Source organism: Saccoglossus kowalevskii, chromosome 14, assembly GCF_978046115.1.
Source record: "Saccoglossus kowalevskii chromosome 14, keSacKowa6.1, whole genome shotgun sequence".
NCBI lineage: Eukaryota > Metazoa > Hemichordata > Enteropneusta > Harrimaniidae > Saccoglossus > Saccoglossus kowalevskii.
The window spans coordinates 24,890,620-25,034,798 of NC_140654.1; the positions used below are offsets into that span (position 1 = coordinate 24,890,620).

General features: G+C 37.3%; 3 protein-coding genes and 1 long non-coding RNA gene across 4 annotated transcripts; all 4 read left to right on the top strand.

Annotated features, from left to right (window-relative positions):
* Positions 1-16,981: 16,981 nt before the first annotated feature.
* LOC146734615 (uncharacterized) lies at positions 16,982-17,920 on the top strand. The gene is made up of 2 exons (XR_014931547.1): positions 16,982-17,244; positions 17,743-17,920. It is a non-coding gene; the product is annotated as an uncharacterized LOC146734615 (long non-coding RNA).
* Positions 17,921-18,405: 485 nt separating this feature from the next.
* Positions 18,406-30,204, top strand: LOC102808461 (solute carrier organic anion transporter family member 4C1-like). The gene is made up of 9 exons (XM_085507562.1): positions 18,406-19,051; positions 19,670-19,766; positions 20,825-20,946; positions 21,454-21,714; positions 23,073-23,271; positions 24,874-25,015; positions 26,130-26,320; positions 27,826-27,890; positions 28,870-30,204. The coding sequence occupies exons 1-9, from the start codon at positions 18,406-18,408 to the stop codon at positions 29,289-29,291; spliced, it is 2,145 nt and encodes a 714-aa protein (XP_085363688.1). The 3' UTR covers positions 29,292-30,204.
* A 17,715-nt stretch (positions 30,205-47,919) lies between these two features.
* On the top strand, positions 47,920-94,905 carry LOC102808571 (G protein-coupled receptor GRL101-like). Its single transcript, XM_085507563.1, has 30 exons — positions 47,920-47,968; positions 68,535-68,693; positions 69,271-69,375; positions 71,083-71,205; positions 71,639-71,761; positions 72,217-72,321; positions 74,575-74,688; positions 75,380-75,502; positions 75,825-75,968; positions 77,237-77,353; positions 77,675-77,791; positions 78,187-78,324; positions 79,148-79,270; positions 79,785-79,893; positions 80,493-80,573; positions 80,761-80,832; positions 81,323-81,394; positions 81,892-81,963; positions 82,717-82,788; positions 83,260-83,331; positions 83,518-83,589; positions 84,126-84,324; positions 84,902-85,558; positions 87,038-87,209; positions 87,734-88,062; positions 88,815-89,053; positions 89,531-89,714; positions 89,826-89,994; positions 90,091-90,152; positions 91,577-94,905. The coding sequence occupies exons 1-30, from the start codon at positions 47,920-47,922 to the stop codon at positions 91,694-91,696; spliced, it is 4,293 nt and encodes a 1,430-aa protein (XP_085363689.1). The 3' UTR covers positions 91,697-94,905.
* A 27,165-nt stretch (positions 94,906-122,070) lies between these two features.
* Positions 122,071-125,399, top strand: LOC100377382 (PR domain zinc finger protein 14-like). Its single transcript, XM_002737350.3, has 4 exons — positions 122,071-122,231; positions 122,956-123,229; positions 123,875-124,104; positions 125,040-125,399. Exons 1-4 carry the CDS (start codon positions 122,223-122,225, stop codon positions 125,397-125,399), a joined length of 873 nt encoding a protein of 290 aa, XP_002737396.2. The 5' UTR covers positions 122,071-122,222.
* The last annotated feature ends 18,780 nt before the right edge of the window (positions 125,400-144,179 follow it).

The following is a 144,179-nucleotide window of genomic DNA, read 5'->3' on the forward strand; positions in this document are numbered from 1 at the left end:
TCAAAAGCATACCCTATTGGCGTAATTTCAACACATCAATAGAAACGATTGCCCTGTTAGCATTTTGCCCATCTTTATTCTAAACACCGAATATACATGTTCCCGAATGAGGTTTGCACATCCAACATTAGCCGGCCAAAAAATGAAAATATACTTCTATGAAATCCAGAAATATCATTTTGAAAAAAAATATAATTCATCATACCACCATCATGATATAATTCAGTGTTTGGCTGAACTATTCATTACAAATTAACTCACATCAAAATGTATCATACGCCTTAACGATTAGATCAACTAAGTTCTGTATTCAGGAAGGAAATTATACATATTTATGCAGTTAACACGCCAGTCTGTTCTTCGCGATTATTCAGGGGCGGGGGAATTCTGAACGTCACGTACTACTAAGTATACCTTACCGGAGATTCGCTGGTAGGTTCGCCGGAGAGATTCACAGAAGAAATTACAAAAATGTAAAACTTGAAGATTGATTAGTAACCTCTTTTCCGTTTATCTTATATGTCGGAAAAAATATACCCGTATTTTGTTTTCTCGATTTTAATAACCCTACCTACGTGTAGACATTACTTTCTATTGCATAACCACATTCACGGGCATGCACGCGGGGGGGGGGGCAGTTGATACATAGCTGGGTAGGGAAGTGCCCCTGAGTGCTCAAAAGTGTGGCCAATTTTATAACTGGATAGTGGCAAAATCTATACCCATATTTATACCAAAGTACCATTTCTGTCCTCACTGTTTATTTCGAATAAAACAGTTACCTAGGGATATGAGGCCGGAATCTGAGGTGGAGATATTCGATCATATACGGAACCATAAATACACCAAATTGGGAAAATACTACCGATATTCATACCCATCTTGATCAGAAATAAGACCGATACTTATTTCTAATATTCTAAAAACGAGAACCACTTCAGGGGCACGTAAAATATGCCGCCACTCGAAAATCAAGCTGAAACCTTTTGTGTCAGCACAATTTGCCCCTCAAAATGAAGGAAATAGCTTAGGTTGTAGAGGGTCTAGATTTCAAAATTCAAGGAAGTGTATGCCCCTGGGTTCTCCTAGTAAGCGAGGGGTGATGAGCAGATCTTGCCCCTCCATGGGATATTTCGTGCCGCCGCCTCTGTAAATCATAATAGCGACTGATTTGAATATCTCGGCAAAATGTATCCTTGTTTATATTACTGTGACCCCCCCAATACGAGACCACAAAATCTTTGTGCGCGTGTGTTCTCTAGAAAAGTTTGTTCTAGATGATTGGATATAAATTGTATTATCTGATGAAATGTTGAAACCTGTCTACACAACGGAGCAAATGTAACTTCCAGCCATATGTGCTAATTGTTGTAATCTTTCATTTTCCTTCGCAGTGCTGCAAAACAGCACGAACAAGTAATATTAAAATTTACTGTTTTGTCTATTATGTTTCTTTAAGGTTTATGCACACTACGAATTGTTTCCATAAAATGTTAAGAAAATATTGTCGTAACTAATAAGTTTTTGTTGTGTGATAAGTAACTGCCATTTTCGACGGATCAACATGAAACCTCAACCGCAGCCTTTCAAATAGAGTCTGCGATGAACCTCAGACCAATGGTCTGACATTTACAGATAAATATCACAACTAGGACGAAACGAAACGTTGGCATGGCGACATCGATACACATACTGTAAAATGACTAATTTTCACTTGGTTTAAATTTCGCTGATTTACCATTTCAGGTATATTAAGTGGGTTTTAAATTCACGGTTTTGTCATTTAGATAATGTATTCTATGCTAAATTTTACATATTCACTGGGTTTTAATTTAGCGCATTTTTCATTCAGCGAAATAGGCCAAATTAAAACCCGGTGAACAATTGATCCTTTTACAGTATATGGCGCATTACGTGTGAAATGCGAGAAAGTTGTAAATATGCACAATGCTTTCAAAACCTTATGCTTTCACAAAGCTTAGAAAACAGGATGCCCATGCACGATTATTTGTTCAAATACAAATCTGCAATATATGACCCTGATTTAGAGCTTGTGCTGCTGGGTGTAATCAGACCAGACGTCACAAACATGATTTATTGGTTGTCATCGTGGGTGGGAAAGTCCAATAACGTGTCGGCAGCTGAACATTTGTAGACGGAGTACAGTTCATATAGCTGACGGCCGTACGTGGCTACATGGGGTCGAAAGTTTTTACCAAACGCTTCAGTTTGTTTTCAGGGGTGGGTGATACCAAGGTGGGAAATGGATGCACATATGGGGTTAATTCCTTGAATTGCAATATAGAGGGTTCAGGCTGAAATACAATATATAGTGTTTTCATGTTTCGTCTGATATTTCTGTGGTATTCTACTGCTGTAAGTAATGCACGATTTGTTCCGAAATTCAGTATATTGTGTGTATTCCAGGGTTATTCGTTTTTTGCTGAAAACACCCCTATTTTTTAGTGGCAGAGTTTGAATAGTCTCACTCCCACTGGGAAATCTGCATTGTTGCTTGAATGTGAGTTAATTAAACACATTTTCCAGACCGGCGAAAGAGTATGCAACAGCCAATTTTAACAGCCTGTCACGTGATTTTAGTCTGAATGTCAACATGAAGAGGCTAGTCCATTTTACGCAGGAGTAATTGGGAGTAGAATATGTGAGGAATACTAGTAGTATCAACAGAGATGTGTATAGTGAAAAGTAATATCTATCCTTCATTTACATCTCTGAGCATTTCTGTTTTAGTATATTGGTTTGAAAATGTTGAACTTGCATGATTTGCAATGTGTTTTTTAATGGGACTCCCCTATTGATCGAATCCCGGGTTTGAACGAGAACGGCACATCACGTGATTCGTTTGAATACAATGCTGATGGCAAACATGCCGTGTTACTGCGGTACTCCACTGACGGGATGACTTACTGCATGCTACAACTTCGCTTGTGATGTTGCTTGTTAGCCATGGATTACATGAATCTTGATTACCAGTCAAATGTTGCTCATTTGACGTTGGTAATCTTTATTTGGAACTGAGTAACTTCCTGGTACTTCGTACTATGATAAAACTCAGTCAACATACATCAAGTTCTCTCAATCGTAGTATTCCATGTGATGTACACCTAATATGCCAAAAATGTTGCTGAACGATTTGAACTGAATAAAAATAGCAGACGAAAATTTGTTTACAAAATAAAAATACTTCGGTTGCCAATGAAAACCGGTAAAAAACAAGCAATATGTTTTCGGCTGTTATCATGGAAGGGACATGAACGTGAAGCTAACGTCTGTTTATAACTAAAACCGGGCACCTTATACGAGGTTTGCAAAATAACATGGCAGTCATTAGAAGTCACTTTATTTTATTGTTAAGACGTATTCAACCGTTAAATGTATAATTTCCAATCGTTTTGCGATAGTATTTTCTAGATTGGAAGCAGCATTTACATTTTATTCAAAGTTCAAAGCTGCGTTGGGATTCCGTTGACAGTGGTAACAATGTCGGCGCCGGTGATCTCTTACCAGTGCGCAACGTAGCCAAAATAAAAGGCATGATCATTTGGGCACTGCTATTACAAGACTTTGGCTGTTGCCATGGTAGCGGTGGGTCAGGATTGTTTTTTCAATTAGTGATGGTACGACCTGCCTGTCAAGTATGAACCGTGACAAAATCAGCCAAGCCAAAAAAAAATCACAGAAGAGTTAAAAAGCCATTCCTGCTGAACAGTTACTCTAACTTCGGGGTCAACTTTCTCATTAATGAAAAAAGATATCAAAAATTCAAATAGTAACTTTTTGCCCACACTCCAGCCGAGTACAATGAGCTATGTCTGAGGTGTTGTATCACAGGGAGTTGGACAAACTTGTGTATTTTAATAAATTATTGAATAATAAAATGTTATATAACTTTTCTTTTACCCCCCTCCCCTTCCTGGTATCTATTTCAAGTATTTTTGTCAGGTTCAAATCGTTCACCAGCATTTTTGGCATGTTAGATGTACATCACATAGAATACTAGGATTGGGAGAACTTAATGTTTGTTGACCACCTGGAATCTGAGTTTTATAAATCTTGAAGGGCTCTCGGAAGATCCACCCGCTGCCTGGACCCGCAGTAAAATCTCCGATTAATATGGAGCCGCAACCATCAACATCGATATACCATGCTGGCGACGTTGCGGCGTTACTCAGTTCCAAATAAAGATTACCAACGCCAAATTAGCAAAATTTAACCGGTAACCAAGACTCAGTCTATCCACGACAAGCAAGCAACATCACAAACGAGGTTGTAGTGTGCAGCTCACGAGTCAGCGACGACCGATTTCAACGAAAGTCATTCCGTCAGTGGAGTACCGCAGTTGCACGGCATGTTTGCCAATGTACAGATCTGTGGAGGAACTTTTAACTTCAACATCAACCGTGTATCGTAGTCGCCCAGTTTAAGTTCTGGTTCTGTCGTGGTCCCAACTAAAGGGCGACAGTCGTTGTGTCGCGTCCTGTTCGATATGGGACTCACAGCGACGTATACAACGCGTGTAAAATACATTGTTTATTTACATGAAATTCGAACACGCGCTGTGCTACGACCACCGCGCTTAAACATCCACGAGTTATTTATTCGGACAATGACTTAAATTAGACGTCTGATTATTTTATTTTCACACGTACCGGTCTGACGTACAGCGACACGCGTTCTACACTGACAAGCGTTGCTAGGTCGCAGCACTGTCTTGGAGCATATTAATGGGCAATTGGGTTCCCCGATCTAAATTTCTATCCCGGTTTGTTGCACGTTCTTTTTTTAATATGAAATAATCAAATATGGGACATGTGTATAATAACAGAACCCCACACCCTCCCCGTGGCTTCGCTCGTGAAAGTACGGCAGCAGGATACACCGCATCACTCGTGAAAATAACTTCCATACGCAATGAAAGCCACGGGGAAGGTATCTGTCATAATACTTCATTATCACTGAAAACATTTTTCCCCTGAAATAAATTCCAGTGAATATGCCATTTCCCTCATACTATATTGAGACACAGCGCAGTGAAAATTAGATTCACATGTAATGCTTGAAAACATGTCAGCAAAAATAAATTAAGTGAAATTCTACGTGACTTCATAATAGTTGGAAATGAACACATTACACCCGACCCTACCACTCCATATACAATGTAAACTACACCCCAAAACATCCTTTCACCCACAGTTACTACCGTATTTCACCAGTGTATTCTATTTGACGTCAGGAGAAATTGAAATAAACAAATTAATTATAATTTCAGCCTCTAGTTGACCACTGATTAAATAAACTACCTCGTCTTTATGTCAACTTGCAGTTATTCGTTGCCTACATCAGTGACTTCAAAATATATGTTTCAATCCCAGGAATTTCACTCGCTGTTAATTGCATGGGAGTGGCAGTCTTTAATGAATTTCTATTGTCATGTCAATTTCTTGCGATTACTCGAACATTAAGCTGTAACCACATACCGCCTAGGTGCTGTAATTAAATCCTGGTGTAAGCACCATATGAACTATGAACAATGCATGTGAAGCCAGCTGTGGGGTATATTCAATCCTATAGATTTCTCATTGTTTGGTAACTATTTGCTGCAAATGCAACAAAAATCAATATAAAAAATATTACCCACACAGTATTCTACAGGTTACTTGTTTTGATAGTGGTTTGTCATCAGCTAGGTCAGTTTACCAGCTACCCAAGTTACAGTTGGTTTTCCAGTTCTCATCATGAATAGCGGCTACTTTTGTTTGAAGTAGATATAAGACGCATAATAATAATAACTGTATTTAAATCTACAAATACAACACTATCAGATATTGACAATAATGAGCTAAAATCGTCACAAATGTCACGGATATACGATAAAATAAAAATGTATTTATAAAGCATTGGATTAACTCAATTAATGATGATAACAGACAAAACACTAATACAAAAAACAAACTGAAGACTTACAAAAAATTTAAAACAAACTTCATTTTGGAAAACTACTTAATTAAGCTAAAAAATAAAGAACTGAAAAGTACCCTAACTAAATTCAGACTGAGCAATCACAGTTTAGAAATTGAAAAAGAAAGACACAACAGAATCAAAAGTAGCGACAGAATCTGCAAATTGTGTAATAAAAATGATATTGAAGATGAACATCACTTCCTCATAATATGCCCAGTATATAGTAAAGAGAGGGTCGTTTTATACAATGAAGCTGAAAAGATTATTCCTCACTTTACTAATCTCACACCTGAAAATAAATTCATAAAAATAATGTCAAATAATAACTTAGCAATTCCTCTGGCACAATATCTGAAATACAGCTTTGCTATTAGACAGCAGCACCTACCACTGGTACTTAGTCATTGACTTTTTCTTTTATTTTTTTTTTTACACCTATTCATTGGGTTTTTGTTTTTATATTCAGTTTATAGTTTTTTTTTTGTGTTTTATTTTACTTTATTATATATTTCCGTTACTAACTTTTATTCTGTTTTTAGTCTGTTTTTGGTTGTCTTTAAACTATTAGCCATTGTAATTTGATTAATTTTTTTTCTGTAATTTTTGTTGTTGTTGTAACCTTTAACCTCCTTCAGTAGGTTGTTATGAGTTAATAAATTGTACTGTATTGCATCTTTAGAAATACGCAATTTTCTATCAGTACCGGTATATAGCAATAACTCCAAATGTATTAGAACAGTGTACAGAACAGTGTTGGGTGCTTCCGCAGTAAGCTATTTTGGGGGTTATGTATTGCATGGAGCTTAATGTGTAGCCAGCTGACAATGAATGTTTGTTAGTTCATGGTATTATCAGCACTTTTAATATGAAAAACATTTAAATATCATCTGAAACAATTTCTTTTCATTGTAATGTTTCAGTGTCACTTTATTTAACCCATCGAGGAAAGGGAATTATTTCCTGGACTCGAGACTCAAGTTAACAAATGAAAATAGCTTATAAGATGATTATCAAAAAAATATTTTCATTATAAACTGAAATAATCTGGCAAAATGTCTGTCCTGACGTTGCACCCACATCTATACAATGTTGATAATTCCAGGTTAGCCAGCATTAATTTATATTATATCCAGTATACAGTGCAGTAATGTTGGTTTTCATACAGCTTGTTCTAAAGAATATAAAGGAAAAAATATGGCATTCTTTATCAGCATCCTCAGTTATATTATATAGGTTCTCTAATAAAACACAATTTGTTTTATAATAATTGTAAATGGTTGCAGTGTTATTCCATACTAAATAAACTTGGTTCTGAATGTCCATATGATTTGTGTGACATTTTAGGCGCAAAACTGACAATTGAGATTTGTGTCCACAAAATATAAATAACTGTACATCCACAATTATGAGCAACTAATTTAAAGGGCCAGTGAAAATTTGCACCACAAATTTCATCAAGTATCTTAAGTAGGTAAAGATAATTTTCCAAAAAAATTGAAAACTGTAAATGTGCTGCCTTCTAGATGACTAATATGGCAAGTGTCAGTTCTGCAGTAGCAATAATTAGCTATTTAAATTTGAACTGACATCAGTGAAAATCAGTTGTCACTAATACCCTCATAATTGTATTAAAGTTGCCTACAGTGCATGTAAGTAATATACAGGAATGTGGTGGATACTTATGTCATCGTCATCTCAACATTTTATTACAAACTATGGAATTATAAACTTGTTAAATAGGTTAATCAGGTCTAGTGTGCAATGTCTTCATTATAACACTGTGTGACTATCTCTATATGCACTAGTGCTCCTGACAGGACTCTGTACGAACCTGTGAAAATAGGGCATCAAGGGACACTAAATACTTTCTGCATTTTCCTATACTAATGTAACATACAAACTAGAAAAGCATGCACTCAGAATGTCAAACACACATGATATATACAAGGATGATTTATCTGTGGTTCCACAGAATTTCTGTTTTCTTAGCCATGTTTTTTAAAATTTATATATAGTTAAAGCTCAACAAAACAAAATAATGTTTCAGATCACCATGCACATCACTCAAAGATTACATGTCAAATGTTTTTTTTTGTAGTTGGCCATGGTAGTAAAGAAATGCATCAATTTTGAAAAAATAATTTGGCCAGAAACATTGTTTTTGGGCAAAGAGTGTACAATGTCACCTTTGACTTATTGTGGTACAATTAAACTGCTATAAATAGATAAAACCCAAGTTTTACTGTATTGCCTGCCCAAAAATACTATTAACAAGTTATACAGTCCTCATTGGTTATGAAGTTTAAGTCATTGCATAAAAAACAAAATCCATCCAAGATGGGGCCTTCTGCAGTCATCTTAATAATATTTATTAGATGCATAAAATCCTCAGGGAAGAATAAAAAGGGTCTTACAAAAAGAAATTTAAAAACTATAATTTAAAACAAAACAAAAAAGAAAACACACTATTCTAAAAATAAAAAACAAATCAAAAACAAATATGAATAAAAAATATGCATCCCGAGTTGTGTGCATGTTTAAAGTTTCAGGTTAACTATCCAAGTACTTTCAAGATATGGAACCAGAATTATATTTGTTAAATCAAAAGGAAAGGACGCGCATCAAGGTTCAATATTAGTTCAGAAAGGCCAATTTAAATAAGTTTAATGCATTTTTAGTACTAAATCTTGAATCAAGTAGTAGCACATGTTGTATGGTGTTTGTATAAAGTTTGAACTTGACCATTCCAGTGTTTCCAATATAGAGACCTGGAACTGTATTTGGTAAAACAAAATGGCCACCAGTAAGCCATTTTTAATTAAATCTGCATGTCTCGTGCATCAAGGTCCCATTCGTTTTCATTGTACCAAGTTTGAATGTAATCAGTCTATGCATTACCAAGATCTGTTTCTGAAATGGCCAAAACAGGGAATTTTTATGTATTTTTAGCACTAAAATTGCCACTGTTTGTCCATGTTAAATAAGTCTGTATCACAAATGGATGTTCATATGTAAATCATATGTACAAGCCTATATAACAATTTTGTAAAAGTCTGGAAAACAACCAAATTTGAGGTGAAATCAGTGAATAAATTCATTTGCACAGAAAATAAGGGTGACCAATACATTTTCAAGACTGTATTCAGAAATGGCTAAATAAAATGTTTCATTACTATACACCCTTTTTCAGTTTACATGGTGGTCTATGGGGAAAACTGCAAACATTTAATGTGATGGTCAATTTTGTAAAAAAAAAAATACCAGTTTTCTTTATACTCCAAAAAAATTAGAGAAAAGAAATAGAGAACAACAATTTTAATGCACCAATAGAGAAAAACTGTATTGATTGTATATTTTAATATCAGTAACATTTTCCATCAACTGTAAATTCTGCAGTACTGGTAGTAGCATTGGAAATGATGGGAAATGTTCTTAAGAAATATGTTGCTAACATAAACACTGTATTTGCTGTTTAATCTGTTTATGAAAATGATTGGTCAAACTACTACTTGTCCTAATCAATATGGAACTCATGACATACACAATACGTGTAAAATACACATTTGTTTACAGGGAATGCGCAGCAACGCTTTAATGACCATGAATACATTAAATACAATTATTTAATTGTAAATATGGCACTCCCAAACTGTGGTTATATTTATTCCCACTTTTAAGAAACTTTGTGCATGCAAATTTATGGGATCTTCGTTGATTTTATTATCAGGAACAACATAATATAATTTTTAAGATCAAAAGGTAAAATAATAAAGAAACATAATTCAACGAGCATGCAACACAAGCTATTATATAGTATTCCCTATTTTGAGTGACGTATCACTAGGAGTCCACAAACTTCAGATCTTCTGTGCAAATCAAAGACTCAGATTCCTATATTTCACATGGATGTTACCCTAATATTCAGAACTTGTAATGGTTGTCGTTTATAGATTGCATATGTGATTTGATAGCATACCATGTACACAGTGATGATTTGTGCTGTGAAATAAATCATTAATCTACTGAAAACCAAGCGACCTGACGGTCGAAATAGGTCCGCTGTCTTCATTATCATGGAACAAGAATCAGTGAAGTGGCATTGTGGTTGTAATATTCATAGTCAGTCATTTAGAAAACATTGCAGTTGCAGTTTTTTGCAGTTGCAATTATGAACTTTTATAGTGTTCATAAGGATAGTGCATTTCATTGGACAAACATCATTGAGGCTAAACTTAAGAAATCATGGATGTGCAAAAACCTGAGAAATGGTCGAGAAAAAAAAAAATGTTTTTGTTTGAAAATTGTGGTCATGTTTTTGAAATGTTATCTTTCCTGATACGTTGTACATATATGTAATTGTTTTGTTACACCCAAGAACAAATGTTCAATAAATCTGTGCAGTAATAATCTTATGATCAGGTATAAAAGAGTCAATTACAAATGTACTCCAGTTTTACATAAGACATTGCTGAATGCAAGATCAATTGTTGTGCCATATATGTGGTGGCTTCTGAAATAAGCTGAGAAGATCTAAAAGTTGTTTCTAATGACTGTATCAATGTTCTATTTATAATGACCGTCCAAATTATTATGTGTGCAATTTAAGGGACCTGATATAAGCAGAATAATCATCGCATTTTTCATCAAAAATACCAGTTACTTAACTCACTTGTGCTATTACATATTCAAAGTATACTTTAAAGCTGTATTATGTTTTATATTTAGTTGAAAGCTCTCTGTAAATAGGGCTTACGGTTTTGAACCAGTTGTCAAAAATAACATTTTTTACCAAAAATGAGAAAAATGTTCACTAAAAATCCAAATTTGCTTATTTTGACACCAGTTTAACAAATCTGACCATCCAACATATCATTGCTGGAAATATGAAAGCATTTGGACTTATGGTTTCGAACTAGTTGTCGAAAATAACATTTTTTACCAAAAATGACAAAAATATTCACTTAAAATCTAAATTTCCATATTTTTACACGAATTTAACAAATCTGACAGATATATATATATAACAATTTTTTTTTAGATGGTGCCGAGCATTTTTTAGTGGAACTGTGTTAAATCCAATAGCAATGTAAATCAGAATATATTTTTACTTAACTATAAAATATACAAATTAGCAATTGTCTCTTATAAACTTTACGCTTTGACCTTTTGTTTTGAAATTTTCACAAATGATTGACAATGTGTTTATCTTCAAAACGCCGTAGGGGCATTGTTTTTGATTGAACAGTGTTACAACAATCGTACAGACAACTAGCCTGGGTGTTAATTTATGCATAAACTTGAATTAGTGAAATTTGAGCTGCTGCCCAGGTAGACAGTTTTCAAGACGAAACTTTCTTCATAGTAAACAGATGTACCCGTAAACCAATTTTGGCAGGAAACAGAGACATGGTTTAGAAGCGAATTTGTTTTAAATCACTTTTGACCAAAAAAAAAACATTTTTGTGCATATTTCAAACTACAATGTCCATAAAAAAAAATACTTACAAAATTTTAAAATTCATACAATAAGCTTTCTAAAAATATATAGTTATGTGGACAAGGGAAGTCATCTTGGTTGCCTAATTAACTAATTAAAATACCTGTCTGGTAAACTGCATCTCTACCTTAAATATCAATTGGCCCAAACCTAATAATCCCCTTATATAGCTACAATGGTATGTTAATGATTTGTAAACACAATCACTTTTCTATTTCAAAACAATATTCCTTCCATGAGAAATCTCAACCCAGGCATTTGGGATGTGGGATTCAATTAGTCTCAAAAATTGAATAATGCTGCCTAGCACAAAAGGATGGCTGGACAAATGTGAACAATAAGATACAGTATTGTATTTATATATGCAATATTCAAATGCTGCACCTTTCACAATATGAATGATTAAAATATTAAATAAATGAATTTTCAGGACAGCTGATTCCAAAACTATGGTGCACACAATATATTAAGGCATGCCTGAAAAATGATATTCTTCACTTCATGATTTTAAATGGTAGAATTTGAACAAGGTGGAACTACATTTACAATTATCAGACATTAATCTTTCTTGAACTTCTATAAAACTAACAATTGCTATGCAATCTTCAATTTCAATTACCGGGGGTAGTTCACATTATTTTGTATCTTTCTCCAAGCAACCCATAGAGGGCACTGTGTATTTAAAAAACATTCACTGGTTTGAATTCCAGTGGATACTAAATAGAAATATTCATTAGGTTAAAAATTCACTTGTTTGAGAAAGGAAACTATACATTCTACTGTTAAATCATGGACCATTTTATTAGGTTCATACTGTCTATCAGCCATCCAAATCAGCTACTGGTAATAATTTAATTTGATTTATGTACATGCAGCGGTAAATTTGATAAAAATCATTAGCCACATTTTATTTATTATAAGTAATAGAGATGACATCTATTAGTAAAATAATTTGATTTTCAATAAACACAAATTAGAAACATACATTGATCATTATTGAGAAAAAAATTGTAGCACCTGATGGTTACCAAAAGAAAGTTGTTGTAAAATACATTGCAGTAATTAGCCTGTAGTAAGCACACCAATCACTGTCTTTCTTTTATTTTAAGGAACTATTCAACATCATGAAAGATGTTTATTCCAATCACAGTTTTGAAATATAGGTTCTGTCTTGTGTATAGGAATAGGATTGAATGTTTTGATCACTGAAGCAATATAAGACCAAACATGCTAAAACAGAAACATGTTATGTTCTAAGATATCAAATGTATACTGCTCCTTATACCGGGGTATAAACCACTACTATACCAAGATAATAATGTTTAAAAATTACAAAGGTATGAAGTATTGTTTTAATGACAACAATAATACACAGTCACCTGAGTTAGCCAGTGAAATTTGTTTACGTCTAATGTGGAAAGAATATTACCCAGTTCTTTAATGCTGTGTTCCCCAATCTTAGAAAAAAAATTTACCCCAAAACACTCAGGTCTAGAACAAGTAATATCAGGATAACCTTACATTTATTGAAACATGTCAAATTCCTGGAGAGGAATTAAACTGGTTTTATACAATTGTACCAGTTAAATGCTACAAGCTAACATACTAGATGTTAAATAGTACATTGGAACAGTACATGCTTCAATGCCCCCAGACACTACCTCAAACAAGGATTAGCTGAATTAAAAAATAAATTAATTTGTCAAATAATTTATTTACTACAGTGAGTTGTTCTATGGTCATATAACAATAAAAATAGATAAGATAAAATAAAATAAACTACACTAAGATACAGTAATGTTAATCAACTACACAGAATGCTAAATAAAGCTAAATAATATTACAAACACGCAAAAGATCATAATAAACTTATACGGTACAATACAATACACTAGCTAATATTATTAAGAGGTAACAAAATCACATTAAAATCACATTAGAGTCATAATTATGGTGGAAAGAATATTTTTAATTTTGGTGGAGCTGCTCACATCTCATTTGCATACATTTTTGTATGTATTGTGCAGTTCTTATTCCTGAACAATATTTCATGATTGCATTGAATTTTTCTAGTTCATTTAACTTCCTAAAATTTTGTATAATTTCCTTACAGTACTTGAATAATTCAATTCTGTGTGTATTGTACAGACTGCAGTCCATAAGGAAATGTATCTCATCTTCAATCTGCTTTTTAGCACAGTGTTTACAGACCCTTTCATTTCTTGGAGTTCTGCAATGCCTGCCAGTTTCAATATGAAGATTGTGATCAGAGATTCTGAACTGGCATAGGGAGTGTCTCAGTTTAATATTACTCATTGTTATTATATATTTTTCCATTTTAAACTGTGTTTTGAATGTTCTATAATTTTCCAATTTGTTTGTTCCACCATTTGCTCTGTTGTCATCAAATAGAGCTTCTTTCCATTTTATTTTATAATTTTCTTTCAGTAAAGCAGAGATAGTCTTGGTTTGAAGTGGTTTCTTTTTTTTAATTTGTTGTTTTATTGCCTTATCAAGATTGTTGTCACTGATTATTTTGTCGACATTTCTTGTCCACCTAGTTTTTACTGTATTGACCTCATCAAAGGTGCTTTTTATTAACTTGGGCGTCTATGGAAGTTTTGATCTGAGCCAGAATTTAATTATTTGTGTGATAATTTTTATGGCAAGAGGGTATCTTCCCAATTCCCCTAAGATTGCAAGCTTAGTAGCATTCTTTTTAACCCTCAGGAGTAATCAGAAGAAAGAATAGTTAACAGTTTCAATAATATCGCTATTTTTAGTGACTTCCTCTCCCCATACTTCACACCCATAGCTAATGATGGGTGCTATCAATTTATCAAATAGGTTTAGAGCTATGCTTATTTTGAGGTTTGAGACAGAATTGAGTGTTTGTTTTAGTACGAACTTGTACTAGTGTACGTTTGTTTCAGTAATAAGCCTTCTTCCCTATACCCCCTCTAGATAACTATAGGCGTCCTTAGAAGGGACATACGCAATTAAATTGGGCTAGGAGTGGTATGGGGTGGTGGTTTTGGTAAAAGGAGCCCCCCCCCCATGTTGGAGCACAGGAACTATGATCAAATTTGAAATTTTAAACAGCAACCAATATTCTTCAAGCTGGTATTTTTTTTTAGATTTTATTTTTTCATTCCGTTTGACTGTTTTTTCGAGTTTAAAAAATATGAGCTGGCTGGAGCCTTCATCCCTTATTTCTTAAACTAGATACCAGCCGATAACCCCCCCCCCCCCACGCTCATAGGGATTGCGTACAGTTGATCAAGTTCCTGGGCTCCGACTGGTTGGAGGGTCACAAGTGTTCATAGCAAAAATGTCTGGAGAGCATTTGTAAAATAAAAACGATTAAATAATGTTGGGCTTAAGTTACAGCTCTGTTTTACTTCTGAAGAGTATGGAAATCTATTTGTTATTCTTCCGTTTAACTAGCCCTGAGTACAGTCCTGTAGGTTGGCCTCCTTCCGTTGATCATTCGGCCCCCACAGTCCTGAGAAGTCGCATAGACCGGGGATTCGACACCCGCCTACAAATTTATGGCGGAGAACCGTTCTGCAGTTTTCATGATTGTAACCAGCTAAAACATCTATCGACTAATCTAGCGATTACAAATACCTTTTTTGTGGCCGAAAAATGAACCTACAGCACTGGAACGTTGGCGAAAGCAAGTTTTACGCAACGAAACAACGTTTTGTTTATGAATGCGTCAAGAACAAGATGGCGGCGTATATTTTCGGTTGACGTTGGAAAATGTCGATTCTATCGACCCTAGTGGGAAATCTTATGTAATTTCGCTTCCAGTTAAGGTATTTAGAATAGTTAGACGTATCGACCTGCTTATTTTTTAACTGCAAAGCTGAATGCCTCTTAAATCGCCCGATACACTCTTTCACAATAGTGTCGAATCCCCGGTCTATGCGACTTCTCAGGACTGTGAGGGCCGAATGATCAACGGAAGGAGGCCAACCTACAGGACTGTACTCAGGGCTACCGTTTAACAAGCTGTCGAAGATTCGGGTCAACGCAACGAGTCCGATGCCAATAAATATTCCAATAAATGTCAATAAATCCTACGATCATAAACATGAATAAACATGCAAACTGAATCGCTATCTCACGAGGCGATATTGGTTCAAATACTGCGTCAGGAAAACGTACGATTACTGGTAAACGCAAAACATCGAGTACACACTGCGAAGAAACCGAAAAAAACTAACAACTAACCTACCAGCCATTTTGTATAATGCAATATGGGTAATATGTAAAGTAGGTCGTATTCGTGAGGTCCTATTTGAGAGCTCCCAGATACGACCCAATGTGGCGTGCGCATAACCCTTCTCCTCGCGTGAAAGAAACGGAAATGAGGGCGCCGCCAGTGTTTGGAGTGTGTAGGCCGACCCATTTCATTTTGTGTACCTAGCAATAATAATACCTGTTGATGGGTGTATACAACTAAGGTAAATAGCGTGAACCGATCAAAATAGACCACATGGTGACTGTGTAACTCACGGGTGACAGGTATCTGGTCGACTTGGCTGGTAGGCAAATTACAACGTCACTACATTATCATATCTTGTACTTGTTTTGAAATCGTTTCTTTTGGTTTGAATTGGTTTCTTTTATATTTAATAATTCATATATTTTTGATGCAATGTGATCTGTTAGTCGTAGTCATCGCAGTGCTGTCATCCTGTATTTTATCGTTTCAATGTCTATCTGACCCGGGTTTATAGTCGATCATTGGGAGAAACAAAAGCTTGGTCAAAATGTTCAGTCATGAAATCCGCTCGCCCTTTGGACCCGACATTACAACAACTCAGTCCGGATACTGTTATTTCACATACGTCCCGTTAGAAAATTCCCCAACATGAAATTTCCATGCACATTTATTGACGTCATATTACAATAGATTTATTGATAATATCTCCTTCATTTGTCAACTATTAGATTTTATATGATAAATATGCAGATTGTAATATAATGATAAGCTCAATGTAAACATTTGTACTGTAACATGTTATTAGGGGTGAGCTATTTAATAACTGGGGGTGGTATCCTAAAATTAAGAAAAAAAATAACATGCAATATTTTAAAAAAATGAGGGAAAATATGAAAATAATTATATATTATTTCCTATTATTTCCTATTGTTCATGAGTGACATAAGCTGTACTTCGCTACTAATAGAGCAAATATGATATGCAGTTAGAAACAAAAATTAATGTACATTGCCCATAAATCTAACAATTTTACCCAGTCTGTGTTCATTTGTACATATTAACTTCAGTATTACATGATTGAAAATATGACAAATAGACAAAAAACATACCTTATTTATTTTCTCCCCATCCTACATAAAGATTACTGTAAATTAGTGAATTTGACTGAATGCAAGAATTAACAGAATCTTAATTTAGCTCAATCTGATTAAAATCTGATGTAGTGTACGGGCTTTAATTATTTTGGCTATAAACTTATTTTAATTTTATTTTTTATTACTTTTGTTATTAATGCCCTTTTATTTTATTATTTTACTTTGATTTTGTGATTTTTTTTAATTCCGCCCTACCTACATCTGAACCGATGCCTATGTAACGAGATTTCAACGAGACCCACTATCGACGATTTTAGTCAACGAATCACAGACCTCCTTCTATAGCGCACATGATGGCGTCACCGGGCAGAGTCTGATGGCAAACACACTCAAATAAAATGGCGGATTATACCGACCGAGAAAAACACGGCTTTTCGGTAAGTTTATCATTGTCAAATGCAACGAAAGTCATTTTTATGTTAATATTGTGGCTCGAATGGTTCGACTTTAGATCGTTATTTTGCATAGTTATTCTGGGAGTGACGATTTTGTTTCCACCGGTTCGACCGAACACCAGTGTCTTTTTCCAGTCGCCTGCCCTGGAGACGGGTGATGTTTTGTTGACGATCGGGCCAAAATCGTCTACGATATTGAAGCCGTAGCTGTAAATATTCATCAAATTGTATCAACATTTTGTACATTATACAATAACACTTTATTAAAGTAAATGAGCTGATTTGGACTGGAATAAAATATTTTTTATTTGGAACACATCGCAATTGATCAGGAAATATTTTTTTGCTCCAATTTTCTGCCAGTGCGTCGATGCCGTGGGCCGGTGACCGCTATACAATTTAAAATCAGTTTGCATTGTTTACTATAGCTGTTTACAGTGTTCTAATCATTACGATTTACCTTTTTTGCTTCCATTCTAGATAATTATGCTCAGTGATGTAAAATTGAAGCGATGACTGAATGAACGAACCTTGGCTGGCAAAGATGTATCTGGAAGTGTACACATTTGTTGGAAGTGAAAAAAATATTCAATGAAATGACAAAAATTGTAAAATGCTGTGGAATTTTTTTTGCAAATAAAAATATATAGCAATTTTCTATTAATGGTTTATTCAAGTGGGCAAAATATAAATGTACAGAAAGATTGCCCGTATACACTGAAAAGTAAGCAACCGACAGCCTGTATAAAAGGTGGACTGTGATTGGCTGTTACTTACGCGAGATTTGAACGGGACTTACATAGGCGTCGGATCAGATGTAGGTAGGGCGGAATTAAAAAAATCAAAATCAAAGTAAAATAATAAAATAAAAGGGCATTAATAAGAAAAGTAATACAAAATAAAATTAAAACAAGTTTATAGCCAAAATAATTACAGCCCGTACACTACATTAGATTTTAATCAGATTGAATTTAGCTAAAGTGCCAACAATCTCATTGTAGAATATACTTCTCTTTTAAAATAGGGACGTCTTGAATTACAATGTAGCAAAATTACAGATTCACAAATATGTGTTTTACTGTGTTCTATGCGTTTACACACATGTTTTTATCTTTCTAGAGCAACTGAGATTAAATTGCCATCATGGACTTATCAGTTGAGGAGGAGACTGGTAACCATGATGATGAATCGTTAATTGAAAGAGATTCATCCAGTTCATTAATAGAAAGTGATATCCATCTGTGGGGATGGTTTAACATTCGTCACAGATGTTTACAAGTTTTCAACAGCGGTTTATGGCTGTGTGTGACGCTAAGTACTTTCATGTTCGTCCAGGGAATGATCGTTAGTGGATTTGTTGCTACAAGTATATCAACCATCGAGCGTCGTTTTGAACTTCCGAGCATCGCTACAGGACTTATAGTTTCGGTTTATGATCTTACCGCTGCCATTTGTGTTCTGTTTATGAGTTTTTACAGCGATTATGGAAATAAACCGAGAATTCTTGGTATTGGTGCTATTTTGATGGGCTTTGGGTGTTTTACTTGGACCTTGCCGCATTTCCTCACAACCGATTATAAATATGGTACAATGGAATCTAATTTATTAACCTGTGCAGCAAACTCTACCATAGATTGTGTCACTGAAGAAGAGACTTCCAAATCTCACATTTTAATTGTTTTCATCATTGGCCAAGTTTTGATTGGTTGTGGTGCATCCCCGCTGTATACACTGGGTACTACTTATCTGGACGAAAATGTCAGAACCGAGAAAGCAGGGATATATGTCGGTAAGTTACAAGTATGCCAGTAACACATGGGATATTCTTTAATGTACCAATCTGGTAACTCTAATCCCTTGCCTTGAGAAAAGATGCAAAATGTCTTAAATTAAGAATTAAATCAAGCTAAAATAAAATATTTAATTTGAAATGAAAACATTTAATATTGATGTTTGATATTGAATATTTGTGAATTATAATTATTCATGACCTGAAAACCTTATTCTTGTAGCATGCATCTGAGTTTTCAGTTGATGAATGACATTCTCTAATACGCATGTACCAGAACACTGGTTGTTTCAGTATGTACGATAACAATCAATGCACAATGTGGTTTACATTTTCATCCTACGAATACTATGTCTTGCAAAGGCAAGATTTTTAGTTTGATAATGAGTCATAGTTAGTGCAATATTAAAATAACATATGTTTTCGTCCACATGTCATTCTTATATATGAAATATTTTTTGGTCAATACAAACAAAAATATGGTTTTATTTGAAAATTAAATATAATTATAATATATGCAAAATGTAGATGGTAAAATGTCATCTTTAACGAGAATCGTATAGGTTTGCATATAAGTGTCAATGAACATGGGTCTCATCTTAAATTTTTCACACACAGGAATATGCTATGGTTTCTCTGCGCTTGGTCCAGCATGTGGTCTTGTGTTAGGTGGTGCTTTCCTAACATTATACACTAGTCTGTCAGAAGCTACAAAGTAAGAATATTATTTCCTGTTCTGTTATGTTTAGATACCATATTTGCTCTATTAGAAGTGCCTATACAAGCACTCACAGAAGCCAACAATGATAGTTTTGATGTCAGTTTTAATTTGACCAAAACTGTGATATTTATTGATAACGTTTAAGCAGGTTCACTTCTAATTAAGCAAATAGGGTAGATCGTTTTTGTTTTATGAATTAGTTACTAGTGTAAAAATAAGATAAAAAAAATTACCAGTAGATTTGAAGTTACCAAATGGGTTTTTAAGGCATCTCAAAGCAAATTCATGTTTTGGACTACTGGACATGTTACTGCATCTACATCTATCCTTGGGGGCGGACATCCGGGCATTTTCACCACCTGGCAACCATCGCGATGAAAACAAAGGCCAAAAACTCATAGAAAATGGTACTTTAATTGGGATGGTTGTTGGAACTCTCCTGAACAGTGTAACAAAATTAGCCCTACTTGTGTAACATATATAAAATTGGTTGTTCAGTTGAGTTTGTGTTGTTTTCTCGACTTTCCATATTAGCATATTTATGAATCCCAATAACCTTTTCACCACCAGACTTTCACATGCCAAATTTTTCTGCACTTTTTTCTGCACCCTAAGATACAGAAAACTCAATTATAACCATAGCTACAGAACTGATTGGTGATGTTTGACTATTAACCAGGTGGATGGATATCTTTGTGATCATTATATATGGCTAATAATACTAAATGACCCACAGCACCATAGTGGATGAGAATTCAATTATATCATTGCATATCATGCTAGTTCCATTCTCCCATCTTATAAATCCTTGATTTTAATTAATATTTTCTGATTGTTTTTGTTATTACGAGATACATTTTAAAGTGTACAGTCACCACACAGTGTGTTTTTGAATTTCATGTAAACAAACAATGTATTTTACACGCATTGTGTACGTCGATATGAGTCCCATATTGAACAGGATGCAGAGTGACGACTCTAAAACTTAACAAGAAACAAAAACAAGAACAAAATGCTAAATTTGCAGATTAATGATTTGTATGTGTTTTCAGTGTGACAATTACTCAAGAACATCCAGCCTGGGTCGGTGCTTGGTGGTTGGGATTTTTTATTGGATCCATAGCTGTATGGTGTATAGTGTTGCCAATTAGTGGTTTCCCAAGAGAAATGAAAAGTGAGTTCCCTCTTAACTTTTTTTATTCTTTTTTATTTTTTGTGGCAAAATTAAGACTGTAAATAAGATGCAAATTAGGATAATGGATCCATGTTTTTATTCAAATTTGTTGAATGCAGCCATATTGCCAGTGACATGCATATAAACATGTGCATAATAGCAGCCACCAAAATATGTAAATTAGGATAATGGCGTGTTAGTCAATTGCAAAGTAGTTACTTTCATGGTACACATCACACATCCTGGTCCTTTTGTTGGTATGGAAACCAAAAATGAATTTTGTTTTGTTGGTATTTCAGCACAATTTCCTAGACTTGACTATTTGTTTTAGCTACATAAGTAAAACATTGTTGCTAGAAACAAAAAGATGCATTAAAATTCCAAATCCTGTATGCTTGTGATGCTGTTGTACCAACTAAAATACCAGGATGTGTGACCTTTAGGGGGTCATGAAAGCCTATTAGAATAGCAAATTTATTCACTTTCAGTACTTCACTTTTATTGCAGAGACTAAACAAATCAAGGAAGAGGAACAATTAGAGATGCTTGCTTCATCATCCCCAGACGTTGCTAAGAAACCACGATATGGAATGTCAGTCAATGATTTCCCATCCTCTGTTTGGTCATTACTACGAAATGCTACTTATTTGTGTATAACTGGGACAGCCATCACAGAAGGTCTTCTGATTGGTGGATTTACGTACTTCATGCCAAAATTTATTGAAAATCAGTTTGCTGTAACTTCGTCTGCAGCATCTGCGCTTTGTGGTAAGTATAAAATTTGTATATATACAAGGCAGAATTTGATAGGTTCCAAAACCTGTGAACAAACAAGCTGCTCTCTGATTGGTCTGACTGTTAGGTGTTAGGGCTAGGTAGCCAATCAGGCCCAACCTTGTAATTAGCTACATGTACATGGTTATTTGCATATTGTAGAATTCTGGGGTTCTCTGTGGATGAATTCTTGAAAAGAACTGAATATTTGAATATTATTGTTGGTGTGTATTCCACCCAACTGTCACAAGTGTGACAAATCAAATTGCATTCAGAAACATATTAACCTTTTCACCACCGTACTTTCTCACCACAATTGTCACTTTTTTTATGTTCTTCAATATTCCTGGAAAAGAACCCTAATTTTGGACAAAATTTGAGTCAATTTTCATTTTTTCCTCAAAAAATTTGGCTATTTTTGTCTGAATCTTCTAAAGGAAAGTGCAGACTATAAACAGGACTATTTGTGATGAAAAGTGGGAAGTGGTGGTGAAAATACAGTATGCTGAAATCCTTCAAAAATGGCTTCAGCTTGTGATGTGTTATTTTTGAGATAGTTTGTCATAAATAGCATGACAGTGTTCAATGTTCTTTTAGGTAAAATCATAGAGATATAGTTTCATGACACCATGAAATAGCATTCTTTTGTATGTTACGGTGACATATTTTGTGAACAATTTCATAAAACACATTTTTGAAGAAAGATTTTTAAAATAATTGAGGACACCCCATCATTCACATTATATGTCACCAGCTTTCAACTTAGGAGGTCATATAATATGTCTTCTATAGGGACCTATGGGAAAAGCATTATAAATACTGACAAAATGACTACGATCCGCTAAAATACAACCATCCTTTTCTCCAAAATTAAGCTGGTGACCCCCAAATTGTTTAAAGTCAATATGAAAACGAATAGATTTTGGGTATTTGAAATCATGAGTGAGCCTCCACCTTAACTGCCACAAAGCAGTGTTCAGTGGCCATAATCCCAAAGCAATATTATCTTGTAATTTTAATACATCTTTAAACTAATTCAAATGATTTTTCAAAATATATTTTGCAAAATATTTAACTGTTTCTCCATGAGCAGGATCATAAAATTATGTTGTAGAATTTTGACAATCGCTCACTTCCAAAATAAATTAATATCATATTCTTATTAATAGTGTATGTATTTATCTGGTATGAAAATTAACAGCTGTTTGATACAGGTTGTCACTGCTGACTGCTTTCAGTGACAGGCTTATAATAGTATATACTACATGTCAATTTAAATAACAAATACTGTGTAATGGGAGATTATTACTATGACAATCTCCAGGGAGATATTTTTTTTTTGAAAATTGCAGGTGTTGCTGTGATTCCTGGTGCTGCAGGTGGTACGTTTCTTGGTGGGTGGTTTATCAAAAAATTCAAACTCAAAGTGCTTGGAATGATCAGGTTTTCTCTTGTTGTTGCAATTCTGACATTGGCCAGCACCCCCTACTTACTGTTGAGCTGTCCTAAGGCGTCATTAGCTGGTGTAAGTGGTGCATATGATACACTAGGGTGAGTTTAGTTTTATGATAATTAACACAATGACTGCCATCATAATGTATTCTAATGTAAAATAATTATTTTCACTTGGAATTAATTTCCGCTATTTTCTCTGAAAGAATGATTTAGTGAAAATAAAACCCAGCGAATATACCTTTTTTCCGATATTTTACATTCAAATCATAAAAAATCAGTGATAATAATTTCCATACAAAACAAACAAAAATTTTTTTTAGCAAAAATTAATTCTAGCTAAAATACAGTATTACTTCACCCCTCCTCAATAAACACCTTGATGCCCATTGCTATTCAGCGAATAGCAGTTTTTAGTGGACAATACCGTACTCGACCGCGTTAGCGCCCAGGCTCCTCAACTCATAAAATTGGGATTTTTTAGGGGTGGGCGCTTACCCGAGCAACCCCCTCAGAAAAGAGTGCAAATGACAATTTTAATTCACCATGTGACAGATTGAGGGGGGTATTAATTTCTCGAAACATGAAGGGGAATAAAAGATTATTTTACAAAGCAAGTTGCGTGTCATTTCCATGCACGCTACCACTCTGACGTAATTAAAAACAAATGAACATGATTACAAAACAATACGCACATTTATTACAATATTATTTACATACCATCAATACAGAGAAATCCAGTCATAAATTACGATGTCATACAGTTGAAAAAAAACATGTCATTTATTAGAGTTTGTTGAAAAAACTACGAAGGTCTTGTTGATCAACTGTCAAACGTGTGTGATACAATTTAATATAATTATACAATCATGAAATTTACGTTATAAGATTTATATTAACAAAAGAGACGTTAGTTTCATGTAGGTTTGGAAAAGTGAATAACATGTTCCTCTAATTTTTCACCTCCAATAAAAATTAATTTATTTCAATATATGCTACGTTTACGTTGAGGGACCTGGGCACGTGCCAACATTTTTAATCTTTTATGTTTGCAGAGGGATTACAGCAATTGTGCTCACACTAGTCTGTTCCCACTTGGGACCAACTCATCTCATGCCGAAATCATATTCTTCATCTGTTATTTGACCCAAACATGGAAAACGATATTCATATTATGATAATAATAATTATTATATTGAAATTATATCCATTTGCTGTTATTGGAGTTATTACGAGTCTTCATGCACCTGAATGGCAAAGAAGATTCAAAAAACAATTATTTATTGCGAATAAACGGTTGCAGAAGCACATAAATATGCGTCGCCGACAACATTCATTTCATTCATTACTCAGCATCTGACTATGTATAGATGCACTTCCCTCCATCATCATGTCATGCTAGTATAAATCAGTATATGTTCTCTCAAATTCACCACTGAGGATATGATTTCAGTTCATTCCAAGCATTCAGGCAGCAAATCTCGGCATATATCGAGTTTTGGTCTTGAGCATCTATGTGACGACTCTGTCCCGACCGTTCACACACATGTTTGGCATGTGCCAACTCGGGTCCTGAGTATCAGCATGTGCCAAGATTTCTAACGTAAACACCCCTAATATTACTGTCCTCTTCTACTGTTGTGTTTATATTTGTAAACAGCTCATCAAGGTAAGATGTTTATAGTTTTGCTATGTTTACAGATCTGAAGTGAATTTCACACATGGCTGTAATGCTGACTGTGAGTGTACCCGGAACATGTATTCCCCTGTATGTGGTAATGATGGTCTGGTGTACTTTAATCCATGTAGTGCTGGATGTATGGACTATTCACAGGATGGACAGGTTAGCATGTCATAGTTAATCCATTACTTAACACTTGCATGTAAAGTGACGCATATGTGCACTGACACTGTACATTTATTCTGTATTTGCAACTACATTTTGGAGATGCCACAGTGCAGTCTGTGCGTAACTTAACTCCCAAAATCTTTAAATCGACTACCATTGTTTGTTGGGGAAACTGATTATTATTATGCAAATTACAATTATGCAAATTATGTATATTTTTATGCAAATTAGCCACAATGATTGACATGGTGTCTGGGGAGAGCACTGATTGTTGTCAGAGTAGTTGGCATAGCATGTCTTAAATTTTATATTTGTCCTATACAAAGTATGAAGGGAAAAGTAAGTACCGGTAGGCTAGCATTGAGCCAGCTGAAATGAAGCTAAGTGTTTAGATATGCTCAGGCTATGTTGTATGTTACAACAGTATGTTGTTTATCTTCCATTCATATGGCTTTGCGTCGTCGTAATATACTTCATCAAGCACTGGCAGACAATGGATACTTGAAGGCACATCTCGTTGTGAGTAAATCTGAGCCAAATGTCTTTATGTTAAAATTGGTAAATATTGAACTCAGAAACTCTCTGTTGCAGTCAATAACACCAAGGAGTATCTAATGACTCCTAACATTTAGACATTCTGGAAAGAGTTCTTTTTGTACCCCCAACTATAACTGTCACCCAGCTCCCCATTCAACACCATATGCCCCCTCTAGATAACCATACGTGTCCTCTGTAGGGGCATATACAGTCAAATTAGGAGTGCTTATAGTGGGGTTACGGTTAGAATTAGTTGTGGGGTATAAGAAAAGGAACTCGTTATGACAATGAACTAATAATGAATGTCAACCATGTTTATTATAATCATCCACTATGTCTGACTTTATTTGAGTCAGTGGTGTTATGTCTAGACACTACTTTATTTTGGCTCATTCAATTAAAAATACAAATGGTGTAATTATCCAATTATGAAATACTCACCACAATATTATTGTCATCATATTGTATTTTGTCTGTAATGAAATTTACTTTGAATATGAGACAGTAGTACCATTTTCTTTCCTCTTGACAACTTATTTTATAAATTGTCTTTTCTGGTTTCAATCTACAGACATTCTATAACTGTCAGTGTATCCCAGAATTCAACTGTACAGTGAATGGTGAAAGTTACAGCAGTGGATGTGCTACTGTGGGAGAATGCGACAAAGCTTGCTGGACTTTACCAGTGTTCTTAATGTTATTTTTTCTGTCTATGTTGATGAACTTCCAATTGACCGTCCCTGCTGCTGCGATAACACTAAGGTAATTCTGTCATACACCACGATTTGTACTACAATGTTGTAACTTCAGTATTTAGTACAAGACTTATGGTGTGGTTTGTGATGAGTCCATTTTTATTTTTTTACGGAAATTTAATTCATGGTTTGAATATATGTACCAGTATTTGGGGAAAAATCACTGCTAACTGTAATTGTTAGTTTGTCACTGTAATTGTTAGTTTGGTCAATCAATGTTTGCCATCATTACTGTACTTTGGTGGTGAAGAATTTTAGTATTTTGTTTGATATTAACACTTCAGTCGGGGAAACACAACAACACTGACACAGTTTCTGTTATATTTCATGGTAAATGTCACCCTGTTAATAGACTGTCAGGGGGGGAATTTGTAGATTGTTAATCACCGTTTTGGACAAAGTCTGAAATCAGGGACAACTAATTTTGGGTTTGTATGTTCGTCTGGAGTCATTTTTCAGAGGTGTTTTGATGATCATTCAAACTTACTGTAAAATACTTTATTTGCGCTCGGAATTAATTTTCGCTATTTTCGCTGAAGGAATGTTTCAGTGAAAATAAAATCCAGCGAATATACTTTTTTTTCTATATTTTACATTTCACATACTGGGTTTACAGGTGCGCATTATATTTTGTTCATACTTGAACAAAAGTAGATGACTGTTGAACAATCATTTGTTGTTTTTGAGGTGTCTATGCTGGTTTCTCTTTCTGTGTGTCATTATATAATCACCACAGTTTGTCAAAGATGCATGGAACCTTTTGTTAAACTTTGGATCATGATTATGCATATTTTTGGTTTACAGGTGTATCCCATTTCGTTTTTATTCATATCCATGCCAATTCCTAGCTAATATATTGCTTCATTCAGTACTTTACTCATACTATTATACTGTTGTTTTTTTTGTGATTTGATGAAATATATGAATTTTGTCTAAAATTTTAAAATCCCAATCAGTAATCATGTCTGGAACCGTTTTTTAGAGATGAACAGGGCAATTTCATTTGAACTTTGTATCATTCATACTTGGTTTACAGGTGTTATATTTTGTTTTATACTTGAACAAAAGTAGCCGACTGTTGTTGAACAACCATTTGTTGTTTTTGAGGTGTCCATGCTGGTTTCTCTGTCTCTGTGTGGTTATATATTCACCGCATTTTGTCAGTCCATGCACTTTCAGTCATACTGCATTGAATATACATGTATATATTGGTATACAAGAGATGCATTGAGCCTTTTGGTAAACATGTATATCTACATGTGACTTGTACAAAACATTGAGATCGAATACCAGTTAAAAAAAACACGAACTGTACACTGTCAATACTTTTATTGACACATTGTCAATAATTTTTGCTGTTAACACTGTTAGTTTGAACTTTCAACATGGAGTGTGCTTAGTGATAAGACTTTCATAAAATTTTTGCAATTCAATAAAATTTAGGGACTTATCAAATGAGTTTATATTTACAGTTTCAGCTTGATAGAATTAATTGTATTTTATAATCCCCAGATGTGTCCCAGAAAATCAAAGGATGCTGGCAATGAGTATCCAGTCTGTATTCGCCAGGTTGTTTGGTAAGTATTGCGTGTGCAGAGTCAATCTCACTATTACTTTAGAATATTTATGCCAAACTTTTGTAGCAAATGTTAAGGTTACTTAAAACTGCAAAGCTCTCAGCTGGCTTTCACTTTTCATAAAAATTTCATAAAAATTTTTAAAGTATTATTCTCATCAATAATTTCAACTTATTCTTTGGTAGTATTTGCCTAGGTTACTAATGAGACATATTTTGACAATTACTTTGCACAATTTAGATAAAAGGCAGTTTTTGAAAGCAAATTAAGCTAGCTTCAAGCTGGCTGAATTTTAACTTACGCTCAGACTGTGGTTGGAAATTCCAGTAAATAAGTTACTGTAAAACCATTTACTTTCATTGACTTTTAATTTCTCTATTTGAGGTTTTGAGCAATTGGATTTTAAAATCACAAACTTACCAAGGAAATAATAAGACCTATTGTTATTCTACAAGTTCACTTTAAATTTAATTTAGTGAATTTTACTTACCAATGAAAATAGTGAAATTAAAAACACGCGAATAATTCCGCATTTAATTCAACCAGCCCTGTTGAACACAAGCACATATTAACATTAACCAATGTTCCCTCAAAGTCTGTTATTGAATGAATCTTTACCACAGCAGCTTTTGGTTAAAATTCCTCTATTGAGTCAGTGACACAATCACTCAGGGTATGGTATTCAACCCTGGAAATGATTTGAGTGCAATGCAACAACCGGTACTGTCAACTTTGGTTAGTTAAGTTAGTTTATTACATTTTAAAAGTTGCATTTAAGGCCCAGAGAAAAAGTATTCATTGGTTTGTTCACCATGCATGTCACAGCTTTGTTCTAAAGTTTTTTTTGTCATAATTTAGTTTACATGAAAAATCACAAACAACAATTTCAAAACAAATCAATAAACCACCCATAAACATTTTTTCTTGGCCTAACCAGTTAAATTGATTATCACTATAATAATTATTGTTGTTAATACAGGAGCTGTACCTGGATTGTTAATAGTTGGTGCTACTATCGACAGTACATGCCTAATATGGCAGGAGTCATGTGATCAGACTGGTGCATGCTGGGTATATGACACATTCCAGTACGGTTTACGGTTCTTCATTTTAGCTGCCATATATCTATCGTGCACAGTGTTGTTTCTATTTCTCGCATTGTTTGTTTACCGACCGCTTCCGTGTAAGGATCATGTTGAAGATGTGAAGTTTAGCAATACTTTTGAAGATGATTTACAAGATAAAGACACTGGTGGTATATTGATTGACTTTAAAACGAAATACCGAAATGGTGCAGCAGATTTAGCGAAGGAAGAGCCGTTAATTATCAGGGAAGATAGTCGGGCTAACCTCAGTGATGAGCAAACCCCAATGAAATTAAAAGCAGCAAAAGATGAATAAATATAATATAATGCATAATAAATAAATATATTTACATTGATAATTTTAATATATAAATCTAAAATTTCTATCCATTTTTGATGATCAGATTTAAGCCAATGAAAAACAATTGTGTTTTTAGTAAGAATAGTGGGGTAGGTTTATTAGTCCCCGCTCAGGCGCAGTCCGAAAATGTGGACTTATGTTTTGACCTCTGTGTGTCCGTGCGTGTGTGCGTGCAACTGTGTGTGCGTCCGGACCTGTATCTTAGAAATGCCTGGACCAATCACAATCAAACTTCACACATACATCATACATGATATTATACATATGCACGTCAATTTGTTTCACGATCTGATTCAAAATGGCCGAATTGCGGCCATTTTTGTGCTAAAAATCATCAAAATCAAGCATTTGTCGGCTGTTTACAGATGGATTTTGTTCAAACTTGGTATATACATTAAACATTATAGGACCTTGATGCACATCATTTTGTTTTACGATCTGATTTAAGATGGCCGAATGGCAGCCATTTTTGTGCTAAAAAATCCTAAAAATCAACCATTTCTCGGCTGTTTAGAGATGGATTTTGTTCAAACTTGGTATATACATTAGACATTATGGGACCTTGATGCAAATAATTTTGTTTTTCAGATAAGATTCAAAATGGCCGACTGGCATCCATTTTGTATTAATGAATGTGGTTCTCTGACTTGCTTTCACTGATTATGTTCAAATTTTAAATATTCATTATACATCATGTCATAGATAGACAGATATTGGTTTGACGATCCTATTCAAAATGGCCAAATGGTGGCCTAATTGTGCTAAATCATCAAATATCAAGCATTTCTGGCATTTATGGATGGATTTCGTTCAAACTTGGTACATATATTAGACATTACGGGTTCCTGATGCACATCATTTATTTTTCAGGTCGGATTCAAAATGGCTGTCTGGCGGCCATTTTGTTTTAATGAATGGGCTTCTAGACCCATATCTCCGACTTATTTTCACTGATAATATTTTCAAATTTTTAATATTCATTATACATCATGTTAAGATAAACAAATATATTGGTTTTACTATTCTATTCAAAATGGCCAAATGGTGGTCATTTTTGTGCTAAAAAATGTTGTTCAAACTTGGTACATACATTAGACATTACGGGTTCCTGATGCTCGTCATTTTATTTTCATTTTGTTTCAATGATTGGGCTTCTAGAGCCATATCTCTTAAATGCTTTGACCGATTATATTCAAATTTTATATATTCGTCATACAACATGTTATATATATATACATGTATTCAAAATGGCTGATTTTGAATGCTGTTCCAGAGCAATATCTCTCAATATGGACTAGTACTTGTTTGACGATCAGATACAAATGTCAATCAATTTAATGTTAAAAAATCATATTCCTGACATGGTTATATTCCAGCTATATTACTATAAACATAACTATATATCTTAAATTTGATTACGGGGACTGTGCCATGCATGGCTTGTTTTTTCTATTACATATATATATGTATTTAATACAGACTATAATAAGAAAAAATTTCCACCACTTGCAGTGAGATATTGTAGTGGATCTCTATTTCATTTTGTTCTGGGCATTCACTATAGATACATGAAAAGATGTAAATGAACAAAGTGTTTTTTTGTGGGTAGAACATGGATAATTTGCATAATAATGGAAATAGATACTTTTGCATAAAATAAAAGTTTTAGTTGTAAGGTTATCAGAAACACAATTATGTTTTTTTCTCAGCCCTATTGGTGCTTGAATGGATATTTTTCATTTTCAACATCTTTAATTATTTATTTTTCTTAAATGATCTTCTTCAGTATTATTGTATTACCAAGATTAAATTCAAAATTTCCATTTACATGAAAACCAATTTGTTAGATTCTAACGCTATATTGTACTTATTGTTTTTTTTTTTTTTTTTTTTTTCATAATTCATTGTGCCTTATCCACTTACGAACTACTTTTTAGATATATTTCTATTGTTAACCTTATCACCATCAGTTCCCTCTATTCATCATAAATTCACAAAATAGTCCCGTTTATAGTCTCCATTTTTTCATCAGAAGATGGGGACAAAAATAGTAACATTTTTTGAGTAAAAACTGAAAATTGACTCAAATTTTGTCTGTTGGCTCCAAAATTAGGCTTCATTCCTAGAAATATTGAACGACAAAAAGGCACTGAAAAATTTGTGCAAGAAAGTCTGGTGGTGAAAAGGTTAAAGTAAATTTATAGTAATATTAACAGTTATATAGTAAACAATGGTTGATTTGTTAATTTGAAAGTGCTAGCAGTATTTTCTAGCAGTATTATTTTTTTTTAAACTTATCTTTATCTAAAATGCAGAAAAATTTGGATGAGAAAGTCTGTTGGTGAAAATGTTAATTACCATTAATTTAATTATTTTGACTATTATTGTTTTTTCACTACTGTATATAGTAATACAGGAAATAAAACCTATCTCTCCAAACAATGAGAAGTCCAGCAGCAGATGTTAAAAATCTAAATAACACTCCTATACAGGAAATGCCCTTCAGGTTTATTTCTTTTTTTTAAGTCTGTAAACAAATCAAGAAAAGTTAAGTTTGATTTATAATGACAGATAATATTTGTAGATATTCGTGATATAATTTGTCGGTTTCATTCACACTGCTATATGATGCTAATTTATCATAGTGTTGCTGATATTTACTGAATTAAGACTTTGTGTACCGGTACATTGATTTTAAACATTTTTTTCTCTTAATGTTTTAAATTTCAACAACTTCAGATTGTGCCTGACATTGTTTTCCCTCAGTTCTTCTTATAATTATGTTCCTGTTCAGGTTTTTTGAGAGAATTATATTTCTCATTGATTGCATTCTCCATCACAATTTTCTGTTTAGTTTTTACATTTATTTATTTTTAATGATGTATTAAAAAGAATGAAATTTATCATACAACGCTTGCTTTATTGCTTTGTGTTTCAAACTGTTTTTTTTGTATTATTACATATTCAGCTGTGCTTTATCAACACTTACTCGTTTCTTTACCTATCAATTTCATGCAAATTTAGGGTTATTGGAATGCAATAGAATTAAACTTTACTAGAGCAATGAGGTTAATCCAAATATGGGCAATGGGGTGTTGTAATAAGTTATTCATGTCACTATGTGTCAATTTCATTCACATTTAATTTCCCACTGCCCAGTTATGACATTTTAACACTGTACTTATTTTAAATGATTCATTAATTCATATTGATAACATACCATGTGCAATTGTTGATTATGTATATTATGTAATTTAATATTCAAAACTGGTTAGAACACTTTGTACGCTAAACATAAAAAAAAACATCATTAATTTGAATAAAAATAAAACTTAATGTGTGATGCATTGTTTTTGTGTTTTGTGTTTACAGATTCACATTGTCGTTTTTGTAAACCAGGCCACAGTCCCTCGTGTTGAGGGACTGTGACCAGGCAAACATTTCATAGTACCAGGCAGAAGGGCGCCCTCTTATATTATAAGTTTTTTTCTCTTGTCTATGTAAGCTGTGGCACGTGTAATGCCATGAAGTAGGTTGCCATAGAAACATCAGATTTCTTTGTATTTTTGCAATTGCTTCAACATTGATTCCTATAAAAATAATTCTAGCATTTTTTTGTTAGTTGCATGAAGTCGGGAGTTGTAATCCGGTAAGATAAACACCATAATAAAAGTCTAAATTATAATATAGGGGGTGAAAAGTAAGACAAATGTATTGCCTGTGGCCTTAGGGTGGGTGGACAGGAAATCATTTCTTTATGCAAATGGTAGAGTAGAAACTGTGTGAGGCGAAGTACTGTACTTAAAACACTTAGAAATGTCATTTTAGCGAATTTTACTAAATGCAAGAATTGCCAACATTCTCATTGTTGACACTCATCTGGCCTGATGAAAAAAATAGTTCGGAGAAAAATTAAATAAGGCTTTAAAATTTAGGCTGTAAGTGCGTTCGAATTTACGGTGGCAACAAACGACACGCGTTGGAAACATCTCACGGCGAACGCTTTTCACATGTGCGGTCACGGTGGTAGATTTGTATCTTGTGCAGAAATGCGATAAATAGGTCTGCGAGGAAATAAGTGTGAAACTAAAGACGACACATAGTTGGGCAGTCGGTAATAATTGTGTAATAAATACTACGGAGATAAAATAGAGCGGTCCGGAGAGGCATCGAACTACTTCATGGGGGGCGGGGGGGGGGGCTGGTTGGACTCGGAAGCAGTAGTAAGACTTGTGAAGGCTACTGGTATGATGATGTGGACAAGTAGTCAGGAAACCACTGTCTGAAGCGACGCACGCGAGATATTTGACAAAGCGGATGAATAGCAAATTAACATACAGTAAAGAGACCTGAGATTCACAAATTTTCATCTCCCGCGCAGATGTTTAGCTGTCTTGCTTACACTAGTATTCTTGCACTAACATTATTTTATAAAGTTAATTATTTACTTGCTAATTGCTAATTTAGGGGCATTAAGCCTGACTATATACTTACCCTCTAAAACAAAGGCACCCATAATGTGTCCAATTTACATGTAACGTTTCTGATTAGAACACTGGAAAGTAATCGAAGAAGAACCAATATATACTGAAAAAAAGAGGGAAAGTAAAAATGTGTTTGTCGAGACAGAATATAAGTTTGGTGTGACACTAAAATATTCAGTAACAGAATAGGTAGTAGAATAGTATAAAATGTTAAGTAACGCAGTTTTTTAAAGCAAAAAAATAGAGATGACAAAGCAAATTGTCTTATATGGAATGAAAGAAAAAAGACGAGTAGAAAAATATAATATGAACGGCGAGAATGCTCGATGTGAACGGCGACCCTTTATCGTCGATAGAGGGCGTGACCTATATGATAGGTGTATGTTGTCTTCCGAAGTTATTATATTACTAATACAAGCACATTTACGTGAGATTGGAATATAAGGTTTATTTCATATTCTACGTACTAACATGACCTAAGTCTTCCAAACAAGGCGCACAAGGACGATAAGTCCCGTTTATATTTTATGGAAATCTTACTGAATGTGTTGATTGAGAAGACGTTCGGTCTGAATTTCGCGTTTGCATTGACCATGTGTAATGGGCATGTACTTCATTTGCCATCAAGTAATATTATTGTCTCCAAATATGAATCATTACTGTTCTTATTTCATTTGATAATAACTTCAAGAATTATTTCTTGTATCAAGATTGTTTTAAATATTTGTATATTTTAGTGTACCATAAGAAGGCTTAGAAATCTAAAATAAATGTTGTTATAGTCTTGTCTTTCACAGCTATTACCTTTTTTCACATCATGGTTCATAATATTACTCAGTGAGTACCTAGTTATAGTTTGGTTGGTATAACATTTTAATCAATACACATTATGTCGCTCTTTTTATTTATCTTAAAATGTTGTTTTCGTTCACCTAGAGCATAGAAACTTAAATCAAGAGTCTTACTAGAGTGCATTGGTGGTCTAATTGGCGAACACATTATCGGTAAACTTACCCCTATGTTATGTTATTTTCCCTATTTGTCCAGTATATGTTATACGAGTGTTGTAACTCTATCCAATAACACATTTATAAATAAGGCTCTCAGATTGGCGGGATACTCAACTAATAAGCTTCTTTACTTTTAAAACTGTTTTGCATTATATAGAATTGGGAACCCACACGATTTGAGTTGATTCAAATTATCTCTAAAAGTCTATTTCAACCGTCATTTATTTATGTATCAAATATTGTTAACAAAGTAAATATCGTTTTAGGAATGAAATAAAATTGTGAATAGAGGTTGTGTTACATGAATCCAATTAGAAATTGATAGTTGAGTCCCAGGAACGAAATAATAACGCAGGCTTTCTTATAGTCATAGGTCCAACCTGACGGATATGCCATTCCTATACATCGCGCCCTCTAGTGATATGACGTCAAAATTACGCGAAAGGCTGTAGGCAATGCCGGAACGATCGACCGCTGTATTTAGTTGTGTAGTCTGTCGTCGTCTAGAATATAGTAAAATTTCTCAAAAACATAATCTTCAATTATGACGAATACACATGAAAACGACATGAACGGTTTGAACGAACCTTTTTGTTTCCCTGTTATGTCATAGAATCGCTTCGCCAGGAGAGGGCGCTATTTATAGAGCAGGTGTATATAATGATGAGTGTCGGTTCAGCTGGGCAGCGTGCCGCACATTATGCAATCTCGTGCAGTAAACGCAGGGTCATAGACCTTTGAAAGTTAGTATTTCAGTACAAGACACTTAGCGTTTTGATTTCTACGCGGTGACCTTTTTGTTTGATGAGCATTAGATCATCAAAAATAGACCATTTAATAAGTCACATGTCGCTCAACCTAAAAACAGTGTAAGGAATTTTAACAAGTAATGAATTTGTTGTGTCAGTAGTTCATTGCAACTATAATTATGTTGACGTGTTGGTGAGAAGAATTGAATGATTCAACTCTGGATGAACAATGAAATCGTGCAGCAGAGATTCCAAAGAACGACGATTCTAAAGAAATGTTACCGTAGTTACATTAGACGAATTTCATCATACACACGAAAGATTGATCACAGGGCATATTTCTACACTATGAAACTGAATACTCGTGAAATATGTGTATTCTAATACCGTACCATACTATGACATATATTGAGGAGAAATAATATGTACGTTATATTGCGTTGAAATCCGATCCAAGAATGTCATGTTGTGTCCATTGGTCGGCATGTTTAAATATGTATACATGTGGGTCATATGCGCTGACTGGTTGAATCATACAGTCAATATACATTACAAATGTAAACAATTGATCTCATTATCTGGAGAATATTGTGCCCAGCTTCCTGGAGTATATAAACGTTCCGAATTCATAGATTCCGAACTGGTAAACAGGATTCGTTATTTGAACCAAAATAACGTGTAATCAAATACAATTAATTGTTCAGATGTTCCATTGTCTGAATATGATTCAAATGAAAATGTATAGGAATTGTTACAGGGAAATGACCACACAGCTTGTCCCTAGAATGGATTATTTTCCCTGTAATCCTTAATTTATAATCGCGATTAATTAATATATGGGAGATGTGTGAGGTTCATCGCCCTCGTGAGTATGAAAACGAAACATAGTTAACGGAAAATATGAAAACAGTGCACTGTTTGTTTTACTGATACGTCGGCTTTTTGGAGAAAAACTCCAGGATATTAATGAACATGTACAAATGTTTACGGTAATCAATACAAATTACAAACTAGTTGAGTGACGTAAGCATTCTAGTGGAGTGAATGTGACAAACGCCCCAGTAAACACGTCTAATTATTCGTCCTTGAAAGACGATGGCGGATACCTCTCATTAATCATAACATCTCCACGTGACAGTTAAAAAACTTGTTTTATGGAACCGACATGTACATTACGCATTAATGTAATACTTGTTAAACTGTTTATGGTAATTGTATATTCATAAACATAATTGGCACTATCGTCTTGTCATATTTTATAGTGGTTTTGCACCGAATGGTGTGAAACCGAATGGTATTTAAGAAGCGACACCTTATAACCATTATCTTCGTGTTTATTTTCTCATTGACATTCGCATTCTTACACATCACGGGCGCTATACGCGACGTAATTTGCATGGTATAATGCTCCTAGATATTCACAGTCACTTCGTCCTTTAAAACTGGGTGATGTTATTCCAGATATTGAGACTGCCTAGTATAAGTAATGATTTTTTATTTCACGGGTAAAATAAAACAAAAACCCTAACATTTACTGAACATTTAACTTAGAAAAACAACCCGTAGAATTCCGTCGGCAGGCCAGTCACACTGGTTCTCACTACAAAAGGTTACGACGCCCCCCCCCGCTAAATTCTAAGGCAAATTAAATACCATATACAAACACGTAACGAGTTGTGTAATAACATACAAACATCAGCATTGGATGAGATGTATAAGTAGTAAGTATGAACAACATATTATTGGCAGTTATCGTACCCCTTCTCGGTCTTTTAATGACGAGAATTTACGTCCACTTTTGGAGCCTTGTTGCATCACACATCACCTAATTAGCTCATTAAGTTGAGTGGTCGTCCATCCAGCATCCCGTCAATTATCTTTTACTCGGTTCAGATGAGAACAGCTTCGTTCTTAAAACAGTCCGCTTACCGTTAAATGAGTTATTTAGTAGGAAATGTAGACAAAATATGGTGAACGAAAATTGTCCGCTATACTTTTCAAGTATTTTTCCATCATTTAGATATTTTATTGTTCTTCTATTATAATATGAGGTTTTTACGAGGATACAGAAAAGTATGCACGAAGACGGTACAGCGGGACTATCAACTGACGCGCAGCAAAGTGCATACTTTTCGGTATCCTCGTAATAACCTTACTATTATACATCCTTTCCTCCTAAGGATACATCATGGGAATGCCGAAATACAAAATGTTTAGAACAGATTGACCGAACTTCTTTGTATGGGGTCCGGTAAAACCCTGGGGGCTGCCATGTTTGTTTTTATTATTAGAGAACGTTTACGCGCGTAATCGTTCCATATTCGGAATTCGCATTTCCTAATATGGTAGGATGAATACCGCAAAATTACGACACGCTGTAACTTATGGCGTTACGATGACATATGTATAATAATATCCTTTATGTATGGGAAAATCAATGGTATTTGATAAATGTTGGTCTCTCCGATGCTACGTATTTCAACATACTTACTGTGTCAATATTCTTTTTACGGGATAAAAGCACAATTATGTATCTCTCAATATATAGTATTGAACTAAAAATATCATTTTTTCTCCCATATTTGCATCTTTAACTTCTTATTACGTATCAATCTAATCTTGACATGTTATAGTGGATACATTCGTCGAATTAAGCAAGGACTGAAAACATTGAACAGTTCATCTTTACTTTGAGGGATCCATTTCTATGTAACTCATCGACTATACTAGGTAACCACATATCAAGTCAATCGCTAAGGCGACAGATATGACGGGGTTATGCGTGATGAAGTCACTGGTTCTTTTATATGCCACTAATTGGAAGAGTAAATCTGCATATTAAATAAGTATTCTTTGTGAGTTGGTTCTCAAAGAAAAAAAAACACTCACACACACAGTAATCAATAAAACACTAACACGTGACGGTAATTACAGTTGACTGTGAACAATAACAACTGAATGGACTCTAATTGTCAAAACGGTGCATGGCAAAGTTCAACAGATGCTGACAAAGAAAATGGTACACCTGCAAACACGTGACAGACCAAGTAAAGTATCTGTTGCAAAGATGACGTGTTAGAGCAGTTATGTGAAGGCCGTATGTAGATAATTGTGAGGTTATTCCCTATCGGTGAAGGCATGGTATCATAATGTGGGATAGTTTAGTAGCGTACAAACTATTGAGTTAGCCATTTCCGTTTGATTGGTCATTGTGTACCCTTTACATTATCTTCAGGTGTATTGATATGTCCATTTCTATCCCAAGAACAATTTACAGTTTCCGACACTGAATGTCAATATTGCCTCCCATGACTACCCAGCGTGATCTTGTCCGGCGGGGACGGGTTTATCGCTCTCTGAAAGTAATAAGCTTGGTTATTAAGCATCCTTTTGGGGGGCGCTGGAAAGAAAACATATTCCGCATATGTTTTTTATCCTATCATTGCGACTTTATCCCGGTTAAACACAGGCTTCTCTAAAGTAGCGCAAGTAAATGAATCTCGCGCCAATGGTTATGACATCTCTATTGATCCTGTGGTGATCTCAGAGTACGAGACGACCATTTTTTCGATATTCAGTCCCAGATCGTATTTGAAGTAGGTTTTATCGGTCGTTAACCGGGTGTAATAACCACTATACCACTCAGGTTGCTGTTGAGTACGAGTTTCATTTTGGTTGGTCAGATAACTCTGAATGTTTTAAACGTCCTGTTGATTTAGATTTGGTGACGTGAAGCCATTCTTCCAAGTGGTGCCTCACTTGAACTGACAGAAGTGAGTCCATAAATGATCATCAAGTTTCTGAACACCAGTCCAATAAGCCCGTTGGACCGGAAGGTTATCATGGTTATCCTTTTATTGAGGAACATGGAGAGCAAATATGAAATACTTGAATGTGCATTTGAAGGAATTCATATATTCTGAAATGGGCTTGCTTCGTGAATTTGATGTTATGTACCAGTAATTGAAAACAACATGTGATTTGCATAGTTGTATGTGCAATTAACAATTCCAGTATAAGTAAAAACCAGTGTGTGAAAACAACGTGCATTATCGAACGCAATATTGTCTGCCACCTGACATTACACTCGTACTTTCAATACGGCGGAAGTGCGTTATAGAGTGCCATGACCTCGTGATTACATGTGAAACCTGTCACCGAACTTAAAACGGCAACACTAAAACAGTTTTGAAATAAGTAAGATAAAAAAAAACTATTCAGTTTTTTTTATGATACACGATAAAATTTTATCGATATCACTAGCTAAAAGATGTCAGCATAGTATGATAGGAAGACCAGCGACGATGATGAACGGCAATTGTCATTAGCGAGCGCTCAGAAAGACACATTCATATTCTACCTGTACTGAGGCTGAAACGATGATAGCATCAAGTCATCGGTGGCCTAATTGTCCCTTTACTGTTACTTGAAATATCGACTTGTGAAAAACATTGCCCTAATTGATGTCGACGTCGATCATATTTTATAAAACAGTTTAAAACGCACTCGAAAACAGTTTGAGTGAAAATACTGTTCCCATGGGAATCCGACAAGCTGATATATATGTACTTAGATGTGTAGTAAGTACCTTGTTTTTGGATAATTGTTCAAGGAATAAAAAAGCTTCTGGTGAAATAAATGCTATCCGCTGTGTTTTTGAAAGCTTTCAAGAAGATTACGAGGGTCATGTCTATCGTAAATGTTGTCTTAGTCAACTTCAAGTCTAATATTAAATGGCTAAAAGTCTACGTTATCAATATTTGTTGATATCAGGGTCGCGATGTTTAGTTTTGATGAATTTGAGAAAATGAGTTGTTGTGGCAGATTTGTGGTAATTCGGGTAAATAGAATTGGAATAAATTTACAAGTATCTACATTGTATCGAAACAAAATGATAAGTGATGTTGTTGAACAGATGAAAACACTGGCCTTTAGAAATCTCAGATAAATCACGCGAGAACATGGCGTGAACTCGACTCCGGGAAACATAAGTCAACATCTACCTGTGAGTAATGCGAAATAACAGACAGTGTGCGAGAGACATGCATAGATATAACAGTTGAAATGTTATGCTGCCAGGACAAAATAAAGTGGGAAATGAAATAGTGATATTGGTATTGGTATATGAAAAAATAATTACACATTCAAAATGTAGAAGTTGATAAATAAACACTAAAACTATATTTATTATAATATATATATAATATAGAAAAATAAATAATATTTCTTGTAACTGTAAGAGCTGAAATTTTTTAAAAAATTATCACGGTCGCTATTGGCACTCCTACTATCCATCATCAACGTTATCACGTGATTAACCCAGCTAAATGCCATACAAAGAGTACTGTTAACATTTATGATGTATGCCAATTTAGGGTCTTCCACTTTTCCCATGATGCATTATAATAACAAACATATTTATGAATATAAAAACAAATGTTATCTTATTTGAAAAAATAGCAATGTGCTGCTCTTACTCGCTTGACTGAAATCAGTGAGTGCGTGTTTACGAACATGCTGACAATATGGGAACACGTGCAGGGGTGACTACTTTTTTCAATATTATTGGCAATAATACTTAGAAGCAAAGCTTTGTCTTGAGAATTCATCCAATACATAGTTAGCTATATGTATATGTAAATTAAATCCATCTCCGCGGGGAAAATGAAAGACAATAATTAGGATATGAAATATTTAAAATTAATTTCCCATTAAGATTTTCCTCTCGGCTAATATAGCTTAGGGATACGTATAGGGTGAACTCTATTTAGTCCAAAGTATTATAAAATAACAACAATATTTATCAAAATATGAAATGTTATCAAGATAAGTGTGCCATTGTAAGTCAACATGGGTGATACTCATATTACGTTTGACTGAAATCAACATGTTCATAACATTGCTGCTATGACAATATGCACATCAGTCTATGAAACCATGACCAAAATGTTGTATTCATATGTTAAATAAATAATCAAAGGCAGCTCAAACTCTGTACTGCTGAGGCTGCTCGTAACATGAAATATTAAAAAAGGTGAAAGCCAAATTATCAAAAGTATTCATGGTCTGTTGTCAAGAGGGCTCTGCTTTGCGAAAGAGCAAATATTGATTAAGGTAGAAGCCTACTCATAAAATACCAAGAATTTATTTATTCTGTAGTAAATTGTACTCCAATAAAATATAAGAACTTTAAAAAAGGTGGAGATACAGTTTTATTTTTAAGAAAATGGTAGTTGTATTTCAGTGTATAGTGGCCACTTTACCATAGGCTCTTGTGATGAGGTACTTTTTGTTTTTCTCAATTATTTGAAAAATATGTGTTTTAAAAAGTGTAAAAATGTTTTAACATTGTGTCCTATACAAATTTTCAAAAAAATAACAATTTTTGAAAAAATATTAGAACACGTTTCTCAAAATATGTCACAATAACCCAAACAGATGCTATTTCATGCTTCTATGGGACAATAGATCCATGATTTTACCTAATAAACCAATAAACATTGTCAAGCTATTTATGCCAAACTTTCACAAAAAACTGTGAGTAGACTTCTACCTTAACCCTGAACAGATCATGTGTATGGTTTACAAAGCGTCGTTGCAATTTGTCAAGTGGTTCTTGAAATACCAGCAGACAAGCTAAAACCGGTCAATTATTATGCAAATTGGGTAATTGCGAATCATCGATTTCAACTAATACACACCGTGACATCAGTACTGTATATTGTCCCAGAGCATCCATGCACACAGTTTCGCTGAAATCTGAAGTCTGAAAGTAGTTCTTATGATATCTACAAACAGGTTGAAATTGGGTGTTCACTGTGCAAATAAGGTGGATAGTATTCAAATGTATATGTAGGCCACTGAAAGTAATAACAGTTTCGTTTCCAGCACACCAATATCGTTCGGAATGTAAAAGTGTATATACAGATTTAACCTATGATAAATAGATATGCAATACTGATGTAACAATAGAAGATGAATAAATTAGTTTCCGAATTGGATCAATGCGCATGCGTACTAGAGCATTTCATTGTTTAATCTTGTGAATGATTAGCTGTGTTTTATTTTCAGTAACAACATGATAAAACATAATTCAATGTATTCATCTGCACACAATATAAAACAACTATATATATGCTCTAATCTATTTTACATATATATGTATTCCCGGGACAAGGTGGTCAAATTGTGTAACTAACACAGAGGTGTATGACGGTAACAGACAAACTGACTCGCGCACGCATAGAAACTAAAATTAATCAAAAGTCCCTGTTTCTGACATACAAACCGTTAGGAAAAATGTTAAGTAAATAATAAAAATAACAATGCCGTTGGGCTCTCTGATTATGAATAATTAAACAAATTGTTAACGACTGTATGGAATTTTCTTTGGAAAAAAAAAAAATCATTTTGTGCTCTTTTCTAGCTTATACTCGTTACTCTGAAGAAGGTTTAAGTTTGAAATCTAAGCTAGTCACCTCTGATTGTGAGAGCTATTTAAAAGGATTCATGTCAACGTCATCACGTGACACGCTTCAGAAATGTCAAGGTAAAAGATGTAATTTCAAGTACGTACCAATATTGTAACGTTATGTGTATATTTCAACTTGGATATTTCAATTATCCCCAGCACATACTATGGGCATTGGACTCTCGCAAATAAATGTATTTTACCTAGGAAAGTGAGAACTATGACAGTTGATAGTGAAACTTATCTATCTACAGTAAACAACTCATCATTATGTATACATTGGGCCGTTCAATGTGAACAGTCATCAGCGCCGCTATTAACTAGATAACAAACGAGAAATCTATTTTGTTAGAATGTCATCCCATTAACTGATCATTAAATTCGAATCACAGTTTGAGTGTTAGACTGTAGTTGTCTTCAACTTACAAGAGTTGACAACATAAATTACGATTTAACCACATTCGATCATGAATAATAAACACGTTTACTCACGGGTGCAGTGAACCGATACTACGTGAATCACGTCTAAGCGTCTATTCTATTCTATTCTATTCTATTCTATTCTATTCTATTCTATTCTATTCTATTCTATTCTATTCTATTCTATTCTATTCGTGCCCGAGTACATCGCAGGAGCGTGACCACTTAGACATCAACATAAACGTATTACGTACATCCTGTGGTTGAATTACACAATTCCGCTACAAATACGTGCCACTGTCACGACGTGTACATGTAATCACGAATGAGCATAATCAGGAAAATACTACTTTGTCTCTGTGACGAGGATGTTTTAACGCGTGTATAATAGTATTCGTAGACATAGGTTGGATTTACTCCATATTAATTAAGGATGCTTGGCGAACAATAATACTGTATCCTGGTCCGTATACCTTGTATATTGTTTTTTTTTATTTTGTCAACATTACACATAACTGTGAGTCGGCTTTGAAATATCCTAGAATATGTTCACCGTTGTGCTAAAGATGTAAACGGAAATTTGGCAGAAGTCTATAACTGAGAGCGCCGATAAAACTCGGTGTATGTGGACAGGCCGTCATTTCAGCATACCTATACCACCCAGGGAATAATAATACTAAATAGCGATGTATTGTCAGGAATGTCAAAGATATAAACATTGGACGCACACTCAACGCAAATGGACGCAATTGTTTATAAGTGTAGTTTGTTAATTTAAACAGCTTTTTTTTCATGTGCTCCCAATGGAATGGCCATTACGGTTAGAAATCAGCAAGGACGACCGCAAAATGCAACGGGCATCGTATACAGGTACTTGGTCACATCGACGAATTAAAAGAAAACAAACACACGTGCGGTAAAATAATGGAATGGTCAATGTTGATAGATTGTAATAGAATTACATTTCTTTGCCCATACGTCATTTTGAATTTATCTGCGGATGTGTACTTATGTATGTTTTTACTTATGGCCCTTTGACGCACACAAATTGGTTAGAAATACCTTGACACGGTCAAAAAATCGCTACTTGATCTACATCGATGAATAAAGTGTTCACCTCACAACTTGACAGACAAGGTGAATAAAATACGATTCAGACTCACACGATGACGTGGGCATTACTGAACCGAAATCACATTCGCGGTAGTAGTTGAACTTTATTTTTTGGTCGACCTTAAATACATATCATGTTACATAACATATCACCACTTGTTTCGTAATACAAAAATAATTTTTGCTTACTATTACATGGATTGGAAAAAATATGAAACAATTTGAGAAAACTCAGCCCGTTCTCCTTTAACATATCGGCAAATGTAACGTTGTTCGATATCGCAACTACCAGGAGTGTACCACGTGATTCTGAGTGAACTCGACACGTGTGGAGTGATCAGGTTTGTTTATTAACAGCTAAATCCAAATACATGCTCTCGTCTTGTTTTAAATAGAACCAGATCCCTTAAATATCTATTTCAATAACTAGCGCTGAAGAAGAAAAAATAGTTGAGAGTAAAGTAGAAAACATATCCAATACAGAATAGACTAGACTTAGAATATAATTCCAATTCACGCGTTTACATTATATATGTGCGACGCAATGTTTCATGTATGTCTACGGTTTGAACATGATCGATCAATTCATGAATGAGAATATATACTGGGAAACCATTTGTTTTCACTGGCATTTAATTTCACTATGTCGATGTTTTGATCAATTTCACATAATTTTAAGTTCATGAACTTCGCAGTGAATTGCACAAGAGCAAGAACAAGAGCTCAGAGACGATTTTTTTAAAATGCTTTTCTTATTCAAGTTATTGCATACATTTTTGAGGCCCATTTGATTACGAGAGGTGTAACTGACATTATAGTCTACGCAAACGTTAGACACTTAAAGCGCCACAGTCGGTCCGCAGCGCGCCACAGTCGCCATGCAGCGCGTCACAGTCGACCCGCAGCGCGCCACAGACGGCACGCAACGCGTCACAGTCAATACGAAGTACGAAGCGCGTCACAGACGACACGCAACGCAGCGCAATCTTCACACAGCGCCTTAAAATGATGTATATATATATATATATATATTATACACGTTGTATGCATCGGACCCATATCGAACACGACGTGGCGTGGCAACTGTGGCGTTTAATTCAATGATAGTTTGTTGAATTGTGTGCAAAAGCTGTCAGGAAATCTACCTATACGCATTAGTGTGAAGTCTGCTCTGATATTATATATATCCTTGTATTACTAGACTAGAAGCCGTATGTGATCGTGAGAAAATCTACAAATAATAAAAACTAGTAAATTTATGGGCGGGTCTTGAACAGATCAGTCGATGAGGTCATAACGCACTAATTATGGTCACATGATGTGAAAATCGAGCTTTTTTCAACAGCAAAATTCGATTTTGTTTCTTGACGATGTTCATAAACAACAAAATTAAACGTCACGATAACGCAATTCAAGGCTCGTCAATTTGTAATCCGGCAGTCAACCCGTGTGAAACAAAATTGTAACGGACTACGTAGTTACCTAGTGATGCTTGGCTGTGCCAATAATTTTTTGAGGGTTCAGTTCACTTCAATTGAAACACAATGTTCTTGGTGGTACATATTCAAGTTATTCTTCTAAAACGTGACAACCTTTGCACCGCGACACATACAACGAAATTGGAAAGCGCTGCGCGAGAATTGTGAAGCACTGCGTGAAAGTAGTGATGCACTGCGTGACGATTATAACACGCTGCGTGACAATTATAACACGCTGCGTGACGACTGAGGCGCTTTAACAGAAATGCGGTACAATAAAATAACTTTGGATATAGATCACAATTATTCAGAGTACAAACACTGTCACCCAGGTACTCACTATATAGGTTTGATAAAGGTGTGTGCACCATCTACGCCGAAACTTCACCTGAATAAATCCAGCTAAAACGGTGTAATGAGTATGTATCCAACGTAATGGTGCTGCGTCCATTATCATTTCCACACCATTGCCAGCATCAATCAACGCTGGTTGATCCGCCACCGCTGACGAAGAATGACAGCGTTGGAGATCAAAATCACTACGTCAACCCACAACTTGATTCTATTAGAAATGCGGCTGATTTACCTCGCGTCCAGTATACTCTGGCCCGCCCCAACCGGTTTGAGAAACTAATTTGGAATTGAGTATGGGGATTCCCCCAGTTGTTAAAACGGCGTAATTGTTAAATTTACTTAGAGTTTTCCATGACAATGATATTTACATAGTCTGTATAGGGAGACATTCTAACTATACTCACACCGTTCGACAAACCTGCTTATTATATCGGATACTGTTTATCTGACACTAATAATGAGATAAGTTTTTTTCCGGCATGTATTTCCAAAATAAAACCTCCGTATTATGTATGTGTCACCTTCGCAATTTATGACTTTGCGATTTCTAAGGATCTTAAAAACCGACGCAATCTACTAAAAGAAATCTTTAATGCAAGGTGACATTGTCAGCTTTTATTGAAATTATTCCCATTGTTTAAATTTGACTTGTTTTAAAGTTTTATTATTAAAAAAAAAGTGAATCAGTTAAGTAACCGTGCACCAATGTATAACAGTCCCAGCCCAGGTCAATGAACACCGTGTCTGTAAATCCTATTTGTTATTACAGGACACGCTTCTCCGGGCTGGATACATCGTGCCTCTCGTCGGAAGGATCGGCGTGAATGGTTACCATATGCGTGTACTGTACGTGCTATTTCTACAGTCACGAACTCTGTAACCAGTCAGCTTTGAGTGAGTATGAATCAAGTCGGTATCAATGTGCTGTTCAACCTAACTATATTCTACTGAATCATATCATCGCACGTGATCCATCAACGCACTGTATCGCAGAAAGGCGAACATTTTCACTCATAAAAAAGGTTGATCGGGCAAACTCAGACCTCATTCCACATCAATTTGACAACCATGTTCTCGAAAGCAAACACGTAACATTAAATGGTTAATTTATCAAAGTCGGCATTGATGATGCTCCGTTACATCTAATTCCTGCATAAAATAAATAAATACCAGACTGTAATAAACCATTTGGTTGGGAAATCAATGATGTCTCCCTGAGTATGTTGGATGGATTCGTTTACTCGGGCACAGTGCCGAGACTGATATCGAGTAGTACAGTCCTGTCACGTCGTATCGTATTGCTGTTTATACACACGCTAAAGTGGTTTTCGTTTTTGCCACTTAATAAACGGTTAACCAATCAGTCGGACTCGATCAATCGGGGTCACGTGGCCGCTTTAAGTTGCCTTGGCTGGTAGGATCTGCATCGTTCTGTCAGTACACGTCCCTGGAATGGAGTAATCTACCAGCGAGAATATATGCGTCGAACACCGATTTATACAACATGTCCTATCGCCTGTTTTACGCTGTGTTCGTGTCACTTACAGCTGCAGGTAGGTCGTTTTCGTCTCGTAACTTAATAAGACGTTGCACAGCTTGGTTATGTTTTTGCAGTCATTCACCATGCATAACCTTTTTTTTTTGGAAATATAATTGTTGCGATAATTAGCTATATGTCATGAAAGCGATATTCCATGTACATTCCGATACTCATTGAGACTACATGGCAGGGGCACGCTCTTTGATCCACGAAGTGCTCCCGATATACTGGGTCCTTTCACGATCACGAGTGTCGTTGTACATTACCTATTAAAGTCCGTGATTTAACGTCTTTGGCTACCCACACCACTTTATCTTTCACTTTAATTGCGCAATATGTCTATTTCTATTTTAAGTCTGGCCACTCAACGCCACTAAACGCATATCAGAAAAAAACACTTTGTCGTAGCCCATGCACTCAAATTAATACCAAACCCACGCACGATAAATCAAACACAGAATCTGGGTACATGCAATATTCTGTTCTAATTGCCTGCAGTCCGTTGAGTCAGGTGTGATCATTATTCAATTTAAGCATCGTGGGCATTCGTTTTCTTTTAAACATATTTTGGCAAATATAATAAACAGACTGTTAATGTGTATGTTGTCTTATCCGCGTATATAGAGCGTTATCGTGGCAATGTCCTTGCAATAACGGCGGTTATCGCAAGTGTTGTGCCGTCAATGTCCTGGCAGTATCGTCACCAAATAAATCAAAATTGAGCACAATAACGGTAGAAGCAGATAAAAAACAGAAGCAGATCTCCACTGCTTTCTATAATAGTGAGCCCGCCATCCAACGTTTGATAGAAAGCCGGGACCTGTTTGTGCGTGAATTGTTGCGCAACTTAAAAACCTAGAAAACGTTTATCGATGTCAGCTTCGTATTAAATAAACGTTCTGTAATTTGGATACCGAATAAAGAGTACATGAGCTGTATTTATGAAAACAAATCGGTATTTTTAAATGTGTCATAGAGACCCATGTGAACGTGTATTCCCCATAAAGTCCAGTTTCTAACCTCGAGTGGATTTCTTTCATCGAGAATGACTAAGAGAGTCTAAACTTCCCCCTTCGACTATAGGGCATTGAGACCTGCACCTTTGCATTTTTTGACCATCCGGTTATAGCATTTATCGCCATAGTTTCAGAGACGTGAGTGCCTGCAATGAATTTGCGCTATGCGTCAAGCTACCCTTCGTAACATATATAAACTATAAACACGTTTTATTTTCCAATTTGATTAATATAGAACGCTTCAATTGAGCATTCGATCATTTATCATTGCCGTAATTCGGAGTAAACATGCTAACACAAATAGCCAATAGCGTCAAATAATCCGCATGGGAAACAAACTTGAGAAAACAAGTTAAATGCAGTGTCAATTCCATTAAATTAACTTGGCATCAGTTACACTTACGTTCCCTTCCAAAAATAAAAAATAAAATCTATATCCATCGACACATGTCTGAGAATTCTCAATAGTGCAATGTAGACGGGGAAGCAATCAGACGGCTAATATCGAGGAATTAATTGTCGATACGTTACTGCTTGAAATATTATCTTCCGTACCTGCCTTATCAACTTCATCGCGGAAATAGTGTTGTAGGGACATACTCCAGCCAATACATCGCTTCTCATATATCTAAATAAGACACATTATCAACATATTTTTACGAAATATATATTCTATTAAACACTTCCACACTTTCAAGTATGTGCGATTGAATACAATAACAGATTTTATTTGACACCAAAAACAAAAAATCTTCGGAAAAAACACATTTAAATACGATAAGCCTGGCATTAGTTTTCACTTCGGACAACCACTGCCGTATAATGAAATCTTATGATATTCGCTATTCTTAGACTAGTGTATGAAAATAAATAAAAGTTTGTTCTCGCGTCAGTCAGATTATATTTGAAAACTTCGGACACGTGCATCATATATGACATTAGCCCCCCGAACTATTTCGTAAGAGCATCACTGTTGAATCAGCCTTCTGGATTTTTTTCCCATGCGCGTTTCGAAATACCGCGATGTATTATGGGTGTCAAAACAATTGATCGGAAGTCGTAGTTTAATATTATGCATCCATGGGTTACATGCTCTCAGTTTATACAACCAATTATGATTTATTTCAACCTTAGAACTCAGTACACACCGGTAACATATACCGCTACCACACACTCGAATACAATTCTAGTCCAGTGTGTCTCCTTTTTTTTATACGTTGCCATGGAAATCAGCCCAATCCATAGCGCATTTGTAATAAATAACAGATACCCCAGCATGCTCGGGGTAATGTAACAGTCTTATCATTTGATAGCGTTGTTGCTGATAAGAAGGGTTAGAGCCCGTCAGAGGCCTATGTTATGCTCATATTTCATTCCGATATATTTTGTAACAAAGAAAGTTGTCACATTCAGTACGGCAAGTAGATAGTTGGACACGCGTGCAATATTGTCGATGGCGACATTCGTTCAACAGTCATATCATAAACCAAAGTCTCTAGTGTCTTTGCATAAACAGACCTAACTAATTTGGGATACACTAAATGACGTCACGGAGTGTCGAATTCGCATAATGTATGCATATGAAGACAAGCTTCTGTGGCACTGATTTTGTTTCATTAGGAAGTATTGAGTACGGAACCCAAAAATTCGCGTATGCGAGGCAGTGATGATTCCGGGTTCTATGATGATATCACTTTTTCGAGTTAGTTAAAAGGTGACAAAATTTAAACCTTATTCGTCTATTGAATTATGCATAAATGTTCTGTCGTGCCTCACAGGTTTGAGAACCGGATCCCTACAACCTAAAATATTGCCCATAACTACAAATGACTTATCACACTTAGTGTTGTCTTATACACACCGTTTATTGCAAATATAACACATATCACGTGACATCGGATGCTCGATGATGCGTGAAATGCACTTACTCCGGAATAATTACTATAGAAACCTGAGTAAGTCATAAATAACATATGTGACAGATAATGATGGCGTTTGGTAGGTGATGCGTGATTGGTTAAGGACAGAATAAAATAACATAATAATAATAATAATAATAATAATAATAATAATAATAATAATAATAATAATAATAATAATAATAATAATAATAATAATAATAACAATAACAATAACAATAACAATAATAATAATAAGCTAACTCTAACTCTATTAGTGAACAAAATGCTCGTCGTCAAATTACCAAGTCGTCGATAATCGGACACCTATTATAAACCATATGATGCGCACTAATATATCAGCCAATTTTGCTAACATTACACATTTTCAAATACTTATAATTGGGGTATTTAACCGGATTTTTCCAAGCATTTCGCTGTAAATATTTGAAACGCGTTTAATTCTAACACTATTCGCCGTTTTCATCAACAGACTATCAAATAGCACATATGTTTATGTAATTTCCTATGTTGCGCAAATCCACGATATAATGTATGAGTGGGAGGTCATAAGAAAATATTTGTTCCGAGGGTGCGGGCAAACATGTTGTGCTATTATGGATATTCATTAACTAAAAATACTCACATTAACATATTTGTGAAATTGTGTTATTTATACTGGTGTAATAACACAGTGTTCATTTTAATTCACTTGCATCGGCCATTGGCAGTGATGTAAAGTGGGAAGGAATTTCGATTTGGTGCACGCGATTTCTACTGTCTTGGGTACGGGTAACATGTCGTCATTCTTGATGTCTTGACATGGTTTGTACCGGCTTGTGCGACAGACTATGTAGCAGTCTAACGCTGTTAAAACCGACGTCGACAATCAATGTCATATCAACGAAGTCAGTTAATACCGTCTGAACGATTTTCATCAATTTTCAAACCAGTAATTATCGTATTTTTTTTTTGACGACGTGGTATACAAGTGGATGAAAAGCATGTCGGGTGACATTAACTAACGCATGGATGTAAACCACCGGAACTTAATTTGGATTAGAAAGTGCTAATTTACACACTAAGGAATGTTTTTTTCATGATGAAATGCTTCCTGGTGGAGCGATATATTTATCTCGAAAACGAATCGAAAATGTGTGAAAATGGGTAGTAATATCAACTGCGTTGTTTGGGTATTTGTGAAAACAAATTTTCATTGGTACGGTAAAATAGGTGTACATCATTATGTAACGATTACGACCAGATTGGTGATGATCGATACAGATGAGTCTGAAAAACGTCTTGATTTATACAGTCTTGATGACTTTAGGTTTAAATTAAAATCATTGTTGACTTGTAATATACGTTTACACATAGACAGATCAACGTATATTTGTGTTATGTGTGCAATTAGATATCACCTGCAAAGAGTTAAATTATTTATTGAAGCGGAAAGTTGATGTTATGATCTATAATGTATGTAATAGAAATATGCGATTCATCCCTTCGTCAAATATTTAAATGTATGAAACTCTAGCGACAGCGAGTTAACTTTGCACTCTCTCACTTCTGTGTTATTAGATTCGTTTGTTAGTAGTAGATTTTTTTTCATTCCAATGTATAACTTTTCAGTGTTCGGTTAAAAAAATGTAAACAGTTTCAAATAGTTTCTGGTTGCTTTGCCATCAATTGGGGAGGGGTTGTTTCCGTCGACGTCGATCCACTACAGACGAGCAATAATGCAGAATATCTCACTATACCAGCTTCAGGTTTGTATTTTTCATACACCAATGTTCCATTTGAAAGTTCACGAAATGTTCGTGGAAGTAATTTTCATTCCCATACATCCAATGAAGTAGGACGGAATAAGATAACTCTGGGGTATGTGGAAAACTGGCAAACACACGTGCGTTCGATTTGATTGGGTGATAAACATTAATAAACAGAAACGACACTTGGAGCAATATGAAGACGCTCCAGGTTTGTCAGTCTAATCTCAGGCAGCCAATCAATGATAACAGAATGATGAGCCGGTTGCATAGTTATCTAGCGATGCACCAGGACATTCTTGGTTTTACTCGAGATGAATGGATTCCAGGTACTTCGTTTCAATCACGGTCATTAACGTAGCAACTAGGAAATAGGAAACCCTTCTACTCTATTCGTACGAAGAGCAGTTCTACGTCGAGCAATCAGCGACGAATATTCTCCTTTGGACAGGCTTAACGATGTTTAGTTTTATAAATCGAAATATTTATAAACATTATACACGTTGGATTGTTTCAAAGAATCGATAATTGTTTATTTAGGTTTGTGCCATAAATGTGCAGTTGAGTCGAAGTAAATAAACAAGCTGTTCTCTGATTGGTCTGCCTGTTTTAAAGTTGGGTAGCCAATCAGACCCAATCTTGTAAGTAGCTTCGCATATTGACTCAACATGCTTTGATTGGTTGGAGCATTTGCCCCTATCGGCCAAGGTCTCTCGTATTCCCAACAACAGATACACCTGTCATTACAAATATATAGGTTACATTCACAATGTCGTCATGTATTATTCTGCCAGTTTTACAATGAAAATAACACTGTAATTTCCGTGTATATGACATTAATGACACAAATTGTAACCTTTGAAAACAAATGAAATATTAAATCTTACAATCGGTGAATCGACGGTTTTATAAAATTAATCTGGGTAGATAATCATGACAGGGGAAATACGATGATGTCATTACTGCCAGCTGCAGCCGATTTGGTCCCTGCTATCTGCGATCCGTGTATACATGTCTTTTTTCTTCTCGTTACATTTGCATAACAGTGAGCAAAGGCGGAGGTTATCAGGTGCCTTGTCGACTACAGTTAATCGAGCGCGTTTAACTATTTTTTTTTTCAATTTATATCGGCTGATAGTTACCGCTATTCGCTTTCTAATTCTAGTTAGTGATCCTGGGGATGTATTTCACCCCTAAGATGGCATTAACGACCGTGGTTTACAATATCAACATATACAGCCGGGGACAGAATAGCATGGCTATTTCTCGCGACGTTATCTGGGCTTGGCGGCTATTACAGTAATTTCTACAAAGCGCGTTAAATTAGAAAACGCTGTACAGAAATTAGACATAGCAGGAAAATAACCAAACGAAAAAGACAACATTGGTAACAATCTGTATCGGTGTGCATAATGTGAACACTTAATTCTGTCCTCGTTTGTATCGTTTGCATTATCATAGAATTATGTTTCGTTTGCTTATTAGTCATTGCTCTGTATTATACAGTTTTCATACCATTATTGAAACGCCGTGTTCTGTTTGGCTGATCGGTATCACGTGCATCCCTATTGGCATTTGATAACTGGGCAATCGTTGAGGTCAAAACTACAAATAAGAATGGTGCGACTTATCCATGTCCTGTGTTTCCTAAAATTTGTACGGATCGTTCATAAACAAGAATCAATAATTGTTTCACGTTGAGAGATAATTTGTATCTAGACAATTAACTGCCAACTTGTTTTTGCATGTCGTACACTGATGAACGTCACACGCGCAACTGAAACTCAAGCGCTATGACGCACTCTTCAAAATGTCGACTTCTTCGTTACAAAGCAGTTAGTACACGTATATTCGACGTTTCGGGTATTGCGCATGCTTCCTACTGTTTCCTGTTGTAAATCACCACTATTAGAATCAGAGGTGTATTAACGCCATAGCTTTTGATTATCACACAATGATATAAACCTCCATTCACACATTCACAAACAAAATCCATTTTCCACAAAAAAAAAAAAAAAAAAAAAAACGAAAAAAAAAAAAAAAAAAAGAATTTAACTAATAAAATGTGTTTAATTCTGTTGGCGATGATTTATAACATGAGTAATGAATCTCCCACAGCGTCATATTGGATTCGGAGAAGGGTCTACACGCGATAACGTGTTCACATATTATCTTGCCATAGATCATATGGCTAGGTGCAATAATGGACCACACGCGCCGACGGCGCCGTCCTCCATTCCGTAAATATACAGCAATCGTGACCACAACCGAAACTACAACTCAAACACCAGATTGTTGAATAAATGATATTAAATGTAGTTGTTAGCGTTGGTGATTGGTATTCATATGCACTGTATCGTGTTGAACATTGACATCAGAGCAGACGATTGCGTCAGAAAAATTGAAAACTTCAGAAGTTATGACGAAATGTGACATGATACTGTAAGATCAATCCAAACCAATTCGGTTTATTGTAATAGCTGCAGTGAAGAATTGCAACAATTTTAAATACTAGCACAGACGTAACTGGAATTTTACGTTGCAGACTATATGCTAGTCATCGTTTTGTTCATTAGACCATGTCACACGAAATCAATCAACTGGAATTATTATTATTTAGGGTACAAAACACCGATTACAATCAATAATCAATACAACACAAGGTAATTTGGCGTTGTCACCCAATCAAAAACATCGATACTAAAAAGGTTGTATTCACAACTTTTTTTTATCGGTGATGAGGTGACTGGACTTATTTGATTCAAAGTTGTTATACGTATTTGAGTTTCATTTGATTGAACTCCGATGGAGGTAGACTTTCTTGTTGGTACTAATAGAGTGTTTCAATTGACGTCACTATTAAGCATTGCGTCATGTGATTAATTATTCACGTTCGATTCGGACAACAACAAAAAACGAGTAAGTAAAATCTAAACTAGCGACAGGCGTATTTATAACTGTTGTGACGTTGAAATAATTTCCCGAGGGCTTAGTTTAGGTAATAGGCTTCCTTGGGATTCACAACAAATCACGGAAAATCACACAAAAGTAACGCAGTTGGAGTTTAAAATGTCTTTATCGTCTGCGTACTTTGACCTCATTTGATATATTTCCCGCGTTTTATTGTGCTTCATGATTACACCAGTTCTGTTTTAGTAACAACTCATAATCGTGACAAACGCTATTTAACAACATACACCAACTTCGACTTATGCAATTCACGAGTAATTAGTCGACAAGAGGACAAGGCAAAGGGATGAATTTGGCTCGCGTGAATGTGACATGCACAGGTAGACGGTTATATGTAGTCTGAGTCTCTGCCACAAAAAAATGCTGATACCTGAACATATGAATTTCAGTTGTTACTTGTAGATCTGGTGTTTCGTTTCTGATAGGTAGAACTGAATTACTGTTAAAATGTGTATGACGACAAAATACAAAATGTATATATTGTAGGAGCGTGATATGTTTTGTCTTGATCCGATTCAACATGGCGGACCGACGGCCATTTGAATGTGTTTCCATTATTAAGGTTTCCCTAGGGTACAGTGACCGACTCTGCTCAAAGTGGGTACACATAAAATGCATGGGCATAAGGGGTATTCAATGTTTTGTTCTGATTTAGTCAGAAATAAAAATGCTCCTCTATATGTATTGAAGACAGAGGATTAATGAGAATTTTGGGGGATAAAATTGTATATGGAAAGAAACACAAGTACTGTTCACATGGATCATATGAACACAGACATTAATATTCTCTCTTTATTGCTAGAAACAAACCTCAAATCCATATAAAGATATTTTATTATCCATAAAAGTTTGATTATTATAAAATCTTTGAAAAAGATATCACTGATTATACCGGACTCTGTATTGTTATTATCATTAATGATTGTTTTAATGATCGCTAGTCTGGCTAGTCACAGCTGTACCAAAGCCAAGCATCAAACGTAGATAATGGGCACGAGGAAATGACGGCGTGGTGTTATGAGATCTATCAGTTTTACGATTTGTTCAGGTTCTAGTGGTTTTGTTCTTCAAACAAAGATTTCTTTCACGGAATATATTTCAAAATGAATCCCATTTCACATAAACGTCTGGGTGTAATAAAATGGTACATAGCGTACGTATATTTCCCTCGTGGAATTGTGTTCCCCCAATATTTTCTTGGTGTCATCGCTACCACCAGTTCAGTAACACATTGCAAAGCGCCGTATATTCCGTGTTTTGTCGCGAACTTTCCACGAAGACAGGCATAAGCTATGGGATTGTTTCGTCGCAGATTTTGTTTGCGACCGAATTGAACTCGAACATCTTGTTTACTAAATGTATCGCACATACGCGCAGTAGAGTGTTCTGTTTTGCTTACTGTTTCCAAAGTGGGGTTATTTTGGAGGCAGTCAGGCAATTGAATCGTTTTTAAAATAAGCGCATAACATTACGTAACCCCTTGTGATCACTGATTAGCTAACTTGAATTACATCAAACACTCTTGATATGTTGTGTTGTAGTTGAATATGTTTCCTAGTAACTTGATATAACAACTCAACTGGGAAATATTCTTGTTTATTGCATGTGCAAGTTATGGAGGTATATATAGTGTATTAATCAAATATTAGGAAATTCTTCTTTCTAATGACCATAATAACTTTAATGTGCTAAGTATATCCCAGCATTTATCAGGATGCAGACCTGCAGACCTTAACCGAGGTTTTATCAAAGTTGCATCGGTTAGTGAATTGAATTGAATTGAATTGAAACATCCGTCCGGGAAGGTATTGGTCTCTTTCTTAATCTCATCTCTTGATCAATGACGCATCACAGCAACCACTGGGCTACATATGACGTAAATCATTCCCTAGTCTACATTTTACCGATCAAAATATCTTGAAATACAAACAATGACTCCCTGCATCTCTGTCTCATTAGCAATTTGTAAAAACGTCTCCTATGCATGCTGCGAGCATTTTTATGGCATCTAGAATGGAATTTGACAGTGGTTAACCTTTATGTAGTAATTCCCACGAAGCGCGTAATAACAAAACGTAAAGACAACTTTTACCACGCGGGCAATGCGCGCGCGTTCCAGACTCAGCGTATATGTTATATATGTTCTCTGTTGTAATATGAGTAGAAATGATACTTACTATAAAGTCATTACCTGGTATTTTTTGGTTGATAGAGCCGGTTGATACGAGTGACGTCATTACCAGTATTGTATTGACTTTTATTGAAATGAAAGTGTCAGTGGAAAATGCACCATCTGTGAGGGGGCGAGATGACGAGAGAGAAAGAAACATACTTAAGGGGACAGGTCTAGTTGATATCTCGCTATAAGCGACACAATAGCAGTCAATCACGTCTTAGGTATATTGCCTATAAATATTGTAAAACAAATATCAAAACACGTTTACCTCAGGGAAGATCTGAAACCGTCATCGAAGTCTAAAAATCGCAATTTCTCTAATTGTATTTTACAAGATAATATAAATAAACATGCTCACCAAACTAATTGTCTCACAAAAAATGTTCAAACATCCTTGAAAATGATGATTTGGGTCATTTACAATTAAACCTACGATATCCTGTTAAAATTACCAACGAAATCAGCGTGACGTATTTCGAAATGTCCGTCACGTTTTACTTCAAATCTACCAGGAGTGGCAAGAAATCAAGCCACTTAACGCGAGGCTGACACAATGATTATACTGCACTGACTTCACAGTCGACAGCCACGGATTTTGACTGTGTTGCAGTAGACGGACGCATAGTGATTATTTTCCTGTTGTACGGGTACAGTATTTGCGAATCGTCTGTGACGACATTTGAACACACTTTCTACATTTTAATTTGGCGCTATAAAATGTATTTTTAGAGATACAGAAGAGTGATTCCATAGTAAATGAAAAACATACGTATGTGTGCATCTTTTGTAACGATACGAGGCCGTCCCACCCCACGGCAGCCATTGAACCATACGTTGCATGCGAGGAATTGCAATTGATAATCGTAAATATGCACACGTTATCATAGTTGGAGACGGCGTGTGAGAGAATTACGGCGATTCAGCGCTCGTTTAAAACGTTCAATTTCTCCTACAAAGTGAGAAAGATAACACAGTGATAAGGTCAAACTTAAACGGCGTGAAATGCAGGTAATTATCACCGATCGTAGCCGTTCCCTTGGGGGATGTCACGCCGTGAATCTCGTCGTTAAACGCCATTAAAGTACCCATTACTGAATTGCATTTGACATACATTTGTATCGTTAAGCTGGGGCGGATCCAGCAAAATGTATTGGGGGGGGGGGGGTTCAGGCCTATAGGTCGAATACACGGGACCGTGCGATTCGGACGATGCTATGCGTAATCGAGATGCATTTTCATGCGTTTGGAGGTGGCCATGGCCCCCTTGCCCCCACCCCTCTGGATCCGCCACTGTCGTGAAGGGTTGCGTAAACTGAATAAAAGCGGTTGAAAACGATTCATAATACAAATTATTTGTAAAAAGTCCGATAACGAAAAATCGAATTCATTCCTGCAGCTGTGTATCGGGAGGAAACGAGTCAATATCCTAATACGATATGAGACAGGTCTCGATGATCATACAATGATGAATCAGGGCGTTAAACTGAGGGCGGCGGTAGATTAAAAGTTCATTTTATTGATGTTTTGAAGTTGCACGGTAAATGATCTATTATCGCGAGAGTACGTGAGATAAACAGGACTTCTTGTTTGTGTTTTACGACCATGACGCGAGATAACGCGAGATAACCCGCTACGTGATATGAAATTGATTACTTCACTTCCTGCTTTGCAAATTCTCGTACAAATTCATTTCCCACGATGATCTGTTTTTATTATATTTAGAGACGCGTGAAATAGTTGCTGTCGTTATCATGTGATACTGAATCTTTATTTTGTAAATTGACTAGTTGGTAATTTAATATGTCATGTACAATTATGCATATACAAATTTGAATTGAAACATCTCGATCAGTTGTTGGACGATACTGTAGTAAAAACATTTAAAAGTTGTCGCTCTCATGACACACTAAAATCACTCCATTTACTTCTATGTCGTTTACTTAAGAGGCTAATAGTGTTGAAGCTGTCAAATGAGCTATTAGTAATTTTTAAAAACGGCGACATTTGCACACAACACTCGTGGTATTCATGGCGCATTTCAGTTATTATAGTCGCATTGAATACCGTTTATTTACAGTTCCAAAATTTTCGCTCCAAATTACATAATCATTCACGCATTTTACTTTGATTTGTGGTAAATTAAACACGTCTTGTATTGTATTGATGACGTTGCCGAGAAACTGCGCAAATGCCACGTGATATCAATTCTGGTACGTACTAAATATTTAACTTCCATGCGCATTGGATAATTCATTACTTCTCCAAACTAATATTATTATAACATTTGCTCCAAAGTTGTAAATAATCCATCATGCATTTAATCAGCAGTATCGGGACAAAAATAGTGAAAATCAATCTAATTTACATTGCGTGCTCCATCAACGTCGAAAAGTTGACGCTGACTAACAGTGTCTTCTTACATGAACGCATGAGGTAGAATAACGTACGATTTTTCGTTCGTCTTTCTCTTTTCAACAATCAATTAAAATTCCAGTGTATCGATTAAAATGTCAGCATTCCGCAACCAAGTCATCGTAATTAAGTACGGCCACCCCAGTAGTTTAATTAGAAGTGAGGAAATCCCTCCCACTTATGTATTACATTACGGGGTACATAGGGAAACATTTCCCATTACACGCGATACTAACTATAGTGTTCCCTTCAATGTTTTCTCGATAATGTTAATATTTAGTATTCGTATAAGTGTTTTGACCCCGGTCGCTCTCAAATGTTTACTCCGCCGGGCTCGCTTCTGTCGAAGTATCTTAAATGGTCTTTGCTGGGACAGAGCTTTATTTTAATCGCATTGGGTCTCTGATTGCGTGACTCTCAATCGGTACATCACCTGGGCAATAAACAAACGAATCAGTGTACATTTCGAAATTATTTCTCGTCGACAAGCAGTTACTATATTAAGAGTTTTTCAACTTTAAAAATTGCTCAACGAAAAAATTATTTATAATATTAGAAACTGTTGCAGATGTTATAGGATGAAAATAGACCCCAAATGTTCCCGGATGCGTGACCTGCAAGGGCCGTGCATGCGGCCTATGACATGGCTGCAATGTCGTAATTAAAAAATAACAAGCACGCCTAGACATTTTCATATGGACTTTGCATATCGATTCCATATTGTCTCGTAAAATGGTGGTATACAAGCACTGACTTCAAACTGGACTACTCGAAAATTTAAATATTCACCTGTTTTCGCCACATTGGAGCTAATTGTCTAAGAGCCTATCTGTTGGCTTTAGGAAACTTTTTTTTCAGAAATGAAAAAAAAATCTATCGTTAATTTGTAAACCATCATCGGCACCCACTTGCTCTGAGGTAAACTGCATATCGAGGCATGACTCTGGCACGTATAAAGAAACCTTTTCGAATTTTTCGTTCAATGCAAGTACACTTACGAAACAATATACGCTGGTGTTCCACGTGTTATTCTACATATCGCCTAAACAGTTCGTCCTTAAGATAAAAAAGGGTGAAAGAAAAGAAATGTGCCATAAAAGACATACCACAGGATCTCATCGCAATTAGAGGATATATATATATTACAGACTAATGTTGGTTCTTCGCAGTGTACACTATGAATGAATTCACCATGGTTACGTAATATTGTGAAGTGTTATTTTTACTTTAATAACGACGTTCAAGCTTCAAGTGATCAGAGCAAAGGACGCCAAAGTGAAGGTAGATATTCTCGCAAGCCATTAAGTAGTTAAGTAACCACACTTCAAGTGGTCTGAATATCACGTGATAACAAATCCCGCGCGCGAGATGTGAGACTCCATAACATACGATCCTTTTACGTAAGACTAAGATACAAGATTCCACCTCCTTATCCAAGTAAATGTCACTCATGTTGTTTTGTCCCCAATTTCAGAATATGTCGGCGAACTAAAATAATCGTGAAATTGGAATACAGTATCGTCGTTTATCCGAACATATGTGCAATTTAAAAATAGCCTGTTATCACGATATATGTTTTGCAATATCTCGTTCACGGCGTCAATGTTCGGCTCGTCGCTTCGTGATTAGTAGTAGAATTTCAAACATATGACGGGAAAATTAGTGCGACTGCTGATACCTATGCCCGCGAGAAACGTGTAGGTAACGCGACCAGTGCAGAGGAAGTGGTTGTTGTGTACGTTTCTAATTTGAATAAGTAATAAGATGCTTCATTGATTGTTTCCAGTTTTCAGTATAATTGTTAATATGTAAAAATAAATAAAACGTTTTTTTAAGTTGTTATAGGATGAGTTTTTTTTATTGTGTCTATTCATTCTACTAGAGATGTTCTGAGATGACCTCGATCCAACGTTCCTGTTTTAAATATTATGAGCTTAAAACTGAAGGGAAGACAAAACAAAAAATCTAGATTCCAAGTTAACGTTGTTTCAGGAATTAACTGTTTACCGGTTACTGATGAGCGAGTTCGATGACACCAGCTCATGTGTACCGTGCGATGCATGATGGGACTCAAACGTCCGCCTATAGGTCCCACGCTACAGTTAGAATCTTCATAGAAAATAAACCCAAAACTTGAAAGAATGAATTAAAAGTACTAGTATGCCGTGCTCCCGAAGAAGGGTAAAATGTGAGCACACTAAATTGTTAAAATCGTAGCCCATGATCATGACGTGTTATTTTTTTTTACGAGTAAATACAATTAACAAATAAAGAGTTCTTAGTGAAAGATTTTTTTTAAATAGATTTCGCACATTTTCCGTATGAATAAGCTTAAACTTCCTCACGTGTGAGCCTTATGTATCTTCAATATAATACAATCTCCCTCCCACTTTCGCTAAAATAGACATCATCATTATATTGTTATTGGCACATGGGGAAAAAACAGTTGAAAACAGAAAACATATACAACCGTGTTTTATGAGAAATAATTACTTTATTTGTCATGTTATTTTGTGATTTATTGTAAAGTTTAGACGTTATATCACAGGGAGTTGGACAAACTTATATATTTTAATAAATTATTAAATAATAAATTGTTATATAACTTTTCTTTTACCACCCCCCCCCCTCCGCACATCGAGACATTGCCATGCAGGTCTTTGATGCTTGATGAACCGGGTAACACCTTAGTAACCGATATTCTGCGATGAAATTTTCTTTTGTAAATTATAACTGTTTCACACTTGACAGTGCGTTCACGAAAACAATATTATCAGCTATCGATGAAATATTGTAAAACTTGTTTATCAATAGTAATAAATCAACACGAGAGCCCTCTAATAACAAAAATATCCAAATAGTTGGCGTAGTAAAAGTCTTGCGGCGTTTCACCACAAAATGGCGGTGTGTGGTGGCAGGATACTTTCGGTGTTCTAGCCTCAATGATCTCTGGGAAGGAGAATGCCGTTATCCCAATCTCCCACGTAGAGTTCTATTTTCTACAAGTATATTCTAACCTCAAGGAACTACTCCGGGAGGGAGAATGCCATTTTCGCCAGTACGCGCCTAATGTTCTAAATACCATGCTTATATCAACCTTGGCCATGGGAGCGATAACTAATACAACAGTCTTTAATGGGCAAAAACAATACTCGTGGTTTGGTCTCGTACTCAATGAGATCTCGGCGACCATTTCCGTCCAAGGTCAAAGAAAACTGAAATTCAATTCAAAGAGCTAAAAACTATTTTATAGTTAAATGCCAAATGCATCTGGTACGTAGTGGCATATGAAATTGAGCCTGTGTGCGTTAGCAATATTACGTCTGAAAACAGTACTCGCTGACCCAAGGATTCCAATTTTCTAATTTCCAACTGTTTCCACCAATGGAAGTAATTGTCAATTAGTAAGCTATTTACAGGAAATCCAACCTTTCCTTGCTGGCGGGCACATACCTCGCTTTATCACTGCTGTATTTGAACACAAGTATTACATATCATGTGACCACAATCAGACGCTTTCAATTAGTTATATTTCTAATATTTAGTAATATGATCGTGAAAAGTGTACGATTTATTCAGCTGTAGGTAAAACAATGCGAGAACGAGGCTATTGCGTGTGTATAGTGGCCTTGGTCGCCTCGGGCGACTCTCTGCTTGGAATAGTTTTCCGTTAACTGTTAGATTCATATTTGTAAGTTATAGATAAGTATATCGTTGTCATTCCTGATTGCAAATGCTATGGAAAATATAGAAGAATACTGTTGCTTTGTTTGTTTTTGTCAGTTCCAATGGTGATGACGTACACATATTGAATCAATCTGATTAAAATAAGATCTTAGTTTTGGCTTTTTTGTATATTTATTTTATTTTGATCTAGTATTTATTTTTTGAAGTTTTGGTAATTGGGAAAGCCAACAAGGGCGAATTAAAAAAAGTTAAATAATAAAATAAAAAGGCATTAATAACAAAAGTAATAAAAATAAAATAAAAGTAAGTTTATAGCCAAACTAATTAAAGCCCATACTCTAAATCAGATTTTAATCAGATTGATATTGAATTTGTTCAAGTTTACTAATTAATGTAACTATGAGTCGACTCAATAGCTAAACTTGATTTCAATGTGACAATCGCTTTCGGAAATCGCTAAAGTTTGGTTTACAGTACTAACGTATGAGAGGGTGCTCGCTTCAAGCACAATATTGTACGTATCCGTTATATTATTAGTGGAATCGGCACCAGCAAACTTTATCACGGCGAGAAAATGCAATCTCCGCTGGGCGAATGATGTATATCCACGAGTAAAAAGTATACGAGTCACGTGATATCCGGCATATGCACGTAAAAAGTATTGGATCACAAACATAACTGTTATGAATCATATGATCGAAGTGCGGAATATTTGACTCCCGTGAAGCATCTGTGTTCAGTTAGCCCCCCCCCCCTCTACACATACACACGCATGCCATGCACTATTTCAAACACTCAAACAAGACGGCGCGCGTACGTAACCGCGTCACAAACCAAACATCACCAAGGAGAATTTAAACAAGGAAAAGTATGACAAACGATAGTCGCAAGAGCTAATCTACGATTTCCCGGTGTTTGAGTGAACCATTACCTCACCTGTCCCTGTAATAGCTTTCATCATTCATATGACAAATCACCGATAATGTTTTCAGATTTCCTCCCATTGACACATTTCTTTCAACCGTGGGCGTGCGATGATTGCTGGCTGCAGTTGCTGTCAATATACTTGACGGCGTCGACAAAAGGAAACACAATGGCTCAATTATTACTAAGTTTTATGTTAAAAATAAAAAAAAAAAATATGCACAATCTGCAAAAAATCCGGTCTACGAGATATCGTCTGGCTGGCGATCCACGTGTCATTAATTACAGAGATTTATTTACCGTCTACACGTGACATTTGCCACTTGCAATCTTGCAATATTAGTCTTCTTGACACAATGGGCCCGTATCTATAACAACCACTGACTTTGTGTCCAGTTCGTATAAACTTATATACGACGGTCTACATATTTCTACTCACTGGGGAGTCCTTCAGTTAATCGTTTCTCAATACCAGGGCGTCTAACAGCATGACGTAACTGTGACTGCAGAAATATATACAAGGGCGTGAAAGAGTCGCTTTCATTTTTTCGCAGTTGGTGAGACCTGATACCTATTCTCACCAACATAGCTCGAGGCAGTGCTAACAGTTTTTATCGACTTTCAGCGGCGCAAAATGTGTGTTAGGTATTATACCACACAATCTCAAATACACCATTATGTAAGTCGCGCCGACTAGCGGCCATGAAGTTCTGTGTCGTAAAGGCATGTAATAAACATCGTTTACAATTCGATAGATAAATGTCTGGAAAGAGAAAAAATACTATTTTCATAGATTTAATATTTTTTGAGTGACGAGCGGCTATACAAAAAGTTTATTTGAACGACGTTGCTTTCTCTGGTGTACGTCAAAGTAGCTCTTCGTCGCTAGAGAGCGCCCCTTATGAGGATTAAATTCAGTAAATTGCGATAACGTCGTATTGGTATAAAACGGCGAGAATTACGAGTATGGTTGCCGACTAACGAAGAATATCAAGTGAGATTATCAAGCCGCTCTGGGAGACTTCATGATAGCTGGTCATGATTCTATACGAGACAAACATTTCTCTTATCAACGATAGAGAAGAGGGTAAATATTAAGTTTCTCCAGGTGCGAGAAAGTGGCACTTGTTTCACTTCACGATTGCACTTGTTATCCATAACGGTTGAAATTACAGACGATCGCAATTGACTGGTACACATTTCTCCGTCAAAACAACGTTTAAAATCGCATACGTGCCGATTACGGCCGACATTCTCAGACAAATGTAGACTGTGATGACGACGCGAGACTTGTTCGGACAATTACAACAAAATAAAACTTGAGGAATGATCGAAATTCGCATACATCCAGTGGATGCTGTCAGGCGTATTTGCGCTAACGAGGGTGACAAACATTGCATTAAAATTGATTCAGTTGTGCAGCCGTAAATGGTGTCGGTAATGGTATGGTGTCACTCTTGTATGATAAATTGTCGTAAACCCGCCCCAATTATCTGTTGAAAGCTCTTTGTGTCTTAGATTGTTGATGCTGCGATGTGACCGCAAGGTCGTCTGCCGACAGTTGATATGTCTAGTAGTGCTGCCAATTTGATTTAGTGAATAGCGGAGACACCACTATGCCTACTGATTACCATGCGTTACCATGGTAACGCATATTTGTTTCACCGCCGCACACTTTATGATGAAATCTGTCTCATTAATGAAATGCAGCCCGAGTTTGTTCCAATGTTTGCATTCCTTCTCTTCTTCTTGTTCTTGTCTTTTCATTATATGTTGGCATCATTATATTTCAATGCATTTGGAAGCTTGGTTCATTTCAGTTACTATAGTAACTGCATTTACTATTTGATGCAATCATATGAGATTACTGAATTATTACATATACTCTGTAATATACGCCTTATCGTTCATGGCAGGGTATCTTCGTTGGCGCACCATGTACCTTAAGGTAATGCGGCTGTAAATCAAGCCGAGACTCAGAGTCGTATTTCCTTGCATTGCAGTTAACAATACTGTGTTACGCCGATTTCTATTCTGAATTAACCATATGCCACATACCAGGCTAATTCTTGAACGTAACGTTGCTGGCGTTGTGTCTTATGGGATCATGGTCTACCAATATATTATACCTCAGCAGAGGCGGCGAGGAGGCGAGATCTCCTCTACAACCTTACTAGGGGGTCCGGGGGCATGCGCATGCTCCCCTTAACAATTTTGAAATCCAGACCCTCTGAAACGCTATTTCCCGCATTTTAGGGGGGTTGCTGACACAAAAAGTTTCAGCTTGATTTTGGAGGGGCGACGCCCCCTAACAATTGTTTCGAGGGGCTACCGCCCTCTCTGTCCCCACTCCGTGCCGCCGCCACTGCTCAGAATTTTCGTTGCATTTGGTCGCTACTATTCAGAATGTTTTCTGTTTCATTCTTCCATCGAATGTTTAATTGGGCCAGAGAAAAAAACATCTTTTTGTCGCAGTGTGTGATGGTGATTTCCCGACGAGCACACGAATTCTTGTCGATATCATTCAGTGATGTTGCTAACACGGTTAATAAACACAGATCGTTTTGCAGACGTGTTTTCAAATGATTATTGCAGACGAAACTCGTTAATAAAATTTATAGCCGTCTCAAGTGGCTCTCCTACTTTGTTCTATTCAAACCATGGCCTCACATGTTTCTGTTTTCTCCTCCCATTCAAACCACAATCCCAAGTGCTTCTGTTTAGTTCACTCAATTCAAACCTCGTCGCATATAGTTCTCATTACATTACATTACATTACATTACATTACATTACATTACATTACATTACATTAATTGTGGTATTGCACTGGGTATTTTCATCCTACCATATTAGGAAATGCGAATTCCAAATATGGAATGATTACGCGCGTAATTAGGCGTCCTCTAATAATAAAAACAAACATGGCTGCCTCAAGGGTTTGCCGTACCCCATACAAAGAAGTTCGCTAAACCTGTTATTAAACGTTTTGAATTTCGGCATTCCTGTGATGTATTCCTGGGTGGAAAAGATGTATAATAATAATAATAATAATGATAATAATGTAGTCAGGCAGTATGCGTTCGCATCGATACTACCGCTGTACTGTCTTCGTTCATACTTAGCAGTATCCTCGTAATAACCTCATATTACATTAACATTACATTACATTACATTACATTACATTACATTACATTACATTACATTACATTACATCACATTACATTTTTTTAATAACCGTGAAACAACATTCTTAAGTGGTTCTATTTACTCCGTTTCATCCAAACCACCCCCTCAAGTGGTTTTGTTTACTCCGTCGCTTTTAAACTATTGTCTCAATTTGTTCTTTTTATTACGTTCAATTTATACCACCGTTTTAAATAGCTCTGTTTACTCCAATCAATTCGAACCACCATCTTATATGCTTCCTTTCATTCCGTTCCATAGTGGTGATGGTAAAGAGGAGGAAATGGTTTCATCGCTTCGTAATACCGTAGATCTTATACTATTGTAGGGTCGATGTCACTTGTATGATGTATATATATTTCTATCAATTGCGTCTGTTTGATAACTCATGCTCATACAAACCTGGGCAAATCTGTGAATAAGATGTATTCATTTTATATTCCGAAAGAATTTGAAAAAAGGTTCCAAAAACGACGCCTGTCATCGTCGTGTTAAAACCATTATTTTGTTCACATTTTCGTGCGACGATTTGTTTAATTTCAGACTTAATAATCGGAGATAAGCCGGGAAACGCTGGACGGGATACGCCTGGATGCAGTCCCAGCTTCGAGTGTGTACCTGGAGTATGCATTGACGCGGCCCTGGTATGTAACGATATAGCAGATTGCCAAAATGGACTCGATGAAAGTGTACTTGAGTGCGGTAAGTGCCGACGTCATCCCTTTTAAACCATTACCATCTGAAGTCCGCGACTCTTTAATCACAAATTTTGCGTCGTTTTTTTGTCGCTGCAGTAGTGTACGCAAATATTTCCCAAGCTCTACAAGTAATACTTGTTTTATCTCTTGTTTCATGGTAACGACTGTAGTTGCCATGTTGCCATATTTAGTCAATATTTGTGGTGGGAATGAGTGCGATATTATAGCACACTCCTCAGTACATTTCATATTAGTTACGCCCTCTAGCGGCAAAGTATCTGCGACGTGATATGTAAAAGGGGCTGTTCACAACAATATTGTTTTTATCTTCGTCCTTCAGAAAGCTAACTTGAGAGATTTAATATAATTTAAATGACGAACGGCTACATTTTGATTTGTATCACTTTCATCCGTCAACGTCAGTGTACCGTCGTCGTGGGGGAAATGGTCAATTCAGATCATACACATTATCATTATCCCGCTATCTGCGAGATCTCGCAAGAAGCGCGGATTTTGTTTATTCAGACCGGACGCATGCGCATTTCACTGGGGCGTTTGTTAATTTCACTTTATTATTCCAGGTTGCCCGATATACCAGTTTCAATGCAACACCACGTGTATCGATTTGATTCGCCGATGTGATTTCGTAGACGATTGCCCGGATGGATCAGACGAAGCAAATTGCGGTTAGTAACGTAAACACTGCCATCACCGGCGATACATTCCTGTCTCACACAGTGACTACAGAACATGAGCCGTGATTTTGCTGATTTGAATTCATATAATATTGAGCCAAAATGATCCCTAGATACCAAATGCACAGAAAGTATAGACTATATGCAAGTTAACAACGCATATGCAGCGGAAAGGTTAATTCGCGATGTTCATGCTTTTAATATAAATATGGGCGATATGCATTGAAACAAAATAAGTTACTAAATAGGTATTACTATATATGAACCACGGCAATAAATCGCCTATTAGGCGATATTACATAACTTAAGCCAAAATCATGACGTCATACTATTGTTTTGCTCCGTAACTTCTGTGGAATAACCGCCGACTATGGTTAGAACACCGAAGGGGACTTCTAGAAACATGCGGATGGATTTCTTAAAATTCCTTATAGCTAAAAATGAATTACAAATTTCGGGGCTTTATTACGTTAGTTCAGTTATTGAAAACTGTGCAAATGGTAAGTAGCCTTCCCTTCGATTTTTCTGGCTTTAGAATCGCCTCGGGACTCTAAACAAGACACTCACCGTTGTCAGTCTTTTCACACGCCTACCTTTTTTCATTCGGTAACACAGGGAATTCATTCTGAATTCTATTTTATTCCAAATGAGTCGTGTACTCGAAAATTTACGAAAAAATAGCTTTTCGAAGGTTTAAAATCGAATGGTAAACATCATCATCACATCACTCAAATACTATTCCCGAAATACTTTAAATACGATTCGAAAACACAGTACTGACAACTCGAAAACAAAAAGTTGAACCAGGTAAGTTACCATAATCTACTCACAAACCAAACCAATGCCTTGATTGTTGTTGATTTTGTATCAAATAAAATCCATCCGCAGGCGCTTGTATAACCCTGTGTGTTGAGATTAGTAACCTGCTACGAGCATCAATTTATGTTTACATCGTCAACCTCAAAACCACTGATAATGAACTTAAATATCCAAAATAAGCTTTTAATAATAGTTTGCTAGTAATTCATAATATTGTATATATATTTAATAATATTGTATTGGCTCTGCACACACACACATATGTGTCGTGGTTTCAATGGGCATGCGCATTTGCGGTATTCACCATTCCATGAAACGAATAATATTTTTGTTGTGTGCAGTGTGAATACAAACGTATAATATTGAACACAATAATATATTCAAATGCAAGCTGTCTAAATGAAGCTACTATTTGTTGGTTGTTTGGAAACAGCTTTCTCTAATAGATGTATACCGCATTCAGTTGCCGCCCGTTATGTTAACAACTCCTTTACAATTGACCTATGAACTCGACGTAAGTAATTGCAGTTCATGGTCATTGATCTCAGCTTAGGTCGTTTGTAAGATTCTGGTCCCCTGTTTGCTGACAAGAGTACGTGATGATTGGTCACTGAATAACAAGAGTACGTGATGATTGGTCACTGAATCGTGCATAGTCATATTTGTTTAAAGCGACAATAATTATTTAAGCATTTTACGGTGTGTCAAATCAGTCATATATAGCACAATTTAGCCTCGAACGAGGATGATCAAAACGTCATTTTTGATGACGTACTCATACGATATCTTCGCATGGCTCTAAATTACGCCCAAATAGTGTGAGTCATTGCCGTACGTCACGTGTGCACCACGAGCACATCACGTGTTATATCTTTACAGAAACATTCCAGTGCGTGTCATCCCATGTCAAGTGCAGTAAGGAAAATCATAAATGTGTACCACGTGACCGAGTATGTGACTTTATCGACGACTGTGGCGATAATTCAGATGAGATGAATTGCTGTGAGTATCAGCAGCGAATTACTACGTGTGTATAACATGTGTATGCAAAATTGTAAACCACCATACATGTATTAACATGTAAACCCTCACACAGGTGATCATATGCATGCATTCATATGTAGATTGTAAATCGCCACACTTGTATCCATATACAGATTGTACCACATTAATCAGATTACAAATAATAATATGCTTATTTTGAACTTCCATGTTTGTGTTCATACGCATACTGAAAACCTTCACACTTGTATTTATATCCGTATTGTAAAACAGCCACAGTTGGCTTCATATCCAGATTGTAAATCGTCATACATGTATTCAGCCTCACATCCGAACACTTAATTATATTCATATTCAGATTGTAAATCCACCACACTTGTATTCACATTCAGATTCTATAATTATTAACAAATATGTTAATATATTAACTCAGATCACCGTCCATGTTGGTATGGCGAATTTCGATGCCAAAATGAAGAGTGTGTGACTGGCGCCTTTGTCTGTGATGGTATAAAAGACTGTAACGATGGTTCTGATGAAACGTGGTGTGGTGAAGGTAAACAATATAATGAGACATCGTCGTAATTGCATTGAAATAATCTAACCAATTTACCTAATGTAACAGTTTCTGCTGAATAGTTTGGGACTGTTAATGAGTTGCACATTGAAGTAGCGAACACGATAAATAGGATAACATTTTACCATCCCTCTAGATTATTATGAAATTCAATATTGATATTCAAATATCATAACATTTGTATGGAATTTGTAATCGTAATTTTAAATATCCTTTTTGTCTACACGGAATATGTGAACATAGCCATTTTATTGGAACAGAATAAAATAATTCTCAAACAATATATCACTCTCCGGAGCTTGTCAATGTCAAAAAAGCTCACCACTAACGGTGAACGTAACATGTCTATAATTGAATTTGAAAAAATAAATATATGGATGCTAGGGTTTTCATAGAGTCTTATATTATGCACATTTGTATCATATTTGTTTCAGAACATCACATTTCTTGCTCCGATGGTTCTCTGATTCATCGTTACCTGTGGTGCAACGGAATTCCAGACTGTGAGAGCGATCACGCGGACGAGGTCAATTGCTATGGTAAGTGTACAAAACATACACATAATTATATAAAAAAAAATGAATGTGGGTTTCTAGTGCGCGTGGTACTTCAATATATTACGTCACGGGAATTGTTAGCTCGTTCGTTACTTAAGCGCGAACGTCGTCTCGCGCATATGAGCCTAACAAATGCAACTTTTCCAGGGTTTCACGGTACTTCAACTAATAGGTGATTTTCCGTACAATTGCGAGATCTCGCGAGATGCATGAAAGACGCGCGTCGAACGTCTGCCGCAAAAATCGAACGATTTGATTTTGAACTAGAATTTCTTTATTTCGTAGCTTACATTGACCGGCCGATCTTCGACAGTGGAATATTGCTTCCGAATACCCCTACTTAATCGAAATTGCCTATCATCAAATGTGGACAGCACATTATTAAGCATGGAAATGTCCCCGAAATACTTTCGCGTTTGTCGAATCCCACGCGATGTTTGACGCGACTACGACACTATGACCTTTGTTTGTCCTGTTTTTACGTTCGATTTTACGCATAACGCGTGATTCTCGCAGTGGACGGAAAATGGTCTATTAAAAACAGTTACCTGCAATACAGTGGTGTGGTAGATAGATATTTAGAGGTCGATTTTAGTGATTATTGTGTGAGTTACTATGAACGAGACAGCAGAGTGGATGACGCACTCAACAGAAATACGCGACAGTGAACCTCATGTACTATGTCAACTATTAGTTTCATAAAGAGGGAAAATTACAATGATCTCACAAAATGATGTCGATGGTTAACAGATTCTATAAATGATGTTCAAACTGCTCGCCGTGGATTACAGGCATAAGTGGGTCAAAGGTCAACTGTTGAACTTACAAAGGTCATCCTACTTTGATGAAGAGGTGTAGACATGTGTCAATTTAAGAAACTTGTAATTTGTATTCATTTCCATCATATCTCGAAAAAATCGTCCGCACTGTATAGACTGATACAATGCACATAATCGAATTACTCCTCACCAATTCCCGCATATGTCCGTGGTAAATTGGGCCTGTGAATGTCATCACCATAGGCTGGCAATATCAGTATCATCCTCGTCCACCAGAGATTTTTTCCCGCTATATTTAAAAAATACACCAACAATTTGGGAGATAAAATTTGAATTTTCCCTTGAATACATCATGAAAGCTAATGACGGAAGTCTTGTTTAAATTTGTAATTTTCACCTAGAGTTCTGTAAAGTTTTGCAATATTATACGTGACATGACTTCATTCAGCCCTGTCACACGCAACGTAATATTACCGTAATTGGTATAGTACAGGTGTGATGGTTCAAATACCAAAATGGCAACAGTAACAGAAAGACTTCCCTGGCGGCGATGATAAAATACGAACACGGAGCCAACAGATGAGGTTTCAACTGGCATTATTGTACTCTGCAAACATCAAGTACAATAACGCGGCAAAACTACACTACTCTAATGACTAGATACTTAAACTCCAATACAATTCAACGAGATCTCCGATCTGAACTCAGTGCTGAACAACTCCCCTATATATACCCCCCTGTCTATAAATAGACCATTACATCAGCATACATAATGAGTCTGGAACCTACTACAAATTTCTAGAATGTTCTATTACCTTCTATTGCCTCCTACAGTGTTCTATTACCTATTCAGCCAGTTTCTAAAAAAAATCTAGAATATTCCACCCAGACACAGTACGGTTCTAGAACATTCTCAGTGACACGGAAGTGGTAAATAAGTCGTATGCGACAAGCACCAAATATTAGAAAATAAAAAGTGATAATCTCAATTCGTTGAGGTATTCCCAATTATTCTGCCTTTCCGTTAGGTCGCCCTCCCCAATCATTTATTCCGCTTGTGGTCACGGTTTGACTGAAGAATTGTGTTCTCACAAAACCTACATCCTACAAGGCTTAAAGGGCGGTGGTCGTCGCGCCGCGCATGTGTGACATTTGTGTTGATAAAAAATGATTTTCCCACAATCCAATGCGCTTTTTAAATAAAATCACGGGTGCGAGTTTTGATCAGGGCCTGACTTGCTCTAATTACCGACGGTGACTCATTCAGTTCGACACCTTGCAATAACCAACAAAAATGCCTAACTGAAGCTTGGTAACCTCTCAGTTTGTACTCTTTCGTCTTACGGTCAAAGACGCCATCTTTGTTTATATGAGACCCATATTTCGCACGTGCGTGGCGTGACGACCACCGCCCTTCAATGATTGCTGTTTATCGACATAAAATTTACTTCTGCAGATGAATGTCCGGATGACTATTTCCGGTGTAGCAACAACCGTTGTATAAGGAATTCCCATCTCTGTGATTTGAAATGTGACTGTGTCGGTTCCTGCGAAGACGAAACTAATTGCGGTAAGTATTTCACCTTGTTGCGGATAACTTCAGAAAATCAGCTGACTTTCACGAGTACAGGTATACTGATTGAAATAATTTCGAGTCAACGCATAGTACATTGCAATCATGGTGTCAACAGAGATGGTTAAATAATGTAATGAATTGATCTCTGCGTAATCAATTAACTTACTGTGCCTATTCGATACACGGGAACGGAAGTATTTTGTTACTTCCTGTTAATTGGTCATTATAAACTTTTTTTCTATTCTCTATCATATGTGTGGGACTTTTTTTTCTGTAAATTTACTGGTAGAATTGTATTTTGTCAAAAATGTTTTAGTGAAGATTTATTTTTCAAAATCCATCCGAGTTTGCAATGGTCAACGGATCATGTGGCACCTACATGACGTCACGATATATTTAGCAAAACTGTGCCCGGAGTAATATTGACTGTAACAGTATTTGGTTTTGGAAACAATAGCATATATATTATGCTTAATTAATTGCGACTTATCTAGTAATCTGTAAACTGTACCTGCCAGTTACCAGTGCGGTGAATGCGTAATGTCTGGATTTGAGTATTGTGAACTTTTGTCCTTGTAAAGCATTGGTCAAACTCTGGTTTCCGATATATTGTAATGAATAAATAAGTTGCTATGGTAATTACTGGCGTGATGTAACGATAATTGTCGTTTATTTGTGATTCTAGGTAACAATACCTGTTCCGAAGAGAGCCAGTTTTGGTGTCGTGATTATTCACGCTGCCTTCATAAATCTTATCTCTGTGATGACGAAGATGACTGCCTTGATGGCTCAGACGAGTATGGATGTAGTAAGTAACAGTTAGTGAACCATAAATCTGGTGAAAATGGCTGCCGAGATCTCGTTTAGAGCGAGAGAGCAACGAGACTTGTTGTTTGCTCTTTCAATAGTGTTCCATTCTCACCTGCCATTGCGTCTGATGCGATATTTGAGGGCAATGAACAACTCTCGAGATTTTTCGCTTCCAGCGTGATCTCGTTGGCTTTCTGAGGTATATAGCTTTGCATCATATCGAAAACTGATATCAGTTTCGTTAATCAATAAAACCACAATCTGATTCAATTATACAACGTTGTTTCGCCCAATGACGTCACATTTTTATTCTTATTCAGCCGATGACTACAATTGCACATATTATAGTATGTATAATGTCCCACATCAACATTGCGGAGAAGATGACGGTAGATGCATTCCAATGATGGCCGTGTGTGACTATCGGCGTTATTGTATCCATGGAACTGATGAAGACCACTGTGGTAACTATGGTTACATGCTTTTTTTTCTATACATTGATTCAGATTCAGGCAATTTTCAGGATGGTATACACATCTCAAATAAGCCTGCCCACTCGCGGCGTATCGCGTTTCGCTAAACAGGTATAATCAATGTCGTTTTCATAGACTACAGTGTGTAGTCGTTCGTCATTTAGAATAAAGCAAATATTTGTACATAATGTATTTTTATGGCCGACCACAGATCAGTACTGTGAACAGCGCCCCCTACGATCGGCGAAATGATTTGTTGTTAGAGTGCGCCTCTGATAGAATAGGAATGCACTCTGTCTTCTTTCAAAGAACTTTTAATTATTAGTAACACATATTAGTATCCATCATTCGGCAAACATTTGATCACCACGAACTATGAATGAACATAAACAGTATGAGAAACGTACAATTAGATTATTTATTTTATTGGTGAAAGAGTTTGAACCTTCTTTATTTGAACCACAAGATTATCGTTAAAACAACTTAACCATAATATGAAGGTGCGATATACACCACATCAGGTAGCGCCACATCACAACGCATCACATCATCACATCACATGATCACATCACATCACATCACATCACATTACATCATATCACATCACATTACATCACATCACATAAAATCACAACGCATTACATCACATCACATTACATCATATCACATCACATTACATCACATCACATTACATCATATCACATCACATTACATCACATCACATAAAATCACAACGCATCACATTACATCATATTGCATCATATTACATCACATCAAATCACATTACATCATTTCACATTATTCACATCACATCACATCATAGGCAGTAGAAACAACATAAACAATATAAATAGTTTATTCACTCTCTACCTGTAATGGACTATGCTTTTTGTAAATATTATTTACCGCCTATTTACAGAATGGAATGCTTTTCTTATCAAAGTTTGTTTGATACATACAATTTAAAATATAATTTATTAATGAGGGTCGTTGATAAGCGGAGTCTTCCATTCTGTAAATATTCGCCAAAGGCCATTGGCAATGAGAACAGTCCATTACATAAGAGGGGTAAATATATCTTTATATTTTTTAATATTTTAAAGTGCACCTTGACTATTTTATTTCATGAATTACAATGAAATGTATATTTATATTCAACCGATACATATTATATGTATTGTTCTCAATTAAGAATGTTTAAATTACTATAACCTAAATATCAAATTTCTGCGTGCAATACTTTGTTTTCACTTATAAAGGATACATTCCTTGTGGGACTGATGAGTTTAGATGTGGAAGCGGTGAGTGCTTACCGATATCCCAGCTATGTGATGGATCGAGAGACTGTGGTGACAGTGCAGACGAGCGCAGCTGCGGTAAGAAACTAAAATCGATAAGTTATATAATTATTCACGATTATTTCTAATTATAGTTTAATCTAACAAAATGAATGTATAACGGCTGTTGGCCCGGGTGGTTATTGAATGGCTGACTGACTGACTGACTGACTGACTGACTGACTGACTGACTGACTGACTGAATTAGCCCCTTGCACATAATGTCATAGTTTAACCAAATAAATCTTCAGATAACGAAATAAAAAAAAAATATTACAAATCGAATATCAAAGAAATGGTGTTTTAACTTTGCTTTGAATATGTTAGTTACTGTTAGTGATGGTTTTATTCGTTTTTCAGAGCAAAATATATGCCCAGATGACAAGTTTCAATGCGGTACTGGTCAGTGTTTAGAAAAATATCAAGTATGTGATTACTATGCTGACTGTGAAGACGACTCAGATGAAAAACACTGTGGTAAAACTTTACTAACTGAATCTTGCATCAAACACCCGGAAATTCTTTTCAGTGAAAATTAATTCCAGATAAAATAATGTATTTTATAGTATTTCACGAACCACCACGAGTATCAACCCGCTCAAACGACAATGATTAGCAGAAATGTAATTCTTCTAAGCGATATTTTTTTCATAATGAACTGGTTGAAATGAAAATTGTTGTTCCCGGTTAAATTTATTTCGATTGTGCTTACCAATGCCTATCTATCGCTTGGCCACAAAGTCCACCAAACAGCGCACTTTTCTAAAATGAATTATTTTCGTTCTTTACTTGTTATATATTTGAAACATAGAATAACCAAGTTACCCACACCAATGACAAGCGCTATTATTCAAGTACTTTGTATCTTGCAGAGCACATGCAGCGAAACTGCACAGACGAGGAGTTCGCTTGTCTTAATGGTCAGTGTATTTCCTTGGACAGACGCTGCTACAAAGATGAGTTTGATAGTATTCATGGATGCAAGGATGGATCACACCTTATTAATTGCAGTGAGTATAAACTTGTCTCTTTGTCTCGATTACGGCATGCAAGTATTGGTGGAGAAACTCTACGATGAACACAGCGCTGATGAACTGTCTCTTCGAGTGGTGCGCACTTGCTTGTTTCGTCTGGCTAGTTACCTGACTGACTAACAATATCTGGTATGACAAACTGCAATGTCGGCGTCTAAACCTGGGTCTAGTCTCTGAACCCCTAAGCAACAATTCACAATATAGAGAAGACAGTGGGCCTCCCAGTAAATCCACAAAAATATAGAGAAAACAGGATATATACCCAGAAAAGAAAAAAATACACTAAACTTACCTGAATATAAAGAAGTAAACCTCACGGAAGAAAGAGAACAGACTAAACCTCCCAGAAGATATGGAAGACAATAAATCACACACAATATTGAAAACACATTAAAACTCATAGGACAAATACGTCAACACAGTAAATCGCTAAGAACATATAAAACACAGTAAAGCTTATAGAATACAAAGAACAGAGTAATCTTCCCTGAGTCCATAGCGCATAGTAAATCAGTTTAATCGATAAATATACTCTTGGCACAACAAGAGGATTCCCGTTATTTTATAAATATTCATCAATTTTACTACCCAAATTGACCCGAATGATGTTTGTTGTTCAATTGAATATCATTGGAGAGTTTTCAAATGACGTCACTGCACGCTGTACTTCAAGTCGTTGATTGGCTGGTTTGCTTCATCTGCTATTGAAATTTATGATTATTTATAAAGATGAAGGAAATGCTTTTGTTGTGCCAAGTAGCACATATGATTTATCTTTATGAATTTTGTTATTTCTTAGGAGACAAACAGTGTGGTGACGGGGCGTTTAAATGTCGTGGCAATGGATATTGCATAACACAGCACATGGTGTGTGATGGTGAGGTCGACTGTGGGAGAGTATGGAACGATGAAGAAGACTGCTGTGAGTTAGTTTTTGTGAAAAAAAAATATAAATTATAATTAAACTTTTCAGACAATGGCCCTTAGTAGTAACCAGGACTATTATTACCTACTACTTCTTTCTATTTTGATGAGAAACAAAACATTTGTCAATATTATGCTATGTGTACATGATGTCTTCATGTCACATTTGACGCAAATGGGCGCCGAGTTCTCGCTGTGAGCGAGAGCGCCACGGGACTTGTATTTGCCCCTCAAGTATTGTTTCATTCTCCCATGTCATATCGTTCACTGTTCTAAATACCCTGTACATAGATCAGTGGAACAGTGGACGCAATGTCAGAAGAGAATGGAACTCTTTGAGGGTAAAAAAAAAACAAGTCTCGTGGCTTTCTCGCGTTTAACGAGATGTCAGCGGTCATTATCGTCTAAGATCTATTTTTCATCCAATGAACACTTCTTGCTTACACTTATTTGGTGCCTTGCTCGACGTTATTTAATACGTCCGTCCACACTTTTGTTCTGATCATTTACAGATCATATATGCACCAACCAAATTTGTGTGTGTCATTACAACGAAATGGACTGTGAAAATAAAAATTTGAATGATCTGCGTTTTGTTATAGAACCTGGATATGTGCAACTGTAAGTAGAAATACACATTAGGTCACATAAAATGTATATGCACTTATTTGTAAACACAATTTCTGAAACCCCATATTTGTATAAATTATAGTCCCTTCAATATGGTATTGCTCTAACCAATTTTAAATCGCTCTATCGGAACAATCAAATCGCCAGGCTTTTGCAGAAGATTGTATAGTATTCGTTCTTTTAGAAAATGGAATAAACTACTACGCATGTACATGGAGCGTTATTGTACGCACCAAAATAACCAGTGCGCATGCGTATTAGGAATTTCATTATTCCGTCGAACGAATACTCTGTAACTGTGTGCTGCAAAAATATCGTTTTTTTTAGTTCATGATACATCACCATGACAATACAATGTATTTATAAACATAAAGCATTCATATTGCTTCTATAAGTAGTACCATGACAGCATAAAAGTGCCAATGTTCATTTCTTATCCAAAGTATGTGGTGTTGCCATGGAAATAATAAAACAGATCAATTATAACTATGTGTTTTCCTTTGAAACCAATTATGTAAACGCAGCCTACAATTGCACTCTGGTCATGTTTATAATATTCATAACTATATTTGTTGATTTTTTATTTGCAGTAAATTGGGCCATAACAATTTCGGTTCGATCTCTGACCTCAGTAATTACACCTTTGCGGGATTCGAGAGATTTTTATCGCTGTAAGTATATACGTTGTGATACGATCGATTTTGAGGTTTCATTACGACTTAGCAAGTTGAATAGCGCCACCAAAGGGGGAATGTGGCACACGTTTAGAGCTTTAAATTAACTGTCGATTTTGCCATATTGCGTGCTTTGAGTGAATGTTTTTTTAATATTGTCTTATTGTTTCTTGTGATTTAACAGTGAACTACAGGACAATAACATAACAGATATCCCAAGCCGTACGTTTTCTGTTTTGTGGCGATTGAAGACACTGTGAGTATATTCCTGCAAACTCCCTAAACTTGTTTATAATATATAACTAGAAATATTATTAAACTGACGGAGCAACTTTCTAACGTAGCCTGATATGTCCGTGATCGCTACGCCCTCTATCATTCAAGGGTCACAATATATTCCAATAGACAGAGGGTTACACACACGCATCTGTCGTGTTACTTCACCCGTCAATTAGTTAACCATTGCCATTAATATATATATATATACGTTGAGTTGAATTTGGTAGAAAAGTTTGATTACACAATTTCAATGAAAGTGATAATATGAGTGCAAATTACATGTGCCTGTAGGTAAATCAGGTGCGTATGAGCATGCGACTTAAACTTTTGGTATTTCATTGCACGAATACGAAAAAGAACCCGAGCACGAAACGAACCATACGCCACAACACCATATGAAGTGCAACCTGACGAATATCGCGTTCACTAATAATATCTTATATTATTATATTTTACTTTTAATGTAGTGATTTGCGGGACAATCAGTTAACGATATTGCACAGAGACACCTTTCAAGGATTGTTCAGTTTAATATCATTGTAAGTATGAATGGTAAAATTATATCAAAACATTTGTTTTTCGATCATTGATAACGATCTTAAAATGAGTGAATTTTTGTGGATCTGAGTATGGAACCGATCATGAAACCCGTCATTCAGTGCGACGACGTGAAAGTGTAATTTACCACGTTGAATGTGAGCTTGCAACATCGCTGAAAGTTTGTGTTGTTGTTCAATTTTGATTACAAACTAAAATTATACTAACATGTGACATACAATTGAAAGCAAACTAAGTCTTGTATTTTGATAAGCAATGCTGTGAGCTAACTTGCAACTGGTGTCTCAAACTCGCAAATTTAAATCAAATCAAATAACATTGTAGTGATTATATTTAAGTTACGGTGTGTTACATTGAAACAAGTGGATAGCGTCTAACCACGTAATATTACTAGTAAGTATTATCTCAACACGTGCCATGAGAATAATGAAAGTGGGAAAAACCTGGTAACCTGTAATTTCCATTGTTTTTTATACAGGCATTTGACTGGTAACCAGTTGATTGAAATCGAACCATACGCGTTCAATGGCACCACGTCCCTCACTACACTGTAAGTATATTGAATATTAGGGATGGACCAATACTTCTACCGGGGTAGTTTTTAGGCAGCAATCAGATGAAGTCGCAGGATATGTACCTCTAAAAATACTCATTAAACAAAAAATACAACTTATCTACGCCGAGCATGAATATGTCCTTGTAGTTATTGGTGACATGTAGTTTTTTCTGGGAAATAAAGGGCTCCAATTGTCGTGCGAAAACAGGGCAGGAATGGGACGTAGAAACTAATGAGCGGAGAAGTAGACGAGCCGATTATTTAAGCAAATATTTCCGTCTGAACCTCGTTATCTCGCTATAATTGACAATGTGGATATTTAAATTTCAATCAATTAAAAAAAAAAATACATGACCAGTGATTTTGGGAGAGGTTCGTTAAGAATGAAATTTAGTTCACGAGTAATCGAAAACACGCGAAAACGCGTTGGTACCGTCCAACCGGACAGCATACAGTACCTATCGAGTGTTTTAAGAATCGGCAATAATGTAAAATAATAAAGACAATTAAAATGTTAATGGAACTGGCATTTGCGAGATTTGGATCACGTGACACGGCATAGACTCGTACGCACAATTAAATTTACACGAGGCGACCACAAATTCCTTTGGACTGCGAACGAGAATGAACAAAGTGGCTGGTGTAATGACGTACCCCGACAAAACGTCATGTGACACCAGCTCTCCTCAAGGCGTTTTCGCTCTTGAACTAACAATACGGTTATACCAATTATTTACTTGTCTGCAGGAGTCTTCAGGGACAGAGCTTACAGTGGTTACACATGAACGCCTTCATCGGTCTTGACAGTCTCCGTGTATTGTAAGTCAATATGTATACGTCACTTCCTGTTTTTGGTTGAAAAGTATATGTACCTTACACCCATAAGACATAATTTGTATATAATGGCGACTTGTTTTGCCAGTTTAGAAACCATATAATTACTCGCCCCTATATCTACTAGTATATTATGCCGTTGCTGGTAGAGTACATTTCGTTGTCTACAGTCACGTTCGCGTTAATAATAGTAACCTGGGTTGCATAAATAGGTGAAAATCAGCTGTATTCTCCCGAAACTTTCCACAAAATATCACCTTTTCCATATCGTTTTTGCAAATTGTAGTTTGCCCTAATATTTTAATTACTTTCACTGCTTGATCTCCAATGGCTGGACGTCGACTGACACATTGAACCACAACCACAGTTGAGTGGGTATGTTTCTACACTGTCATCCGTTTTGTCATTCGCTTCTATTCATTTGACATTATCTTTCTAAGTCGTACTTTATTTCAGAAATCTATCCCATAACCACTTGCGTTTCATAGACAATGGAGTTTTCAATGGTCTTCACGAAATCATGACAATGTAAGTACGCCACTACGCGTTTGGGTAAAGAGTTCGTTTGTTTTTATAAGCCGAGTAGATGATTTTCACAAAATGTCGATGTTAATATCGTTCTTATACACAATTAGCGCGAATAAAAGAATGCAATTAATATAGTTCACAGCAACGGGACGGTTATGTTAATTTTAACGTGTTTTTTTATTTCAGCGATCTTACCTTCAATGATTTATTACAAGTTGAAAGCAAGGTATTCTACGGACTAATGAAACTTGAAAATCTGTGAGTAAAATGTACATATATGTCGAGAGCAAACTACAGCTCATGGTATCTAGACCTTTTTATTGAACGGTGACTTTTATTGAAAAGTTGCTCTTAACAGCAATTTCCAAGAACGTATGATACGTAACAACGATTTATTTTTTAACAGCACAATCACGACATTAAAAGTGAAATTTAATATATATTGTTTTTTGTTTATTATATAACGGGTTATAACTTTTTGTCTTGTTACTATGTGAGTCAAGACATCTGGCAACTAACGTGTGAAAATATGCACGCGTTTATTCAGTCAGCAAATACTTAAATATCACGTGAAATAAAACTACGTCCTGCTGGTCCACGGATTGTGAATGGTTCTGTTAGGAGAACGACGGTAAAGTGATTACCGTAAAATCAGCGGAGGAGTCGTCAGCTACACACGCGCGGGAACTCAGTGAGTCCCAATCGACGCACGTTAAAAGCGCAAAGGCTCATGGGTATACGCTTGTCTGCAAGCAACGAAAATATTTTTTATCACATTGCGTTCTTTTTTTCAGACTGACTGACGAATATCGTTTTTGCTGCTTGGCCAGATTCGTACCGAACTGCTCACCTCCTCCCAACGAGTTCTCCTCGTGTGAGGACCTCATGTCCAACGTAGTGTTAGGTGTCAGTATTTGGTTACTCGGCACCGTGGCGTTCGTCGGTAATCTGTTGGTTATCTGTTGGCGCCTACGAGATAAACGTGACAATAAGGTAAGTTTCTAGATGCTATTTGTAGTTTATTGCGTTAGTATGGATGCAGAGTTTTAGCTCAGACTGCTATAGCTCAGATACAGGCTCATACGACGTCCCAGTTTTTATTTATTTACAATTTTCATTGTTTCTCCTTACATTAACGCGGAGAAGTCGCCACCTACACCACGGTTACTAAATTAGTAACCGTGCTTGCACATGCGGCGGCAAACGCCCATGGCGTGTCGTTGTTTACAAACAAACGTCTACCCATGAGCCTTTGCGTTTTTAGCGTGTGTTATCGTCGCCTGGGACTCAATTCCCACGCGTGTGCAGGTGACGACCCTCCGCTTTAAAAACGAAGTATTCGGTAGAAGGAGTTAATGAGTATGTTGACATTTTTTACATTTGGCACCGAATTCGCCTAGTATTACCACGCATGCGTTGTCAGCGTGCTACCATTCGGTTACATTACAAAAAACGCAATTAAGACAACGTACTAGTATACGAGACCATTATAACACACATTACTATAAGCTATGATTTTTTTTTAAATTTATTTTATTATTTCAACTTACGCTTTTTTTGTCTCTTCTAGGTACATTCATTTTTGATCACTAATTTAGCCGTTGGTGACATGTGCATGGGTATTTATTTGCTCATCATCGCCGTTGTGGACGCTTATTACCGAGGGGAGTACATCGCCCATGATAACATGTGGCGGCGCAGTACACTGTGTAAAGCTGCTGGCTTCCTATCGGCATTCTCCAGCGAACTATCCGTATTTACACTGACTGTTATAACATTAGACAGACTCGTGTGTATTGTGTTTCCTTTCCGCTTTAAACGATTGCAGTTCCATGGCGCCTGTCGCGTCATGGCAGCGGTATGGTTAGCGGTTTTCTTTCTTTCCGCCATTCCACTGCTTGGAATTCATTACTTTGGCAACTACTACGGCCGCTCTGGAGTCTGCCTGGCACTGCACATAACACCGGACAAGCCCAAGGGCTGGGAATATTCTGTTTTTGTCTTCCTGGTCTTGAACTTGGTAAACTTCTTGGCAATCATGTTGTCGTACGTGGCAATGTTCGTGGTGGCTACGAGAACTCAACAAGCTGTCAGGAACCGTGATATGAAAACAGAAAACGCGATGGCTAAACGCGTTACCTTGATTGTGATGTCAGATTTCTGCTGCTGGGTACCGATCATACTGCTTGGATTTGCGTCGCTTGGTGGCGCTGTAATCCCGCCTCGGGTAAGTGAAATAACACGTCACCAGATATCACCATTACATGCGAAAATGTCCTGATAGGCAATTGATGCTCAAATTTTGCCTTAATACGTATTACTGTTAATTTGGAAAATCTTTAATAGAAGTTCCATCAATACGTGACTTGTGGTTATTTAAAAGCGGGGTGTCGTAGCTGCAGTTCTGTAGCTCGCTTGGTTTCGCTGTCGGTTATTTTGTTCGTCGTGGTGTTAACGCGAAACCAGGGAGCTACAGTTCCATCCTATGCGAGTTACCCTATTTTACCGACCTGAAATCAGGTCGGGCCGTAACAGCCGTTTTTTTCATTATTTTCGCCTCAAGTTTCTACTTTTCTACTGTCGATGGGTCCCGAAACTATTTCATCAATTATTTTGAAGGCGATTGTCCGAAATTGGTCGTTTTCACGACGAAAACTGCGTGAAATGGGAAAACTGTGACGCCTTGTGACGTCACGATAACTTATTCAAGATGGCGACAAACGAGGGGATTTCGCTGAAGTTTTCCGCGGTTTTCGTCGTGAAATCGACCAATTTCGGACCATCGCCCTCAAAATAATTGATGAAATAGTTTCGGGACCCATCGACAGTAGAAAAGTAGAAACTTGAGGCGAAAATAATGAAAAAAAAAAAACGGCTGTTACGGCCCGACCTGATTTCAGGTCGGTAAAATAGGGTAACTCGCATAGGATGGAACTGTAGCTCCCTGGTTTCGCGTTAACACCACCACGAACAAAATAACCGACAGCGAAACCAAGCGAGCTACAGAACTGCAGCTAGGGGTGTCGTCTTCTGTGCAAGTGGCAGACGGACATGGCGTATAGTTGTTTACAGACGAGCGTCTACCCCTCCACATTTTTAGCGCGCGCTTTTACCGTTCCCTGGGACTCAATTCCCGCGCGTGCGCAGGTGACGACCCCTCCGACTTAAGTTGAGATATGCTTAGTAATGTAGAAAGGAGCCAGAGAATGATTATGCAGCGCCCTCTATAATTTATGTGACGTAATTGCTGAAACTGAAGTAAAATCGTTCACAGCGTTGTTATTTTTTTGACGTGAAACCTCCCATCAAATAAAAAATAAAGCATTTGACAGAGTTATTATATTGTAATTGCGACGAACGGATCCACGTAACCAAACACATTTGTCGATTTGTACATTGTTTACAACTATTTATACGTCAACTGAATCGCGTCGTCGCCAGTGTGTGATAGGGTATGCGTATTGAATTATTATAACTTTTACAATAACAGCATTGATTTCCAATAGTCGAACATTGATTTCCAGTAGTCGAACATTGATTTCCAATAGTCGAACATTGATTTCCAATAGTCGAACATTGATTTCCAATAGTCGAACATTGATTTCCAATAGTCGAACATTGATTTCCAATAGTCGAACATTGATTTCCAATAGTCGAACATTGATTTCCAATAGTCGAACATTGATTTATAATTGAATTTTCTCAGGTATACGCATGGGTGGCAGTGTTTGTGTTACCTCTCAACTCCGCCATTAATCCGTTACTTTACACAATATCAACGCCGACATTCATGAAACGGACCAAAAAGATGGCTGATTCTATCACCGAGTCGTTTCGTGTGAGGTGGAGAACGGACGGACGAGCCAATAGCTTCGCAGGTGAGTATACGGCATGCTATTTATTTCAATATTGCATTTTTTTAATCTGAGCTAGCCGATCTAGTGCGTAGATAAGTTGTTCTCGGTATGTCCATCGTCAGTTATTAGACTATTGGAGGATTTGAGCGTCACGTGGTATTTGTGCCTTGCTACGTCACAAAATCAGCCATTTTATTTAGTCTCGTTCTCAGCTGTAATAACCAGTAACACATTCTTCCAAATATTATCTAACTATCACACATTACTTGTAGGTGAATGTTTAATTTGAAATACCGGAAACATATGTAGTCGTTTTGTGTATCCAAGTTCGTTTGCGTGTCCATGTGCGCCGTGAACAGACTTCAAATACTAAGCCTATGTTTTGCTGATATAATCGAACAAAATACACTAGAAATACTTAAACGACCTATTCACCTATCATACGCATCTGTTATTCAAGACATTTTCGATTCTATTCTGGGCGTTGATGGCAATCCCAACTAAAAGTTCCCATGTTTACCCGTATAATAATCATATGAAAAAAGACAATTTTGTTCTTGTTACTTATTCAGAATCGCAGACAAGATCGTCCTTTTCATACACTGGTATCGACCGTACAGATCGATGTGCTTCCGTTGGGTCGAATAACTCGGCTACGGTTGTCGCAATACGCTTGCGCACACTGTCTGGCAGTCACAATGGCGGCATGGATCTGATTGGTTACCATGATAAACGAACCGGAAGTGATCAGAGTAGCAGGGAGAGGTGCGACAGCGGTAAAAGTGTGACGTTCGCTGCAGACACGACAGATTGGAGAAAGAGAATAAACCAACCACCACCGCATGATATAAAAATAATAAGCAGGCTTGGACAGGTTAGATTAAAGCACGAAAGTTGGTCGTCATGCGGCGCGCTTTGGAATGTCGTCATAAAGAATATTTTACAAGCGTTGTATACGTCGCATGGCCGGGATTCAGGTCGACTGTCATGCTTTAAACAACAATTTACTATCCGACACGCATATACTTTTACATTTTGCCAACTTTATAATACTGAGCATATTACCACTGGGGGGATTGAGAATACACATGGATTTTCTGGACGTCTGGCCGGCAGTAATTACTTATGATTCCAGGAAAAATTCTAGAAAAAAAATAGTTTTTGAATTTCGAATCTTAGTTTTTATGCATGTTAGTTCATTTTTATTTTAAAATGGCTGTAAGAGTAATTTTTTCTATGGAACAAGTCAATACCCCCTTCATTTTATTTGCTCTTTGTTGTCTACTTGATGTAAATTTTTGTTGAGATATCAGTATTTGGTAATACATCTATATTCCACGTTTTCACCCATTAGTCACATCAGTTAAATGGTGACATTTTGGTAATGATATTGATTTTCTTTCATCTGTATATGTAATATGTACTGTGCATATCTGTACTTCCTGGCATATATTATGTATATTAAATAATATAGACACAATGACGTAGCATGTGTCTCTTTAAAAGGTCGCTGTTTTTATCACACTCTGGCTGTGATGTTACATGGATTTTTTTTCAAAATACGTACTGCACGAGACGTTGATCTTTGAATAACCATATCTCATAAGTGTTTATGTTCTTCTGTAGAATAAATATAAGATTGAGTTCAAGCCACAAAACCAGTATGCCACGTCGGCGTCAGGTTGTCTTGTATGCTTTCCGGAGAGGAATGCGAATGAATTTAACAACATCACGCAGATCTTGAGAAAGCTGCACGAGAACGAGAATGCCCACGACAACATTGTTAAGCTGCTGTGGACTTGCAGCGCGTCAGATATAGTGGAATGGAATGGCACGAAAGATCAGATTCCGAATAACACAAAATTGTAAGTTTTTACCTGTGGCATGTTTTCTTTTGGTTGCTAGCTATGTCTGAAAAAATGGCACACTTTTTATTTCATAACAAACAGAAAAAAACGAACAAGTTAAATCAAATATGGAATGAATAAAAATGGTTTGAAGAACGATTAAATGATGGTTATGATAAAATACAATAAACAAAACACTTGAGGAGCATTTAATGCGAAAAAAGTCAATTTCACAGCAATGTATAAACAAAACAAATGGCATCCTCGCACTTTTTCCCAGTTGAGTCGAAACATATTTACAAGACGCTCTCTGATTGGTCTGACTGTATGGTGTTAGGCCAAACAGGCATAATATTGTAAATAATATAATAATATTGTAAACAACTCCGGATCGGATACAAACTTTAGGTTTGGCTTTAACACAATTCATAACAACTATCAAACGCAAGGTTAATGTTGATGAAATAAAATATGTTTTCTCTTCATTGTTTTAAGACTGATCTGTTTTGAATATGTGAATGGTGTTACTCTGAAAGAATTTGCCAAAGATACATTGGACATTAGAATATTCATACAAATCATTATCCAGATATCCAGGGCGGTAGACCACCTCAGAAAACACAACATAGTTTATGATAATTTGTCTTCCTCCACTGTTCTAGTCGAAGCCATTAGCCAGGTGAGAAGTCTGTGTGTCTGTTATTACGTTGTACCACGAGAATTTTATAAGTCCACGCCTATAGACATTTTTCGAGTCAATTTTAACAACATAACATTTTTTTTTCTGCAGGAATTACCGAAAAACGTTCGTCCCGTCCTGTTCGATTTCTCAAAAGCAATAGACCAGTTAACAAACATGAATGAGACCATCGATCAAATGAATGATGTCATGGCAATTGCGCGCATGCTCAATGACCTTTGTGCTAATGTGCTGGTAACACACGAAGCAGACGACACCGGTAAGTAAGCCTAATTACACGACGTAGCTGTGAATCTATATAAAACGGTATTTGACAAGTTTTTCAACATTATGAAACGTTCTTGTTCGTTTGTAGATACTACTGAATTGGCGCCATTGTTTACAGGGACACGGTTGAATATGAATAAAGGATTTCGGGTAAGTAATATCACCACCAAAGTTTAAATTACATTTTGCTTTCCCGTAAATCCCTTTAGTCAAATGTGACGTAGAGAACACGTCCGTGGGTTAAATCAATACAATTCAATGGTGTATCCATCCGCGCCTCTCTCTGATTGCTAGGAACTAGTCAATTTACTAGTAACAGGCGATTCGTGTAAAAAGAACAAGCGTTGATTTGTCCTTATTTTTTGGAATCATGAATATTCGATTCATAATTCCCAAATATATGCCTTATGGATGTAGAATCCCATAATCACTGTAACGTGGTAATCCATTGGCCCATCTATGCATTTGGCCTATCTACGTCATTCGTATCTACGTCACATAACACTGTAACACGATCTTCCATTGGTTTTTCTTCGTTCATTTGTAATTACGTCACATAAATACTGTAACATGGTTTCCATTTGCCTATCTACGTTCATTCGCATTTACGTCACATAAATACTGTAAAACGGCCTTCTATTGGCCTATCTACGTTCATTCGCATTTACGTCACATAAATACTGTAACACGGCCTTCTATTGGCCTATCTACGTTCATTCGCATTTACGTCACATAGATACAGTAACTCGGCCTTCCATTGGCCTATCTACGTTCATTCGCATTTACGTCACATAAACACTATAACACGGCCTTCTATTGGTCTATCTACGATCATTCGCATATACGTCACATAAACACTATAGCACGGCACCGTCTTCTATTGGGGCCCATCGACGTATCGCATTTACGTATGGTCATAAGCGGGAAGGATTATTTTTAGTGCCAATCCTGTTTATAATTCCCGAATCACCAATTGTCAAGTACACATGTCTCAATCGATGTTCAAAAACACTTCGTAATCAGATTGTTATTTTATGTGTGCTTAACTTTATATCGCATGTTACAGTAGTGATGATGATTACAGACATAACTCGATTTGTTTCCACGGAAACGAGGAAATAATATTTTTTTATAATGATTATTATATTTTAATAAATGGTCATCAGTAAGACTAAAAATGTCGTTGAAATCAATATACGTGCAATCATGGAAGGTACTGACGTTAGTGCAATCAAACATCTCAAAACAGAATCATAAATAATTTTTCGACAGTTCCAATCATAACTACGCCCTCCCACAAGATTATTCCCTGCTTCTTATTGCACCACGGCAGACCTACTATATTGAATATTTTGGCAGAAATCTCAGTTCTAATTATGATGTTTTCTCATTATTACAACTTCTATGGAGCTTAGTTGATTTCTATTGATATAGGCGCAGAATATTAAAATCATTTTTTATGACAGATGTTTTTAATACACTCCACACAATTTGCAAATGTGGCTATAGTACTTTGAAAAGTAGTACATGTGTTTCTGTATACGATATATTGACTTAAGTCTCATATTTTTTAGGCTGACGAAGTGTTGCGCTTATGTGTATCAGAATGTGCCAATGAGCCGGCTTCAGCTTTTGATATTCTCCATCAATTGACGTCACTTATGAATGACCCGGATGGAGTGTACTACGTGTGAACATTGTGCGTGACGTCATCGAATAATGGGTGTAACGTCATGCATCGGAAAAGCGTTCAATATACGAGGGATACGACGTGTCGTAATCTAATGAATGTGGCTGACCAACACGCCGAAATAAACACACGCACAAGATGGAATATTCTCAAACGTTGAAGGGTCAATGTTGATAACTTTTTTTTAGTCTGTTTAAATTTTTGTTTCGCTATATCTTTTTTGTAAATCATTTTAGAATGATTTATCATAAAATTAAACGTTTGTTTTGTCTTCATGGGATGAAATACTGAACAAAATCTAATGCATCGCCGTGTTTGCAGTCTAAGATATATTTATTTTACAGTAAAAATTATCTACCAAGATGCAATATAAAAAAATAAATACATAACAAAACAATAGATAAATGAACATGCTGGAAGTTATCCACTTTGCTCAGAAATGGAACCACTAAAATGTTTATAAACCTAAATTACTCCGTGCCAACAGTGCTAACGGCGAACAGATGAGGATTACCCATCAATGCGCGAATTGGTCTTTACGTCATAGAGGTTCTACTTTCAAAGACGCCCACCCAAACGTTTCCATGCAGGTGTACGTACGCGTAGTTTATAGATTCTGGCTGTTTTCAAAGTGAGCGTTTTTTTATTTTCCATAGCACAAATGGAGTGGCTATAGGACGAATTAGCCGTCAATACCAGTGATTGACCACAAAATTTAAAACGCAAAGTTCTATGGGAAGAAGATTGCTCTGCCACCACATGCCGCCATATTGTGGTGAGACGCCACAAGACTTTTATTACGCGTATTCTTGTTTTTGTTATTATAGGCCTCTCGTGTTAATTTCTTCTTACTGGTAAACGGTTTTAAAATATGCTATTGATAGTTGAAAGTAATCTTTTCGTAAATGCAAATATATATATATATAAATTTACAAAGAAATTATTTCAACGCGGAATAACGCGGTTACTAAGTTGTTACTCGGTTCTTCAAACTGATGTCCTGTCGATTGCTGGGCGAAACAATATAAAATTAGTAGTATTGACGGCTAACTCCTACTGCCACTCCCGTTTATGTTATGGAAAGTAAAACAAAAATAGATTCTCATTTTGAAAACAGCCAAAATCTACGCTTTAGTCGGGTTTGGAAATCGAACATCATCATGGCACATATGGATAATTTGGTGGACATTTTTCAAAGTAGTACCACTGTGGTGCATCGGCCAATCAACGACAAGCATATGATCTCGCGGTCACCGTGGCAGAGATATATTCGGTAGAAATAGATCTCTGCATAGGAGATTGATTTGAATGATCATAAAACAAGACTCGTGGCTCTCTCAATCTCAACGAGATCTCGGCGGCCATTTTTGTGAGGTCTTGCGTATTTAGTTACTCGATGGAGAATCCATATTTATATTTCCTAATTGATTTTACGGGTTCTACATTAACGTTATCTAAATTGTAAATAGTTTACTTTTGATACATTTCTTTAAAAAACAATAAATTAAACGTGACCGGGCTTGGATCGGTGACGTCATTCCAATTGCGAGTGCACCTGGCTGGGAAACACGAAAATGTACACATGTCAGTTTTACAGCTTCTCATATTTAGCATCCATGATAATTTAGCTGCGATTGGAACGATGAAGTAGCATTATATGGGCGTATAGCTTGAGCATAATACATTTGACGATCATTTACAGAACAAAGCCACCGATGTCTGAAAATTCATTGTGATTATATCACAATAACTACACATAATGGAGGTATGAAAACATTTACAGGCACAAAATTGTTGAAGTAGACTGAGTATAATCGTCCAACTTTTGTGGGGGGGGGGGCATTGAAATTTTGACCGATGTGTCTGCTGACAGCTTTTTCTGTTCTTATGATACCGAGATCAACTTTAAATTAAATTAAGACAAAAACAAATATTGGTATCTTCTCCGCTTAAGACCGTATCCGTTTTGTGTTCCGACTGTGAACGACTTAGATTTGCGGTAAGACGCTTTTCTCGTTCTCAGAAATGCTGAGAACGACCCAGACATTGCAAAGACAATAAATACACGTATATTTCTATATTTGTTACCTGATATACCAACACCGATTACCAGTCTATATATATACACACCATTGGTGTACAATTTATTTATTGTATTGTATTTTATTTTTAGAGCTTTCACAGCCATACTGGGAAAGCGTTTAACGATATTTACTTAATGTAAAGGAGGTGTGGGTCTAATCAGTTTCTGTATATACTGTTACTATGGCTTTTTGCCATTAGGATACAGAAAAAAACACACGAATACATCGTATTTTTCCTATTAGTCACGCCCTCTAGCGACAAAGCGCTTCAATTACGTAATTGGGTGACATGAAGGCCGTTCAAGCATCGATATTGTTTAAATCTGTCGTCGTTCATCAATATGACGAACGACTACAGAGCCAATCACAGCAGTAGATTTGAACGACACTGACTCCACCCTAATATACGTCATTTTAATTTCACAGAAGCGCCTCGTCACTTGAGGGCGCATTGGCGTATTGGAATCTATTATGTAATGGACGTTTTCGCGTAGGTTGCAACAGTGAAACAATTACTTAATACCTTTCGAAAAATTGCGCCGAGCATAGGCTGAAACAAGCCTTTATTATTATTGATGTTAATCATAATATTGTTATAACATTCAAAAAAGAATCTTCATATAAGTAAGTTTCTACCCTGATAGTCAATGGGAATTTCTCTCCTATAGTGCATTGCACATATGCCCCGAAACACACCCAGTAGCACACAATTTCAATTTAAACTTGTTTAAGATTAGTTTTTTTAATCATCAAGTTTCGAACAGGTTGTCGGACCACTATTTTCCAATCCGCTGGTTACTATGATAGTAGTAACTTAAGTTAACATAATGATAGATATGTTATGTTCATATTTATATGAATAGTTGTGATCACATCTATTTTAAAACCGCAGTCAGAATAATAAACGCTGAAGTGCGCCCCTACAGACTATAGTTTGTGTAAACTCTCTACAGAGCTACAAATAGTCCGGACATGCGCACAGCAAACATAGTTCGGGTACTTTTTCTCAGATTTAAAATAACAGCGAAAAAAACATTTACAATAAATTGAAATATATATATAGGTGTGTAATTTATTATTATACCATGATGTAATATTGTATTTAGAAATAAATGTGGATGACAATTTATGAACGCGTCGTTATATATTTTGATATATCGATTTCATCTTTTCAGTTTAGTTTTTCCAGAAATTGCAGCGGGATATATCCTAGCCCCTAGATTTAGTTTCCAAGGATTTTTATATGTTTATTCAAAGAATACACGTACACATACACAGTGACAAAGGCTTTTTGTTTGTTTCTTAAATGGCAGTGGTCGTCGCATCGCGTCCTGTTCGATATTGGACTCATAGCGATGTATGCAACGCGTGTAAAATACATTGTTTGTTTACATGAAATTCGAGCACGCGCTGCGTGACGACCACCGCCCTTTAACGAGTTTGTTGCTTTGGGTTACATATATTATTTATTCTATAACCCAGCTCAAAACATCTCACCCAAGCTTGGCGTGTGTGTTTTGTTCGTACATCCACGATTTCCAAAGTACGTGATTGGCTGAACAGCCCAGACCACGTGACAGTAAGGCTGCCTTAAGTTGACTCAGATGATGTGTTGCAGTTAGTTCTAACCTGAATAAAAGTTGATGTAGGTATAGGCTGTGTCACCATTAGTATGCGGTCGCTGGTTATAATCACAATTTTAAAAAACAGTGTCTCTACCAGTTTAATCAGCCTGAGATTTAATTGGTTCAAGTTATTTCTATACAAAAAATGCATATGCTTGGATCCTAGTATGTCACACAGAGAAATATTAAATTAAACTAGCAATCAGTAAGACCGTTCTACTAGACACCTTTCCACATTGTTTATGCTACACTCTTAGAGACGTGCGGTGAGCATATGGTTGAAGCGCTACAGTCGTCGCGCCGCGTCGTGTTCGATATGAGTCCCATAGCGACGTAAACAACGCGTGTAAAATACATTATTTATTTACACAACACTCGAACTCGCATTGGGCGACGACTGTAGCGATTTTACTATTTACAATCACAAACCAGCACGAGTCTATATGATATGCTGCAGGGACAGTTTCTGCTGCAGAGTCTAATTGCGCATTAAGTCTGTTTGACTATGTAATCATGCCATCTGTGATTGGCTAAGCTATGCATAGTCAGTAGTATATTGGCTGATGACACACGACGTCTGTGTAAATTTAGTAATCGCCAGTTGTTTTATGCATATTAGTATTTATATGTATACTAGTAACAATCACAGGTTTGAGTTCCGCATATGTAGATTAGGCGTACATTTCTATTGACTTATATGCGAATTAGTTATATTTCAACTATTAAGCTGGCGAACATGACAACTGTCGTAATAACAGTATGCAACTATAAACCTTACTCTATGACGTAATTTGGTTGGGATAGCTATACAAACGCAGACGACGAGCACATTCGTTGCCACGTGATATGCATGACAATGCACTAGATAAAGCATTCTGTGTATTTTGTACGATTAACAAATTATAACGCGACCATGCGCCGAAAAAGAAACTACTGCATACATTACTTCGTCCTATTGCCGTCAGTTGGTTAGGTTTGCATGAACACAGACTGCTCCGTGGTTCTGTGCACGTTTGTGCATATCACGGGACGGTATTCTTCAGACGTCTTCGCTTGTATAGCTACCCCCATCACATATCTCAGAGTAGGGATCATACGAAGGATGTATTGTACGTTTTGTCATTTGCTCATGAATAATTCACAGCATTCCACTTGACATCAAAATGACCCTTTTAATTCCTGTTTTTCCCCAGTTCGAATCTATGTAGTTTACATGTACAGAAATCAGGTGCGATTTTTCCAGAACAGTGATCCTTCTATACAAAATGAGATACGTACCATATGTACGCAAACAACATCCACGATGGCTGCAGAAAACCTCCCAAAATTCACAGTAATATTTCGTTATATTATATTTTATCTCGTTATAAGTATACCACAACTGTACATAACTGAAAAATCTTTTGTAAACCCTCTCTAAATCAGACTTTTGCATTCTGCCTAAGACTGTACAGCTTTATTCAAGGTGCAACTTCAGGAAATATTAACGACTCGGAGGTAACAGAGTTCTTTCTCAACTGTTGAATGACATGCCCATTGAAGAGGTTCGAACCTACAGAGTATGGGGATAGCCTCTGTCACACGCAACGTAATATTACCGTAATTGGTATAGTACAGGTGTGATGGTTCAAATACCAAAATGGCAACAGTAACAGAAAGACTTCCCTGGCGGCGATGATAAAACACGAACACGGAGCCAACAGATGAGGTTTCAACTGGTATTATTGTACTCTGCAAACATCAAGTACAATAACGCGGCAAAACTACACTACTCTAATGACTAGATACTTAAACTCCAATACAATTCAACGAGATCTCCGATCTGAACTCAGTGCTGAACAACTCACCTATATATACCCCCACTGTCTATAAATAGACCATTACATCAGCATACATAATGAGTCTGGAACTTACTACACATTACTAGAATGTTCCATTACCTTCTATTGCCCTCTACAGTGTTCTATTACCTATTCAACCAGTTCCTAAAAATCTAGAATATTCTACCCAGACACAGTACGTTTCTAGAACATTCTCAGTGACACGGAAGTGGTAAATAAGTCGTATGCGACAACCTCTAACGACTCAACGATAATAAAGTTTGTGACTTTATATTTATACAGCTTTTAAAAAATTGTACCACATGAATAAATAATAGCCACATTAAGACAGAAAAACTATACACAAGAAAATACAAACTAAGGGAACAAAAACATTGAGTCATTTACCCATTACACACATTAGCCAAAAAGTTGAAACTTAACTACAAATGGTAAAGTACAGTACTATCTGGTAGCAAATACAAATCATACTGTTTCAACTACACTAGAGCCACACTGACGTTTTCATATTTGTTGGTATCATCTCTTCAACACTTCGAGTTCAGATGATTCTTCATACTAGATTGGCACAGATACCGTTTTCCAATAGCAGTAAGTAATTTAATAGTTTATATAAATCTGGTGAACCTAAAATCACATGTTCTTCCATAGTATATCCTTCAAGGTAGATTTTGCATTACGATTTTTTAAATCAATCCGCGAGTTAAGTCGCCATGATTAATGGGCAACAAATTTCCACCCATCCTTTGCAACCGTTTATAAACAACACTTTCCAAAGGATACTTCGATTCAATGATGCATCCAGATATCTTTGCATCCAACACCTGCACAGTAACTTAAATAAAGTTATATTATCAGACTCTTCAACTGATATCATTGGATGTCTTTCGTGTAATTTTGTCACTACCATGATTCCAGATAAAATTAAATAGGTTCTTATTAATCTTATTAAAGCTATTCCTTGAGACACTGGTAATTCTCAGCAAGAAAACGAACTCCGAGACAGCCTCGATTTTTAATAACTTGAATTTTACCCGAATTTTACGTTACGCTGATTTCAAAAAATAGAGTTGTTGCTGAATTATCTTCAATGGTTTAGTGTTATTTAAATTTGCTGTCCATACTTTATCACACAAATATACACAAATACCAAAAATTTCAATGGGCTCAGTTGGCCAGTTGATGATAAATAATTTATTTTTCTCTTTCTTCCACTTACCAAGCCAAATTGCATCATTTTCTCTATTGTCATGTAGTCCGGGTGCATTATGAAACTGTTCCAAAGGATTGAATAAAAAGATCACCGATTTCCAGTCAGTAAGTGGGCAGGTCTAGTCGTCAGCACAAGGAATATTCTTAACGTACTCACAGCCTACCTGGAATCCACGCATATTTGGGTTACATCGAATGGCAACTAAAAAAGTTTCAATAGGGCTAATACAAAAAGAGCAGGTGAAAGAGGGTCATGCGCGCAGCTTGGGGTTTATTTCCACCCATATACAACCGGTCGAGACCAGCATATGTGGATAGCAAACTGTTAATTTGTGTTATAAAACAGCTGATCTGAGTTCAGTGATTGTTCATATATGATAAGCGTAGGTTGTACATTAGTTTACTTATTTGGTGTTTGACCTCAATTGTTGAAATGGGTAACAGAGGATTGTATGTAGGGGTTTACTTCAAACCATTAGAATTTGTGGCAATTTGTTTTCTGAAGTTTTATTTTTTTGTTTTGAAGTTTCATTTTTTTTCTAGCTTTTGTTAACGTTATGTTTTTGTTACAATTTCATTTAAAGTTCTATTTATTTTTTGTTGAAACTGACATTTTCAGGTTACTTTCGTTCACTACTATTAACAAATATTTTCATTTATTTTTCTATATATTAATATATTAATATGTTCTTTATGATTCATTTTCATTCTGGTTTGCATCAAAGCACATAGAACCCCGGTCGGAAAATAAACATATCGGCACCACCCAAGTCTATGCATTTCGTTAAGACAGGTTTTTCGAAAATGTGTTGGATGGTGAAAATAAAAATGAAAAATGTGTCGACATTATTACAACACGTGTAAATTTATTTCACATTACTGTATTGTGATTGGACAGTGGCCGAAGAAGAGGAATAAAGCAACCTACTCTAGTATATTTTGATATTTGTTGATTACACAATAAAAGGGAGGTGGTCGTCGCGCAGTGCGTGTTCGAATTTCATGTAAACAGAAAAACAGAAAACTCCATGTGACATGCAGACTTGGAGAATCGATGGAGAGCAAGCAAGTTGATCGCAAACCATATGTGGTCAGTCGTAGCGAGTGTGCAGAGAGCCACCCACGTCAGACTGCTGTTTGATAGGAAAGAATCCACCTGAACGTAACTGAACATATATTTTGCGCATACTCAGATGGGATACATATAAACATAAGATCGTTTTGCAGCCGTGTTTGTAAACGGATATTGCAGACGAGAATCGGTGATGTTTTTCATAACAACCAGAATCCTGAGAGGGGAGGTTTATTACAGTAATATTGTTTTTGATTTACACATGGGGCATGCATATAAGACATTATGTGATGCTGCCGTACAAACTGTCACCAACTTGGAAGACATGAAGCACAGCCAGCTGGCGCACTAGCTGTGGAATCATAGCCCTATGTTGCCGGCCGATACGCGTTTTTCTGATTCCTACAAATGAGGTAAAAATACCAATATTTACAGCCAAACAATCCGTTGAGGGCATTGTTAAGCCAATCCTAATAAAATTCGATCGAAAGTGTCGTTTTTGTGTGGAAAAATCCCTTGAATACAAACACCTAATTACACGAAGAACCCCGAACACTTTCCTGGGGTATTTGAAACTTGTCTGAAATTTGTCTTTCCAACTCAGAAGCCAATCAGCGACGGGCTTACAATTGATGACAATTGCATAGCACAGCAGTATAAAAACACTGCTCAATCTGTAAAGATTGAAAAATCACATTTACTTTTCATTTTATATCCCTCACATCGTTACCAGAATCTTTTGGAATCGATGTGATTTTGTAATGTTTGTTTTGTCTCTCGGTTTAGTATGTCACACAGTGTCGGGTTAATTTATAACTTGCAATAATTTTTTTAGCGTTGCGTTGAAATTACTAATTTTCACGCTGCCAATGCTTAATTATATTAAGTTTAAGGAGTGGGATTACAATAACACAGGCGTAATTTAATTTACTCTAACGATTGAAATGACGATGCGTATTAATATCCTCCGCCAGTAAAAGAAATAGTTACCCGAAGACGTACGACATGCAGTTACACCGCTGCAACGTCGAAGTGATGGGTCGACGAATCTGGCAATACCAATAAAACTGATAATTATGGCGCCATAAAATCTCACGTCGAGCGATTCATTCTGATGGTGCTTGACGACAGCGAGGGACTCTTAACTTCCTGTTGTATTTGCCGAGTCACCGTACCAAAGCAATAGGGCATGATAGAATGTTGGCCTTTCTAATGACGGACCGATTCCCACGTGGGCAATATCGTGTTGTTGTAATCTCGGGAATTAAAAACGTTGATCCCGAGTTACGCAGAGTTTTTTCACGCAATTAACAGCGTAAACATTTTTTTAGAAATTGAATTTCATATCATGATTGTATCTAAAATTCATGTATATATATAAGAGAAACATATATATTTGACGTCGAAGTATTTAGTTTCGTCGTGGTTTCCATTTGAGTGATTTCTTTGGTACGCTCATCAGCGATCGATAAGTCAATACAAAGTTAAAAGAGCGTGGATCGGCAGTTGCATATATCGACAATTGTATATTTTACTAATACATTGTAATCCAAGCAAAATTGTCTCTGAGTTTACCTGATTTTAGGCTTCTCTTCATCCCCCCTTAACCCCACTTGCCCTCAATTAGTTAAACATCTTATTCGAAGCAAGCGCGATAAATTTCCCATCTTCGAGTGAACCCAACTTGTATAATTGATGAAAACGTCGGGTGTGCCCCGCTGACAGATCACCCTTAATACGGCCACAATTGGGCGCATTGTTTCTTCGCTGTGTAAAATGACATCTGCATCGTGCACGGTATCATTTACCAAGCCTCTTAAATGTGACTTTAACGACCTATTAGCAAATCAGTGTTTGGACCCACCGGCGCGTTTTCAAATTATCAGCGAGCTTACACAATACAACATCTAGCCAGTGATGATGAAATACAGCCGCTGGGATTGCCCGTCACCGTGCTGCTTCATTTACGGGAAAAACTCATCATCGGCATCGGTTCAATTAGAACAGTTGCGAGGAAAGCAAGCAAAAAACATTAATTCCCGTTTCCTTGAGTTCATCAGGGCAAATCATTAAATAAATGTGTTGATTTTCGACTTCAATTTATTTTGAAGAGATCCGAAGAGGTGTTAGAATTCACGACCGGTTATCAAGATACAAGCGATTGCCATTTCACGCCAGTCACTAATCACATTTTGAACCGCATTGCAACATATGCTAGGCGCTACGCAAGGTTTATATGCCGCGGGCAATGGAAATGCAACCGCTTCGTGGACAGGATATACTGATTGCACGCCTAGCGGGCAAATTGAAGTGTTATTTTTCCTCTAGCTATTGTACACATTTTAACACAATCCATTCTCACCGCAAATAATGTTTTCGACTCTTGAATTTTAAGAACGGTAATCAAATTAGCTTTAGAATGCACATCATGGAGTTATATCTCTTGCCATGGAAACCTTCTATCAGTTTTCGTGTTTTTAGACACACCTTCCCTTTTCTACTGTTTTCAAGAATCACTATCCTGCCAATGCAGCCAAATTTTCTATGTGAAAACATGACTTATTTGAAATTAGTATCGATTTGCTAAATCCAGTGTTCTGCCTATGTAATAAAAGTAATAATTCCCGTGCCCCCCCTAAATAATGACCAACGTAGATAGCTAGTGTAGATAGGTGGTTTGTCAGAAACTAAGCAAATATATGTTTTACCATTTTTTTTACCAAACCTTCTGTTCGAGCTTCTTATCTTGCTAACGCGCAGTTTGGTAACAAAGGAAGGAGGCATGTAACTTGTGCACATTATTTTGAACGCATGTATGGAGTCTGATGTTCCCAAACAATGTATGGAAACACACAAAGAAAATCCTAACTTCAATAATCAACATTTACTGCACGAAATAAAGAGACGCGTACGGATGATGAAGGTGGCGAATCTTCAGGGGAATGTCGCTGATAAGTGCTTTCCAATGTACGATGTAATGTAATTTCTAACTCGCAATGGTGTTTAGATTACTTTGAGAGAACGATCAACAAAACACACAACCCGCGGCTAAATCTTCAATCCTTCTCAACTTGTGTTTGTTCAAATTCCTGAAACCCGATAATGAAAATGGGCACATGATGGCCTTATTTGCATACTAACGTGAGAGATAATTGTCACGTGATTGGGACATTTGCATACACACGTGAGCAGGAAATAATGGCCTTATTTACATTCTCACGCGAGAAGAACACTTGTATATTTAGTTCAGTACTTCATGTTAGACAATGGGACAAGGTCTGGCAATTTATTGTTGTAACACTCATAGTTTATTTTGAACCCCGTTACATTTGGGATATCATTGTTAAGAAACAGGCTATTGCCAGACATGTAACCTAAACTTGAGTGCGCATGCTTCATACTCCATCCAAAGCTGTTTTTGTTTAATAATACTTTTGTAAATTTGTAGATTTGCAAATATTAGGATAACCATACCAAATAGGTGAACTAGTGATACGAGTAATCAATTATAATACATGTTTTGTACCGAAACCGACAAAAAATATAATGACAATATGAAGATTCTGTCGCATGTTGACAAAGCTAATTATATCAATATTGTGATCAATGAAAAAATAATAATCTACATTGAAACTAATTATCTGTTATATAATTATTTGGAAACAGTTTTGCAAACTTAAATTTATTTGTGTACATAATTATGTGTGGTGAAATAAAGTTCTGAATTGATTAGTTAAATGTCACTGTTATCAATTTGATATACGTTTAGCCGTGACCAATATTGGTTATATGTATTGAAAATAATTATTTGGTTTCATCAGTTCACAAAAAAATTTGTCAAAGTCAATCTATGAAGCAATGCTCAGTCAGGACAAACCACCAAATGAGATATATTATCCTGATCGAGATATTGTTTTGTATTCATATCGAGGTATTTTGTGTTGGTGTATATTAAATCAGGTACGCATACTTTCCCATCCTAAACACAGGGATCAAATATAATAAATTAATAAACGCTGCTCGGACTGATAGATGTGATATATAGAAGATGATATTTGGTAATCGTAGTCCTAAGTAACTATTAAAAAAAGCTAGACGTTTCGAGCAATGGTTCTTTATTGATAGCACAGAAGATCAAATATAAGTTGCCTAGGACATTTTGGCGGTCTAAGGTCTAAGACAGAATGACCGAGATTTTGTTTTATCTCTATTAGGATATATATTCGGATTTATATACTCGTGTATCCCGGTTGGTGGGTAATCCTTCCTGCAATATCTAAATGACTATATCTCCAAGGAATGTATTTCTTAGCATTCGAACCTTGTTGGCCTAGTCTGTTTGCTATCATACACGGTGAGGCTAGGAAACTTTGTTCATATTCATCAGTCATGTAACTGTTGTTTAAATGCGCATGCGCAATATCAATACCTGCTCCACGTCTCAACAATATGCATTTCATATTGAGTGAAAACATGATTTCGTTGACACGAATCTCATTGCAGAGCCAAAATTCAATCAGAATTAAAATACATTACAGACTGGTACAGCGAACTAGAATTTCATATTTGTTTTTGCAGAAAATGAACCGGCATAGGCAAATGAGTGGATGTTAAATACCCTTAACAAAATTACTTCATCAATTAATACCCTTTAGGAAATAATTGCTCATGTATTTTGCATTCGTGCTTTTGCTTTTGTGCAGAATTATTACACATCATGAATGAGTGTTTGCTTGTGTGTTATTAATGCCGTGCTTACCGTGTCACCTTAGTGTAAGTTCGAGTAGGTTTACAATTCCCTACACTTCCCTGCTGTGGAATGTACGTTGTCAACCTTGCGAGACCGGGGGCTACATTACTTGAAATTATTTCACACGTCGAGTTAGTTTAGTTACTGTCTGTGGAGATGGTGTTAGTTTTGATAATTATTCGGTGTATTGGTATTGTATTGCGTTCATGATATATTAAATACATCTACTTAGTTTGGAGTGCTGAATATATATTTTGAAAGTTTGTATATACATTTAGTATTGCCAGTAATAGTAACTTCATGTTTGTCGCTACATAATGTAGACACACATTAGTCGTTTTCCCAGGGATATAGTGCGAATGGTTGGAATTGGTTCTAATGTTTCTTGATAAATTGTTATATATTTACTATATATATGCATTTTTGGTATATTGTTATAATATTCATTTACGTAGTTCACCAGAATATAGTTACGCATTCATTGACTAAACTAGGCAGTGGCCTCGCGCCAATGTTTTATCCGACGACAATAATATTTAAAAAGAACTCAACATTATTTCTACAGATTCAATGATATAAAATAATTTGATCATTGAGTGATAAACTCAATTATTTTGAAAACAACAAATTGGAGTCGTAAACAAACGCACATTTCAGTAATAAGCTAAACTGTAAACTAATGTACTGCACTTTGTAACAACATACAGGTTTGTACATGTAATTTTCTGTGAATACTTTCAAAGATCAGATATTAATTTGTAATGCATGTAATCAATACGTCCATAGACCACAATAGTTCATCTATGCAAATTCACAAAAAGTATTCAAGAAATATCGCTAAAAGACGTATATTTTGAAAAGCCAGTGAGTATTGGAGTCCTCGGTATTAAAATGGGTCTAATTGAAAACTCCATAAAAAATGTGTTGATTTATGTTTCATTTATATTTGAGGAAAACAAAACAAAACAAAAACACTATCACAGTATAGCTTGTAGAGGGTATAGTATCTGTTTTGGGGGAAGTAGTCATTACGAATAGGTTACTGGGACTTCAATACATTTTTTTCAAAATGAAATTAATTGTCTCTACACGATGTTAGTGAAACAATTTACCAAATATATATAAGATTTTGTAGCCTTAGAATCAAAGTATGTGTTGTCTGTTAACACAGTCCCACTGTAACAATCACATGTTGCTGATGGGATCGCTTCTCTCAAGAAAACCAAAGTTGTTCATTTCGAAATCTTCGATTCTCTATGTTTAGTAGATATTGTTGTCATTTTGATAAACACTGGCATATTTGAATTTACTATCAAACTTGAAATCTTTCATGATATTAACTTGTCTTATGAATTCACATACTTATTTTAGTGAATAGTTCCGTCGTTTTTAATAAAGATTTTATTTGTGACTTTTGGGAACTATCAGCTTGATTGTTGCCATATTAACGTTTGAACTATCTGGGATGGGATGGGCTCTTTTTCAGATTTTTACACATTTATTTAGTAATATTCGTGCTCATATAATTAGTTCAATAACTATATTATCATAACCATTTAAAACCCCTATATAAGTTATATTGACGATTTCAATTTGTTTATGTCTCTATAATTTCTGTTTTCAAAGATTATTTCCTCATGTTTGCTTAATATTCTACCCTAAATATTACACCTTATCAAAATGCACAATTACTTATATTTATAATCAAGCGTATAGAAATTCTTCGTCATATTGAGCTGTCTTACTTGGGAGCCCGGCCGTAGTTTAACAGACCCAGCGTCAATATTTAAACGATCGAGTTATCACGTTGACTCCCAAGCCGTTGCTTACACTTACAGCCGCTAAGAATTATAAAATAACTAACAAACAGAGAGTCACATGGTTTCCATTTCATAATGGCATATTAGATAGAAAATTCTTGTTTCACTTATTTATTGCACATGGCAGGAGCGAATTATTCATACCACCCTCTCATTCCGGTGGCAAACACTACGATAACACAAATTGAATGTACGTATGTAACTGTCATACACATTCCTGATTTATGCACTCTATACTTAAAAAAACGTATAAAAATACAAAAACAAAAAAAAATATCTAAATATATTAAATAAATACAAGTAAACACTTGAATTTGAGACTCTAATCCGATGAGAAACCTACGTTACGTTAGCTAATTTCAAAAGAATCATTTACGGGATGTATAACGTCTTGTTTAAACACGTGAGTTGCAAATTTAAATATTTTATAATTGTCACACGGGTGAATGATGTTGAAATATCAGTAAATGGTAACAAATAGAAAAATTGTGTTTCTTTGAAATTAACGATACAATACAATACAATAGATCGTAATACATAACGGCCTGTATCGATCACCACAAGTGTTCCATTTTAGAGTGAGTTTATAAATCTATCGGCGTGCCAAATTTCACCTTCATGAAATATCAAATACATGTGTTTTAATAAATAACAATACGATACATTATAATAAACCTTATTAATCTTATTAATTCCAAGACGCTAACAAATCCCATGATCCTCACTGATTTCACTTTTATAATATTTGTTCACTATGTATTTGTTCTAGAAGTCAAAAAAAATTGTAGCGATATGGTATATCTCTAATATATCAAGATACTGTTTAAGATTCACGCCGCTTACGTCTGGCAATGAATATTAATTTAATTCCTGTAATTTGGAGTGCCAAAAACTTGCAATCTGAATATGTGATGTGTCACGTGATTAGGTAATGAGTAAAACTACGTGCAATGAGTGATACAGAAAGTAGAGGTTAAAGGAAGCGGCTTCAGAATAAAAGTAGATATGTACCAGAATGAACACGGGTGTTCTTAAACGCATGGTTATTTGCATACTGCTGTAACGTGAATGAGATCAATATTGTAGTTAGTGTGACTAATATATCGGGTATACTGTGAAGAAAATATATGGCACTGTTGAAAGTAAAAACAATCGCGTTGAATAACTCACACCCCTGTGCTTGATAATGGACCAGTCCACTGATCTACGGACCGCGCCCTCGAAACTTCTTCCCGATAAGTGTCGCTGATTGGTTCGTTTCGTGGAAACGGTTAATTTACTGACATAGAGATTATAAATAGAAGACTGCCGCGAATAGTGTTAGGATCGGGTCGCTGATTGACCCCAGTCATTTTCCGGTCAGTCGAACTCAACCCTATAATAATTTCCTGTCCTTTGTTTCCTGTCACTGAACAATAAGGTACGTTATTATTCATCTAAATTATGACTATTATCACATTTATTCGTGATTTTCTTTCTAAAAATCCAGAATACCACCTCTTCCGGCTCGGCGAAATTTACGCCTAACGTGCTAGTGGTACAGTTTCAATTGACGCTACTGTAATTACTGTAACGCGTCTTGTGTTCCTCCAATTTTTTAATTCGTGTCTGATAACTGCAAAATATATTTACTTAAAATAATGTTCTTCTATTTATAATATAATATAAAGTAGTGTAGTGTGAAATCCTCAATTATTGGACGTCTAAAAAGTTGTTCAGAATCTTACCGTTAGCGTTGAGTACCCAGCGAAATGCCGATATAGAGACAATGGTGTATTCGCGTATAATAAATATAGTTCATTTACACTTAATAACCCCAGTTAGTATAGAATCATAGAATATACAAAGCGGCACTGATAACACGTACAACACTGATGATGATATATATAAGGATACATTAGTTTATGCAAAGATTTGGAATACGTGTGTCGATAATATAATGGATACTTGTCCTAAATGTGTATTTGATGGGTGAGAAATATCCTTCAAGTTGCGTTGCTAATATTGTGGTTGTATATAACTTTAGCAATGAAACTAGTATTTGTACGTATTTTGTATCTCCCACTATAATACATGATGGCAGTTATACGAACAACCGACAATACAGTTACAATGAAGATTTACCAAGGATATTCGAAAATGTATTTTTATTTTGTCGATTCGCCTCCTGAAATCGTGTTGTATTACCACGGTATCAAGACGATCCAGACTTTGGTCTAAAGCAGTTCTACGATTTCCTCTAATGTCTTCCCGAAAGCATGATAAATCTGTAGCGAAGAGTCTGTATAAACTTTTTCTGATGACACAATAGGTGCAAATCTGACAATATTTCGATTTACGCTCTATGAGAGGACGCACCCACGATAACAACGAAGTCAATCAATTTTCTTGTGAAACGTAGCTTAAATAAAAGCATGTCTGTATATTTACGCACTCGAACTGGGAATAAATACATATACACTATCAGTTAAATCAAGCGAAAAATCACAATCATCGCCCTTGTTATAAATAGGCATGTTTTACACTAACAGTTTAGCTTCGCCCTAGCGAGCATATCCACTCTCCCCATGATAGATCACATCGCCGTATATCTCGATTGATTTCTGTCATGATAATAATAATTATGATTTATTTTCGCACAAGTGTATGAACGTTTATTTTTCCAAAAATATCCACATGTTTGGCACTTGAATAAATCTGAATTGTGAATTGATTTGCTTGGAATTGAGTTAAAACCGTATAGAGTATGGACAAAAAAAGTTTACCGATATTGTAATCAAAATTACAATTTAACAATATAAAACGTATCCAATCGAATATTAGAAATGATGTTCACCGGGGTTCCGAATTAAAAACAACTGAAACATCTACCTATACTACACCAGGTTTAAATTATTCAAACGAAATTTCCAAGTTTGTTTCACATTATTGATGTATACTATGTTTCGAAGAAAGTGTACTCAGCGTGGTAAACTATTGATAAATCGACAGATGGCCGCCAAAGTGTGAACATTGGAGTGGGATGGAGGTGGGGGGGGGGGTTACAGAGAGGAATAATGTCATTGTTGCAGGCATGTCGAGTGCAAATAGTTGGCTGACGGTTAGAGTAGTGAACACTTAGATGTTCTTTTTACGTTCACATGGGATACAGTAGGAGCGAGAACAATCAAGGAAAGTAATTGCTTCCACTATCCAGATAGAAACATACTTAAACATTTATCGAATGAATCACTACACAGAATAACAATAACTTCTGTCAACGACGACATCGTTTCGTCATATAGGCGATTGCTTGCTCGGCAACGGCAAATAGTTGTCAATATTGATGCAAATTACAAGTAGAATTACATAATATATGTATTTATAATAACACGAAAGTCTCGTGGAATGATTTTTGATTTGTTGACATTAATCACGTGAAATGTGTATATTTTGTTTGAAATAAATATTGATTCGTTTTGTTCGTATTCTATAAACCGTTTGAATCATTTCAGGTCACATGACCGTGATTGTGTTCTCTAATTGATGTTATGATTGAAAAATAAAAACTATACGTAGTTTCTTACGACGTACCGTCAGCGTTATCGTCTGACAATAGTCATATCACTTATGGATGGCACGCGTTTCATTTTATTGTACACATAGACAGACACGGTATAAATAGTTCAGCGTGGACATTTAGCGCATAAAGATGATGTCCATGCAATAACTACTGTGTTTCTATACTATAGGTAGCCGTTCGAGTTAAACCACAGTTGCAACTTTCATCTAAAGGGCGAAGGAATCAAAATAAGAACCCCGTGTCCACCCCAAAAACGTAACTACAACGCCACGTCAAAGAGGCAATATATGTATGATATAGTTTTAGTGTGTAGGAAATGGTTTTCAGCATAATCAGCAATTATGCGTGGGGTGTTGTTTATATATATATATATTTAATATAGTCGTGTTTGATAAAACAAATCGCGAGAAAACTGCAAATCATCTGATATTCGGCTACTTAATAGTGGCAGTATGTGTGAGGAGGGGGCACCGGGCACGCACGCCATCGCCATTCTACCGCTTCTTCAAGTTCCTTTGTGCTCGACGTACCGTCCCTCGCCGTATGCCCGTGCTGATTAGCGCATCTAAATCACCAGCCTCTTGCCCTTCCATTAAATTAATCCAATTGTCTTCAACACCTTTCTGACAAATATAATATTTTATCACTTCCATTTAATGACACCCGCCCTTATAACGTTTTTTATTATACTATCACTATGTCTTAAAATATTAATTGCCGGGATATCCTGAGGGCGTATGGGGAGGCCGAATTCGTTATAATTTTGACGCTATCGTGCTCTGCCCTCCGGCGATATGCCGTGAAGACTCTAATTGACGTCATTATTTTCGTGCTACGTTGTTAATCTTTTAGAGCATGATATGAAGGGATCGTCGACAATTTTAGTTGGATCCACGACCGTCGAGGTATTTATCAATTTTCATCTCGGACATTTATAATAAAGCGAAATTACATTATTCTGGACGTGTCTTTGAGTTGAATAAATGTACTACCCCCCCCCCCCCCGACAGCCCAGTGGTTGCTGGTTCAGTTGTAGACCATAGTTCAATCGCACTGTATCGCCCAAAATACACCGTGACACATTCACACGGTTGAACAACCGTCATTACTTACAATATCACATTAAAAATCGCCACAATCAGCCTGATACACAAAATTTCTCCTTCGTGAACTGTATTTGATATATTTACTTACATTTTATCAGCACATTCATCTACGGTAGTCTATGATCTATGCTGTTGACATGTGTTAGGCTTTTGCGGTGTACAATGCAGCCTCTTAAGAAATGAACACACTCTGTGACCAGTAACCCGTTTGAACGCCACAAATTGTCCCTCTATAATGTTGATGTAACGTTTTCTAAATTATTTTGATTCTTTTTTGTTACTTTTTCTGCAAAAACATATTTTCACCCCGTTTCAACAAAGCAGTTGGATTTATTTTTTTCACGTACGTCGTCGCGCGAGACTCTGATTGAAGAACGCACAATTCTCCGTAAAAGGGATTTTTTTTTGCAGCTGACGTAGACAAGCTAGGCGTGTACGTTTAGATCTAAGTTAATTGCACAGATAGTGAAAACTGTGGAGAAGCCCCTTATAGTGATAGTGCACACGAGGGGTTTACACAACCTTGTCTGATATAGGATATATGCGAGTAGTACTGCATTTTTTGAAAAACAATTTGAAAATAAGGCCCGCCAAGGAGCAATTCAAATTAAAGAGTCGATCGTAAAAAAAACGGAGTAGTCGGCAGTTAGTCAAATTAAGCGCGTCCCACCAAAAACGGTTGATCTGTTACGGACAGTAGCGGCATGGGCATATTGTAAGAATTGTAACTTGTTATACACTGATTGTTTGTGAAATTGCTAAGAATACGCGAGCAAAACGGTTCCTAGTTGACAAACTTGGCATGTAATTGCTATCTTTATATGTGTGCGTTGACAATTGCCAGCTACAGCTGCGGCGCGTAACGACTTGCTGTGAAAAAGAAAACCCATCTCATCAAATCCTTTCAAAAGTTCCCGTAGTTACTGTAAGTGCTTCGGCTTTTGGTGCGGCAGTCTGACAGCATAAGTGCGGGGGTCCGATCAGTTTGTTTAAAGCAGGCGTTGTGTGACTCGATGACATATGTCTATTTTATGTCAACTGTTTAGGGATATTTGACAAACTGTTATAGAGAGTACAACATTGCTGAAAGGGCGGAATAATATATGTAGATGTCACGGGTGAAGTTATCAATCGATTGTGCGAGTATCCTGGTCTAATCTCTTTCTATTTTTTCCACTAAATAAACATTCATTGGGAAGTGTAATTTTCTTGAATTAGCCAATTTAAGGTCAAACCACATAATTTTCAAGACCCCCCCTCTCCAATGACGGGACTACCTCGTATCCTGGCAGCCATCTCTGTGTTAAATTTCACTTCCCTATAGATTACCCTATATGGAATAAATTCCCCCACTCTCCAATGACGGGACTACCTCGTATCCTGGCAGCCATCTCTGTGTTAAATTTCACTTCCCTATAGATTACCCTATATGGAATAAATTCCCCCACTCTCCAATGACGGGACTACCTCGTATCCTGGCAGCCATCTCTGTGTTAAATTTCACTTCCCTATAGATTACCCTATATGGAATAAATTCCCCCACTCTCAGGGTATTGCAAACTAATTTAAAATATTCCGCATTACGCTCGAGAGCATTTAAAAATGTTCTACTACCCTTAACAAAATTCTTAATGTTCTACTGTCATAAAGATAATCAATTAGGAGACGAGTTGTCTGTACCACGTCAGTAAATACAAAAGATCTTCTCACATTCAAGCATTAGACACTTAATGCTTGCAACGGTCAACAACTGCAACATTTAATATTTGCAACATTCAAACAATCAACATCTACAATATTCAACATCTGCTTCAGTAAATATCTCCATTATTCAATCATTCAACATCTGCACCATTCAACATCTGCAATATTTAATTATCAACATCTGCACCAATAAATATCTGCAATATTTAAAACACAACATCTACAACAGTCAAATATTCTACATCCATGATATAACACGTATGTCACTGTCAACATTTGTAACAATCAGCTGATCAAAATTTATCATCATCTCAACATAAGATTCTCGCCTGGTACGACTTCTCCAATCATTGGTGTATTTATGCAAATGGGACAGTAATCTACACTACAGATAAGATACCGACTAGAGGGAATACTTATTGAAGTGGGGGGGGGGGTTTAGCTCCAGGTACAAATGATGCACATAAGCTTAACGATGAGTAAAATGATGTTCATGCAACTAGACTGAAAAAAACAAAAACAAAACACAAAAATATTATTTTTTATAGTTACACATTCATTACACCAGTTTACTTATACTTGACGCATGTATGTATATAATTTTTCCTGCACCGTTTAGAGTAGATTTTAACTGATTTGATGTGCAACTTTACTTCCCGCTTAATTTGATTCATCGTTTCAACCAAATATATGCCGATTTAAAAGCGGTGGTCGTCTTCCAACGACGTTTCAACTTCGAGTAAACAGGCAATGTTTTGCGCTCGTTTTACATGTCTCGTGGTTTAATGAAAAGTCGGAATCCTTCGGAGCGACTCGGCAAAAATACGGCAACTCGACGAAAAACGGGCAAACACTCACATCATGATGCATTCAGTAAACACGGTTTTATTTTGCCGTCAATGCATGATTCGTTAAACAAACTAATTTTTGTCGACGGTCACTAAATGGGGAGAGTATTCAAAATATTAGTGTATCAGAAAATATTAGAGCTCGTTAATAGCCACACTTAAGTAGCCAAAACAACTCTAATTACATGCATTGGGAAATTACAACGAGGAATGTTTTTGATTGGCGCATAATTGGATACCTTGTAGAGCATAACACACAGACGACAATGTCAAGTTGATATCCTTTTTCATTTCCCGCGACCATAAACATGTCTTTACAGTTTGTAATTCATTTGAGCTTGAACCGGATGTAACCCCTATATGTGAAATTGTAACGAACAACGCAATGGGGGTCGCCTAGCGCTAGAGATGTTCTGCGTGCTTCAATTAACGTGAGTGATTCATATCGTCTGTATTAGAGACGATATGAAATGAACACGATAAAGCAAATTACTCGTCCCACTATGGCCGAAAAATAGTACTAAAAAAACGTGGATGGAAACGCAAAGCAGATTTTCGGACTTGCTGTTTTTTTATTTGTAGTTTAAAATAAATTATAGCTTTTTGCCTATTTCCACGATTACTAATAATTATCTGTTTTATTGCGTGCATCGTTTGGTGCGAGTTGCGCACGGCGTAATGGTTGCAATTTATCGGTCTTTTGACACGAGGAGGGTCGGTAAAATTAAAGTATGTTCACCAAATTTAGTTATTTGTTCAGTTGCTGCGTTGCTCCCTCGCACAGAGTGATACAACTAAATACATAAATATCACGACCAAGTATATGCCAAATCAACCACGTATCCAAGTAATATACTCCCACTCATCCTTGTCTCAAAACTATTATTTAAAGAATCTGTTGTTGTTTTTTCTTCGCGTTCATGTCTTTTGCTCTTTTCTCAGCCCCATGATTCTAGAGCGTACACTTACCCTAGACACATCGGATCGCCTCATCATGAAATTTGAATTCTATCGATTCTCCGGTCTGTCTAAAATAAAACAAACTATCTGTTCACCCGTCAGTCGACATGATTGAGATGTAATGTAGCGGTTAGAATGTACGTAGTAAGTAGTATGGCAATATCGGAGGGGTTTCCCCGGAGACCAATGGCAGCTGGAATGCATCATCTTTAATTACGGAAGAACAATTACCGATTCCACTTGAAATGCTTCAACATCGGCGTGTATTCACCGTTAACGTACTCTACCATACTCACCATACACTTGACGAGACTGACAAGAGGCGGCGTTTTAGGCACCAACCTAGCGACGTTCCATCATGAGTGTTGTCCCCGACTGTTTGCTATCCGTTATAAACTGATAGCTCTCGGACGAAAGTTAACTCTGTCGTCGCATCGGCATTGCATCCCGTACTTTCAATTATGGTTGGTAACAGCGCGTGTAGAGAATGATGCTCGTCACCGACAAATGTCACAAACTGAGTAAACATATGTCTGACAAATCTTCAATATGTCTGATTATTAATTGAGCGCATAGTTTTCCCGTACTAAGATGATTTTTATCTTGCGATCAAAGAACACTACTTAAGTAGGCAATGACATATCCATGCATTCTTTAGTATATCTGCCAATGCAATTAACTGTACCAACTTACGTGTGGCATATTGGTTAATAAGAGGATACATTTCTGGGGTTTACTTTAATTTTGTTTCTCGATGTTTGAAACGTGTGGCAACTGTACAAAGTATTAGCCTTGTACAATTTATGACGAGTGGATGGCGTGTGAAACATCTTAGGGCGGAGTCGTATACAACATCCTAAATTGAGATGTGTTGTGGAACTATCTTGCTATTTTTAAATTGTACAATGTAACACTTTGAACATGGGAGATGCTATAATTTGAAAACTAGGTGCATTACGTTTACTGTTTTACTGACGGATATTAAGACTACGTGACAAATTTGAGAAATGTCCATCATGATAAATACATCCCCTAAACACTGTTTCAATATTACTCGGATGTAGGTAGTAAGATAGTCATTTACATCGTGTTCATCACATGACTATATAACGCTTCGATACGAACAGCAACAAAACAACATTTGATGAGCAGACCAGATTTTGTTTTCGCGTCGCGAACCACATTCGTTATTACACAGACGACAAATCATGACTCCATTCGATTTGTAAGCCTGTGTGGTCATAGTCACGTCTCCTTGGTTGTCAATCAAATTAACGATTACCACTGACAAGTCATTTATGTTTCTAACTATTGGTTATAGAGATTACGAAGGTCACTTGTCAAATGGTTGTTTTTGAAAACGATCTGAACCCGAGGGACCCGAAGCTCGCGGCGATTTTTATGCTACCACTCAAAATGTCTTTGTATTTTTTATGATGAAAATTTTTAAAGAACCGATTTTGTGACGCGGAAATGGAGACAACGTCGTTTTAGATAGGGAGCTTAGGACTAACCTGGCAAAATAAATGTTATTTTAAGATATACATAAATATATTAATATTCTTTTAAACATGACTAAATGGCCGCGGATGATTTGGTTCAGTGATGAACACATCGTTAGTGCTTCTTGTTTGAGACGTGGCATCACAGATGACTTCGTTAAAATGATGCAATGAATTAAAAGAAGTCGGTAGACATTCAAGTTGGAGTCGCTGTTTGTGATCTAATTGGACGTGTTTTTTTAGCTTCCCTAATTAGTGACCGACCTTTGATGACGTCATCGCCTTAATTTTATTATTTCTTCGATGCTGAATCACGCCATGATTGTAACGAATATAAACCATAAACTAATTCACAATTAAGGAACAATAAGAAACAGGTTTATTTTTTCTTCAGAATATAGACAAAAATCAATCCAAACCAACTCCACAGAGTTAAAAAAATAGGTTTGATTAATAAAAAAATCTCATTATATTTTTTTCATAAACATTATCGTAGCAATTACAGATGTGAATTAACAAGGCTGAAACAGAAGTGCCCGCCAACTATAACCAGACGTCGCAATTGTCACTATATAGTCACAACTACGTATAATTAAGTGTATAATTGAATAGCATCACTCTATTTAAGTCTCTCAAAGCTACACTGATATGATATGCACCACAGAGATGCACAAACGTTGACTCAGAACTGCTATACGCAACAAATCGAACTGATTATCAGAAGATTTGAGCTCACTGGCCACTGATATTCACTAATCACAAAATACTCGACGCAGAAACTGTTTAAGAACTTATTGATGTTTGGAAACATTGAATTTTAAAATCTATATTTAAATGATTCCAATTAGTATTACACCTCCTCTCAGTAACCTCTCAAGGGAAATGACCATTCTTTCTAATTAGCATGAAGAGTGATAATCATTGAAAGACGGTGTTCATTTAGACAGCTTCTGGTGATGTGGTTGTAACCACGGCAACAATTTCCGCACACTAAGTTCCCTCCTCAGACTGAGAATAACATAATAGTGTGATCGACTGTGGATGATTATTGCGTTTTCCGTTACTGGGGTTTGTTGTTCTGCAACTGTTTAAAGTAAATAAGGCATTACTAGCAATATATAATAACACCCATCTCCTCTCCGTCAAAGTCTGGTATACCACGAGATATTGTGATATCCCACAATTTGACTAGGATTATTGCTAATATTACATTCTAGGGGATCAAATTGGCACGGCGCGTGCAGAATACGTCTGAAGTAAAATTATATCATATTACTAGTTGCGATTCACCGAGTGGTAGTGTAAATTCAGTCATGCCGTATTAAAAATTACGTTTGTTTTTAAATTGTATTTCTTTGCGGAGACGTTGATAGATTTGGATGTCATCATACTAAATCTATTTTTCGAAAATTATCAATTGTTGAACAATACCGCACACATTGATTGCGAGTTGTTCCTTTTTATAACAAACTGTCTATATATCACAATGTCCACCGCGTTACTTTGTTTTCCCAGCGTAACAAAAATTAAATCCAGTTTTTTGAAAGATACTGATTTAGTATGAATATTTGATTTTCGTATACATAACGTCAAATCCATAACCCATGGACAATGGGGCATTATGCTCTATTAGCATTCATCGTTCATGGTACACTTATCTATAATATTTGAATTTGAGCAGCACGAATAAGTTATCGTACAGGAACAGAAAAAAAACTTATATAACATGTATACATAAATAATACAGTAAGAATAACAATAGACAAAGTTTGAATCTGGGAGAATTACGTTACTGGATCACACGACTCGATTAGTCGCGTTGCATGTAAATAACGCGAGGGTTAAAAGTAATTCTTTTTGTTTACTAATGAACTGAATGTAAGCCCTATACGTGTTTATTAGGTGTACATTTTACCTCTGAATGATGGCCAAAATATTTACATCTAATCACGCGTCTTTTATTTCAAGAGAGCCCACCTCATGAAATAGAACACTGTTCGAATGTTACGATTTTACTTCATGAATATCACAAGGTCTGTTTACACAATCAGATATAACAAACTTTCGAGTTGAGTACAGTTTTTGAATTAAATAAAAAATCCTATGAATATCCAATTTCCCATTATTTAGTAGTTCTTTTAAAATCAGCTACTTTGCATTTCTGGTTTCTTTGACAGAATAAATTGTTTTGATATGACAGTTGAGACAGTCACCATAAGAGGTGACAGCATTTTCATGGGGTTAACCTTACTGATGTCTCACAGTCAGATGTACTTTTCAAAGTCAGTGTTAATAAATAAATTTAGATATGATTTTTCTGTCCAAAATTGGTGTCAATGTTAACTCATAGACATTGTGTACCTTTCTTGATTGTTGATATTTTCCACAAGGTGTCCTTCTGTAAAACACGTATTATAAAGAATATTATTATTTTTGAATGGTGTAGCGCAGTGTGAACGTGTTAACGTAATTGCAGCTGATTTTCTAGTTTAGTTTGGGAAACATCAGGCATGCACAATGATTACAGAGATTTAGTTCACAATTATGCAACTGAAAGACAATGACAATATGACGGCACATTTGTTTGCACTCTGATGATGAAATCCTCAAACAATATCATGTATGTGATGCCACAATGTTAAAGATAATACTATTAATATGTGACTGAATGTATTGGAGGCAGCGACTGAAAAACAAGTTAAAACGTTTCAGTTCTAATTTATATCACAACATTTATATTTCGGAGAGAATGAAAAGCAAAACAGAATTAATTAAAATATCAAATTAGCATATATAATTATTCCGAATTAAACATTGCATATGCATGTTTTCTGGCCGAGGTCAAGTATTTGTTAACCAAGTTTAATTTAATTTGACTGAAATAGTGCAATGTATCAAATAAAATCACACAATTGAAAACGTAAATTGTCATTGATACACTTTAGGAATACATGTATGTATATAAACTGCTTTTTGTCATAAAATGTTATGTTCGGCTACCGTGTCAGGCAAAATGTGGGGTTACTGATTTCCGACAGAATTATCCGAATATTTAAGAAAGCATTGCGGAGATAATCAGCTACTGTGTTAGCTATCAAATCAGAATTGAAAATTCGCGCAGCGTGTTCGAATTTCGTGTAAACAAACAAACAAACAAACAAACAAACAAGACGTCGCATGGAACACATATCGAACACAACACGGTATGTGGACTGGGACACATTCAGTAAATCTGAGAATAACCTTATAGATGTTCGATACAGTTTCTCTTTTGCGATGTACGCAGAATAGGGCGCACAGTCCCTGCTGTTCAAGGTTATTATTATTATAATTTGAGCTTATTACGAGGTATCTTCGTAATAACCTTATCATTATACATCTTTTCTTCTAAGGATACATCATGGGAATGCCAAAATTCAAAAAGTTTAGAACATAATCAGCGAACTCCCTTGCGTTATTGTTAGAGGACGCTCACGCGCGTAATCATTCCATATTTGGAATTCGCATTTCCTAATATGGTAGAATGAAAATACCCCGTGAAATACCACAAAATTACGGCACGCTGTAACGCTGTGACAGATGTATAATAATAGTATATAACAGCATAATCTCCAAGTGTTCAAACAATAAAAAAAATCTAAATGGATTTTGTAAAACTATATCGAACATATTGCATTGTTTAAACTATTCGTCAATTAAAAGAAAGTGTATAGGGGCCCGGTACTCTCAAATCATTCGCTACTCAGTGTAGGCAGCGATCTTGATGCATACATATTTACAGTCATTCATTCATTCTTTCATTCATTTACTACTTCAGATACTTGAAAATGCCTTAGCATCGTATGTTTAGACGATATACATTTCGGAATGATTTAATTAAACAATTAACAACTGGCTAATCATTGCAACTCGTCATCTAACTCGTTTTCATCAAGTTCAGATCCATAACACAAGACACAATACAATTACACTAGCGAAAAACGAATGAACAACTCATACAATTTAATTAGCATGCAATTCACATTTCAAACTTTAATTCATTTATCAAATTACGTTGTACTCACATATCAGCATGTTAATTCGTTTACTGTACTACCCAAAGCTCTTGAACTGTCTTTGTCTCGTGGAAAATCGATGGGGTTTCTTAACCATTATATTGTTCAACTTCAATATCAATATCAAACACAAAGTGAAAAATACATTACAGACCAACTAAACTCACAGCCTGGTACATTAAAATTTACGTGCTGTTATTGAATGTTGTTTTAGCTATACATTTAGTTAAATTAGTAAATTGGATGGTGTATTTTATTAACCAGTTCGTCGCATCTCACCGTGTAATTTCTTTTTTATTGAATCCATTGGGCGGTGTCTGAGAGTTCAACACAGTAAGACTATAACAATACAGTATAGTACTCAAAACGGCGCAAATGTTGGCTTTTTAATGTCTCGCGTGTAACCAACTATACAAAACATACGGCTGTCGTGTCTGCGAGTAAGTATCTTTAAACATTCGTTGAGGCACCGGAACACCGTCGACGTAAATTTTGGATATTCAACTCCAGCGGAAGCCTTGATGTGGGTTTGCAGAATGCTATCCGTTTTTAAATCACTTTAACGTCAAAGGCGCAAGAAATAAATAAATTTTAATTCACCCAGAAAATCTTGTCATTCGCTAAAAGAGTGGTGCCACCTTTCAGTTTTACCGTGAGCAGAACTCACGCACCGGTAGAGCAGCTTGGGTGAACCATAGACCCTAAAAATCAGGATTGGGTTCGATGATGTTAAAGATCAAATAATAAAAAATGTGTCATCACAGTACATGTGGTTAGGGTCTTTATACATGAAGTAACATTGGCTCAGGTTAACACTCACTGTACTTTAGGTAGCTCGCCATTTCAAAAATACTTGTTTTTCATCGCAATCTCTCTCTCAAAAAGATTGTAATTTTCTGGTCTTTAAATTTATAGTATATTGAGTGCCAGTGTAACTTCGTACGTTGATAAAAGTGTTACTTGTATATCAATGACGAATCTTTCGGATGTATTTCGAGTGAACCATGTGATTGAGGCGCCCTGGTTGAACAGAATCATAACACGTGCATCCCGGGATGTGAAGCCATATAAGAAAATTTATCCAACTGTTCGGGCTACGCCTCGCTGCAATACACACACTACTATACACTGCATTACACTATCCAAATCGGCGAACATCGTGACTAAACTCTGTTGAAATGCCAAATTATTTGTTGCTGTCATTCATAATAACAGTCATAATAAATAACAATTGAATTTACTTGGCTGAATTGATGCAACATTTCGTAATTTAAACTCTGATTTCGTTCCTTGTTGCCAGGTTTTAGCGTGTTGCAATGGAGTGTGGATTGGAACAGAGACCCCTCCTCTTCTTCAGTCGGGAACACGTTGATAGTGTTCTGTACGGATGTGTTCGTAACAACGGAACAGCCACGGCGCATTCCCTGTCTGGACTGAGCTTTCCAAATGATGGTAAGTGATTGAAACTCAAACAGTCGTGTTTGCTACCACGGTAGAATATGGTTATCAAAGGCAGCCGCACGAAATTTTGCATGGGGCCCTTAGCGCCCCATAGGCGCAATGGGTCGCGCATTTTTTCGAAGTGGGTAGCGACCTTTGATTTCTATCTCATTGTAAGATTGTGTACCCGATGAAGCGCTGACTTCAGAGCGAAACTTTGCAAAAATACAAAGAGTAAAGCAAACAGACGTAGTTTTTTTCATATTTTACCTGTTATATCTGGTCGACCTGTTTATTTTTATTTCACCTCTTCAATCATTCTAGTGTCACTTACTGATTAAATGAAGACGGCAATTTAAAAGAACTCACATTATAATGTTTCATTATTTTATGCTACTTTTCTTCATAGGTTTTTCTACAGCTGATAGGTCGAAATATTTTTGGTCGCGTGGGAAAGTCCCCATCAACGGAAACACAAGTATTTTTGACAAAGAACATCTCCATGTTTCGTCGTTGGATGTACCAGAAGGTAAGAATTGAAGAATTTATTTATTTATTTATTTGTTTTCATGCTGAATCAACTACAAAGTTTTAGAGAAAATGTCAGTATTTTTGACAAAAAAGGTCCGCCAAAAATATCTACTACGAACGTACTAAGGTGGTAAAATACAATAAGCACAATGTATACTACATTAAAGACGTATATCCTCGTCCCAGGCATAAAATACAAATGAGACGATTATTATTTATTACATTCATTTATGTATCTGGTACATTTTTTATTTGTGTATTTCCAGGAGTCAGTGTATTTTGGACAATTGTATGCGGCACGGTACATTATGGTGTATTCTGCCAGCATAATGTAATACCCAAAGGAACACGATTTGGACCGTTCATTGGAAAGATAGTCAACACGAGCGAGATTAAGACAAATGACGACAATTCACTTATGTGGGAGGTACGTATGTGTTATCATTGCCCCAAACTTACCAAGAACTTTGATTTCTCAGCACAGTAACCTGAGAGTTATACATCTTAGCTCATTGGTATGATATGATATGAATTTTATTCAGTACAATGGCCTCAGGCCTATGGTACAATAAATCAAAAAAAAGAATAGAAAAATACACACATAAAATACATAAATAGCTCATTGGTTATACCATACAATGCAATGACAGAAAGCGCAAGTTGCAAAACAGGGAGGAGGATAGTGCCTCTGTTTAGTTCCAGTGAATGTCCATGTCTCTTGATGCGTTCACGTGGCTTGCCATGTTGTACATTGCACACCGAAATCAATAGTTGTAAATATAATTATAGTATATCTTCTCAATAGACAATGTAAAACAAATCGGAATTATGTTCTAAATATCAAGCCACAATTCGAAGACGCTTATTCTGTGCTACCTGTTGTCACAAACATCGCTATTCCGTATTAAGAATTTGGACTATGTCTTAAAAACGGACAAGATCTAGCTCAGACTAGCTGTTCCTCTGTACTAATAGTTCGCGCCGATTACTAATATTAAGGGATGACTTGTTTGACCTTGTAGCTCATGCTGAAGAAATATGCGTGACAAAATAAACTTATGAGACTTAACAACAACAATATCTTAAAGAGAAAAACAAAATCAATACGATAGTGGTTTCTCTATTCTTTGTCTTGTACTTCTTTCCCTCAGATCTTCACTGACGGGAAGCTCAGTCATTTTATAGATGGACGTGGTACCACAGGGAGTTGGATGAGCTACATCAACTGTGCGCGATATGCGAATGAGCAAAACCTAATAGCACGACAGGAGGATGGGCAGATTTATTATGAGGCCTGCCGAGACATACGGCATGGGTCGGAGCTTTTAGTCTGGTACGGTGATTCCTACATTCAGTTTATGGGCATTCCAGTTTCACTAAAATATGTAGCATCGACGTCAACGAAAACGACAGAAAACACAATCGGTAAGTCATTCTGTTAATTTTATTTGGGAGGAGATACTCGCCATATCAGCTGGTGCTATAACCGTTTCACGGAAACGAGGAAACGACGGTTTGTTTTTAATGGTTTGTCTCTTATCCCCATTCAAGGTGTCAACGTGTAACGACCGTTCGTAACATTGATAATGTTTTATTCCGTCAATACAAATTACTTTTTTTTTCTGTTAACATATTTGTTAAATTCTCAATGACGAGCGGCAACATAAGCAAACTGGATTGTCTATTTGACTAATCTACGTCATTTGGACATCATCTTAGCGCTTCGTCGTCAGAAGGTACATGAGCCCCGTTTCACGGAAATTTGGGAGTTTAAAATTAACACGGCGAATAACTATAGTCGTATATTGATCAGTATCAACGATGGTGTCTAATGCATTCATTGTGTAATCCCAGAAACTGACAGATTTGTACAAAAATGCTTAACATTAGATCGCCACATGCGACGTATACAAGGCATGTAAAGTACTAGTGCATTGTGAGTTTACTCGAAATTCAAACGCATTTTAATTTCTTGAACGAATAATAGTTTTATTTTTGCTAGGAAATATTGTCTATGCGACGGAAGCCTGTTACAAATATCTATCAGAGTGTTTTTCTCGTTTCTTGCAGATTCGGCGGGTTATAGTTGTGAACGTTGCGGGAAAGTATTTACATACGGATACTACCGTGACAAACATCTGAAATATACACGGTGCGTAGACCAAGGAAATCGCAAATTTCCATGTCATCTTTGTACTCGTTCATTTGAGAAGAGAGATCGACTCAGGATACATATACTGCATGTACACGAGAAACACCGCCCTCACAAGTGTACGGTGTGTGGGAAAAGTTTTTCCCAGGTAAGTGAACATCTTTTATTTATGACGTTTTTTATGCACATTAAGACAAGTGACAAACATGTAATCGTAGATAACTTCTATACGATGCGTATGAATGCATTGTATAAGTTTTATTTCCCTTCCTCCAGACGTAGACGTAAATGTGAATGAGTTCTTGTAGGCATGCTTTGAGCAAGTAATTTATAGTTTTAAAGCGGGAGAGTCGTCACCTGCGCACGCGCGGGAATTGAGTCTCAAGCGATGATAACAACACACGCTAAAACGCAGAGGCTCATGGGTAGACGCTTGTTTGACAATATTGACACGCTATGACCATCTGACGCATGCACAGAGGACGACTCCTTCGCTTTAATAATCATTTTGTTTGATCAATAATAACAGTTTACTCTTGTCATGGAATTGCGTTATTGGAGAAATATAATATATAAAGCTGATAGCCATGTGGCGTCTCTCTTTTTCATTTTTATTATGGATTAGTCCTGGGCTAGAAATTTATTTTATTTCCGATATTCAAATAATTGTGAAATGTAAACGCATATTGTTGCGTCAACGCGACCTCTGATGTTATATTAGGGACAAAAACATCATGCTTAGTTTAAATTATGACATTCTATTTCGCATAACATTGTTGAGAATAACGCCCTCAAGCTTCTCTGTCGTCAAAATGACATACATAGTAGTTTTGTTGCGTGGTAGTTTGTTATTTTGAATATATATATATATATCTTCTAAAACATTATAGTTTATATTTATTGTAAGGCGACTACAGATAATTACAATATCAATGCCACGAACAGCATTCTTTTCACCTATTTACGTCACGGAATTGCTTGGCGCTTGAGGGCGCGACTTATAAACATGATTCCGTATAAATGACCAAACCCTCTCTATTTCTTCACCATTTTAACTTTATTATTTGTTTGTATTTGTTACAGTCTTCAAGCTTAAACAAACATATGCGAGTCCACAGCGGAGAAAGACCTTATAAATGTGTGTACTGCAGTAAAGCTTTCACAGCTTCCAGCATTCTTCGGACACATATCCGTCAACACAGTGGAGAGAAACCGTTTAAATGCAAGCACTGCGGCAAGGCGTTCGCCTCGCACGCCGCTCATGACAGTCACGTGAGAAGAACGCACATGACGCGAGACCCGCGCTTCGTGGCGTGTCAAGTTTGTGGGAAAAGTTTCAGCGAACCTTATGAGTTGAAATTCCACATGAATATGCATATGCACAGCGGACAGACAACAAGTCTTAATATTCCCAGCATTCAAGAAGCTCATATAACGTCATAAAGAAGACAGCCTCGTCCCCGGGTATTATAATATAACAATAGTTCAAGCCAAATCAACATACAATCCATGGGCTGGAGGAGTCTTATCCCCTATACCCACAATTTTTGGTTACTTTTTTGTGCTGAACAAGAAAAAAGATGTTAACATTCACCAATTTTGCATCTTATTTGCATATTCTGATCAAAATACGTGTTTATTTAAAAAAACAATTTTAAATATATATTAAGTAACCAAAATTCAACTAATCGGCACAATATGTAGAATTATGACTAATTTTTAAAATTATTCAAGTTTTAATGACAAAAATCGTATGCTGTTATCGACTTTCTAAAAACAAAACAAGAAGATTTTAGCCTGGTTACCAGTGAACCATACATGTTAATGACTCAGAGCTGAATTCAAAGATTATTATTAGTCTTCAAGGTGTTCATTAAGTTCTATAATGGGAAAATGTTATTTAACATTGATCATGTTTTAATGGAACCTACTTAATTATGAATATCAAGGTTCAAAGAATCGGCGTAATGGTATTATTATTTTGATATTTGTTCATTTCTTATTCAACAAACATCATGTGATATATCAAATGTAAAACATTTTAATGTGCAATTTTATTCTGAAATAAAAACCATAGATTGGTAGAAGACCTTTATGAAATTTGTTTTTTTATAAATTACTCAAACAAATATATGTAATGTATTCATGCTTTGTTGAAAACAAATGTGCTATAGGTCAACAAAATGTATTATTCATTCATAAATGTATTCTGAAATATTTAAATTTGGACTCACCATTTTAAATTTCCACCAAACGTCTTCGACTATCGTGCTAACTTCCTCCACTTCCCAATCGATTTTCAGACTTTTCAAGCAACGTTCGTACTTCGGCACTGCATATTGGGTGTAGCTATACATTTGATTGTGATCAGAGGGATCCGGCCCTAAAAATTAGCTAGTACTTCCTCATTTGGCATGTGATCGTTCAAGATATTCGGAGAATTCTTCTATGAAACCACATTCCAACTAATTGTAATCTTTTTTTCTCATAGTCCCTGATATTGTTCAACATTCACTGTCGTAGGTGGGGGTAGACAATACATAGCAATCTACGGCAGTACTCTCGATTCTGTTTTCATTTGTTTTATAATTTTTGAGTATTTTTCTTACTTTCTCGACAATAGGTGTTGACATTCCGATCCTCTTCTTTATTTCACTGTCGCCTCTTCCGTCTGATGTAAAAAAAACTCTCAAGCTAACTAAACTTCACATCCTGTTTTTGTCACGGATTCACTTACTGTCATTTGACAATCTGGTATGTCTGTTTTTTTGTTTACCACCATGCATTCAGTCTTTTTGCAATTAATTGATATCCCTCCCACTCTCTAATATTTTCTTATCCTAAATTTTTTGTGATTGTTCAATTGAGTCATGTTATAATCTCCTATCACTAGACCCTTAAAATGTTTTAACTCTTTTAAAATTCGTTCACTATATGAATTGAAAAGGTCACGTGATAAGACACATACTTGGTGCTTTTCTCTCTTTATAATTGCTAATCTTCAATCTTCATGCCTGCTACTTGTTCCCTGTACAAATTCTTAATAGTTAATTTGGCTTAAATGACAGTATTGTGTGCACCTATCTGTTTCTCATCACCACATTGAACATGTACCTATCTGGCCTTAATCACAGTATTGTGTTCACCTATCAGTTTCTCATCACCACATTGAACATGTGCCTATCTGGTTTTAATCACAGTATGGTGTGCACTTATCTGGTTCCCATCACCACATTAAACATGTACCTATCTGGCTTTAATCACAGCATGGTGTACACCTATTTGGCTCTCATCACCACATTGGACACGTGCCTACCTGGTTTTAATCACATCATGGTGTGCACCTATCTGGTTCTCATCACCACATTAAACATGTGCCTGTCTGGCTTTAATCACAGCATTGTCTGCACCTATCTGGCTCTCATTACCACATTGAACACGTGCCTAATCTGGCCTTAATCACAGTATTGTGTTCACCTATCTGGTTCTCATCACCACATTAAACATGTACCTATCTGGCTTTAATCACATCATGGTGTGCTCCTATCTGCCTATCATCACCACATTGAAGATATGCCTATCTGGCTTTAATCACAGCATGGTGTACACCTATCTGGCTCTCATCACCACATTGAACACGTGCCTATCTGGTTTTAATCACAGCATGGTGTGCACTTATCTGGTTCTCATCACCACATTGAACATGCACCTATCTGGCTTTAATCACATCATGGTGTGCACCTATCTGTCTCTTGTCACCACATGAAACATGTACCTATCTGGCTTTAATCACATCATGGTGTGCTACTATCTGGCTCTCATCACCACATTGAAGATATGCCTATCTGGCTTTAATCACAGCATTGTGTGCACCTATCTGGCTCTCATTACCACATTGAACACGTGCCTATCTGGTTTTAAACACAGCACGGTGTGCACCTATCTGGCTCTCATCACCACATTGAACACGTCCCTATATGGCTTTAATCGTAGCATGGTTTGCACCTATCTGGCTCTCATCACCACCATGAACACGTCCGTACCCGGCTTTAATCACAGCATGGTGTACACCTATCTGGTTCTCATCACTACATTGAACATGCGCCTAATCTGGCATTAATTACAGCATGGGGTGTACCTATCTGGTTCTCATCACCACATTGAACATTTGCCTAATCTGGCTTTAATCACAGCATGGTGTGCACCTATCTGGCTCTCATCACCACATTGAACACGTCCCTACGTGGCTTTAATCACAGCATGGTGCACACCTATCTGGTTCTCATCACCACATTGAACATGCGCCTAATCTGGCATTAATCACAGCATGGTGTGCACCTATCTGGTTCTCATCACCACATTGAAAACGTCCCTATCTGGCTTTAATCATAGCATGGTGTGCACCTATCTGGCTCTCATCACCACCTTGAACACGTCCCTACGTGGCTTTAATCACAGCATGGTGCACACCTATCTGGTTCTCATCACCACATTGAACATGCGCCTAATCTGGCATTAATTACAGCATGGGGTGTACCTATCTGGTTCTCATCACCACATTGAACATTTGCCTAATCTGGCTTTAATCACAGCATGGTGTGCACCTATCTGGTTCTCATCACCACATTGAAAACGTCCCTATCTGGCTTTAATCATAGCATGGTGTGCACCTATCTGGCTCTCATCACCACCTTGAACACGTCCCTACGTGGCTTTAATCACAGCATGGTGCACACCTATCTGGTTCTCATCACCACATTGAACATGCGCCTAATCTGGCATTAATTACAGCATGGTGTGTACCTATCTGGTTCTCATCACCAAATTGAACACATGCCTAATCTGGCTTTAACCACAGCATGGTGTGCAAGTATCTGGCTCTCATCACCACATTGAACACGTCCCTACCTGGCTGTAATCACAGCATGGTGTACACCTATCTGGTTCTCATCACCACATTGAACATGCGCCTAATCTGGCATTAATTACAGCATGGTATGTACCTATCTGGTTCTCATCACCACATTGAACACGTGCCTATCTGGCTTTAATCACAGCATGGTGTACATCTATTTGGCTCTGATCACCACATTGAACACGTGCCTATCTGGTTTTATAACAACATGGTGTGCACCTATCTGGCTCTCATCACCACATTGAGCATGTGCCTCATCTGGCTTTAATCACAGCACGGTGTGCACCTATCTGGCTCTCATCACCACATTGAACACGTCCCTATATGGTTTTAATCGTAGCATGGTGTGCACCTATCTGGCTCTCATCACCACCTTGAACACGTCCCTACCCGGCTTTAATCACAGCACGGTGTACAGCTATCTGGTTCTCATCACTACATTGAACATGCGCCTAATCTGGCATTAATTACAGCATGGTGTGTACCTATCTGGTTCTCATCACCACATTGAACACATGCCTAATCTGGCTTTAATCATAGCATCGTGTGCACCTATCTGGCTCTCATCACCACATTGAAAACGTCCCTATCTGGTTTTAATCATAGCATGGTGTGCACTTATCTGCCTATCATCACCACATTGAAGATATGCCTATCTGGCTTTAATCACAGCATGGTGTACACCTATCTGGCTCTCATCACCACATTGAACACGTGCCTATCTGGTTTTAATCACAGCATGGTGTGCACTTATCTGGTTCTCATCACCACATTGAACATGCACCTATCTGGCTTTAATCACATCATGGTGTGCACCTATCTGTCTCTTGTCACCACATGAAACATGTACCTATCTGGCTTTAATCACATCATGGTTTGCTACTATCTGGCTCTCATCACCACATTGAAGATATGCCTATCTGGCTTTAATCACAGCATTGTGTGCACCTATCTGGCTCTCATTACCACATTGAACACGTGCCTATCTGGTTTTAAACACAGCACGGTGTGCCCCTATCTGGCTCTCATCACCACATTGAACACGTCCCTATATGGCTTTAATCGTAGCATGGTGTGCACCTATCTGGCTCTCATCACCACCATGAACACGTCCGTACCCGGCTTTAATCACAGCATGGTGTACACCTATCTGGTTCTCATCATCACATTGAACACATGCCTAATCTGGCTTTAATCACAGCATTGTCTGCACCTATCTGGCTCTCATCACCACATTGAACACGGCCCTATCTGGCTTTAATCACAGCATGGTGTGCACCTAACTGGCTCTCATCACCACCTTGATTGAACACGTCCCTACCTGGCTTTAATCACAGCACGGTGTACACCTATCTGGTTCTCATCACTACATTGAACATGCGCCTAATCTGGCATTAATTACAGCATGGGGTGTACCTATCTGGTTCTCATCACCACATTGAACATTTGCCTAATCTGGCTTTAATCACAGCATGGTGTGTACCTATCTGACTCTCATCACCACATTGAACACATGCCTAATCTGGCTTTAATCACAGCATGGTGTGCACCTATCTGGCTCTCATCACCACATTGAAAACGTCCCTATCTGGCTTTAATCATAGCATGGTGTGCACCTATCTGGCTCTCATCACCACCTTGAACACGTCCCTACGTGGCTTTAATCACAGCATGGTGCACACCTATCTGGTTCTCATCACCACATTGAACATGCGCCTAATCTGGCATTAATTACAGCATGGTGTGTACCTATCTGGTTCTCATCACCAAATTGAACACATGCCTAATCTGGCTTTAACCACAGCATGGTGTGCACCTATCTGGCTCTCATCACCACATTGAACACGTCCCTACCTGGCTGTAATCACAGCATGGTGTACACCTATCTGGTTCTCATCACCACATTGAACATGCGCCTAATCTGGCATTAATTACAGCATGGTATGTACCTATCTGGTTCTCATCACCACATTGAACACGTGCCTATCTGGCTTTAATCACAGCATGGTGTACATCTATTTGGCTCTGATCACCACATTGAACACGTGCCTATCTGGTTTTATAACAACATGGTGTGCACCTATCTGGCTCTCATCACCACATTGAGCATATGCCTCATCTGGCTTTAATCACAGCACGGTGTGCACCTATCTGGCTCTCATCACCACATTGAACACGTCCCTATATGGTTTTAATCGTAGCATGGTGTGCACCTATCTGGCTCTCATCACCACCTTGAACACGTCCCTACCCGGCTTTAATCACAGCACGGTGTACAGCTATCTGGTTCTCATCACTACATTGAACATGCGCCTAATCTGGCATTAATTACAGCATGGTGTGTACCTATCTGGTTCTCATCACCACATTGAACACATGCCTAATCTGGCTTTAATCATAGCATCGTGTGCACCTATCTGGCTCTCATCACCACATTGAAAACGTCCCTATCTGGCTTTAATCATAGCATGGTGTGCACCTATCTGGCTCTCATCACCACCTTGAACACGTCCCTACGTGGCTTTAATCACAGCATGGTGTACACCTATCTGGTTCTCATCACCACATTGAACATGCGCCTAATCTGGCATTAATTACAGCATGGTGTGTACCTATCTGGTTCTCATCACCAAATTGAACACATGCCTAATCTGGCTTTAATCACAGCATGGTGTGCACCTATCTGGCTCTCATCATCACATTGAACACGTCCCTACCTGGCTGTAATCACAGCATGGTGTACACCTATCTGGTTCTCATCACCACATTGAACATGCGCCTAATCTGGCATTAATTACAGCATGGTATGTACCTATCTGGTTCTCATCACCACATTGAACACGTGCCTATCTGGCTTTAATCACAGCATGGTGTACATCTATCTGGCTCTGATCACCACATTGAACACGTCCCTACCTGGCTTTAATCACAGCATGGTGTACACCTATCTGGTTCTCATCACCACCTTGAACACGTCCCTACGTGGCTTTAATCACAGCATGGTGTACACCTATCTGGTTCTCATCACCACATTGAACACATGCCTAATCTGGCTTTAATCACAGCATGGTGTGCACCTATCTGGCTCTCATCACCACATTGAAAACGTCCCTATCTAGCTTTAATCATAGCATGGTGTGCACCTATCTGGCTCTCATCACCACCTTGAACACGTTCCTACGTGGCTTTAATCACAGCATGGTGTACACCTATCTGGTTCTCATCACCACATTGAACATGCGCTTAATCTGGCATTAATTACAGCATGGTGTGTACCTATCTGGTTCTCATCACCAAATTGAACAAATGCCTAATCTGGCTTTAATCACAGCATGGTGTGCACCTATCTGGCTCTCATCACGACATTGAACAAGTCCCTACCTGGCTGTAATCACAGCATGGTGTACACCTATCTGGTTCTCATCACCACATTGAACACGTGCCTATCTGGCTTTAATAACAGCATGGTGTGCACCTATCTGGCTCTGATCACCACATTGAACATGCACCTATCTGGCTTTAATCACATCATGGTGTGCACCTATCTGTCTCTTGTCACCACATGAAACATGTACCTATCTGGCTTTAATCACATCATGGTGTGCTACTATCTGGCTCTCATCACCACATTGAAGATATGCCTATCTGGCTTTAATCACAGCATTGTGTGCACCTATCTGGCTCTCATTACCACATTGAACACGTGCCTATCTGGTTTTAAACACAGCACGGTGTGCCCCTATCTGGCTCTCATCACCACATTGAACACGTCCCTATATGGCTTTAATCGTAGCATGGTGTGCACCTATCTGGCTCTCATCACCACCATGAACACGTCCGTACCCGGCTTTAATCACAGCATGGTGTACACCTATCTGGTTCTCATCACCACATTGAACACATGCCTAATCTGGCTTTAATCACAGCATTGTCTGCACCTATCTGGCTCTCATCACCACATTGAACACGGCCCTATCTGGCTTTAATCACAGCATGGTGTGCACCTAACTGGCTCTCATCACCACCTTGATTGAACACGTCCCTACCTGGCTTTAATCACAGCACGGTGTACACCTATCTGGTTCTCATCACTACATTGAACATGCGCCTAATCTGGCATTAATTACAGCATGGGGTGTACCTATCTGGTTCTCATCACCACATTGAACATTTGCCTAATCTGGCTTTAATCACAGCATGGTGTGTACCTATCTGACTCTCATCACCACATTGAACACATGCCTAATCTGGCTTTAATCACATCATGGTGTGCACCTATCTGGCTCTCATCACCACATTGAAAACGTCCCTATCTGGCTTTAATCATAGCATGGTGTGCACCTATCTGGCTCTCATCACCACCTTGAACACGTCCCTACGTGGCTTTAATCACAGCATGGTGCACACCTATCTGGTTCTCATCACCACATTGAACATGCGCCTAATCTGGCATTAATTACAGCATGGTGTGTACCTATCTGGTTCTCATCACCAAATTGAACACATGCCTAATCTGGCTTTAACCACAGCATGGTGTGCACCTATCTGGCTCTCATCACCACATTGAACACGTCCCTACCTGGCTGTAATCACAGCATGGTGTACACCTATCTGGTTCTCATCACCACATTGAACATGCGCCTAATCTGGCATTAATTACAGCATGGTATGTACCTATCTGGTTCTCATCACCACATTGAACACGTGCCTATCTGGCTTTAATCACAGCATGGTGTACATCTATTTGGCTCTGATCACCACATTGAACACGTGCCTATCTGGTTTTATAACAACATGGTGTGCACCTATCTGGCTCTCATCACCACATTGAGCATATGCCTCATCTGGCTTTAATCACAGCACGGTGTGCACCTATCTGGCTCTCATCACCACATTGAACACGTCCCTATATGGTTTTAATCGTAGCATGGTGTGCACCTATCTGGCTCTCATCACCACCTTGAACACGTCCCTACCCGGCTTTAATCACAGCACGGTGTACAGCTATCTGGTTCTCATCACTACATTGAACATGCGCCTAATCTGGCATTAATTACAGCATGGTGTGTACCTATCTGGTTCTCATCACCACATTGAACACATGCCTAATCTGGCTTTAATCATAGCATCGTGTGCACCTATCTGGCTCTCATCACCACATTGAAAACGTCCCTATCTGGCTTTAATCATAGCATGGTGTGCACCTATCTGGCTCTCATCACCACCTTGAACACGTCCCTACGTGGCTTTAATCACAGCATGGTGTACACCTATCTGGTTCTCATCACCACATTGAACATGCGCCTAATCTGGCATTAATTACAGCATGGTGTGTACCTATCTGGTTCTCATCACCACATTGAACATTTGCCTAATCTGGCTTTAATCACAGCATGGTGTGTACCTATCTGACTCTCATCACCACATTGAACACATGCCTAATCTGGCTTTAATCACATCATGGTGTGCACCTATCTGGCTCTCATCACCACATTGAAAACGTCCCTATCTGGCTTTAATCATAGCATGGTGTGCACCTATCTGGCTCTCATCACCACCTTGAACACGTCCCTACGTGGCTTTAATCACAGCATGGTGCACACCTATCTGGTTCTCATCACCACATTGAACATGCGCCTAATCTGGCATTAATTACAGCATGGTGTGTACCTATCTGGTTCTCATCACCAAATTGAACACATGCCTAATCTGGCTTTAACCACAGCATGGTGTGCACCTATCTGGCTCTCATCACCACATTGAACACGGCCCTATCTGGCTTTAATCACAGCATGGTGTGCACCTAACTGGCTCTCATCACCACCTTGATTGAACACGTCCCTACCTGGCTTTAATCACAGCACGGTGTACACCTATCTGGTTCTCATCACTACATTGAACATGCGCCTAATCTGGCTTTAATCACAGCATGGTGTGTACCTATCTGACTCTCATCACCACATTGAACACATGCCTAATCTGGCTTTAATCACATCATGGTGTGCACCTATCTGGCTCTCATCACCACATTGAAAACGTCCCTATCTGGCTTTAATCACATCATGGTGTGCACCTATCTGGCTCTCATCACCACATTGAAAACGTCCCTATCTGGCTTTAATCATAGCATGGTGTGCACCTATCTGGCTCTCATCACCACCTTGAACACGTCCCTACGTGGCTTTAATCACAGCATGGTGCACACCTATCTGGTTCTCATCACCACATTGAACATGCGCCTAATCTGGCATTAATTACAGCATGGTGTGTACCTATCTGGTTCTCATCACCAAATTGAACACATGCCTAATCTGGCTTTAACCACAGCATGGTGTGCACCTATCTGGCTCTCATCACCACATTGAACACGTCCCTACCTGGCTGTAATCACAGCATGGTGTACACCTATCTGGTTCTCATCACCACATTGAACATGCGCCTAATCTGGCATTAATTACAGCATGGTATGTACCTATCTGGTTCTCATCACCACATTGAACACGTGCCTATCTGGCTTTAATCACAGCATGGTGTACATCTATTTGGCTCTGATCACCACATTGAACACGTGCCTATCTGGTTTTATAACAACATGGTGTGCACCTATCTGGCTCTCATCACCACATTGAGCATATGCCTCATCTGGCTTTAATCACAGCACGGTGTGCACCTATCTGGCTCTCATCACCACATTGAACACGTCCCTATATGGTTTTAATCGTAGCATGGTGTGCACCTATCTGGCTCTCATCACCACCTTGAACACGTCCCTACCCGGCTTTAATCACAGCACGGTGTACAGCTATCTGGTTCTCATCACTACATTGAACATGCGCCTAATCTGGCATTAATTACAGCATGGTGTGTACCTATCTGGTTCTCATCACCACATTGAACACATGCCTAATCTGGCTTTAATCATAGCATCGTGTGCACCTATCTGGCTCTCATCACCACATTGAAAACGTCCCTATCTGGCTTTAATCATAGCATGGTGTGCACCTATCTGGCTCTCATCACCACCTTGAACACGTCCCTACGTGGCTTTAATCACAGCATGGTGTACACCTATCTGGTTCTCATCACCACATTGAACATGCGCCTAATCTGGCATTAATTACAGCATGGTGTGTACCTATCTGGTTCTCATCACCAAATTGAACACATGCCTAATCTGGCTTTAATCACAGCATGGTGTGCACCTATCTGGCTCTCATCATCACATTGAACACGTCCCTACCTGGCTGTAATCACAGCATGGTGTACACCTATCTGGTTCTCATCACCACATTGAACATGCGCCTAATCTGGCATTAATTACAGCATGGTATGTACCTATCTGGTTCTCATCACCACATTGAACACGTGCCTATCTGGCTTTAATCACAGCATGGTGTACATCTATCTGGCTCTGATCACCACATTGAACACGTCCCTACCTGGCTTTAATCACAGCATGGTGTACACCTATCTGGTTCTCATCACCACCTTGAACACGTCCCTACGTGGCTTTAATCACAGCATGGTGTACACATATCTGGTTCTCATCACCACATTGAACACATGCCTAATCTGGCTTTAATCACAGCATGGTGTGCACCTATCTGGCTCTCATCACCACATTGAAAACGTCCCTATCTAGCTTTAATCATAGCATGGTGTGCACCTATCTGGCTCTCATCACCACCTTGAACACGTTCCTACGTGGCTTTAATCACAGCATGGTGTACACCTATCTGGTTCTCATCACCACATTGAACATGCGCTTAATCTGGCATTAATTACAGCATGGTGTGTACCTATCTGGTTCTCATCACCAAATTGAACAAATGCCTAATCTGGCTTTAATCACAGCATGGTGTGCACCTATCTGGCTCTCATCACGACATTGAACAAGTCCCTACCTGGCTGTAATCACAGCATGGTGTACACCTATCTGGTTCTCATCACCACATTGAACACGTGCCTATCTGGCTTTAATAACAGCATGGTGTGCACCTATCTGGCTCTGATCACCACATTGAACATGCGCCTAATCTGGCATTAATTACAGCATGGTATGTACCTATCTGGTTCTCATCACCACATTGAACACGTGCCTATCTGGCTTTAATCACATCATGGTGTGCACCTATCGGCCTCTCATCACCACATTGAACATGTGCCTCATCTGGCTGTAATCACAGCACGGTGTGCACCTATCTGGCTCTCATCACCACATTGAACACGTCCCTATATGGCTTTAATCGTAGCATGGTGTGCACCTAACTGGCTCTCATCACCACCTTGAACACGTCCCTACCCGGCTTTAATCACAGCACGGTGTACACCTATCTGGTTCTCATCACTACATTGAACATGCGCCTAATCTGGCATTAATTACAGCATGGTGTGTACCTATCTGGCTCTCATCACCACATTGAACACATGCCTAATCTGGCTTTAATCACAGCATGGTGTGCACCTATCTGGCTCTCATCACCACATTGAAAACGTCCCTATCTGGCTTTAATCATAGCATGGTGTGCACCTATCTGGCTCTCATCACCACCTTGAACACGTCCCTACGTGGCTTTAATCACAGCATGGTGTGCATCTATCTGGCTCTCATCACCACCTTGAACACGTCCCTACCCGGCTTTAATCACAGCACGGTGTACACCTATCTGGTTCTCATCACCACATTGAACATGCGCCTAATCTGGCATTAATTACAGCATGGTATGTGCCTATCTGGTTCTCATCACCACATTGAACACGTGCCTATCTGGCTTTAATCACATCATGGTGTGCACCTATCGGCCTCTCATCACAACATTGAACATGTACCTATCTGGCTTTAATCACAGCATGGTGTGTACCTATCTGGTTCTCATCACCACATTGAACACGTGCCTATCTGGCTTTAATCACAGCATGGTGTACATCTATCTGGCTCTGATCACCACATTGAACACGTGCCTATCTGGCTTTAAAAACAACATGGTGTGCACCTATCTGGCTCTCATCACCACATTGAACATGTGCCTCATCTGGCTTTAATCACAGCACGGGTGCACCTATCTGGCTCTCATCACCACATTGAACACGTCCCTATATGGTTTTAATCGTAGCATGGTGTGCACCTATCTGGCTCTCATCACCACCTTGAACACGTCCCTACCCGGCTTTAATCACAGCACGGTGTACAGCTATCTGGTTCTCATCACTACATTGAACATGCGCCTAATCTGGCATTAATTACAGCATGGTGTGTACCTATCTGGTTCTCATCACCACATTGAACACATGCCTAATCTGGCTTTAATCACAGCATGGTGTGCACCTATCTGGCTCTAATCACCACATTGTACACGTCCCTACCTGGCTTTAATCACAGCATGGTGTACACCTATCTGGTTCTCATTACCACATTGAACATGCGCCTAATCTGGCATTAATTACAGCATGGTATGTACCTATCTGGTTCTCATCACCACATTGAACACGTGCCTATCTGGCTTTAATCACAGCATGGTGTACATCTATCTGGCTCTGATCACCACATTGAACACGTACCTACCTGGCTTTAATCACAGCATGGTGTACACCTATCTGGTTCTCATCACCACCTTGAACACGTCCCTACGTGGCTTTAATCACAGCATGGTGTACACCTATCTGGTTCTCATCACCACATTGAACACATGCCTAATGTGGCTTTAATCACAGCATGGTGTGCACCTATCTGGCTCTCATTACCACATTGAAAACGTCCCTATCTGGCTTTAATCATAGCATGGTGTGCACCTATCTGGCTCTCATCACCACCTTGAACACGTTCCTACGTGGCTTTAATCACAGCATGGTGTACACCTATCTGGTTCTCATCACCACATTGAACATGCGCTTAATCTGGCATTAATTACAGCATGGTGTGTACCTATCTGGTTCTCATCACCAAATTGAACAAATGCCTAATCTGGCTTTAATCACAGCATGGTGTGCACCTTTCTGGCTCTCATCACCACATTGAACACGTCCCTACCTGGCTGTAATCACAGCATGGTGTACACCTATCTGGTTCTCATCACCACATTGAACACGTGCCTATCTGGCTTTAATCACAGCATGGTGTGCAGCTATCTGGCTCTGATCACCACATTGAACACGTCCCTACTTGGCTTTAATCACAGCATGGTGTACACCTATCTGGTTCTCATCACCACATTGAACATGCGCCTAATCTGGCATTAATTACAGCATGGTATGTACCTATCTGGTTCTCATCACCACATTGAACACGTGCCTATCTGGCTTTAATCACATCATGGTGTGCACCTATCGGCCTCTCATCACCACATTGAACATGTGCCTCATCTGGCTGTAATCACAGCACGGTGTGCACCTATCTGGCTCTCATCACCACCTTGAACACGTCCCTACCCGGCTTTAATCACAGCACGGTGTACACCTATCTGGTTCTCATCACTACATTGAACATGCGCCTAATCTGGCATTAATTACAGCATGGTGTGTACCTATCTGGCTCTCATCACCACATTGAAAACGTCCCTATCTGGCTCTAATCATAGCATGGTGTGCACCTATCTGGCTCTCATCACCACCTTGAACACGTCCCTACGTGGCTTTAATCACAGCATGGTGTGCACCTATCTGGCTCTCATCACCACCTTGAACACGTCCCTACCCGGCTTTAATCACAGCACGGTGTACACCTATCTGGTTCTCATCACCACATTGAACATGCGCCTAATCTGGCATTAATTACAGCATGGTGTGTACCTATCTGGTTCTCATCACCAAATTGAACACATGCCTAATCTGGCTTTAATCACAGCATGGTGTGCACCTATCTGGCTCTCATCACCACATTGAACACGTCCCTACCTGGCTGTATTCACAGCATGGTGTACACCTATCTGGTTCTCATCACCACATTGAACATGCGCCTAATCTGGCATTAATTACAGCATGGTATGTACCTATCTGGTTCTCATCACCACATTGAACACGTGCCTATCTGGCTTTAATCACAGCATGGTGTACATCTATCTGGCTCTGATCACCACATTGAACACGTCCCTACCTGGCTTTAATCACAGCATGGTGTACACCTATCTGGTTCTCATCACCACATTGAACATGCGCCTAATCTGGCATTAATTGCAGCATGGTATGTACCTATCTGGTTCTCATCACCACATTGAACACGTGCCTATCTGGCTTTAATCACAGCATGGTGTACATCTATCTGGCTCTGATCACCACATTGAACACGTCCCTACCTGGCTTTAATCACAGCATGGTGTACACTTATCTGGTTCTCATCACCACATTGAACATGCGCCTAATCTGGCATTAATTACAGCATGGTATGTACCTATCTGGTTCTCATCACCACATTGAACACGTGCCTATCTGGCTTTAATCACAGCATGGTGTACATTTATCTGGTTCTCATCACCACATTGAACATGCGCCTAATCTGGCATTAATTACAGCATGGTGTGCACCTAACTGGCTATCATGACCAAATTGAACACATCCCTATCTGGCTTTAATCACAGCATGGTGTGTACCTATCTGGCTCTCTTCACCACATTGAACACGTCCCTATCTGGCTTTAATCACATCATCATGTGCACCTATCTGGTTCTCATCACCACATTGAACACGTGCTTATCTGGCTTTAATCACAGTATGGTGTACATCTATCTGGCTCTCATCACCACATTGAACACATGCCTAATCTGGCTTTAATCACAGCATGGTGTGCACCTATCCGGCTCTCATCACCAAATTGAACACGTCCCTATCTGGCTTTAATCACAGCATGGTGTGTACCTATCTGGTTCTCATCACCAAATTGAACACGTCCCTATCTGGCTTTAATCACATCATGATGTGCACCTATCTGGCTCTCATCACCACATTGAACATGTACCTATCTGGCTTTAATCACATCATGGTGTGCTCCTATCTGCCTCTCATCACCACATTGAAGATATGCCTATCTGGCTTTAATCACAGCACGGTGTACACCTATCTGGCTATCATCACCACATTGAACATATGTCTATCTGGCTTTAATCACAGCATGGTGTACATCTATCTGGCTCTCATCACCACATTGAACATATGCCTATCTGGCTTTAATCACACCATGGTGTGCACCTATCTGGTTGTCATCACCACATTGAACAAATGCCTATCTGGCTTTAATCACAGCATGGTGTGCACTTATTTGGTTCTCATCACCACATTGAACATGTACCTATCTGGCTTTAATCACATCATGGTGTGCTCCTATCTGCCTCTCATCACCACATTGAAGATATGCCTATCTGGCTTTAATCACAGCATGGTGTGCACCTAACTGGCTCTCATCACCACCTTGATTGAACACGTCCCTACCTGGCTTTAATCACAGCAAGGTGTACACCTATCTGGTTTTCATTACCACATTGAACACGTGCCTATCTGGCTTTAAACACAGCATGGTGTGCACCTATCTGACTCTCGTCACTACATTGAACATCTGTCTAATCTGGCTTTAATCACAGTATGGTGTACATCTATCTGGCTCTCATCACCACATTGAACACGTGCCTAATCTGGCTTTAATCACAGCATGGTGTGCACCTATCTGGCTCTCATCACCACATCGAACACGTCCCTACCCGACTTTAATCACAGCATGGTGTACACCTATCTGGTTCTCATTACCACATTGAACATGCACCTAATCTGGCTTTAATCACAGCATGGTGTGCACCTATCTGGCTCTCATCACCACATTGAACATGTGCCTCATCTGGCTTTAATCACAGCACGGGTGCACCTATCTGGCTCTCATCACCACATTGAACACGTCCCTATATGGTTTTAATCGTAGCATGGTGTGCACCTATCTGGCTCTCATCACCACCTTGAACACGTCCCTACCCGGCTTTAATCACAGCACGGTGTACAGCTATCTGGTTCTCATCACTACATTGAACATGCGCCTAATCTGGCATTAATTACAGCATGGTGTGTACCTATCTGGTTCTCATCACCACATTGAACACATGCCTAATCTGGCTTTAATCACAGCATGGTGTGCATCTATCTGGCTCTAATCACCACATTGTACACGTCCCTACCTGGCTTTAATCACAGCATGGTGTACACCTATCTGGTTCTCATTACCACATTGAACATGCGCCTAATCTGGCATTAATTACAGCATGGTATGTACCTATCTGGTTCTCATCACCACATTGAACACGTGCCTATCTGGCTTTAATCACAGCATGGTGTACATCTATCTGGCTCTGATCACCACATTGAACACGTACCTACCTGGCTTTAATCACAGCATGGTGTACACCTATCTGGTTCTCATCACCACCTTGAACACGTCCCTACGTGGCTTTAATCACAGCATGGTGTACACCTATCTGGTTCTCATCACCACATTGAACACATGCCTAATGTGGCTTTAATCACAGCATGGTGTGCACCTATCTGGCTCTCATTACCACATTGAAAACGTCCCTATCTGGCTTTAATCATAGCATGGTGTGCACCTATCTGGCTCTCATCACCACCTTGAACACGTTCCTACGTGGCTTTAATCACAGCATGGTGTACACCTATCTGGTTCTCATCACCACATTGAACATGCGCTTAATCTGGCATTAATTACAGCATGGTGTGTACCTATCTGGTTCTCATCACCAAATTGAACAAATGCCTAATCTGGCTTTAATCACAGCATGGTGTGCACCTTTCTGGCTCTCATCACCACATTGAACACGTCCCTACCTGGCTGTAATCACAGCATGGTGTACACCTATCTGGTTCTCATCACCACATTGAACACGTGCCTATCTGGCTTTAATCACAGCATGGTGTGCACCTATCTGGCTCTGATCACCACATTGAACACGTCCCTACCTGGCTTTAATCACAGCATGGTGTACACCTATCTGGTTCTCATCACCACATTGAACATGCGCCTAATCTGGCATTAATTACAGCATGGTATGTACCTATCTGGTTCTCATCACCACATTGAACACGTGCCTATCTGGCTTTAATCACATCATGGTGTGCACCTATCGGCCTCTCATCACCACATTGAACATGTGCCTCATCTGGCTGTAATCACAGCACGGTGTGCACCTATCTGGCTCTCATCACCACCTTGAACACGTCCCTACCCGGCTTTAATCACAGCACGGTGTACACCTATCTGGTTCTCATCACTACATTGAACATGCGCCTAATCTGGCATTAATTACAGCATGGTGTGTACCTATCTGGCTCTCATCACCACATTGAAAACGTCCCTATCTGGCTTTAATCATAGCATGGTGTGCACCTATCTGGCTCTCATCACCACCTTGAACACGTCCCTACGTGGCTTTAATCACAGCATGGTGTGCACCTATCTGGCTCTCATCACCACCTTGAACACGTCCCTACCCGGCTTTAATCACAGCACGGTGTACACCTATCTGGTTCTCATCACCACATTGAACATGCGCCTAATCTGGCATTAATTACAGCATGGTGTGTACCTATCTGGTTCTCATCACCAAATTGAACACATGCCTAATCTGGCTTTAATCACAGCATGGTGTGCACCTATCTGGCTCTCATCACCACATTGAACACGTCCCTACCTGGCTGTATTCACAGCATGGTGTACACCTATCTGGTTCTCATCACCACATTGAACATGCGCCTAATCTGGCATTAATTACAGCATGGTATGTACCTATCTGGTTCTCATCACCACATTGAACACGTGCCTATCTGGCTTTAATCACAGCATGGTGTACATCTATCTGGCTCTGATCACCACATTGAACACGTCCCTACCTGGCTTTAATCACAGCATGGTGTACACCTATCTGGTTCTCATCACCACATTGAACATGCGCCTAATCTGGCATTAATTGCAGCATGGTATGTACCTATCTGGTTCTCATCACCACATTGAACACGTGCCTATCTGGCTTTAATCACAGCATGGTGTACATCTATCTGGCTCTGATCACCACATTGAACACGTCCCTACCTGGCTTTAATCACAGCATGGTGTACACCTATCTGGTTCTCATCACCACATTGAACATGCGCCTAATCTGGCATTAATTACAGCATGGTATGTACCTATCTGGTTCTCATCACCACATTGAACACGTGCCTATCTGGCTTTAATCACAGCATGGTGTACATTTATCTGGTTCTCATCACCACATTGAACATGCGCCTAATCTGGCATTAATTACAGCATGGTGTGCACCTAACTG

Bases quoted from the DNA above. Each gene is read 5' to 3' on its own strand.
- LOC102808571 (XM_085507563.1), top strand. From the start codon at position 47,920: ATGTCCTATCGCCTGTTTTACGCTGTGTTCGTGTCACTTACAGCTGCA. The intron at 75,969-77,236 runs GTAACTATGGTT...TCACTTATAAAG, and splicing joins AACTGATGAAGACCACTGTG to GATACATTCCTTGTGGGACT. The intron at 89,995-90,090 runs GTAAGTAAGCCT...GTTCGTTTGTAG, and splicing joins ACACGAAGCAGACGACACCG to ATACTACTGAATTGGCGCCA.
- LOC102808461 (XM_085507562.1), top strand. From the start codon at position 18,406: ATGGACTTATCAGTTGAGGAGGAGACTGGTAACCATGATGATGAATCG. The intron at 23,272-24,873 runs GTGAGTTTAGTT...CTATGTTTACAG, and splicing joins GGTGCATATGATACACTAGG to ATCTGAAGTGAATTTCACAC. The intron at 27,891-28,869 runs GTAAGTATTGCG...TTGTTAATACAG, and splicing joins TGTATTCGCCAGGTTGTTTG to GAGCTGTACCTGGATTGTTA.
- LOC100377382 (XM_002737350.3), top strand. The intron at 123,230-123,874 runs GTAAGTCATTCT...CGTTTCTTGCAG, and splicing joins AACGACAGAAAACACAATCG to ATTCGGCGGGTTATAGTTGT. The intron at 124,105-125,039 runs GTAAGTGAACAT...TATTTGTTACAG, and splicing joins GTGGGAAAAGTTTTTCCCAG to TCTTCAAGCTTAAACAAACA.